This window comes from Haliotis cracherodii, unplaced genomic scaffold (genome assembly GCF_022045235.1).
Source record: "Haliotis cracherodii isolate W230 unplaced genomic scaffold, xgHalCrac1.p SCAF_10, whole genome shotgun sequence".
NCBI lineage: Eukaryota > Metazoa > Mollusca > Gastropoda > Lepetellida > Haliotidae > Haliotis > Haliotis cracherodii.
The window spans coordinates 8698921-8831602 of NW_027266265.1; the positions used below are offsets into that span (position 1 = coordinate 8698921).

At 41.6% G+C, this 132682-nt stretch overlaps 3 protein-coding genes across 5 annotated transcripts; 1 reads left to right on the forward strand and 2 right to left on the reverse strand.

Moving 5' to 3' along the window:
* Positions 1–15848: 15848 nt before the first annotated feature.
* Positions 15849–20526, reverse strand: LOC139447442 (uncharacterized). Its single transcript, XM_071228793.1, has 2 exons — positions 20512–20526; positions 15849–17600 (listed from the first exon to the last, which is right to left on the reverse strand). The coding sequence occupies exons 1-2, from the start codon at positions 20524–20526 to the stop codon at positions 15849–15851; spliced, it is 1767 nt and encodes a 588-aa protein (XP_071084894.1).
* Positions 20527–26219: 5693 nt separating this feature from the next.
* Positions 26220–37328, reverse strand: LOC139446149 (dynein regulatory complex subunit 4-like). Its single transcript, XM_071227451.1, has 10 exons — positions 37255–37328; positions 36707–36820; positions 35153–35350; positions 33507–33713; positions 31721–31981; positions 30324–30491; positions 29836–29922; positions 29129–29338; positions 27539–27604; positions 26220–26888 (listed from the first exon to the last, which is right to left on the reverse strand). The coding sequence occupies exons 1-10, from the start codon at positions 37255–37257 to the stop codon at positions 26739–26741; spliced, it is 1464 nt and encodes a 487-aa protein (XP_071083552.1). The 5' UTR covers positions 37258–37328; the 3' UTR covers positions 26220–26738.
* A 653-nt stretch (positions 37329–37981) lies between these two features.
* On the forward strand, positions 37982–78739 carry LOC139454041 (uncharacterized). 3 transcript variants are annotated; one of them, XM_071235526.1, is made up of 4 exons: positions 37982–38085; positions 49170–49279; positions 66516–66930; positions 76681–78739. In XM_071235526.1, the coding sequence occupies exons 3-4, from the start codon at positions 66631–66633 to the stop codon at positions 78043–78045; spliced, it is 1665 nt and encodes a 554-aa protein (XP_071091627.1). In that variant the 5' UTR covers positions 37982–38085; positions 49170–49279; positions 66516–66630; the 3' UTR covers positions 78046–78739. The 3 variants fall into 3 exon arrangements, with proteins under 3 accessions (XP_071091627.1, XP_071091626.1, XP_071091625.1); XM_071235525.1 differs by lacking the exon at positions 37982–38085 and adding an exon at positions 43922–43959; XM_071235524.1 differs by lacking the exons at positions 37982–38085; positions 49170–49279 and adding an exon at positions 61645–61723.
* The last annotated feature ends 53943 nt before the right edge of the window (positions 78740–132682 follow it).

A 132682-nucleotide genomic window follows, 5' to 3' on the forward strand; every position in this document is an offset into this window, starting at 1 on the left:
GGATGCACATTATAATTACGTCCCAAAGAGACCCCCACATCATCCCAACTACGCCCTCCCCCCCCCCCTCCCTCTATTATATGGTCTCTGGCTGTTGTAACGATTTAACGTCACATTTAGACGTTTTTTTGATAAACATATCAGAGATAATTTGTATAACATATTTTGGGCATATTTCAGGGCAAGGGTTCAGGATACTTGCAAAGATTTTATTAACACTATGGCAGTTTAATGAATCCCTTGTTTGTAGAAGTAAATGTACTTCGTAACGATAATTCGGAAAGTATATGAGTTACATGAGATCTTGGAATCAATCACATAGAAACGTATCCATGTGTTTTCGCTAAGCCTTTTATGTTTTTTTCAAGGGTTAACAAAAGCAGGTCTATAACCCAACGTTCATAAAACAGGTTAACCAAGTCTAGCACGTGCATGCCACAGGGTAGGTAGCTGATCGCGGGGTAAATCAATGAACTGTCCACTCTTTGTCCGTCTGCCTAGAGTCCAAAGTCCGCTGTCCGCTGACTGACCTTATATTCCCAATGCACGGCAACGCTCGCTTTCCCGCCCGAGGTTAGGCGGGAAGTTTTTCGTGGTCGTTTATCTGGGTGCGTTTCGGGGACAGCACCCTCAAACAGACTGTCATCCTTGCACGGTCATTAAACTAAAATGTATATCTATACCAGTAAAAGTGATATACATTTTGTATGGGATTTTCAAATAAGTGAAACGTTAGTTTACGTATATGCTACAAACTGGGCTACAAATTGATCCAACAGCTTCTGCCCCCGCATCATATATAAACATGATAAAAATATTTTGGTCGAAAATAAGTCATGTCCTACTATTACGCTGTTATGACCTCGATAGGACGAATGCGAAATAAAGTTAAAATGAACACAGGGGCAATAATTGCGTTGCAATAGATATATGCGGTGCTCTTAAAACAACGACTTTCACTAATTAAAGTCAACTGCAAACAGTGTAAGGAAATATTTCGGAATTAAATGAGTCACGTGATTTTAATTAAGAGAAGCAACGCCTCAGATACAACATGTTCCCGACAGGAGATGTTCAGATACAACATGTTCCCGACAGGAGATGTTCAGTTACAACATGTTCCCGACAGGAGATGTTCAGATACAACATGTTCCCGACAGGGGATGTTCAGATACAACATGTTCCCGACAGGAGATGTTCAGTTACAACATGTTCCCGACAGGAGATGTTCAGATACAACATGTTCCCGACAGGAGATGTTCAGATACAACATGTTCCCGACAGGAGATGTTCAGATACAACATGTTCCCGACAGGAATAGATGCTTTGCAACAATAATGTTCCCGGCGGGTGGGGAACCCCAGATCGAGTGAGTGAGTGAGTGAGTGAGTGGGGTTAGCGCCGCTTTTGAACATCACTGCGTGTCTACTTGTTTCTGCATACCTGGAAAACCTTTAGTACTTTAATATATGAAGGGCTGACTTCATTGTATTACGGGGCCGGTCGGGTAGCTATGTGGTTAAAGCGTTCGCTCGTCACGCCGAAGACCTGGGTTCGATTCCCGACATGGGTACAAAGTGTGAAACCCATTTCTGGTGTCCCCCGCCGTGATACTGCTGGAATATTGCTCAAAGTGGCGTAAAATCATACTCACTCACTCACTCACTCACCCATTGTATCACAACTTGAATCGGCGACCAGGTGGCTCTGGACAAAAACAACACTATTATCTCATCACTTCGTCTTTGTGGGAACTAATTAGTTCCGCCGAGGTTTTCGTCAGGTCAAGCGTCTGACCAGCGACGATTGAGTCATCTCAGATGTTGATGTTGACGAAGATAACGGCAGGTCAGGTCGACATCAACAACAATGACCCATCGGTTACTGCATGACCTTCACTAACACATACTCGGTAAGGGCTCGTATTGCAGACAATGGGCCCTTCACGTGGACAAACATGCATCAGCACCTGCCCACATCTTGAGAACCGAAAAGTCGCGTACATCCTTGATGGTATCACTTAATGGGGAACTGAGATAAGATAACTCAATTTGTATGATGTAGATCAATGCTGCAGCCAAAAGATGACCCTTTTTAGACGCAGTTTCCTATTTTCGCAATTTACACACAGGGCCCATAAGACTAGCATCTAGTCTCTGAAATGAACATATCGTACAGAAAAAAACAGTTGTTCAGTTATCTTAATAAAAATATAACAAAAGGGAGCCCAGTGACTCTCTTCATTTTCATTGATACTGCAGTAATCTAGACTTGTCAAACATTATAGCCTTGCATGGGCTGTATTTGATATATATTTGTACCAGGGTCTGTAAGACAGACTAAGGGCCGATTTGCACAAAGCATCTTAGCGTTACGGCTATTTCCGAGTATGGGAGTTACAATCATCTTAAGCTTAGGTGATCGTAACTCCATTACTAGACTTACATTGAGTCTCAGAAATAAAGTTGTAATATTTGAAAATATATGTCTACAAAATAAAACATAAAATCCAAATGGAGCCCAGAGCAATGTTAAACATCCTGGAGTTGAGGCAATCTAGACTTGCTAAATCACTCCAGGCTTAAGTTGGATTTATTTTTTAATATAATCTCTTGGATCTGGTAGACATACTGCTCCCATACTTTAACAAAGACTTGCGACAGTCGTTCCGCTACGATCGCTTTGTGATACGGGAACCAGACCGTGAAATGAGCTCTTGACCGTTGTGTTTACCTTTAAATCATGTTGTGACATTTTCTTTTTGTTGGAAATAACCTTGAAATATTGAAATTAACGACGAACACGGTTTCAATAATTATGCAAAATGACCGTTCCATATACTTCGGAACTGTTGGAAAGGATGCAATCCTCGGAAACAATCAATGGTGTAAGTGAGTGTATGACATTTTACGAGGCTTCGATCAATAATTAAACAATATCTCGGCTGGGATATGTGAACAAGTGACTCACTTTGAACGTACATGGAGAACAGTAACATGCAACATGCGGGCAACGGACATCCCACCATGATAGTAATAAGTGCAAATGAATATGGTTTTACGCCGCTTTCAGAAATATTCCAGCATTATTAAGGCGTTCGGGTTCGGTTTAGCGCCGCTTTGAAAAGTATTTTTCAGTTTTATCATGACGTGTCGGTTGCATTATTTCTGCACCATGACTGGGGAATATATTTATTTTATGAAAAGAATATCTAGATATATCTAGATATCCATACAAAAGCAAGTCTAGCCAGCTCTAGTTAGTTCTATTCCACATTTTTCCACATATGAAATCAGCTCCAGGAAAATTATTTTTTTAATTTAAGAGGCGAGAAGAGTATTGTATAATATAAGATTTCATAGACTGAGTGTTAGTCGTGGTAGAGCGTCCGCCCGGCGCGGAGTCAGTATACTGTGTCTGAGTCGGGTATTCACGTGAAACTGCGGCACGGGTGGCCAATCGTCTAAGGCGCCGCGATTCGCTGTGCAGAGTTGCGTCCCTTGGGCACGCCAGAAACCTATGATTGAGGGTTCGAATCCCAGTTCGCCCCGATTATATTTCTAGGTTTGTCAGCACCATACCCGTGCTCGTGGGTTTCACCGAAGTGGTAAACGTCTGAGACCTGTATCACTTGAGGCTTTCCTCCCACATTAAGTTGACACGCCGCGATATAACTGGAATAATGTTAAAAGCGGCGTTAAACCCAACTCACTCCCTCACTCTCATCAATGATGTATCTCAATTTCCATTGCATGGGGACTCGTGAAGATCCGGGTTAGAATAGATCTTCAGCAACCCATGCTTCCCGTAAAAGGCGGGTATGCTTGTCGTAAGAGGCGACTAACGGGATCGGGTGGTCAGGCTCACTGACTTGTTTGATGCATGTCATCGTAGCCCTATTGCGTTGATCGATGCTCGTGATATCAACCACTGGATTATCTGATTATTTACAGACCGCCATCATATTGTTGGAACATTGCTCACAGGCAAACAAACATTGTTTGTTGCACAAAATAGACACACACAGTGTATATAAAATTACCTATTATCACTGAAGTATCGTTGCAAAATGGGTGAATGTCGTTTTCGCCACAGCCAGCAATATGTCATTTGTTGCCATAAAAAATCGACTCCGAAATTTTGCGTCTCTCACAATAAAGTAGTTGACATCCACAATTTCTCTTCCTTATTTAAGAGAGAGTTCGCTTTAACGTCACTGTGAACAGTTATATCACGGTGTCAACTTGACGAGGGAGGAAAGCCCGAAGTAATGCAGGACTAAGACGTTTACCACATTGGTGCAACACACGAGCACGGATATGGTACTGACAAACCTAGCATTTAGAATTCAAACCCACTACTATAGGTTTCTGGCACTTGGGCATGTCAGCCAATTCACTGTCTCAAGACGACTGCGTCACCATGGTAACCAGACATACAGTATTTGCCAAGGGATGACGTTGACACATTAACATTGGCGTCAAAGACTCGTGTGACCACGCACTGTACAACTATGTCAGAACAGGAAGAATCAGAGTCATCTTTCTACACGGAATTGTGATCCTGGCTTGACCAGTGGATCCTGATACAACCAACTGCAAATTATGGAGCAAGTGCATAACACATATGGACGGACAAGCATGTGCCCCATTTCGACCATCATCAAATTCAAACGGTATTATTTGTAACCGGGGCAATGAGCTGTGAATCGAGGTCTGTAATTGTATACAGTGTAACAGAATTTCACTACATTCTTGTGTACATATGTCAGTTAATTGCTTCTCTATAACACACAGTACTGTATATACGTTTACCGTAAAAGTGATATTATTTTTTTTAATAGCAATCATATACCGTTTCAATTTTGTTTTCTATTGAAACGTTTTGAAAACATTTTTTTCAGTAAAATGTCATTTGGATGTGTTCAAAACTGACAATCAATAACATTTCTTTCGTTACACAAATACAAAATTATAACGTGTATGTCGCAGCAGTAACGTCAATATAATATGGCAATAACATTGATATGTACAACTGTCAATCAAATCGCGTTCTTGGCTTGTTCATTGTGATTATAATGTCGGTTTGAGGTTGGAAGCTGAAATACGCAAGCCCATCGAAATGGTTTGCTGTTTGTTTGTTTGTTGAACGCCGCACTCAGCAGTCTGTAAATAATCGAGTCTGAACCAGACAATCCAATGATTAACATCCTGAGCATCAATCTACGCTACTGATATACGATGACTTGTTTGAAGCATCTCATCGTATCCTATTTGTGTATTGATGCTTATGATGTCAATCGTTGGATTGTTTGGGCCAGGCTCGATTATTTACAGACCGCCGCCATTTAGCTGGAATATTACTGAGTGCCACGTAAACAACAAACAAACAAAGCCAGGTATCAAGCACCCCAAGTCTGTCTGTCAAAATGCTATTGTGTAAAGTTCCAAAGGCTGAGCGCTGTGTGATGCCATGTAGTCCATACAGACATGACTATTATCAATAACAGCCATTGATAATGTATAGACATCGTGACTTTTGCCAATGAGTGTATAGTTCATATGTGCCGATTCTGAATGCTTTACTTCCAACACGAATATCACCTACATGTAACATTAATACTTTTACCAATCCAATGATAGTAATAATTCCACTACCACTCCTCCTCCTCCTCCTGCTACTACTACTACTACTACTACTAGTGCTACTACTACTACCGCTACTACTACTACTACTACCAGCGCTACTAATACTACTACCACACCCACCACCACTACTACTTCTACCACTACTACTACTACTACTACTACTACTACTACTACTACTACTACCACACCCACCACCACTACTACTTCTACCACTACTTCTTCTACCACTACCAGTGCTACTACTACTACCACTTCAACTACAACTTCTACTACTACTACTACTACTACTACTACTACTACTACTACTACTACTACACCTACTACCAGTGCTACTACTACCACATCCACAACCACTACTACTACTGCTACTACTACTACCATCACTACTACTACTGCTACTACTACTACCACACCCACTATCACTACTACTTCTACTCCTACTACTGCTATCACAACTACTACTACTACTACTTCTAGTGCTGCTACTGCTACTACTTCTTCTACTGCTACTACTACTACTACTACTACTGCTGCTTCTACTGCTACTACTTCTTATACTGCTACTACTACTACTACTGTTGCTACCACAACTACTACTACTACTACTGCTGCTACTGCTACTTCCGCTACTACTACTACTACTACTACTACTACCACTACTACTACTACTACTACTGCTGCTACTTCTACTACTTCTGCTACTATTACTACTTCTACTACTTCTCTTTATGCTACTGCTACTACTACTGCTACCACAAGTACAACTACTACTACTGCTGCTACTGCTACTTCTACTACAGCTGCTACTACTATTTCGTTTACTGCTACTACTACTTCTACTGCTACTACTACTTCTTCTTCTACTACTACTACTACTACTACAGTACCACCACTACTAGTACTACTACTACTACTACTACTACTACAGTACTACTACTACTACTAATGAAAGTAATAATACTAACTAGTAGTTCACGGCAACTTCAAATCCGTACTGGGAAATACCAAACATATTTTTTCGGTCAAACTGGCATGGATAAAAAGTAGACCAGGCGACCTTTGGACTGTGGGTTATTTCGGGGTATTGGTGGTGTATATATAGTTCTCATTGATCAGCCAAGCGAGAAAATATAAACAGCGAATACCGCCCCGCGACGCAAGGAAACATCTGCCGGCTGGACAACGGGTGGTACGTACCTCGTTAGTGACTCGCCATATTTGGGCACATGTTTTCGCTTGCGCTGTAATACCCCTTGTTTACATTCGTAACACGTTCGTTCTTGAAGCACACCTATACAGTGTTTTTAGATCTGAAAATAGATAAATGATTTTATGACCGTGTTGTGAATTGAATAAGTTCTGCTGTAAGTGTGCTTGCGTTGAGAACAGGCTTGACTTGATAGATATATAAGACTGGGGAGAGATATTTATGTAGGCTCTGCCTGTTTATCAATCCCCTTTCAATGTACCAAGTGGAAAATAAATATTGTTTTAAAAGAAAGACATAAAAGACGTTTCAAACATATTTCAATGACAATTTTTTCCATGTTAAAAAAGTCTTAAGACTAATACGCCATGTTGGAAATTAACGCCGCGCACAATATTCCAGTTGTTTGATTCATACCTATAAATTATCGAGTCTGTATCAGACAATCCCAAAATTGACATCATGAGCATCGATCAACGTAACTGAAATACGATGACGTGCATCAGCCAAGTCTGCGAGCCTGGCCACCCGATCCCGTTAGTCGCATCTGAGGTTGGTGGGTGCAGGAAGGTAAGGAGTGAATGAGTGAGTTGGGTTTAACGCCGCTTTTAACAGTGTTCCAGTTATATCGCGGCGTGTCAGCTTAATGTGGGAGGAAAGCCCGAAGTGATGCAGGTCTCCGACGTTTACCACTTCGGTGAAACCCACGAGCACGGGTATGATGCTGACAAACCTAGAACCGGGATTCGAACCAACAATCATAGGTTTCTGGCGTGCCCAAGGGACGCAACTGCACAGCGAATTGCGGCGCCTTAGACGACTGGGCCACCCATGCCCCCTGGTACGTAAGGAAGGATGACAAGTAACGCCGAGGGCGAAAGAGTCGGCTCTTATGTCTGCATGAATACAATGCGCCAAGGTATCATTCTCGGTCTAAATATACCGACACATAAACCGTCCTTTATTCAAGGTAAGCTGAAATGAATGACAAATGTCAGTTTCAAACCCGTTCCCATGAACTATCAACAGAAAAAATCCCCTAGACAAACATCTAGTCTCTGAAATGAACATATGGTACAGAAAAAAACAACAGTTGTTAAATTATCTCAATAAACATTTAATAAAAAGGAGCCCAGAGACTCTCTTCATTTTCCGATACTGCAGTAATCTAGACTTGCCAAACATTATAGACTTGCGTAGGCTGTATTTGATACATTTGTATCAGGGTCTGTAAGACAGGCCAATCCCCTTGGTCTTAAATGCAAGCACGCATGGGCTAAAGAAGCTGCACACGTGTGCATCCTCATCAATTCAAGCTCCAACCCGTCAAGAAATATTAAACAGACCATTTGTTTGGGTAACTATACATTTAAACAATAAGGAAGTTGTGCACGTTTTGTGATGCAAATTATAGATTTACAAACGTCATCCTTGACACGAGGAAGTATTTCGCTACTGGAAAGGAAAGTGTTGATATTTTGTTGTGACACTACTGCTCTACTTTTCCTTGTACATGTATAGGGCATACCACTCTGAACACGATCGGACATGTCCGCTGAAATAGGCCTTTGACTCGTAGCCTTTGTTAGCCGTCACGTGATGTAAACACCCTCGCTGACAGTCCACTAGACTAACATCTAGTCTCTGAAATAAACATATTTAACATAAAAAAAACAATTGTTAAATTATAGTTATGAAATATGATAAAAAGAAGCCAAGAGACTTTCTACATGTTCAGATCCTGTAGTAATCTAGACTTGCCCACCATTATAGACTTGCATGGGCTATATTTGAAATATTTGTTTCAGGGTCTGTATGGCAGACTAGCAGTCGGCTACAGAAACATGGAGGTTATATTCATAGTTGCATGGTTCTGTGTTCTAGGGCAGGTACCCTCGTGTTTTTGTTTACAGTCACCGTGGTGGAACTATATTATCAAAACGTTGTTTTTAAATATCTGGGGCGGTGTGGTAGCCTAGTGGTTAAAGCGTTCGCCCGTTACCAGTGTTCGATTCCCCACATGGGTACAATGTGTAGAGCCCATAAGTTGTGTCCCCCGCTGTAATAGTGCTGGAATATTGCTAAAAGCTATAAAACTATAATCACTCACTCACTTGCAAACAACTTTTGAATACATTTAGGATAAAAACATCTGTGAGTGAGTGAGTATGGTTTTACGCCGCTTTCAGCAACATTCCCGCAATATCACGGCGGGGGACACCAGAAATGGGCTTCACACATTGTACCCATGTCAGGAATCAAACCCGGGTCTTCGGCGTTACAAGCGAACGCTTTAACCATTAGGTTACCCGACCGCCCCTAAAAACTTCATATATATAAGACTAACGGAAATTAAACACAGATAAACAGTTAACGCAAAACTGTGGATATGTTAGCGTGTTCAGGTGTAAGTGTGTTTTCCCGAATGGGAACAAGTTGCCCCGTTTCCTACATTCACAGTCGAGTCTTCTTGGCGGTCACGGAAACGGGTAAGGTTGGCCGATTGGGCCTGACACAGTTGTCTCAGTGATTTAAGGCGCCGCAATTCGCTTTGCAGAGTTATGCCCCTTAGTCGAATTCGTCCCACGTTAAACTGACACACAAAAGCGTGACTGAATACTTTTCAAAGCCGTGACAAAAACGGACTACTCTTTCCTGATTATCCAGTCTTGATTCTATGTCTTGATGTCTTGATGATAAATTCCCTGGACCCTATCAGCGGATCCTGGTGCGAATAAGAGACGAACCTTTGCACGGCGAAATAATGTGTCATAGACAACATAAGAACCAGAGACCATATGTATATGAACCACATCCGGTTGTAAGTGCGCATGCGTAACGCCCACAATAACGAACGTAAATAAACATGGGGATATGTTTACTCCTCGACAGTATATGTTTTGGCACATACAATTAATAATAAACTTGTTTGTTGATGTTAATTTTGCGACAGGAATTTTACATCACAAACAAATTTCATGCAGCTGTTTGTTTTCGTTCGATACAGAGAACAAATGCAAATGTTTTGTGTCGTCCCTTCGCAGGCTTCAAGAAATCGGCCACCTCCAGTCTCGTTTAGGTAGACGGGGTCCCAGTCAAAGTCGCCAATTTCAATGAGATCTCGTGTAATTATCTTGATGTTTAACATCCCACACAGTAATCCGATTTCACACGCATTAGGCCTGATTACTGACCCACATTTCAGATGGTGAAGTGAACGCCGGACTAGATTTGTTTATGTCTAGAAAATTCGGTCAACGTCCCCTTAGACCCCCCATGTCCCCATCCTCATCCAACATCCACCCCTTTATATCGGGGAAGTGAACTTGGAGCTCAGGAAGTGTATATAATTCCGGTTGCTTGTTTCAACGATACAAAACTTCTGATTAAAATTTTCACTTTCAATACCTCTCTCTATATAACAACACGTGTTGTTTTATAAATATATTTTATACATATATAGAGAAGGGGTGTTTGATGGTGAAAAGACATACAATGTCTTAATTTTAATCCAACTTTTCAGATTCCTGATTTAGAATGCTTGGATTTGCAAACTTTTATACTAATATCCTACCAAACATTAAAGTTTCCCTCTTGTGTTACCGTACCTTTAAAATACTGTTGTTGCATATTTTAGTCGTTTATCACTTGGATATTAACTATATCAGCGGCAGTTACTATGGAACCGACAACATTGCGAGGTCATTATCAATAGATAACACAGGTTCATTTGGTAGGTTTGAGTGACAGGTGCAATGTACTTGACGCTTGGTGATGCACGTGCCGCACGAGATAAAATGAATGACGACTGCCTTGACAGCAATGCATCATTCGGAAGATATATGACGTACTTGCTTGTGGAGAATATAAATATGCGGGAATGCGGAGGATTGCTGGTAAACAGGGTGAAGTTGACAAGGTTGGTCATTGACCAGGGTCAGTTTGAAATTGACGCTTGTTTGCGACGTCTGAATGTGACAATTACTGCAAGTTGTATATCTTGTGACGATTGTGAGGAATTTCTGACGCATAGCGTACATCTAATAAACGGGTTTAGCTCGTGATACTTAAATTTATTATCCAAAAGACTTGACTTTGCAGGAGATATCGCTTGGGTGACATCAAGCGATATTTCCAAGGGTATATCGCTGCAATGAAGTTGCATAAGTATGCCCTTGTAGACCAGTGTGACGTCATACGTTACCATGACGTCAAAATAAAATGATGTTTCCAATCACTCTCACTGAAACTGGTTAGCAGAACTTTTTACACCCAAGACACTCTTATTTAAGAAAAAAAACGGCGAATGGGAGTTGTTTATCGCACAATAAAACACTGCAGGGAGAATAAACCACGAGGGGCGCATGCGAAGAGAATATGTAAGGGGGCACGGGTGGCCCAGTCGTCTATGGCGCCGCAATTCGCTGTGCAGAATCGCGTCCTTTGGCCACACCAGACACTATGATTGTGGGTTCGAATCCCAATTCGCTCCGATTATGTTTCTAGGTTTGTCAGCACCAAACACGTGCACGTGGGTTTCACTAAAGTGGTAAACGTCGGATACCTGCATCACTTCAGGCTTTTCTCCCACATTAAGCTGACACGCTGTGGTATAATTGGAGTACTGTTCAAAGCGGCGTTAAACTCACTCACTCACTCACTCACTGTGAAAGCCAGTTTGTCCAAATGCAGACCGGTCTCCTCACATTCTGGACGAGTCAAACATATATAATCAAAGCGACATCACGCAGTACTTGATCACTAAACGTTCCTCAAGTTTGTCCAATTTCCCAAAGTCACAGACCCCTGCTTTGTTTTCTGACTTGTTACAGGTGAAACGATTTGCTCAGTTGACGTTTTGTTTGTTTTGTTCGTTTGTTTGTTGTTTAACGCCACACTCAGCAATATTCCAGCTATATGACGGCGGTCTGTAAATAATCGAAGCTGGACCAGACAATCCAGTGATTTACATCATGAACATCGATCCACGCATTTGGGATTCGATGACATGCATCAACCAAGTCAGCGAGCCTCACCACCCGATACCGTTCGTCGCCTCTTACGACAAGTATGGGTTGCTGAAGACCTACTCTATCCCGGATCTTCACGGGTTGACGTTTTTTTGGATGTACCTCTATCACGTCATATATTGTCGACAATAAAAGACCATACTATGCTCGCGGGTTTCACAAAAATGTTAAACATCTAAGACCTACATCACTTCGGGCTTTCCTCCCCCATCAAGCTAACACGCTGTGATATAACTGGAATACTGTTCAAAGCGGCGTTAAACCCGACTCACTCACAACAAAAGAATTCACTATTACGCAATTCCTCTATGTGAGGCCTAGAAGTTATCACTCATCCCTCGTCTCCCAACCGAAAACGTTTCTTTCTTTTCTATTATAAACAGAACATTTGTTTTATTATCTTACTTGGTCGTTTGTACATATGGGCCCTGTCAATAGACACGTAGCGAGTCCTGCACATACATCTACTTTAGTGAATATACTACATATATGTATACTATACATATACTATGGAATACATAAAGGATATTTAATCACATGAAATATCCTATTTATTATAAGTATACTTTTTTTTGTAGTTTTCTCCCGGAAATTTCATTACAAATGTAAAACCGTGAAACGTAAATTCTCCCCACCTTATACACAGGGACGGTTTACCACTCCTTGAATTTGCGAATAAAAAAGTAGTTTCGTGTTTGCAAAAACTAAAAAAATGTAAACAAAAGTGTAAAAAATATTTAGGGTCAAGAAAATTCTTTGTCATACATTTCGATATGATTATATACAAAATCAACTTCAAAAAATAAATTCTTGAAAACTAAGAAACTGCTGTTGGAAGCGAAAGAATACACACTTGTCAAGAAACACAAATTGTCCTTTGCGAAACAAATAGTCTCGATTGACGAGTTGAATGAGAAATTAACAGTTTACAACGAAACATTTTCGAGAGGATAACAAACGGCAAGAAGTGATATTAACTCCACAAATGACCATCTGTCATTATTTTGCCTTGTCAATCTAGACTTGTGTTGGACTCCTTTTTCTATTTTATTCTCTGGGGTCTTGGTAGGGAGACTAACTGGTCACATGCAGTGTACTAGCCTAACATCTAGTCTCTGTTCAAAATAAACATGTCTTAGAGAAAAAAAAACAGTTGTTAAATTATCTTAAAAAAAATATAATGAAATAGAGTCCAGAGAATCTCTTCATTGATGCTGCAGTAATCCAGACTTGCCAAACATTATAGACTTGCATTGGATATGTTTGTATCAGGGTCTGTATGACAGACTAGCAGTGTACCTACTGTGGCGAGCTGGTGTGGTCATCTGGTCAGAGTACACTCCTACTCTAATGGGACGTCACAGGCACTGGCGGTGAGCAGGACAGAGTCATGCTGTTGGAGAGATAAGTCTGGTATCATCTTACGTCATTTGGCCCCCTTCTTTGCGAAATGCACTGGAGTGCGTCACTCTCTCGTTTGTTTCCTGACATGGGATCCGGGGTATAATTAGTACACGCACGTACTGTGTTTCAAAGTAGAGTTAAGTTGCATAAATGTTTTATGACGCGGGATGGAATCTGGAACTTAACGCTCAGTATTATCGTGTAATAAATTTGACGTCATAGTCCGAAAATTATCCTGGTGTCCGTAGCATTTATAATACATTTAGAATTATGTGTGCGCGCGTTATGCAAACAAACAAACAAGTATGGAATATGGGGCAAAATAGGTTCCCAGCGCCCATATGCAGTACTTGTGGTCGGCGACTTAAATGAGGATCATGTGGTAAGAGTGTGTGACCTGTCTGAAAATGTGTTGCCTGTTGGTGTGAATCTTTGCTCATGATATCAGCCACTGATTTGTTTGGCCCAGAGGAGTGAGGTGAAATTGGGTTTAATGTCATACTTCTTCAGCAGTGTGTGTGTGTCGGTGTGCGCGTGCGTGCGTGCGCGTCTTGTTTTGTATGGTGTGTGTGTGTGTCTATGTGCTTGTGTGCTATTTTTTTTTCTTAAAATTGAATATGGGCGTTACGCTGGACATTCATACCAATTTCACCGCATCTTTTGGGGCCTTTTACACTCTAATGGAATCTGTGATATTTTCTGGCGTTGACGTTTGATATATTTAGACACTCTGCAAAGAGTTCTGAAGTTTATTTGATTTCAGCCGCACACATCAATATTACAGCTATATGACGGCGGTCTGTAAATAATCGAGTCTGGACCAGACAATCCAGTGATTGACATCATGAGCATCGATCCACGCAATTGAGATAGGAGGACATGCATCACCCAAGTCAGCGAGCCTTACCACCCGATCCCGTTAGCTGGATTTGGGTTTCTAAAGACCATTTCCTACCAGGGTCTTCATCAGTATGGATGGCGTTAGTTTATATGGATTTTCCATTCTAGTTGGTTATATATTTAAATATGGAGGTTTTATGTTAACAATTCCTGTTTTTTTCTCTCTGGACAAACAGAGGTCATCTGTGGTCCGATTGGGGTTTGTTTGGGGTCATTGCTGAGGTCCTGTCTATTTCCATGGGCAATACATAAATGTGCTCGGAATAGGGCGACAGGCGATAAAAGTCATCATTTATTTATTTATACTACAAGCATCATGCCTGTTCTATTTGGATCAAACGAGTGTATCATAAAACGGATATTCATATACACATGTTGGAAGTAAAAAAATAGATATAAATACGGACATTAAAACTGTCACAACAAAACAACTTGTTCCCCAGCGGTGAATGAACTGATTAAAAACACTTGATGACACACGTATTGACGTTTTATATCCAGAAGAAACACTGTAAAGGGAGGGAGGGAGCGTAGGTAGAAGGGAGAAGTATTTCAGTTACCGTATTTCCTCGATTAAAAGCCTGGTCGTATATTTCTTAAGACCCCTTCGTTTAATAGAGGCCCGGCGTTTATAATTTCAATTTCCGACTAAAGATTCGTTCAGACTCATCTTCGGTACCGTAGTTTAAAGATCTGTAAAAACGTGTCTGTTCTGAGGGGACAATATGTAGTACCTGTACGGTAGATCGATCGTTACGAAAAGAAAAGAATTTGGCGAATCCAGGCATAAAATGTTCCTGGCGTTTATTGTTATTAGATGCCCCGTACCCCAACGTTTAATCGAGGAAATACGGTATATACCAGCGTTTCTGCTTCATGCGACCAAATGATTTTAACTACAAGTTATATGTGTGTATTTGTTTTCGTATCACCCAGCAATATTCTAGCTATATGACGATGGCCCTACAAGTTATACAAATATATATCGCAATGTTGAAAAATATAAAATACCAATATATGTTTTTTTTAAATTATTTATATTGGACTTAACAGAGACCGCCTTCAATTCGAGAGACAAAGATTATTCTTATCAATTATAAAAATGTACATCAGACAAGCAATAGGTCGTGAATACCCTGTGATAACAAACTCGTTGCAAACTGGCAACTGATATTTCCACAGCTTCATCTCCTGGTAATGAAGTGAGCCTGTTCTAGGTACAGTGTATAATTGTTTTGGTGATATTGCCAGTCACGACCAGAACAGTCGTCTATTAGCTGTACAACGCAACCCTCAGCTCACGTTACAACGTCGCATCGTCAACAACTAAACACGCCTGCGCAGTAACCACTTATATTCGATACGCAAGACGCTAAACGAGGCCAGTTCTTTCAATTCGCACAACACGGTGAGAGCTGATTATGTGTAAACTGAGAATTATGAATTCCCAGGTCAAGGGTTAACTCGTGGTGTAGAGTGTGAGGAATGTAGGTCGAAGTGCAATCTATTACCTTGGTCATAGTTGCCGATGTTAGTTTCTATCTATAGGTATGTCATCATTTGAAACACCACGTCATGCCAGAATGATGTTCACGTGGGTAAGACAAGGCTGTCTACTACCTCCACATGTTTTTAGGATAGTAACGATAAGCTATTATGTCATTGCAATGCGGTGTGGTGGAAAGGTGTTTCGGGTAGGTATTGCAGTGAGGAGTTGCTGGTAGGTGTTGCAGTGAGGTGTGGCGGGTAGGTGTTGCAGTGAGGTGCTGCTGGTAGGTGTTGTAGTGTGGTGTTGCGGGTAGGTGTTGCAGTGTGGTGTTGCGGGTAGGTGTTGCAGTGTGATGTTGCGGGTAGGTGTTGCAGTTTGGTAGGTGTTGCAGTGTGGTGTTGCTGGTAGGTGTTGCAGTGAGGTGTGGCGGGTAGGTGTTGTAGTTTGGAGTTGCGGGTAGGCGTTGGAGTGTGGTGTTGCTGGTAGGTGTTGCAGTGTGGTGTTGCTGGTAGGTGTTGCAGTGTGGTGTTGCGGGTAGGTATTACAGTGTGGTGTTGCTGGTAGGCGTTGCAGTGTGGTGTTGCTGGTAGGTGTTGCAGTGTGGTGTTGCTGGTAGGTGTTGCAGTGAGGTGTGGCTGGTAGGTGTTGCAGTGAGGTGTGGCGGGTAGGTGTTGCACTGAGGTGCTGTTGGTAGGTGTTGCAGTGTGGTGTTGCTGGTAGGTGTTGCAGTGTGGTGTTGCTAGTAGGTGTTGCAGTGTGGTGTTGCGGGTAGGTGTTGCAGTGTGGTGTTGCTGGTAGGTGTTGCAGTGTGATGTGGCTGGTGGGTGTTGCTGGTAGGTGTTGCAGTGTGGTGTTGCAGTGAGGTGTTGCGGGTAGGTATTACAGTGAGGTGTTGCTGGTAGATGTTGCAGTGTGATGTTGCTGGTAGGTGTTGCAGTGTGGTGTTGCTGGTAGGTGTTGCAGTATGGTGTTGCTGGTAGGTGTTGCAGTGTGGTGTTGCTGGTAGATGTTGCAGTGTGATGTTGCTGGTAGGTGTTGCAGTGTGGTGTTGCTGGTAGATGTTGCAGTGTGATGTTGCTGGTAGGTGTTGCAGTGAGGTGTTGCGGGTAGGTATTACAGTGAGGTGTTGCTGGTAGGTGTTGCAGTGTGATGTTGCTGGTAGGTGTTGCAGTGTGGTGTTGCTGGTAAGTGTTGCAGTGTGGTGTTGCTGGTAGGTGTTGCAGTGTGGTGGTGCTGGTAGATGTTGCAGTGTGATGTTGCGGGTAGGTGTTGCAGTGTGGTGTTGCTGGTAGATGTTGCAGTGTGATGTTGCTGGTAGGTGTTGCAGTGTGGTGTTGCTGGTAGGTGTTGCAGTGTGGTGTTGCCGGTAGATGTTGCAGTGTGGTGTTGCTGGTAGGTGTTGCAGTGTGGTGTTGCTGGTAGGTGTTGCAGTGTGGTGTTGCTGGTAGGTGTTGCAGTGAGGTGTGGCGGGTAGGTGTTGCAGTGAGGTGTGGTGGGTAGGTGTTGCAGTGAGGTGCTGCTGGTAGGTGTTGCAGTGTGGTGTTGCGGGTAGGTGTTGCAGTGAGGTGTTTCGGGTAGGTATTACAGTGAGGTGTGGCGGGTAGGTGTTGCAGTGTGGTGTTGCTGGTAGGTGTTGCAGTGTGGTGTTGCTGATAGGTGTTGGAGTGTGGTGTTGCTGGTAAGTGTTGCAGTGTGATGTGGCTGGTAGGTGTTGCTGGTAGGTGTTGCAGTGTTGTGTTGCTGGTAGGTGTTGCAGTGTGGTGTTGCTGGTAGGTGTTGCAGTTTGGAGATGCTGGTAGGTGTTGCAGTGTGGTGTTTCGGGTAGGTGTTGCAGTGTGGTGTTGCGGGTAGGTGTTGCAGTGTGATGTTGCTGGTAGGTGTTGCAGTTTGGAGTTGCGGGTAGGCGTTGGAGTGTGGTGTTGCTGGTAGGTGTTGCAGTGTGGTGTTACGGGTAGGTATTACAGTGTGGTGTTGCTGGTAGGTGTTGCAGTGTGGTGTTGCTGGTAGATGTTGCAGTTTGGAGATGCTGGTAAGTGTTGCAGTGTGGTGTTTCGGGTAGGTGTTGCAGTGTGGTGTTGCTGGTAGGTGTTGCAGTGTGATGTTGCGGGTAGGTGTTGCAGTGAGGTGTTGCTGGTAGGTGTTGCAGTTTGGAGTTGCGGGTAGGCGTTGCAGTGTGGTGTTGCTGGTAGGTGTTGCAGTGTGGAGTTGAGGGTAGGTGTTGCAGTGAGGTGTTGCTGGTAGGTGTTGCAGTGTGGAGTTGAGGGTAGGTGTTGCAGTGTTGTGCTGCGGGTAGGTGTTGCAGTGTGGTGTTGCTGGTAGGTGTTGGAGTTTGGAGTTGCGGGTAGGCGTTGCAGTGTGGTGTTGCTGGTAAGTGTTGCAGTGTGCTGTTGCGGGTGGGTGTTGCAGTGTGGAATTGCGGTTTTTTTTTTCAGGTTTGTGATGAGGGCATGTGTTACAGGGTGTTATGTCGGGTATACGACCGGCGTCAGTTCGCGTAAGTCCAAGATAGATTGTTATCGAACAGGTCACACTTAAACAAGCCACAATCAATAACGTTTGTACATAGCCCTTCTTTAACAAGTGGACCTGGATTAAAGACACGTATACCTCTGAGGGTAGATTTCAGTCGGAGGTCAATACCCTTTCGCACTACATACCCGACAGTGGGTTGAACTTAGACCTCGATAGATAACCGAAATACTGTTATAAGCATCGTCCAACGCATCTCAACAGAACGCCATACGAAATGCTATTGTACAAAACACATTCATTAAATCCGTCAGACGCACTGCATCTATAACGTATTTTATACACGTGAACCACCACGGTATCAATGTGACAGCCTATGATTGTTACATACACACCAAAAGCAAAAGAGGCAGCTTGTGTTGTATACTCCTCAGGAAGCTGAGAATGCAATTTTGAGTGCTCACTGATCCGTTGACCAGGGTAAGAATGCCATTCACTTTGTGTAGACAATGCTTAACATTTGTATGTTGTGTGACGTCGCGCTCAGAAATTTTGCGGCTGTATGATGGCGGCCTGTACATAATCGAGTCTGGACCAGACAATCCGGCGTGAGGTATTGAAAGCAACTCATGTGGCACTCAAGCAGCCAGGTCCCCGAACCTGACTACCCGATCTATTTAGTCTGCCGGATTACCTGCCCCTAAACTATACGTTATACATTTCATCTACCTGGTAGTAAAAGTTTAGATGAGGGGCGGTGGGGTAGCCGAGTGGTTAAGGCGTTAGCTCGTCACGCCGAAGACCCGGGTTCGATTCCCGACATGGGAACATGTGTGAAGCTCAGTTCTGGTGTCCCCCGCCGTGATATGGATAGAATATTGCCAAAAGCGGCGTAAAACCATATTAACTCAGTCACTAGTTCCGACGACAAGAATACAGCAATTATCGATGCTTATATTCAAGAGGCCCGTGAAAATCCAGGTTAGAATAGGTCTTCAGCATTCCATGCTTGTCGTAATAGGCGACTAACAGGATCATGTGGTCAGGCTCACTGACTTGGTTGACGCATGTCATCGTACCCCAATTGCGTAGCTCGATTCTCATGATGTCAATCACTGGATTGTCAGGTCCAGGCTCGATTATTTACAGACTTCCGTGATATAGCTGGAATATTGCAGAGTGCGGCGTTAAACAACAAACAAGTTAACCTAAAAACAAACAAACGAACATACGGATATTCAAGAACAAAAACATGTGTCAAAATTGATGGATTGCAATTATTATTACAGGGCATAGACCCTAAGGACTGACCCCCTTACAATAGCTGACTCAATGGTATCAAAGCTCGGGGTACTTGAAGTGCGAGTACATGTCCTTGACCCTGGGTTTATTAGGCAGGGACAAGCCAACTCGATCACCTATCTTTGTACGAATTCATCCAGAGATAATAAGTGTCACTAGTGCGGACGGTTACGTTAAAACATATCGATAGGGCTCAAAGTTCGCTTAGATAACATATGTATGTCCAAATTGGTTTATACCTACTAACCTACACAGGGAATATTCCGCAGAGAACATGTGTGTAAAAATGCGAACTAGACGAACACTTAGTCAATGAAAACATGTCTTTAAAATAATATAAATATTTTTTCGAAAGAACCTTCCTCTTCTGCTGTTTCAAGCAAACTAGACTTGGTTTGTTTGATCTAGACTTGCCTAGGCTTTATGTAAAAAAAATACCTAAAATATAAATTCCATGGTGCAGAACTATATGCGAACAAATGCACATAAAAAATCTTATGATATAGTCATATAAGTTGTTATATTTCTTTCTGTTACTTAAGAATTGGAGATGCAAGGTGCAGTACTGTTTTATTCTTTTCCGTGCAAATTCATATGTAGGATGTTTGCTTGTTTGTTGTTTAACGCAACACTCAGCAATATTCCAGCTATATGACGGCGGTCTGTAAATAATCGAGTCTGGACCAGACAATCCAGTGATTGACATCATGAGCATCGATCCACGCAATTGGCATCGATGACATGCATCAAACCAAGCCAGCGAGCCTGACCACCCGATCCCGTTAGTCGCCTCTTACGACAAGCATAGCCGCCTTTTACGGCAAGCATGGGTTGCAGAGGACCTATTTTAACCCGGATCTTCACAGGTGTTCCAAATGTCACAGACCACTGATAATATATTGACTTCACGTGAAATAATTGGCACAACTGACTCAGAATTTTTGTGGATATGCCCCAATGACATGTTATATCCACAACATATTATCAAGCAATTCCATTATGTGAGACTTTGAACTTACCAATCAACCCTCGTATCAATGACAGAACTATGCTGGTACTTACAGGCAGTTTGCACATATTGATATTATCTCGGCTGCGGCATAAAACAACACTTAATGCAAGACTCACTGGTACATTCCTTGAAACGCCAGACCGCCTCCGTGATTTTGTGGTAGAGCGTCCGTCCGGAGAGTGGAAGGTCCGGGGTTCGACCCCCAGCCGCGTCATACCAAAAGACGTTAAAAGATGGTACTTGTTGTTACCCTGCCTGGCGCTCGGCATTAAGGGGCTAAAACAAGGACTGGTCGGCTCGGAGTCAGTATACTGTGTCTGAGTGGGGTATTCATGTTAAACTGTGGCATGGTATCTCAGTGTGCTAGCACTATAAATCGACATCAGTCCGGACTAGTACAAGCAGCCACACACACACACACACACGTACATGCACGTCGCTATATAAGTGCAATAATCTTTGACGCGACATTAAACCCAATTTCACCTCACCTCACCTTAAAACGTCTATTTATGGGAGCCTTACATGTTTACTACGACATAAAAAAACTATTAACCACCGACAACTATGTTAACAGTAATTGTCCAACCAAAAAAATATCATATTTCCATTACCTAAGTTTAGTAAATCGCATTATGTTAAAAATCCGGACAAAATGTCAAAAACAAACAGTTAAACAAAGAACTAATCGTATTTAAATGTCTTATCCCCCTCCAATCCCATACAGCCTACATGCTCAATCCAAGGTGATGGAGGGGGACTCAAGATTGTCTCACTGTACGTGACTCCACCGTGCGGCTCACTTATCAATACTGGACTTACGGCTCTAGACCTAAGACGTGTCGTAACGGTTACCTAAGCTGAATGCACTGTCAGTGTAGCGTTTCAATACACGAGGACGACGTTACATGAGAGAGTGCACGTAATTAACATCGAGGTATTCACCTGTGTCTATCATGCATTCATCGGGTACCCGGAACTGTCGGTAATGGGGGTTATTGCAGGTTTTTACTTGTTTTTATGTTTAAAAATGCATGTCATCGTATCCAAATTGCGTGGACCGATGTTCATGATGTCAATCACTGGATTGTCTGGTCCAGTTTCGAGTATTTACAGACCGCCGTCATATATCTGGAATATTGCTGAGTGCGGCGTTAAACAACAAACAAAACTACTACCACGATCACCAGTATAAATACTACTAACACTATTATCAACTCTACCACCATCACAACTACTGCTACTGCTATGTCTACTACTGTATTTCTAGCTGCTGTATGGCGGTCGGGTAGCCTAGTGGTTAAAGCGTTCGCTCGTCACGCCGAAGACCCGGGTTCGATTCGGATTCGGAATATTGCTAAAAGCGGCGTAAAACCATACTCACTCACTCACTCTGCCTGCTGTAACCATCTACACCCGACCACCAGAATTTCTATACAAGATACCCATTAGCCTCTCACGTGATAATACATACTCGCAACACTGAACTTCATTGACATTAGCTCTTCAAACATTTAGCAAAAGCAAAGACGCGCCTCCAATGCACTCCAGTTTCTGATCAGTCTTATCAACTCCTCATGGGTACCGTTTTTTTAAATAACAGTTACATAGTGGCTGTGCAAGTATGGCATTCTTCAGCATGCGTGTGTGAAACCCGGCACAAATGCCTTCATGTTCGACACGCTTTAGGACAATGAAGTTCTGTATTTATAAATTAATAGCTTTGCCTTATCACTATGAATATACTGGGCAATTGTATTGTAACTCTTTGAAAGATCGCATCATGATATATGTACAGGTAAGCGCTTTCTTCAAGGAAGAAATAAACCCGTTAAGATCCGGGTTCGAAAAGTTGGGGGATTATTTGTATTGGTTTTGAATGTCTGTTAATGTTCTCCTTGCAACAAAGTAAATTACATACAAGCTTTTTTGAATCAAAGATATTGTTATCCTCGTAAAGACTTCACGGCTGTAAGATACTCCGTTGTGGAGAACGAAGAAACCACATGCCGTTTTGTAAGACCCGTGAAGATCCGGGGTAGGATAGGTCTTCAGGAACCCATGCTTGCCGTAAAAGACGACTATGCTTGTCGTAAGAAGCGACTAACGGGATCGGGTGGTCAAGCTCGCTGACTTTGTTGATGCATGTCATCGTATCCCAATTGCGGGGACGTCATCGCGTCAATCACTGGATTGTTTGATTTACAGACCGCCGTCATATAGCTGGAATATTGCAGAGAGCTAAGCAATAAAGATTACTACTGCAACCACCACCAGCAAACGTACGTAAAGAACAGCGACATTTTTGGGGTAAAACCTACTACTACTACTACTACTACTACTACTACTACTACTACTACTAGAGTGACGATAACCTCATATATCGAAACAGAGCCCCATGAAACAAGTTCCAACGTTTAATGTATCTCTTAAAACTACACTACAGTGACTATTTTTCAGTTTTACCCACCAATTGTGGACCAAGTCCACTTTAATATGTCAATCTTTATTTCTAATTAACCAAGTACACAACGTTTCTATTCTAAATTCCCGTACTGGGGCGAACCATTAGCTCATGCTGCCACCTGACAACTTCAGCACACAACTAACTCATAACCTCATTTGAATTAATGCTCATCGTGCACGTGGAAATCAACACTGTCATGTTCATTTCAAAGCTCTTTGGGTGCGTTTTTGCTAGCGCTAATACCACCACCGCCACCACCACAACCACCCCCGCCCCCAACACACACACACGCACACCACTACTACTACTACAACAAACACACACTCCCCATCACTACTACTACTACTACTACTACTACTACTACTATTGCCCAAAGCGGCGTAAAACCATATTCACTCAGTCACTAGTTAAGACGACAAGAATACAGCCATTAACGATGGTTATATTCAAGATCTTCACGATCCGGGTTACTGCTACAAGGAAACGTGCGGCAAGAAAAGCGACAATTAAACATTGTGTCTTTGTATAGCTAACCTCGATATTTAACGATTATATAATACTATTGCCGTTTAAATTTTTTAAACTTAATATGAGTACATGCAATAATACTATAGATACAATATGTCAAACACTCCCACTGCGTTACACAATGAGCTAAACGTACAGGTCTTGCGTGACGATCAATCTGGTACTCCCAACTATTCCGAGGAAAGTATTCGTCACCCGTCTGGTATTTGATTTTCTTTATGTTCAGGGACTAAAAATAAACTACTCGGGATTTCAATGATGTCATCCTACTTTCGCTTTCACAATGAAACATTCGGGCCTACTCTACTTTCTCGACATGCAACGCTGACCGCCATATACGGTGAATGAGTGGGTGGGTGGGTGCGCTCGTGCGTGAGGTAGGGGCGCATTTAACAGTATCACGGCGCGTCACCAAAATGTGGGAGGAAAATCAAAAGTGTTCAGATCTGAGTGAGTGAGTGAGTATGGTTTTACGCCGCTTTTAGCAATATTCCAGCAATATCACGGCGGGGGACACCAGAAATGGGCTTCACACATTGTACCCATGTCGGGATTCGAACCCAGGTCTTCGGCGTGACGAGCGAACGCTTTAACCACTAGGCTACCCGACCGCCCCTGTTCAGATCTGAAGACGTCAACCACTTCGGTGAAACCCACGAACACGGGTATGGTACTGACAACCAAGAAACATAATCGGAGCGAACCGGGATTCGAACCCACAGCCATAGGTTTCTGGCGTATTTGAGGGGCGCAACCCTGCACAGAGAATCGCGGCACCTCAAACGACGGTGCCACCTATGCCCCTGCTTGTGCCGATTAAGGACAATGTCGTTGACTTACAAAGTGATAAAAAAATGTTGAGGTATAACAGAAACGAATGTAAAAGCCACCACTCACCATGATTATTCAATAGTTGGTTGTTAACACTGTCATCAGCAACATTCTAGCTATATGGCTTCAGTCTGTAAATAATCGAGTCTGAACCAGACAATCCAGTGATTGATATCTTGAGCATTTGTATAGGATGACATGCATCGGCCAAGTCAACGAGCCTGACCACCCGACCATGTTACTTGTTTTGTACCTCTTCAGTGGTTTGTCCCTTGATTGAATAGTGAGGTGAGGTGAAATTGGATTTAATGTCGCGTCCAAGATTATTGCACTTACATAGCGACGTGCATGCATGCGCGCGCGCATGTGTGTGTGTGTGTGTGTGTGTTTGTGTGTGTGTGTTTGTGTCTGCTTGTACTAGTCCGGACAGATGCCAATTTATAGTGCTAGCTGACTGAGATACCATGCCGCAGTTTAACATGAATACCCCACTCAGACACAGTATACTGACTCCGGCCGACCAGTCCATGTTGTAGCCCCTTAATGCCAAGCGCCAGACAGGGTAACAAGAAGTACCACCTTTTAACGTCTTTTAGTATAACGCGGCCAGATCGAACCCCGGACTTTCCTCTCTCCCGTGGGACGCTCTACCACAAGACCACGGAGGCGGACTGATTGAATAGTGACTAAACTTGCAAACAACACATGATTACAATAAACATCAACACACCCTTTGGTCCTTGTAGAAATGACGGAGGCCTATTTAACAGGTGTAAAATCAAAACGAACCAACTGGAAATATACTATCAATTATCAAGGATCCAAGCCATGATGCTGGATGACACCCAAATAAGCAAGGTCATAGATGCTGACACCCAATCCCCATTTTGGTCACTGAGGTTGACGCCTGATCCCATTTTAGTCACAGAGGCTGGCACCTGATTCCCATTTTAGAAACAGAGGCTGACACCTGATCCCCATTTTAGAAACAGAGGCTGACACCCGACCCCATTTGAGTCACAGAGGCTGACACCCGATCCCCATTTGAGTCAGAGGCAGACACCCGATTCCTATTTTAGTCACAGAGGCAGACACCCGATCCCCATTTTAGTCACAGAGGCCAACACCCAATCCCCCTCTTAGTCACAGAGGCTGACACCCAATCCCCATTTTAGTCACAGAGGCTGACACCCAATCACCATTTTAGTCACAGAGGCTGACACCTGATCCCCATTTTAGTCACAGAGGCCAACACCCAATCCCCATTTTAGTCACAGAGGCTGACACCTGATCCCCATTTTAGTCACAGAGGCCAACACCCAGTCCCCATTTTAGTCACAGAGGCTGAGACTGATCCCCATTTTAGTCACAGAGGCCAACACCCAATCCCCATTTTAGTCACAGAGGCTGAGACTGATCCCCATTATAGTCACAGAGGCTGACAACTGATCCCCATTTTTGTCACAGAGGCTGACATGACCCGATTTTAGTCACTGAGGCTGACACCGGATCCCCATCCTAGTCACAAAGGCTGACACAACCCCAATATCAATCACAGAGGCTGACACATGATCCCCTTCGTCACTGAGGCAGACATAACAGAGTTGTATAAGTTTCTCCATGACATCAATACAATTATTATCAAGAAAAAAAATGAATTTCAACTAAAAAGGGAGTATTTTCAGCTGAGCCAACTCCAGTGTAAATTTTACTAGACTCTGGCTTTGGATCAAGCAGTGGTCAATGGTAAAAGCCGTACCATACACCTTCAGTGTACGAATCACACAATCAACCAAGGGACTTGTTCTTAGTCAGCACTCTGACCAAACATGAACATTGATAAATCACAAAGTTGTGATCATGTTTTAAGTAATGTTTGCCATCTCTGAACTTCCTAATTAAAAAAACAAAAGCAAATTTCAGTGAGTAAATTTATTTTCTCAAGATATCACAGACTGTACAATACGCCGGCCATGTGCACACCCGCTATATTGATATGTACATTGTTTACATGAGGCTGTAGCAATCGATGCCCTGCTAATTTCACTCAACATGATACACATAGTAAAATACATCTCGTACAATATACTGCCTTTGGACTTAAAAATATTGGACGGAAGAAAGTCAACAATATACTGACCCACAATATTACTAAAATAAGTATCATAATCATAAATGAACTTGTTTGGTCTAATGTACATACTAAAAAAAAGAAATAAACTTCACAATGCCTGTATTAAAACCAGACTGGAAAATCCAAAAACCAAAATGTACCCTACATAAAAACTTTAGAACAAAACATTGACCAAAAACATTTCAATTTCATTTAAATGAGGCATTTCTTTAAAATTATATTTTCATAATGTGTATCAAATAAAAACATTTTTTACTTCCAATGTTGATGCTTAGCTTCTGGCAATAAATAGATGGGTAGATGGGGATGCTAACATGTTAGGATGGAGCAGACACAAGTCCTGCTGGACCATGTCCAAGGGTCTGACCGCCGACTGTACTCTCGAGGGGCTTGAAGCCAAGTTCTTCTGTTGGAATGCCGAACTGACGTAGCTTGGACTCGTAGGTCCTCAGCAGGTCATTGTGAGCCTGATGCGAAAAGAACGGATGTCATTACAAGTATTCAAAACAATTATATTTTTGTGCATTTTGTAAATTTGTGAGTAAAATAAAACCATTATGATATGTGCGCCTATAAAGATCTAAATTATGTTTCTGCAGACATTGTTAAAGGAGAAGGGAGATAACTCATGTAAACTCCATACTGCAATTATTTTGATGGATTGCATGTGAAAATGAACTGGATCTAGACCAGGAACATTAAGCCCTAAATTAAACACACCCTACATTAAGCGAACACATACAGTTCCTTTATAGTTCTAGACGGCCTTTCAAAACTCTCCAAAGAAACATTTTATTCCATAAGTACCACTTAAGATTTGTTTGTTTGTTGTACAGCGCCGCACACTCAGCAATATTCAAGCTGCATAACAGTGGTCTGCAATTATCAAACTTGGACCAGACAATCCAATGATTGACATCATGAGCATCGACATACGCAATTTGGATACGATGACATGCATCAACCAAGTCAGCAGGCCTGACCACCCAATCCCGTTAGTCGCCTCTTACGACCAGCATAAGACAACTCTCACAGCAAGCATGGGTTACTGAAGACCAATTCTACCCCGGGTGTTAATGGAATACCACACAAGAGCATGTATTAGCCTTGGCTTTACCTTGCACACTCTGGCCAGTTCATATTGTAGATCCTTGATGGCACTGTTCTTGGAGTCAAGCACGTCCTAGAATATCAAGAAGAAGATGTAACATTTGGCCTACACATCAAATTCAAATGGACAAATGTATCAACCGAACCATGTGACAAAGGCAATAATTGATGAGATTTTATTCAAGCCAACAATTTAGAGAAAAATGTTGCCCATCATTGTACTTCATATATGCAGGACTGAGATCTATTGTGGGACTCTAATTTTAGGGCGGATTCTCAATGTTATATGACATGCTTGAGTTGAGGTCAGGACTCCTTGCCTGTGATGATGTCATGTAAGTTTAAAGTCTATTACCCCTGTGATGATGTCATGTAAGTTTAAAGTCTATTACCCCTGTGATGATGTCATGTAAGTTTAACGTCTATTACCCCTGTGATGATGTCATGTAAGTTTAAAGTCTATTACCCCTGTGATGATGTCATGTAAGTTTAACGTCTATTACCCCTGTGATGATGTCATGTAAGTTTAACGTCTATTACCCCTGTGATGATGTCATGTAAGTTTAACGTCTATTACCCCTGTGATGATGTCATGTAATTTTAACGTCTATTACCCCTGTGGTGATGTCATATAAGTTTAACGTCTATTACCCCTGTGATGATGTCATGTAAGTTTAACGTCTATTACCCCTGTGATGATGTCATATAAGTTTAACGTCTATTACCCCTGTGATAATGTCATGTAATTTTAACGTCTATTACCGATAGAAAAAACAAAGGTTTTCTTATGGCGGATTAATGCTGGTAGAGGAAGAAACAAGTATCTAAAGATCCTAATGCTGAATCCTTTTGAAATGATTTTCCAAAAGTTCAAGAAATTACACATGTGAAGGCTATGAATTGGAAGTGGCGAAGTGTGGACATATGCAGGATTTTATCAACTCCAGCAAGTGAGAGGATGGTGGAGAAGGTCTTAGAAAATTATTTCTATGATGAAACTTCGGGGAATGTTTTAAGAAAAGTACTAACATGCAATCCCTGCACATGACGATGCTGCTTTAAGGGGAAATGATTAAAATAATCCAGAGAAATCACAACGTTGATCATCGAATGTCTGCCGCTTTATTTGAACCTATATGACATTTAGCGCTATAGAAACTGCATGTTATTAGTATCATATGATAATCTGCCATAGATCTGAGTATACGCCAATATCTGCCCTATTTGCGGAATCTGTATAGATATGAGAATCCACCACGAACAGAGTCCTACTAAAGATCAGAGTCCTACATATATCTTCACAAGGATACAAGGTAGGAGAAGAATTCTGTAACATGTAACTATGCAAGCATGGAAACAGCTTTTTTTTAAATAATGAAATTTGCTACCGGAATATGCTGTCAGTAATCGCCTTATTCTGTCGAAAATATATTCACCAAATTAGTTCATCATAGTGTAGTTATACATTTACTTTCAGTCTTCTGGATCACCTATGAAATTTCCGAATGTATAAATGTTAAGTACACTTCAAAAAGAAGGTAGGTGCATCCGTGCACTCCAACTCTGGATCTATGTATGCTATGTGACTACAGCGTACCTCTAACTTCCGCGTGACAACGGTGAGCGCAGTGGGGTCAAGGTTAGATGCAGATAAGACTTCGTTCAACTGGGCTTCCTTCTTCTCCAAGGTGTCGGCCAAGGCGTTCAGCTTCTTCTCCAGGAGGAGATTCTTGAAGTTACTCTTCTGTTGAACCTCATGGATTGCTTTGACGAACTTGCGGTACAGATCGTCTCTCTCCTCCTGAGTCTGCAGCATCAAACAAGAACATAGACGTCCTCTCACATTCTCTAAACTCTTAAAGAATTATCTAGGTCTAAACATTTGGTCATAAGCCCTTATCTTATGAAAGTTTACAGGTAATTTTATACAGTTAATATATCATGGTCATTGGGAGACACAGCTGGCCAACTATCTATGCACTGCAGTTCGATGTGGATTTTGTCCCTTAGGCAGCCTAGATAGTAAGTTTGAATCTCGGTTCATCCTGATTAGGTTTCTAGGTTTGCCATCACCAGACCATGCTTGTGGAATTCACCAAAGTGGTAAACATTTGAGACTTACATCACTTTCCTCTTTTCTCCATCACGTTGACACGCTTTATTATACATGAAATTCTGTTTAAAGCGGAGTTTAACCAAACTCTCTCCTGGTCACGGACCACTGCTGTTGTACAAATATGGAAGAAATAAACTAAACTAATCAATGCAACTCAAGAATAAAGTATGATTTTTCATTTGCGTTACCTTCTGGAATCTCTGTTCTAAGACTTCGTGCTCCCATTTAAGTGCACGGAAATCATCCTCTGTCACCCGTAACCTGGCCTTGGTCATCTGCAGACAGAGATTTATAACTAATGATAAAAAATGAACATCAATTAAACAAAAACAATTACTGAGTTTCACAAATAAACAAACAAAATACCATTACTTTCTCATGCTCTTCCTGATCAAAGGGACACAACTCCTTCACAAATTACCTCCCCTTGATTAACTCGAATCCACAGATCATCACATATGAACTTAATCTGCTTAACTTCATTGCTATAAAGGTTGTATAACAGCAGTACATATCCACAGCAACACTGAATCTAATAAAGAGTGTTTGGTCTCTATCCTTGTATTGATAAAATCTAAACAATATTGAGTCATATATATATATATGAGTGATACTCAGACTGAACTTGTATATAGTCTAAGCCACCTCTCTTCCTCCATGCGACAGATGTACTTACACGGAGAGTCTCTTTATCCTTCTCATAGTTGGCGAGCTGTTTGCGGAGGTCTTCCACTTCCTCGCGGGCCTTCTGCAGCGGTTCCGTCAGCCGCTTGTTCTCGGCGATCACCTCCGCCATCTGCTTCTCCATCCGCTCCTCCTTCTTCTTCATGTCCTCAACTTGTTCCTGCCACACAAAATGCCAACTATTCGTCACGACAATCGTGATTTCCTGAATAACCAACACTTTTCATAGAAGGATCCTGGATTTTGCAAACGATGGTGTACACATGATACCCAAGTTACCATGTGACTTAGCTGAGGGCGAGTTTAACATGTATGGTATCTGAAAAAAGGTTTGGGGGCATCCATTGAACCATTATTCAAGATCCGCCAATGCTGGTTGTATCTATTTATGAGTACCAAGAACTCTCTGTAATAGCAGTTAGGTTACCCCTGTACCATTTGTAAAATAAAAAAATTGTAAAGCTTTATGCTTATAATAGATTGGAACATCATTGTTGAATTACTCACTATTTTAATTACTAGAATGTGTTGGTAAAATATCCACACTATTTAAAACTGAAACCACGTCTCCACTACTTGTGTCACATATATTTTGTCAGTTTAAATTATTTGAGCATTCTTTAGGTCAATGATAAATGCTATAGGAAAGAATGGGTATCAGCACTTTTCTATACAACATTCACCATATGCAAAACTGATTCAAAACAAAGATCTGAGGACATCCAATCAGAGCATCGCTTACCAGATCAGGAAAGTACCTGTCACCATGTTTTATCTAACCATGCAACCTCGAAAAATTTAACACTGGGTATTCTGAAAGACAGTTACTGGCTTTCCATCCGAATCTGTCAAAACCTCTGCCTATCTCTTGCTTCAGTGGGATAAACATTTGAATTGAAGAGACTTTGCTTGCATGTGGGAAGTAATGCCACAGTATCTAGGCCATCTATTAGACATTCCAGAATATTCTTTAGTTCACTTTTAAAATTTTGAATCAAGAATTGTCAAAATATTTTTCAAAGCGTAGTCCTCAGTTTGAAACAAGTGCTGTATAGCTTGAGAAATCTTATATCTGATTCGTGATTGTCAATTTCATGTTGGTCATTTGATTGGTTGGTCACAGTTAGTGAAAGGTTGTTCTGACTGACCTGTAATAGGATGTCCTCTGATCTTTTAGCGTTAGTGAGAACTAAGATCTGATCTTAATGAAATTGGTTGAGACAACACCCATAGTATTCAAATGTAAATCAAAGATAGTAACTTTGACACAAACAACCATATTTTGAGTCCCCGTCCTCAAGATAATAAACACCAAGTTTTGGAAAGGACAGTGGAACTTGTGCCAGTTCCTAAATGTCTTGATCTTATTACTACATGTCCTTTCCCTACCTTGAGTGTGTTGATGAGGGCAAGGTTGTTGAGCGTGATATCATTGTAGTAGTTCTTGATATCACTGAAGGCCTTCTCATGGTTCTTCATCAAGGTGTTGATCTGACCGTTCTTCCTCTCCTCGATCTCATGGATCTCAGTCTTCCTCCTCAGGTCCAGCTCATCTCGCAGAGCTCGCATCTTCTTCTCGTACTTCGACTCAATCTCCCGTGCCTGGCGCTCAAAGTCCCGCCTCAGTTCCGTGATCTGCTCATCATTTTTCTGGAAGAAAACACAACAACATATTTACAGAACCCTGTGTATTTCACATGTGATACTGAAACACTTTTAATCACAATTTTTGTAATATTGGGCAAAATTCCCACAATAATCAAAACAAGCCTTACTGTGTATTTAGGCATGAGTAGCCATACAGTTCAGTGTTGCCATCTGGGTTCAAATCTCATTTGATGTGTTTTGAGATGAAAATAAGAAAAAAACACACATCATGTCTGATGCTTGAAAACATGATGTGTTCCCATTGTGTGTCAGTATATAGTTATCCTGCTACGACAGTATCTATAACATGATGATATTATATATCCTCCTACGACAGTATCTATAACATGATGATATTATATATCCTCCTACGACAGTATCTATAACATGATGATATTATATATCCTCCTACGACAGTATCTATAACATGATGATATTATATATCCTCCTACGACAGTATCTATAACATGATGATATTATATATCCTCCTACGACAGTATCTATAACATGTTGATATTATATATCCTCCTACGACAGTATCTATAACATGCTGATATTATATATCCTGCTACGACAGTATCTATAACATGATGATATTATATATCCTCCTACGACAGTATCTATAACATGTTGATATTATATATCCTGCTACGACAGTATCTATAACATGATGATATTATATATCCTCCTACGACAGTATCTATAACATGATGATATTATATATCCTCCTACGACAGTATCTATAACATGTTGATATTATATATCCTCCTACGACAGTATCTATAACATGATGATATTATATATCCTGCTACGACAGTATCTATAACATGATGATATTATATATCCTGCTACGACAGTATCTATAACATGATGATATTATATATCCTGCTACGACAGTATCTATAACATGATGATATTATATATCCTGCTACGACAGTATCTATAACATGATGATATTATATATCCTGCTACGACAGTATCTATAACAGTTTGATATTATATATCCCTCCCTTCACCTTCTCTGAAACACAAAGAGCAAAATGCTTTACTTTCTTACTTTGCTTTATCTTCTAATCTTTACTATGATAATCTGTCATTTTGTTTGTCTGTCAGGGACATAATCTGGAATCTTTTCATCATCTGATTGACCAGGTCGTCTGCTGTGGTGGTAGTTATTGTGACGCCATTGGAAATAAGAACAGCGACCTGATTGGACATCTGGTTTTAATAACAGGGGACACAACTCCTGTTCTACAAGGGGTGGCACCACAATCGAGCCACAAACGGCTTGAGTGAGTGAGTATGGTTTACGCCGCTTTTAGCAATATTCCAGCAATATCAGGGCAGGGGACACCAGAAATGGGCTTCATACATTGCACCCATGTCGGGAATCGAACCCGGGTCTTCGGCGTGGCGTGCGAACGCTTGAACCACTAGGCTACCCGACCGCCCCACAAAAGGCTTGAAATGGCAAGGGTTAAGACTAGACTTGATTTAGGCTAGAAAGAGACATTCTCAGATCACTCACCCTCTTCAGATTCTTGATAACATCTTCATGAGCCATCTCCTGCTCTTTGAGTTCCACCTTGAGAGCACGGCGGTCCTTCCGAAGATCCTTCTCCTCATACTGATGAGTGTCTTCAGCTAATTTCAGAGACACTGCACCCTGTGCCTTCAGCTCTGAGATGTTATTCTGATGCTCATACAACAAGTGCTTCACCTTTTGTTTATACACCTGGAATACACAGACAAACGTGCAGGAATGGTAGCAGAATTATCACACTGGCCCCACAGGGATATGACACGGACACATCTTCATTTGGGACCAAATACTTTCAGGGGTAGATTTAACAACAAATTTGTATGTAGAGAGCAGGGCTTACTTCTTTTTAAAGTTCCTGGCCCTTCTCCAAATTGGTTTACAGGGGTAGAAACTAACATTTTTAGTCCACTAGTCCTTATAATGATAACAAGTAGCAAAAGCCTTATAAAGGACAAATTTCTACTGGTCCTTATGATACATTAACCATTGGTCAGTTTTGCAAGGACTACAGGACTAGTGCCAATTTCTAATGCTGGTTTATAACTACATGGTGGAGACCACGAAGTGGCTTAACGTCAGGTCGCGTAGTCACCTTGCAGGGTTCTGGAAAGTTTAGAACTCCTCAACCCCAAACAGTTTTTTCTGGCACTCTGGGATTACATCTTGGCTTCCATTTGCATCATTGCATGGGGATTTATGAGTAATTAAAGAAGTTGTTGTACACAACAATACAAAATGGCGACTGGCTGTTATACAACCAAGATGATCAAATTTAAAAAATAAAACACACAGGGGCCATCTACTTTACGTTTCAGCAAACCCTTTGTAATTTTAACTGGATATAGGCCAACAGTGAAATCGACCTCATCTACTCTGGGATTAATCTGGGATTTGAAAGTAAATACACATGGCAGGCAAATTCAATTTATATTGTGCAAATGGACCAAATGGACTGACAGTCATAGTTAGTATGAAATTGATAAATTGCAGGTCTACAAAGGTAAGTTTTCTTTACACAACTGAATAATTAATTATATTCTTAATCAATATATGGAAATATATCACAATAATGTGAGATGAAGTATCAGCACCTATAACATTAGAGAAATGTGCCCATGTTGGGAGCTATTACTAGCTTCTATGCCTTTACAATTCATGTATATATGGATTCGATTTAAAAATATGGTCTTGTTAATGAGTGAAAATGAGAACAATTTCATCCAAGGGTTATCCAACAGGTTATATAACACTATGAGATTACACACAATGTTTACCATATTCAAAGTAATAAGCGCCCCGCTCTAATAAGCGCCCATGGTGGTATTTGCTAATATATTGCCTACTGAACAATCCCAATTAACACTCCTTCTGATCGATCAATGTACACAAGACTTACACAAGATAAGTTTTATTCCTATATAATACATGTGTTATATGCATCCTTAATTATGAGCAATTATAAATTCTGGAAATATATATCTGTTGTATATAAATATTTCAGGCTGTCAGCATAAACCACCAAATTTTTCAACTCCTTTTTTTTTTCACCAACATAATATTCTAATAAGAGCACTCTATTTCTAATTTTGAGAGCGCCCTGGGCGCTTATTATGTCAAAAAAGGTATCATACCTTGATTTCAACTTGATGTCTCTCTTCTGCATCTTCCATTTCCCGATCCTTATTCCTGAGTTCTGCCTTCTTCTCCTCCAGCTGACGCTTTGTGATCTCCCAGAACGTGTTCACTTTGTCTCGCTCCAGCTGGAAGTAGTTCCTCTCCTCCCGCTCTCGATCCAACTCATCTCGCAGCCGGACAATGTGCTCTTCCAGCTATTTTATTATCACATAATAGGTTAGTTAATAAATCCTTGTTTATGAGTTCATATTTCTTTCTTTAAGATGCACATGTACAACAAATCTCCCAATGTCTTCATTTCTACTATCCAGAAATACACAAGGAGTTGAAAGTATTGCTTGTGCTAGCAGACCATTATTTTCCTATTTTTATAGTTAACAAAAAATTTTAAAAGTACATATGAAATATAATTTCATCCATAGTAGGGCTTGGACGTGTCCAAATTTACTACACGGGTACCCCTCCCTACACAGATACCCTTCCCCCAACTACCCGACCCTACCTAGGTACCCACTGTTGGTCTAAGTTGTGTACAAAATGTTCAGTTGGGGATTGTTTTACTGGAGCAGAGGCAAAAAGTATTTAGATATACTAGCATAAAACAATCTGATCATGAACACACTGAAGTTGATTTTTGTTTTGTTTGTTTAACGCCGCATTCAGCAATATTCAAGCTATATGACGGCGGTCTGTAAATATATGAAGCTGGACCAGACAATCCAGTAATTGACATCATGAGCATCAATCCACACAATTGGGATCGATGACAAGTTTCAATCAAGTCAGAGAGCCTGACCACCCAATCCCGTTAGCCACCTTTTACAACAAGAATAGTCGCCTTTAACGACAACTATGGGTTGCTGAAGACCTATTCTACCCTGGAAACTTCACAGGTCACACTGAAGTTGACTGAAGCTTTGTTTTTAATCAAACATACAAAGTAAGAAGGAATGTGTGCATAGTCAGAAAGAAATGCAAACAAATTAGCGACTTGTGCAAGTGTAACCATGGAATTTTATTGTTATGATCAATATATCACATAACTAAAAACAGGTCTGGGTTGTCCTGTGCTTACCCGGGTGCTACTCAGGACATTTAATAACATTTCAGAGCTCCAGATAAGCTGCGTATCTGCGTAAAATATGCATCAGAAATGCAGAAATACGCAGTAAAATAAAATCCAAGCGTATCAAATACGCAACGAACATTACAGATACGCTACAAAAATAAAACTTGTGCGTATCATCAAAATATTGTGAAGTAACCCTGGGTATTCGATTAGCAAATCTGCAACTTATTTTGTAATTATAAACAGGCATTCCGTCAACCTTGCCAAACTCCACGATGACTGTTACATCATGATCATTTGCCATCACACTTTCTTGTGGAAGTATTGTAATTTTGCGTCCTATAAAGCTCTCGAACCCACACGACACCAGTTTGAAGGGAGTAGATGAAAAGTGTTTTTAAATATTTAACTTAAGTACCTACATGTGTAGAATACATATTTAATTTACATAATTAACAGATTAAGCGGGAATACAACAAACCTGCTCTTTTGTCATTTCCTCTGTTGAGATTCCATCTATGACGGTTGGGGTTTTCGCCTTGCCAGACTTCTTCCCCTTCTTGCCTTTCTTCCCACTCTTCTTCTTTTTGGGAGGCTACAGAGACAACAATCATAAATGATTCTTACCAGAAGAAAGCAAAACCATGTCATATCAAAATAAAGCAGGCAGTAACATAAGTCTTTCCAAAAACTGAAAACACAAACTTGTCGTAAATATGAAATAATGAGCTAAGAATGATCATACAGAAGTGTTTTGTATATCTAATGCATACATATGTTTTCACTTCAAACAAGCCGTACCATTGAAAATTGATTCTTCACGAAGGGAACGACCAAAACCAATCTTCACACGATAATAAACAAACAAGATGTCGCGAAAATAGGAGACACGTCCCTAAGTTACTCTCAACTGTTTCAGAGAAATCGGTTAAAGCTGCCTACCATCGCGACCTCAACTATGCTAGTGCGGTTAGAACAGTCATGTAAGTTTTCTGCTATGATTTAAGGTCAGACCCTCGATGAACCTACCATTTTGACGTTTGTGGGGAGGAAATAAAGTCAACACAACAATGGAGCTTCCTCCCGTTGTCCACAGCAACAAGACCCGGATGTGAGATCTCGTTAGTAGTCTCCCAAATTAAAAAATACTTCTTTATCAAAATCAAACATATTTCCTACTTTTTAAACGCGTGACAATGAAAACAGAAACAAAACACTCATAAATGAAACATAAAATAGCGCTTTATTTTACAAAATATCAACCAAGGGGCGTAACTCAGCATTACACTAGTCACGGTCTTTAGTTGCGCGGCCGCTGAATCTCCTTCCTTTGTTCGATAATCGACAGAGGAGTGCCGAGTCTGACTCAAAGCTGATTCATCTTATGGAATGGGGGTAAGTAAAATCTCTACTTATATCGCATAAGAAATATTATTTACTTTAGATCAATTTTTTTGTCGTTTTTACTTTTGTTAATTCATAACGAAATGATTGGCTTGACCTATCAATTTATTTTCTTAAACTTTGCAGATCCATCTATCTTTATTTAATAATTGACATTAATTAACCTAGATCGATACTAAAATTTTTAACAGCAATATAATACAAACCTATATAGTATATCATTATCTTTTGTAATATATTTTAAAGACGTCTTCACGGTTAGCTTTTTCAAATCTATATTTATCCATGATTAGACGATAAAAACACACACACCACACAGCGGAAATGTTTCTAACTTGGGGCATGAGGCAATACACAATGGACAACATCACACATCGGTATGTTCAACTGATCGGCGAACTTCCTACCACGGAAACTATGATTCACTCAGTTAATTATAGCTGATCACCAAAAAAGGTAACGTTCTTTCCTTTTGAAATATATTATGAAATAAGAATATTATATCTTGTACATAATGAAATGGATGGATGTTCTAATTTTCGTCCAATCATATCGCAGAGTTACACTTTATATCTGTCATGTAGATTCAACAACAAACCAGGGCAATGATAAATAGACAATTTGCATTGATAACTTCTTTGTTATACTGTGAAAGCGACGTTTTGATACAGATTATACCGTTGTCAAGCAAGACTATAAAGAAGTTGTCAACCATAGAACAATGTCTATATTTATCATACGTCAACTGATTTGAACATAAGTAAGGGCAATATATATGGATGAACAACTTCTTTATTACAATTAGGAGCGACGTTTCGGTGTAGGTTTTAACGTCGTTATTAAGCAAGTGATATACAGAGTATGGTTGACAAGTATATATGGAGGTAGGAAGCACTGTTTGTACAGTCTTGATCACGGTTGATTGAACAATGATCACGCCTATCCAACAATTCAGGGCAATAGCACAGACACTGTACTTGCAAATGACACAAAACATTGACTTTGATAATAATGATACTTTATGTAATGATACATATGTTAATCACATGTTATCAAATTGAATGTTTCATTTTTCCTTTTAGTTTTCGTTTCTATAAATTCAATATTTCATAACTTGCTTCTAGAAAATACAAAAGTCAGTCAGTGATCTTTTATATGCGTTGCTCAGTCAAAGGGAGATAAGTCTAATGGCAATATTCTCTGTTATTGTGCACGTGTTAGGCCACCCATGTTGGATCCGGGATCGTATCCGGCGTTTTTGCGTGACATTCATTTTCTTTTGTAATTTTACATATTATTGATTGCATTCATTCTGCCTATACAATAATACATGGTATATATGCAGTAGATATGATGAATACATACGGCGCTATTAATCGCGAATCAACTCTTTCTGTCACAAATATATCCGCCTTTTTATTGAAGGGACTACCCATCATTTATAATAGGGAATCCCACCCCTATAATAAATGGCCAGTCGCTAAGTTAAATAAACCCTACAAACTCAGTGAATAGACATTAACCGTCCATAGAGAATGTTTAAAACCCACAGCAGAGGGGTTTAGCTTTCCAACTTGTCAACGGGTTTACAGGCCAAACGTTTGACAAAAGTGGGATAGAATTAACATTTCGAGAAGATTCTTCTTTGTCTTACCGTCATGATTTCAGTGATGAATTTAAAGCAAGTCAGTTAGGAAAGGGAAATAAAACATCTGTGATGTCATTCTATTGTTTAAACGCGCCATTATGTTTCAGGAATGGAGTGAGTGAGTGAGTATGGCTTTACGCCGCTTTTAGCAATATTATAACGCAGTCAATGTCACTGAAAACATAATCTGTTTGTCCGCCCACTAGATCTATGTCGATTTTAGAAGTTATTAATTATAATGTCTACACCTTGACTAACTTTGGACGACCAGGATGCGTTTAGTCACTCTCTTACATAGCTATTTAAATATCCCTGACGTGTTCCCACACAAAAGGAAATGTTGAATGTTTTCCGCTGTGAGTTACAAAGGATCTTTGTGATGTGAGCAAAGTTACATTTATCCTCACAATCATATGCTAAAGTCAATACTTTCTGAATGAACTCTGAATAAACTCTGAATAAATTCTGAATGATTATGTTACTATCACTGAATGCTTGTTATTTCAACTGCGCAGTGAAAATCGGAAAATCGGAAAATCCACATTTGCCCCCTTGAGTTCGTTATAACCGTAGTTTACAATATATATTTCCATCAGCCTGTTCGTGTACCTGTTCTTGAACGCGTCCTTGTACGTGCTTTCATGCGTGTTGGTGTCACTGATGAAAGAGATTTTAAAAAGAGTGCTGTTAACTTTGAAATACGAAAATGAAGTTGCATCATAAAATCTACGTGACTTCTAGCATGCGACACGATGTAGCAATATCTCGGACCGTCACGGGTAGATAGTCCTTGAATTTCCCTACTTAATTGTGTCTAGACGTGACTGGTGAAGATTTACAGAAAAACCGGAAAAACAGAAATAGGTAGCTGCTATACTTAAGGTCTGGATAGAACATTTCTGGCAGATTTGTGGTATAGGCTTGGAGAGGAAGAGTGAGTATATGATGGTTGTTGCACTCATGTATGTCAGCTTTATGATGATGGTCTGTATATAAAAGCGTCTGGACCAGATAATCCAGTGATTGATATTATCACAAACAGCTCTAAAAAAAACCCCCAACAGATGTGAGTATCTATACTTAAGTACTTTATAGAACATGACTGACATATTTGTCGTAAATTTTGCTTGTTTGTTTGTTGTTAGCATTATTCTAGCTCTATGACGGCGGTCTGTAAATAATCGAGTCTCGACCGGACAGTGATTGGCATCATGAGCAACTACCCACGCATTTGGGATGCGATGAAATTAATGCATCAACCAAGTCAGCGAGTCTGACCACCAGATCCCATAAATCGCCTTCTACGGCAAGCATGTGTTGCTAAAGACCTATTTTACCCCGGATCTTCACGGGTCGTCCAATGATTGATATTATGAACAAGGATCCACGCTAAAGGGTACCATGACACGCAGTCAACCAACATTAAGCTTGGTCACCCGATCAATTCAGTCGCCTCTAGCAATTCGGGACACGGATAGCCCTGTCGCCTAAGGCGCCACTAGTCGAGTTGCGTCCCTTTGGACACGCGAGAAACCTATGGTCATGGGTTCGAATCCCGTTTCGCCTCGATTGTTTTAGAGTTGTCAGTGCCAAACCCGTAGTCGTGGATTTCTGAGGCCTGTGTCCGTTTAGCAGACATGCCATGATATAACTGGAGTACTGTTCAAAGCGACATTAAACTTAACTCACTCACTCCCCTTACAGTGATTAAGTATGGTTGTACGCTGCTTTTAGCAATGTTCCTGCAATATCATGGCGAGGTACACCAGAAATGGTCTTCACATATTGTACCCATGTCAGGAATCGAACCCGGGCCTTCGGCGTGACGAGCGAACGCTTTAACCACTAGGCTATCCGACCGCCCCACTCCCCTTACAATTAGCATATATTGCTGGGTACCTATTCAAACGCCGAATACCTACTGATGGGGAATTATTTCACAATAGTTGGTTTATATCTGGCATTGAAATTACTTGCATCCTCATCCTATGGATGTTCAGGATACAAGAGGGGGCACGGGTGGCCCAGTCGTCTAAGGCGCCGCGATTCGCTGTGCAGAGTTGCGTCCCTTGGGCACGCCAGAAACCTATGATTGTGGGTTCGAATCCCGGTTCGCCCCGATTATGTTTCTAGGTTTGTCAGCATCATACCCGTGCTCGTGGGTTTCACCGAAGTGGTAAACGTCTAAGACCTGCATCACTTCGGGCTTTCCTCCCACATTAAGCTGACACGCCGCGATATAACTGGAATACTGTTAAAAACGGCGTTAAACCCAACTCACTCACTCACTCAGGATACAAGAAGATGACTTTCAACATGGCGCATGTGTAACACAGAAGATAAAACAATTGTAGTTTGCACGTGGCACCTTCAGAATCAGGAATGAAAATATGGCACAATTCAGTCTAAATATTTATGTATTAAAAGTAGAAAACAAATATATTATGAAAACAAAACTAGTAATGTGTTTTCACAATCATAGTGGTATACGTGATACTGTTGACATTGATATATCTATATAGTGGTAAAGTTATTAATATTTGTTTCAAGGTAACAGCTGCATTGTTATAGTGAGTGAGTGAGTGAGTGAGTGAGTGAGTATGGTTTTACGCCGCTTTTAGCAATATTCCAGCAATATCACGGCGGGGGACACCAGAAATGGGCTTCACACATTGTACCCACTGCATTGTTATAATATTATTTGATGATGAAGTAGATCTGTGGAGACATATTGTTAAAATTGAAACCCACAACGTTGTGAGTGAGTTGGTTATTTTTAATATGAATCATACTTCTCAATGAGAGTTACCTTCCTAATGGTAATATGTTTACTCCTGTAGCCTGATACATCAATTATTCAAAATGTCGAAAAGTGCTAATGTCTGCATACACGGGAACTGGGTCACCGTTTTCCGGTAGAGCGATATCCTGTAGGCCTGTCCCCGTCCCTCTCGACAGACACACTCGCTTTATGGAAAAAGGTCAACGTTTCGCCGCAGCGAAATGATGTATGGGGAAATAGGTCGTATAGAGCTGGACTGGTACCCTGCCCTTCGTTTCCTGGCGGCTGCAGGCGACGAGCACATGCGCTCTAGGGCAGATAAACCAGTCTAGGACAGGTCGTGTCTCCCTCTTGTGAGTGAGTAGGGTTTAACGCAGCTTTTAACATTATTCCAGTTATATCACGGCGTGTCAGCTTAATGTGGGAGGAAAGCCCGAAGTGATGCAGGTCTCAGACGTTTACCACTTCGGCGAAACCCACGGGCACGGTTATGGTGCTAACAAACCTAGAAGCATAATTGGCACAATCATAGGTTTCTGGCGTGCCCAAGGGACGCAACTCTGCACAGCGAATCGCGGCGCCTTAGACGACTGGGCCACCCGTGCCCCCCTCCCTCTTGTGATTGTCGCCGAATATCATAAACATTTTTAAAGTTACAATTTACCGTGAGGAATGTTTTTAAAAAAAATTCATAATCTTTCCTAAACATCGTGTGTACGCATATCATTATTTATGTGAGACAAAAATAAAGTTTCTTTAAAAATTTTCAACGATTATTAATCTCCATGTACCCATGTAATTTTCTCAAATCCACAACGAATAAGGCAATGATTGAGTGCTTGTAATAATTCGGACTGATGCGGGTTTTACAGCGCTAGCCCCTCTGAGATAAATAATCGAGTCTGGACCGGACAGTCCAGTGATTGACATCATGAGCATCGATCCATGCAATTGGGATACGATAACTTGCAGTGAGCCTGATCACCCGTTCCCGTCGGTCGCCTCTTACGACTAGCACAGTCGCCTTAACGCTGCAAAGTATGGGGGACACGAGAGAGCAGTGGTGACTTCGATGCTATACAGGAATACAAAGTGTGAAGTTTATTCTTGCTATTATCCACCGTAACATGCATGGTTGGAATACTGACCAAAGCTCATTAAATTCATATACACTTGTTTATACCCTACTCTGTAGCCGCTTACCAATCCTTCGTCAAAAGCTTGTTGGTTGAGGCCGAACTTTGAAATATTGACGTCGGCTTGTAAATAATAAGTCTGGACCAGACAAACCTGTGATTGATAGTATGAGCAGTGTACCACGATACGATGAGTCTGTCCATCTAGAGCATTTAGTTGCCTCTTACGACAGCCATGGGTAGAATTGGGGACCTATTCTAACCTGGATCCCCAACGGAAGGCTCCGTCCATCAAGCTCCCTTAGAAATTGCTTCAGCATGAAGGGTACGTCGAGGTCAAACAATTAATTTTCAGTTTCAGTGTAGCAAATATAATTTCGCTGTACTTATATATGTGAATACGTTTTAATATTAATTTTAAAGATGTTTGTGCAGAATATGTATTTTTCAATACGATGTTAACACTGATAGATATATTGTCTGCTGTTCGTTATTGTTCGACTGTTGGTTATCAAGACGAAAGGTCACTGGTAAACACAATGGACATAACTTTAAATGCCATGTTCTGAAAACTAACATTACAAGCCTCTTTCACTCAGAATAACGACAAAGTTGACAATATATCTGCAGTATCACACGGGAAACCCGATTGTTTTGCTAGGATTGTGTTGGCTAGACAGACACGGTTTTCCCGCTGTGGCTAAAAATAGGACCATGTCATTGCAGATCGCAGACGACTTTTCACAGGTTGCGAGTGGGATTTTGTGAGTATATCCTGCTTATAAACCGATGCAACTGATCAATTAGTCCAACACTGCTCGATTATGCTTGCATTTCTTTCCATGAGGTGTATGGAGAATGAATTTGCACTCCCTTCATTATCGCAGAGGTGCATGAGTTGCTTCCGCCTGTCGTCTGCGCCCTCCTTGTCCACTGTCGTCTGGTTTTCAACAGGTTCACACACATCTTCGTTGACGAAATATCTGTAAAATATGATAATATTTTGGAGGTAGCATATGCATATGTCCTTCTCTCATATCCACGAGAATATCAGTACCAATAAGGCGTCAATATTATATAATCCTAGATTTTCCTGTTTTTAATTATCGAAAGTTACCCTAGTGATCTAGTGTAAATATATCAGGTGCAAATCTCTAATAGTATACAACCGGGAATTCGACATATCCAAGTTCGACACAACTTGGTTCGATTGTGTATGCATATTACTGTCACGGCAGGCAGTGACGTCATCCAAACATCAAAGAGCTTTCACGACCTTCGAACTATTGGAGGTATGTTAGAAATGGGTAGGAATCAGTTAGTTGGTGAATTGTGCTTAAGACAACACTGAGTAATAATCCAGCTATATCAATGGGCTAGGGCTGGGACGAGTCCAAATTTACTACCCGGGTACCCACACCCCTATCACCCGACCCTACCCGGGTACCCAATATAGGTCTCAAGAGATACAAAATATCCGATTGGGAATATTTTTTTTTGCTACAGCACTTGCAAAACGTATTTTGATACATGTATTAAACGATCTGGCCATGCATACACTGAAGTTGACTTAAGTTACATCTTTATTCAACCATATGAAAAGTCAGAAGGAATGGGTGCATAGTCAGAAAGAAATGCGAACATTAGTGACTTGTAGTGTAACCATAGAGTTCTAGATATTTTTTGTCATTAAACAATATATCACATGATTAACCACGGGTCCGGGTAGTCCTGTGGGTACCCGGGTCCTACTGAGTACCGACCCGGGTACCCGGGTACCCAAGTTACCCGTTTACAATGGGCCTGTACATGATTGTGTACTGACCCGTTAACCAGGCATTGATACGAGCAACGCCACACGAAGTCTGGATACTATGGCACATAATCGACACTGATATCACCGCCTAATTCCATTGGTCACCTAGCATCACAAGCATGGGGACCTATTCTAACGGGAACGCCTTACTGCGTGACAAAACATAGGTTGCTGGGGATCTATTTTGATCCTCTATCCCATGGGAGACAAAAATGAATTGCTGGGGACCTATTCTGACCCGGTATCCTCACGGGGAGACAAGCATATATTGCTGGGGACCTATTCTGACCCGGTATCTTCACGGGGAGACAAGCATATATTGCTGGGGACCTATTCTGACCCGGTATTCTCACGGGGAGACAAGCATATATTGCTGGGGACCTATTCTGACCCGGTATTCTCACGGGGAGACAAGCATATATTGCTGGGGACCTATTCTGACCCGGTATCCTCACGGGGAGACAAGCATATATTGCTGGGGACCTATTCTAACCCGGTATCCTCACCTGCTGTTACTGTACCGGACCTTTCTAATGCGTGAAGTTTCGGTACGAAGTACTTTAAGCTCAGGGGCTGGGTCATGGCAGTCTGACAAACCAACGAGAGTTGGCATGCAACAATTCGATTTTCAGGGGGATTGATGTGGATTCATCCCACTCCCAACCCACCCCCACCCCCCAAATAATAAATAAAATAAAATAAATAAATAAATAAATGAAAAATAAAAAAATACGTTTTTATCTAATAGTTGAGCAACTAAACAAAAAAAGCTGATCTCAACCCAAAACTCACTCCATCACCCTGAAAATCAAATGGTTGCCCCTTTCAGCTCTCTGCTCCGGCAAAGGATCATTTTTCGTGTCTGGCTTCACGATTCGATGCAAACACATTCACGAGGACGCATGTCGCCTCGCTCCATAGAGGCCGCTGTCGTTAAGACCCTGCGATCTACACAATGTTGCTCCGTTGTTTGGGTGAGAATATTCCCCATAATGGGACAAGTTATGTCCTCCCCACAATGAAAGTCGAATGCATATACTGATCCATTGATCGGGGTAATAATGTGACGGTTTGAGCATGCAGTCAGATCTACAGATAAGAAGCGTATTACCGTAAAATACCCCCCCAAAACATTCAAAACCCAAATACTTTCAATTAACTTGCGTACAGAAACGCATGCATGAAATGAAAAACTCAAATGTTAAAACACAGCACCGAAGCTTTTTCAGCATGCGTACAAAGGAGCTAATTTCAGACACACAATTACGAGCTAATTTACTTACTTAGTCAAGCCTATATATTTAGAACGGTTCTATACATCAAAAACATTATTTCATTTTTTTTTAAATCTTAAAATGTTCACTAATTGTGGGAAAAACCCAATAGAATGATGAATAGATGAGTGAAAGAATATTGGTTACCCAATGACAACTGTAATAACCCATTAAAATAGAAACCCTAGAGTAAAAACTTAATTGCTCTAAAAGTTATCTGGAGCTCTGCATACGTTAGGGTGTGTATATGGCGCATTATATAAAAGCACATTATTATTACGCCAGGACTTCTAGTTCATGTCTTTTGTGATACTTGGGCATTGTTTCTATGTAACTAAAGGTTTTAACGTGTAAAACTCATAAACATCCGAATACTGGGGTAGACAGTGTTAAAAAGACTTGAATCCAACTTTCTGAGACTGCCAATTGATGGCGTTTCCCTTTAATCTGCGTTGCAGAGAAAATGTATTTGCATGGCGATCTTCTTCAAACTAAACCTGACTTCAAAGCTATTATTGTACATGTTTTGTTTGTTTGTTGTTTAACGCTGCACCCAGCTATATGAGAGGATGTAAATAATCGAGTCTGTACCAGAAAATCCAGTGATGGATGTGGGCCAAGATCTTCGCCGTCGGGGTACGATGACACGCAATCAACCAAGTCACCTCACGGCGAGCATTGTTGGGGAACAATTCTAACCCGGTATTGCCACGGTTCGTACTCATGATTTGTAATGGTCAGGTTTTATAAAACTATTAATTGTCTGCGCCTGCCAAGTCAAGGGAACCTGTTTAAAAGCATGATTGTATGATACGGACCTTACGTTATATACCGTTGCCGAAGGCGCTAGTGTCCAATCAGTAAGAGGCGACTAACGGGATCGCTGACTTGGTTGATGCATGTCATCGTATCCCATTTGCGTGGGTCGATGTTCATGATGTCAATCACTGATGACTGGTCCAGATTCGATTATTACAGACCGCCGTCATATATCTGGAATATTTCTGAGTGCGGCGTTAAACAACAAACAAACAAACAATGCCTAATCAAGATGGATAAGTCATTGTGCTTCGTAAACTGGCAAGGAAAACCCCACCATGACTGTGCCGTTAGTCATATTGACAGGAAGGAAATTGCTTGCTATATCTTCTCATCATTCAAATTACAGCATCAGAGGTCGATCTGTTAAGGATGTAGAATCAATGTGAGAAACATTCCCTTTCCTCAGCCTGTGTGATACTTCTATTGTTACGCTCTTGACCTTGCAATGCATAAAGAGAGCGGGTGTTGGCTAAGTTAATATATATAGTAAAAAGGAATTCCCACGTGAAAGGCAACTATATGAGCGCCAGGCTGAAAAATTAATTATCTCGAGTCAGAAAGGGCCAATCGTTGGTCAATAATCATCTCCACATGCATTGGTCGTATCTGGAGATAACACCTCGTCACACTGCACGTAGGTAGGCTAGCTATATCTACTGCCTTTCTATTTGCATGGGGGAATGTTTGTACCTGATTCACTCTAGGATGTTTGTCCCCCGCCAACGTGTTTGTGTGCGAAGCGACAGCCAAAGTATTTGGCTCCGGAAATTGTTGGCGAGATATCTCCAGAACCTCTGCTTTGATTTTGTTCGAATTTGGAGCCAAGGTGTCTGAGAGGTTCAGACTGCAGACTTCAGTTAATAACGGTCGCAGTGTTCCAGTTAATATTTTGAGCCAGCGAGTATTTACTCCAACACTGGTTATTTATTTATTTATTTATTTATTTATTTATTTATTTATTTATTTATTTATTTATTTATTTGTTTATTTTTTTAATTATTTTTTTTTTATCTATTTATGTACTTGTTTCGTAGTTTTATTGTATGTTTGTGGGGGGTGGTGTGGTGGTGGTGTGGGGTGGTGGTGGTATTCAATATATTATTTACTTACTTGGGGCCAGTCTATTGGATTTTGTAGCCTAGGAGTAGATTATTATTTAATTTGAAATATTTCTACTTCTATGTCGTTTCAGGTAACTTCTAATTAGTGTTCAGGTTCTGCCCGAAGTGAGTCACATGTCTCATAGTTTCAAGATAGTGATATATGTTTAATAATTCAATTCATACAAGTCTGGGGTAAAATCAGGTCCGAATAATTTTCGGGGAATATCTTTATATAATGTTACTGAAAACTTGTTCACAGAAATTCTGGAATTATAGTTGTTCTTTCAGTTTGACAGTAAATGTAGAATACAATGGATACACTTTGTACATGAACATAAACTATGGGAATTAGCATCTTATTAGTTATGATTTCACACATATACATATCATAGTGACATGGCGGATAAGACCCCTGAAGATCCGGGATAGGGTAGGTCTTTAGCAACCCTTGCTAATCGTAAAAGGCGAGTATGCTTGTCGTAAGAGGCGACTAACGGGATCGGGTGGTCAGACTCGCTGACCTGGTTGAGGCATGTCATTGGGGCGCTTGGGTATAGGCTTGTGGTTAAAGCGTTCGCTCGTCACGCCGAAGACCCGGGTTCGATTCCCCACATGGGCACAATGTCTTAAGTCCATTTCTGGTGAAATGAATGCGCCATTGACCCGAGGCGTTGGGGTAGGCTTGTGGTTAAAGCGTTCGCTCGTCACGCCGAAGACCCGTGTTCTATTCCCCACATGGGTACAATTTTTGTCTAGCTTACTGGTGTCCCTGGCTGGAATATTACTAAAAGCGGCGTAAAACCATACTCACTCACTCATAAAAGTTACTTGTATATCGTTGTAGTACAGATGAAATCCTATCCACCCTCACGAAATAGTCTGTCTTTTTTGCGGCGGGGGTGTCAGCCACCTTAATGACAAATGATTATTATATTAATTTTAATGATTTTATGTTTTAGCGACGTTAAACAGCGCAGGAGTTTTGGAACTCTCTTCAGCCTACACACGGATCCTGGAACAATCATATGCTAAAGGACAACCAAACCTCTATATTCTACATCCATTCAAGGTAATGTACGGATAGAGTTGAAAAATTAAGCAAGTATTCGTATTAGAATAACTTTTGTGGGTGGGGTTGAGCGTGTGTCTCATCTTAGACAGACATGTTGTATCAAGAAGAAACTTTTGCTGTCGTAAAACAGATTTTCGAATATAAAATAATACGTTTCGCATTTGTCATGTCGACAGATAATTCATAGATATCTTAACTTCGAATTACGATTCAATAACTCATTTTTTAATATTTGTTTTTGATATCTAATAATCTAATTTGTGAATATATTTATTGATATCTCAAAATCGTGAGTGAGTGAGTTAGTTATTGATGTCATAAAATAAAGAATAAAAAGTAACATGGCTTCTTATGACACTGGGGGCGGTCGGGTAGCCTAGAGGTTAAAGCGTTCGCTCGTCACGCCGAAGACCCGGGTTCGATTCCCGACATGGGTACAATGTGTGAAGCCCATTTGTGGTGTCCCCCGCCGTGATATTGCTGGAATATTGCTAAAAGCGGCGTAAAACCATACTCACTCACTCACTCTTATGACACTGAACCAGAACACACCCAGTGTTCAAATCAACTCAGATTCACTTTTACAGTTTCATATCATTAAATGATATATGAAGCGTACCATAAATACAAACTTAAAAATTTAGGATGGCAGTAACAGGTTGACAGTACTGCTGCTCAACAATAGTATTAGTTCAAGTTTTTCAAAATAATAGCAATAAATCAAGATATTATTTGTAATTTGATGGATGTGCGTTCGAAATGACCGCCTGCCCGTAGGCCTGGCGCCGATGTCAATCTCTTATCGGGTCAGAGGGGGCACAGGTGGCCAAGTCATCTAAGGCGCCGCGATTCGCTGTGCAGAGTTGCGTCCCTTGGGCACGCCAGAAACCTATGATTGTGGGTTCGAATCCCGGTTCGCCCCGATTATGTTTCTAGGTTTGTCAGCACCATATCCGTGCTCGTGGGTTTCACCGAAGTGGTTAACGTCTAAGACCTGCATCACTTCGGGCTTTCCTCCCACATTAAGCTAACACGCCGTGATATAACTGGAATACTGTTAAAAGCAGCGTTAAACCCAACTCACTCACTTACTCACTTATTGGGCCAGCAGTTTTAATTTTGTGTGGGTCCTAATGGCCTACAGTAAATTCAGGTGTCGATCTATTTGTCACCATCATTTTTTATTCGTTATTATATTTTCAACACACTTTCACATTCCCGGAATCTGTAGCTAGAGCAATCGCGTAGGTCGATATGAGCATAATAACCAGTCAAAACACGAGTTTAGCTATGTGTAGGTTTTAGCATCACACTAGCATGGGAACTCTGAACGTCACGTTGTGACTCATAAGCATGTGGCGATATGTTGAATACGTGGAACTACAGAAAGGACAATAACTATGTCGTGAAGATACTTTGCAGGAGTAACGACACTAACAGCATGAAGCGAATATTTCAAAACAAAATGGGGAGATGAATTTCGTTCAAGCACGTGTATTTGTTGCATGACGGTCAAAACATGTTCTTGTAAATAAAGCTTCAAAACCCCTTCCATATCCAATAGAAATCTCTGCTGAAAGCAGAGTCGATTGTAAGATGCCGACTATATCATGAGCATGTGTTTATGAATCACTATCAAATAGTAATGATATCAGGTGTTCGCGAAAAGATGAGCGTATCCTGCCCCACCGGGGGACCCGTCACAAACACATGCAAGGGCAAATCAATTGTTCACCTGAAAAAACACGGGAACATGTGGTACAAGTCAAAATTGGGAATTGCATCGGACATCATTTTTGTCAATTGGAAAATTTAATGTCCTCCGCATGTCTACCATCAAACCTTTTGAAAGCTTTACTGAGGTCTTTAGTGTTGTAACCTTGATCAAACAACTTCTGAGAAAGTGTCGCGTGATGCTCTTTGAAATCTTGGTAGAAAGAGCTTGGCTCGATTTTATCCCAAAAGTCGTAAACACCAAAGGTTGGAGCTGCTGGAATATTGCTCAACATGAAGGAAAAATTGACTATTGGAAAGTTAAGTCATCCCTCTTGTCATACAGTCTTGTGGAGAGTATTTGTCACTCTGAATCTTTATGATCTAAATATGAAACAGACGAAGCGGTCTCACAGGTCCCCTTTATTTCAAGTTCAGGTGTGTAAATCAGTGGAAGGGAATTGGCTATTTGATTGTTATTGAACGATATCAGATCATCGATGTACCTGAAGCTTAAGTTAAACCTCTTGGCCAAATTACCATGTTTTGACTTTGACAATCTGAACAGAAATTCAGATTCATCATCATAAAGAAACAGATCCGCAAGAAGAGGAGCGCAGTTGGTGCGCATGGTGATTGCCTTCTTCTTCTTGCCTTAATGTCTTACCTCAAAGTTTTACGTAGATGTTATCAATGAGGAAGTCCAGCATTTCACATACAGTTTTTTCAGTAAACCTCAGATGGCATTTGCTTTCATTTTTCACAAATTGTCCTCAACCTCTGAATATAGATACTGTATCTGAGTTCACCACGTTTTGTAACAAAAGCTCCATGGATCAAGGAATGAAGTTTGTCCTAAGTTTGACATGTGGGATAGTGGTGTACAAAGTTGAAAAATCAAACCTTTTTACAGAATGGAACTTGGTAAAACATGCAACGGTTCGTTATGACAGCCGTCACTGAACAAGCTGCCCTGTCGGTGGATATTTAAAGGTTATGCAATGGGGCTTTTTGTCTTGGTTCGCTAACTTTCATTTCACACCCAAAGCTCATGAATCAACCCTATATATTTATACATGTCCGTGATTCACTGACCCTGGGAACTGGTCACTGAAGTGATTAAGCTAACTCGAACAAGTCATGATTCTCATCGTCAGCCTGTCATCACTATCGGACTGCCATATTTAAATTTCATTTTTATTCTTTAATTAAAGTATTTTAGCTATGTCCTTCCAATGCAACTGACGCCAACATGACGGAAAAGCCCCGGAGTCCTTGTCGGGGCCTACAGAGCCTTCGAGTTCTGACATCTATTGGTCCTGGTTGCTGTCTGGCAATCGTTTTTTTTCAAACAATGGGTCACACGCCACCCGTGTCCACGCCACTTTGTCCAGTATTGGCCCGGAAATCTACGGTTGAAATATGCCCAAAAGATTGTCTGATTTTCAAAATTGCTGCCACAATAATATCTGGGCTGTATGATGCTGGCATACATCTCCCAGCCAAGGCTAGTGCAACGAAGCTTGATGTTATGGCGCAACAGTAACAACAGCTTCCGATTTGGTAATGGCCGACACGTCGGCCATATTGGAACGTCAATTTATGGACATTTGTTGTAGAATGCAGTCAACTAATGTTGTCAGAACCCACGACTCATACGACTTTGTGCCGTATCCAACTATGCAACCATCATGTAGAACGACAATGGTCATGATGTACGGCAATGTCTATGACGTCAGGACACGTGATCTGGAAGGTCCGGTGTTTGCAGAATAGCGCTAAATGCGTTTCGGTCTTTTACCGTTATTTTTTCTTTAAAAACAATTTATTTAGCGGAATATGAAATGAAGAAAAAACTCTTTGGTGGTGTTCTCATAAACAGCGTCGGCTCGGCGTGCGCGGACCTGGGTCTGATGTCAGACTTGTATACATTGCATGAGACCCATCCCTCGTGAGCGGTTTGTTTGACGCTGAAGAACAATCCGCTCAGTCATACTGTGAAGGAAAGTCGGGGGCGTTGTTTATATTATCAAACAGTGAATTCCTACGCGGATCCAGAAAGAAGTGTGTGTGGGCAGGACTGCGCATAAACTATTAATAAATAACTACACTGTTTTGAGGCCATCCGATACGTTTCCCTTGGGGCAGTAATTAAACATATGCAAATGAGAAATTACTCAACAGACTGGACCCAATAGACCAAAGATATATTGTAAAAAATATATTGTTAACTATTGATACCCAATTTCAATGATAACACGTGAGTAAATACTTAATGGCTTAAAGGCGTGGTCCGCTCTTAGGGTCGTCTGACCCGTAAAGATCCGGGTAGATCCGGAAGCCGTGCTTGTCGTTAGAGGCGACTAACGGGATCGGGTGCTCAAGCTTGTTGACTTTGTTGATGCATGTCATCGTATCCAGATTGTGTGGATCGATGCTGATGATGTCAATCACTGGATCGTCTGGTCCAGAGTCGATTACTTACAGACCGTCGTTATAAAGCTGGAATATTGGAGTGTGGCGTTAAATAACAAACAAACAAACTTAGGTTCTTCTGGTCTAGGATGAATTATTTACAGACCGTCAGGAATCCGTTGAAATATAGGCAACCAGCAACCGATCGATGCTGATGATGTCAATCACTGGATTGTGTGGTTCAGACGATTATTTACACAACACCGTCATAGTTATATATGTAATAGAGTCCGCCGTCAAACAACATCAAGGACACTACTATAGTCTTTAGAATCGTGGTTCATTCAAGAAGAGTCAGTAAACTTTGTGATCTGATTGAAGGGGCATAAAATCTGTCACAACATTACGTGAATCGTATTAGACTGAATATGTGAACTGAGATTGCATGCAAATCGCAACAACAATTATATTTAGTTTATAGCGATCACTGGATCAGCTGGTCCAGACCGCCGTCATTTAGCTGGAATATTGCTGAGTGCGGCGTTAAACAACAAACAAACAAACAAACAAACACTCATTAGTAAGCTCATACGGTATCCTAGCATTCTGGAGGTTATTTCTTCAACGTAATCCCCACGGGGCTGAATTTGTTCAAGAGTACCAACCACACGTAAACTCGTCTTATTTCCGGGACAAGCCTAATAGGTTACGGAAAGGGGCGAGTGGTGACGAATGATTCGTCGGATTATCTGTCGTTTGAGGGTAATGAGTGTGTGTGAGTGAGTTGGGTTTAACCCCGCTTTTAACAGTATTCCAGTTATATCGCGGTGTGTCAGCTTAATGTGGGAGAAAAGACCGAGTTGATGCAGGTCTCAGACGTTTACCACTTCGGTGAAACCAACGAGCACGGGTATGGTGCTGACAAACCTAGAAACATAATCGGGGTGAACCGGGATTCAAACCCACAGTCATAGGTTTCTGGCGTGCCCATGGGAAGCAGCTCTGCACAGCGAATCGCGGCGCCTTAGACGACTGAGTCACCCGTGCCCCCTGTATTAGGAGTACGGAGCAGGGCGTTGAGTCACCTGGAGCCTGAAGTGATGCCGGTTTATACTTAGGTGAAACCCCATCTTCCCGAGGCAAGTGAGTTAACTGACTTTAAAGTCCAGTTTCCACCCTTGCCGAACTACGCTGGAATTCCCGGACTCGATCGTAGCGCTACCAGTGGCTATTAGGAGTTATGTCCCTTCTATGTCTCTCCTATGCACCAATCAGATTCCACCTCTCGTATCACTTACGTTTGCTTCAAACAAAATGGCGGCGCCTAGCCAAGACGATCTGATCGATAATCAAGATCTGTATTGTGATAAAACGAGTCTTACAACGCCAAATGCATCAAATCACGTGAGCACCCTGATTACGAAGATTTGAAAAATATGTGTTCACAACGAGTTAGCGGTGCACATGCTTTGCAAATCCTGCAATCAACCGAAATCTGCATCACAGTTAGCGAATAGGATTTCGATTCCGTTGCGCGATTTTGATTGGACTATGATAGACTCGTTAGTCCAGCCAAAATGTAACTCCATAATACCAGCCTAGTTCGACAAGGGTGGAAACTCGACTTTTTTATTCAGTTACTCTCTAGCCTCGGGAAGATAATGAAACCCATGAGCACGGGTGCGATGCTCTGACAAACCAAGAAACATAATCAGAGGGAATCCGGGATTCGAACCCACGACCATGGCTTTCTTGCACGGCTAAGGAACGCAACACCACATAGCGAATTGCGACGTCTTTGACGACTTGGGAGCTTGCGGGGATATGGCTTCAGCAAATTGAGTATGTAAAACGTATGCATTGTACATCTTTTAAGACGTATTTGGACACAGAAGTGAATCGGCTTTACCTGTAGTCATCCAATGAGTTACCATGGTCTAATCGTGTTCTAGATTTCCCAGACGTATCACGGCGTATTAGCTTAATGTGGGAGGAAAGCCCGAAGTGATGCAGGTCTCAGACGTTTACCACTTCCGTGAAACCCACGGGCACGGGTCTGGTGCTGACAAACCTAGAAACAGGGATTCGAACCCACAATCATAGGATTCTGGCGTGTCCAAGGGACGCAACTCTGCACAGCGATTGCGACGCCTTAGACGCCTTACCCCTGCCCCCTTGAGTATAATGAATAAATTTAAATAGTGCGTCAGTCGTCTCAGTAGAAGGATGTAACAAACTGTAAAGATAACAATGAGTTCAACAGAACATCCTGAAAGATTTGTTCTTTTATAAGAATGTATAATGTTTATGGTATTTCCATAATATTTCCATATATAAATATGACGTAACCTATTTAACGAACTTTCTTGTCGTTATTGATTACGAATTTGAAAATAACAGGAAAAACAACTTAAGTTGTTTGGAATACCCTATTATTGGAAATACTTATTTTAAACGGAGATTTGTTCTTAGCTCACCTTGTTTGTGTTATGTAGTTTGTAGCAAAGGTTAACGCACTGGAAACGTAATATCCCACAACCACTTTTCAATTTACACAAGTCTTACTATGGATATGAGTGACTTCTGACAGAATTCACTTGGTATAAGAAATGTATATAACTTAAGTTTCACACCTGTCTTCACGGCCCTGTTTTTCTCACAAACATGGCCAGGGGCGGTCGGCTGGCCTTGTGGTTTAAGCGTTCGCTCGTCACGCCAAAGACCCGGGCTCGATTCCCGACATGGGTACAATGTGTGGAGCCCATTTCTGGTGTCCCCTGCCGTGATATTGATAAAAGCGGCTTAAAACCATATTCACTCACTCACTCACTCAAACATGGCCATAACCATGATGGGATATCGTAAGCAGGAGAGAGTGAGTTTAACGCCGCTTTGAACAGCATTCCAGTTATATGGTGTGTCAGCTTGTTGCGTGAGGTAAGCTCAAAGTGATGCAGGTCTCAGACGTTCTCCATTTTGGTGAAACCCACGAGCACGGGTATGGTGGTAAGAAGGTTATGGGAGTAAGGAGGATAAAATACTTGTAAATATTATTGGAGCTGTTCATGCCTTATTTATTTGGAATATTATTGAGCCCGCCTCCGTGGTCTAGTGGAGAGCGGAAGGTCCGAGGTTTGATCCCCGGCCGCGTCATTCCAAAAGGCGTTAAAATATGGTACTTGTTGTTGCCCTGTCTGGTGCTCGGCATTAAGGGGCTAGAACATGGAATGGTCGGCTCGGAGTCAGTATACTGTGTCTGAGTGGGATATTCATGTCAAACTGCGGCATGGCATTTCAGTGGGCTAGCACTATAAATCGACATTAGTCCGGACTAGTACAAACAGCCACACACACACGTGCATGCACGTCCCTGCATAAGCGAAATAATCTTGGACGCGACGTTAAACCCCATTTCACCCGATCTGGAATAAAATTAGAGCTGTTACCTCATCCCTTATTTGGGGGCGGTCGGGTAGCCTAGTGATTAAAGCGTTCGCTCGTCACGTCGAAGACCTGGGTTCGATTCCTGACATGGGTACAGTGTGTGAAGCTCATTTCTGGTGTCCCCCGCCGTGATATTGTTGGAATATTGCCAAAAGCGGCGTAAAACCATACTCACTCACTCACTCATGCCTTATTTATTTGGAGAACTCATTCCTCTACACAGTTAGTGACTCAGCTGTGGTTCCACGTTTACCATTGTTTCATTGATTCCTACGAAGATGCTTGTTAAATCATTGTAATCAGATCTGCATCTAGTGCCGTCAGGTGAAATCTGTATCAGCTAATCAGCATGGGGAATTCTCTTACGCGTGAGCCAGACATTCAGAGCTGCATCTCTGATTTTTGTATCTCGAAAACGAGTATAAACCGCCTTTCCCGAATGTACGTAACAAATGCCGCGAAATTGTCTTGTTGAGGATATTCTATACACCCTGTCATTTCTGAGCCTGACCCACTTCTCAGGGGAAATGGTCATTCGATCGAAGAAGGAAGCAGTCTTGAACAACGAAAAAAGAAACAGCACTTTATTGCCCATCTGGGGGCATCTTCCCGAGGCAAGAGAGTTTACTGACTTTAAAAGTCCAGTTTCCACCCTTCCCGAACTAGGCTGGAATTACTGGGCTCGATCGTAGCGCCACCAGTGTCTATCACAACTTATGTCCCTTCTAAGCCTCTCCTGTGGACCAATCAGATTCCACTTCTCGTATCACTTGCGTTTGCTTCAAACAAAATGGTGGCGCCCAGTCAGGACGATCTGATAGATAATCAAGATCTATAGTGTCATAAAACGGGTCTTACATCGCGAAATGCATTAAATCACTTGAGCACCTTGATTAAAAACATGAAAAGATTTGGAAAATATCTGCTGACAACGAGTTGGCGGTGCACATACTTTGCAAACCCTGCACTCGACCGAAATCTGAACGACAGTTTACGAACCGGATTTCGATTTCGGTGAGCGATTTTGACTGGACTATGCATAGACTCGTTAGCCCAGTCAAAATGTAACTCCATAATACCAGCCTAGTTCGGCAAGGGTGGAAACTGGACTTTTATAGTCAGTTAACTCTCTTGCCTGGGGAAGATGATCAGGATGACAAACTGGAGAGAGCTGGGTGCAGCACTGTACAAGCAAACTGGCGAACATCAACTTGTGTATTTATGTGGCGGATCAAAGGAAGAATGGCTGGATAGCTTACGGTACAAGTGATATTTCCGAGAAGGTGACGAAGAACATATCACATGTAGAGCCACAAACTCTGCCACCATCATCTGCAGCCATAAGATACCTGAGCCCCTGTGTCTACTGTCAGATAATGAACGTGACCCGTGAAGATCCGGGGTAGAATAAGTCTTCAGCAACCCATGCTTGCTGTAAAAAGCAACTATGCTTGGAGTAAGAGGCGACTAACGGGATCGGGTGGCCAGGCTCGCTGACTTGGTTGATGCATGTTATCGATCCCAATTGCGTGGATCGATGCTCGTGATATTAATCACTGGATTGTCTGGTCCAGACTCGATTATTAACAGACCGCCGTCATATAGCTGGAATATTGCGTTAAACAACAAACCACCCAACCCAATGATGGAGTAGAAAGGGTTCAATATGAATCCATTGGAGTGGGGATCGCACATGATAAATGGACGATGCTTACCAATACCGACAGATCAGCCTGCAGCACCTTCTGCAATCTTGGACATCATCTGCTGTAATTGCAACAAAAAAAGAATGTTATGCAAACAGAAGCACGTGTCATTTAAGTGTTGTGTTTTGGGAATGCTCTAGTGCAAGCTGTATCAATGCATAGCAACCAGACTTCTCAGAGGACAATGACGAACCTGAGACTTCCGAGGTAAAATGACCCTGCAATTTCAATTTTCAACGTGATAATTTTGCCACTATTATTCGCGTAATTATGTTCATGAATCAGATGATGTACTTGAATGAGCAGTGGGTCACACGTTTTCAGATTTTTATTCAAATATTGGTATTTGGTGGTTATATTGGATTTAAACTAATAACTATGAACTATGAACTATAAGGGAGATAACTCTCCCACTTCTGGTTTTTGGTTAATTTTGAGAGAAACTCACGTGTTCATACTTTCTTCCAACACATATTTACATGAATGAAAACAATAGTTGTTATAGTGTTTACTGTCTTGCCAATAAGTAGGTACAGACAATAACATTCAACATTGATAGTTCAACTCACCAAAACATGTCAATTTAGATATAAATGTTGCTATTTGGTGGTTATATTGTATTTATGCAAATGATTGAGTATTCTATATACATCCCTGGGTTTGTTTACCTCAAAGTGGAAGTTCAAATCACTCAAATATGTCCAGACCAATAGTGTATTGATGTTCCATGTCAATCCATCAATCTCTTGGCGGCCATCTTGAAATATCTGAGGGCTCTGGTGGCGGGGTTTCATATCTATAAGTGTAGACTATACTTCAGTGTATAAGTGTGCCAAGTTAATATTATGAATATGAGTCCTAGCATACTGTTTTAGAGTGAAAAGATCCCACAGTCTAAACCTGTATACAGGAAACATGTGGGCCATATTGAATTTGTGATGATTTTGTCAGTAGTTAAAAACGTTCAGTAGCTCTCGTGTATATCCTTTTTAGAAACATAGTATGGCTATTTTGCAATACAGTACATACTTTTATCATCAATAGATTGAACCTCATCTATTATATTAGGCCAGCTTTGGGAGGAAGCCATATTGTTTGTAAACCTGTAGGTATTTAATTTGTTTATTTTCTTGTTTGTTGTTTAACGCCGCACTCAGCCATATTCCAGCGGTTTGTGAATAATCGAGTCTGGGACAGTCCAGTGATTGATATCATGAGCAACGATCCGCGCTGTCGGGGAACGAACACACGAGCCGGACCGATCCATTAAGTCTCCTACAACGAGCATAGACTGCTGGATTTCTAGAAAACCCAGAATCGAACCTGGACCAGACACACCAGTTCCTCATAGTTTCACACATTGTACCAATCCGGGTCTTCGGCGACATGAGTCATTCACCAACCACTGGACTATCTCACCGAGGTGGGAATATATAGCAAGACAATGGCTTGGTGTCTTAACAACTTAATTGGTCGGCTGTTTATTTTGCTAGAATCTAGAATCGAAATCTAGAACAACCAGTTTGGCGCTGATATTCTGTGGACACCAGAAATGTGTTTCACGCAATTTACCCATGTGTGGAATCGAACCTGGAACCTCGGTGATAACCGCTTGGCTACCTACCCCTTACCGCCCCTTAGCGCCAACGACCAGAGCATGGTGAAGAGACACAGGCGGAAACCTCGTTTATTGTAACTGATGGCTAACACTGCTTGCTGTGGTGTTATAGATGTTTGAGAAACGGTAACAGATTGGTACAATTATCACATGGCGATAATTACATTGCCAGTGGAGAAATTGGACATGAGACAAGTTTCTCTGCTTTTGTCCATCAAAAGTGAGCGAGTCGTGTTTTCAACGCTGCCTCGAACAATTTTTCAGATTGTTAGCCTGCTTGGGAGGTAGCCCATAATGGCGCCGCTCATGGACGTTCACTAGCTGTTTTAGGATGCAAACTCACGACCTGTGGATTCTGATAGGCGGGTCCACTCGGCTTATTCCGTTATCCCTACTTATATGACGGGCAGCAATGGGGCAGCAATATTGCATAGGTTTACATAAGCTATCGCCGGATATATACATGACGTGCGGCTTTGAAAAAAAAAGAAATTGTTTATGGTTAATAGAAATTATATCTATATTATAATTATATCTATTAACTGACGCCAAGTCCTGTAGTTAAATGTTATAGTTCCAATATGGATTCTACCCTTGAAAATCCGGGGTAGAATAGGTAAGCAGCAACCCATGCTTGCCGTAAAAGGCGACTATGCTTGTAAGACGCGACTAGGGGATCGGGTGGTCAGGCTTTCTGACTTGGATGATGCATGTCATCGTATCCAAATTGCGTGGACCGATGCTCATGATGTCAATCACTGGATTGTCTGGTCCAGATTCGATTATTTACAGACCGCCGTCATATAGCTGGAATCTTGCAAAGTGCGGCAAAAACAGCAAAAGAAAAACAAATACAAATTATACAAACTCGCATAAACATAAGTTCCTACAGGAATAGGGGCCACAGGTAGTCCAGTCGTCTAAGGCGCCGATTCGCTGTGCAGAGTTGCGTCCCTTTGGCACGCCAGAAACCTATGATTGTGGGTTCGAATCCCTGTTTGCCTTGATTATGTTTCTAGGTTTGTCAGCACCATACCCGTGCTCGTGGGTTTCACCGAAGTGGTAAACGTCTGAGACCTGCATCACTTCGGGCTTTCCTCTCACATGAAGTGGACACGCCGCGATATAATTGGAATACTGTTAAAAGCAGCGTTAAACCCAACTCACTCACTCCTTCTGCAATATAAGAAGCCATGTTTGAATGTTGATCCACGACAATGTTAAGTAATAATTTCTTAAAAACCGTGACCCCTATGCCTATATGCCATTCCTCAGATTGCATTTATATAATTAACAAATGGCAGGACATATAACTGCCACAAACGGCCTTTGAAATAGTAACACAATAGAAAAATGCTGTACTGAAATGAACGCTCCCTTGAAAGTAAACAATCCGCATTCGTACTACAAGTTTTCTATGAACCCGATTACAAGGGAGGTAACCGGTTGTGTGGTCTCAGAAAATGCTGTCGTCAATGATTCAAGTTTTAGGGGAATCCCCTGTTTCGTCCGACACGACGCCATTGTAACATTCCAGAATACGAGGTAAGAATATTTCGTCGCCAGCTTGATATATACGTTTGTTTTAATCGTGAATGTTATTCCAAGAGAAACGTAATGCCAGTTTGTCACTTAACAAATCACCACAGGGTGTTTTGGTTTTAAAACGTTCCAAGAGAACTGGCATACGATAGGGACGCGGTGACCTCGCTCTCGAGTCTCCGGCTTGATACGAGATTTTTGTTCAACAGTCCATACTGCTGTGTCATATACACGAATGATGTGGGACTCGTTCGGCCATTAAGTATTCCCAGTACGTCCACTGATATATATCGAGTTGGATACGCAGAACGGGATATTGCTAACATACACCGATACTACCGCTCGACCTAAAACCAGTTGCTACAGGTTTGACAACACAACGAAGAAACCTTTACACTTGTAGCCTACATAAGATCTATCAATATCAAACCTTTAGTTGCCAGCGTTTACTGAATAGAACAATAGTATTCACCAGATTGTACAGCTTCTTACAGCTTCGTACCGCTGGCCTAAAAAAGCTTGGGGGGGGGGGGGGTTCGTATTGGTTGCCACTGTGTTTCAGTCATGTTAATTTAGTTATTCATAGTCAAATCATTTTTAAGTGTATGCCTGCCCAAGCAGGATGTGCTGGCCTAGAAAGATCGAATCATGTGCTCAGCTTAAGGTTGGACTAGTGGCTTGAATTGTAACTTTGGGTTACCTCTTTACACTATTGGAAAACCCATGCTGCAATAAATTATTTCCTGGCTTGGAGATCAGCGAGACGGCTATGTATGATTCAGGGAGGTATGAATGTTTCACCTCCTTCCAATTATAGGGTGGTGTTGTGTCCCTTATCCATGTCAGGATCTGCTTGTAGTTCAAATGCTTGAGTCACCAGTCATACTTTCTATTTTGACGAAAATACTGTTCCACTGTAACCTGACTCTCTGTAAATTTGATGTCCATTTGTCCGATTTGTCTGCTCCAGACATAATTACATCAACAGTCCACGTTTATATTATTTTGTGTGTTAGTCAAAATAGTTTTTCATGTCTTTAGTCTTTAGGACCCGTGAAGATCCTGGGTAGAATAGGTCTTCAGTAACCCATTTTTGCCATAAAAGGCGACTATGCTTGTGGTAATAGGCGACTGATGGGTGGTCAGGCTTGCTGACTTGGTGGATGCATATGTCATCATATCCCAATCGCGTGGATCAATGATCATGATGTCATCACAGGATTGTCTGGTCCAGACTCGATTATTTACAGACCACCGTCATCTATCTGGAAAATAGCTAACTGCGACGTTAGACAACAAACAAACAAAGAAAATCATGGTATCATTTAGGACAGTAGATACTCCTTTTACTAATGGGCCAGCATCCAGTTACTTACGTGACAGAACAGAACAGAGCACGTTGAAACACCTCTTAACATAGACACTAATCCCGCTGTGGACAATGGAAGTCCAATGAATGAATGAACAATGAAACCTGTTAATCTCCACGAAAGGTCATGAGGGACACTTTGTCCATTGATCTACAACTTATGTTGGAGTGGTTGTGTTTACATGCCCAAGGATGATGACTGCCCCAGAACAGGATCTGCATTACTTGGTGCAAACACTCAGCCTCTTGAAGGGTGTGAATGAGTGTTCAACTTGTTTCACTGCACTAATAATACAGTTCGATGATGGTGTTGGTGATCAGGGAAATCAATGGTTGATAGCATGAGCAAGGGTTTCTGACATTAGGTCATGGTGACATACAGATGGATGGGTTATGACATCTTAATCATTGGATTTGTGATGTTTTTTGTCTGCTTTTCTGGGGCCTTGTGCTGGAGGTTATAATAATTGTGTTGTGTGTTTTCTAAAATATAACTGGCCTCGACTAATATTTAGGTTTAAGTGCTTATCGTTTTACTTTTGACATATTTTGTTCATACAGCTTTGTTAATTCACTGATCTATGACATTGCAATTTGACATACAGAGTTATGGCCCTTATCATGCCAGGAGCTGTTGGTAGTGGATTTGAATCTTATCTTACCTACGGATTACACTCCTACAGCTCTGGGCTCATAGATTATTAGCAAAGTTGGAAATGTCTTTGACCTACAGCTCTGTTGTCTTCACACTGCATGATGTTACTGAAACAATCGTTCCATCCTGGCTGCGTCAAACCAATAGACGTTAACAGATTACACTTGTTGTTACCCTGCCTGGCGCTCGGCATTAAGGGGCTAAAACAAGTACTGGTCGGCTTGGAGTCAGTATACTGTGTCTGAGTAGGGTATTCATGTTAAACTGCGGCATGGTATCTCAGTTAGCTAGCACTATAAAACCGGCATCAGTCTGGATGCCACACAGATAGACACACACACATGTGCATGCACTTTACTATATAAATGCAATTATCTTGGACTCGATGTAAAATCCCATTTTGCCTCACCTCTGTTATAGGTCTGTTTTTGATGAGCGTCCCTGCCAGTTGTTCTGAGGTGCAACACTTAAAGTTGCAATTAGTTGAAACGAACGAGTTGGAGGAGTAGACGCATTTATTTCTGCCATAAAGATAAGAGCTTTGCCCAGACCCATGTAGAAACTACATATATGTTATGCAGACACGATTGCCACTATTTTTAAACTCTGATTCAACTCTCTTGTAAAACTGAAGTTTAGAATTGGAAAGAAATGAAAGGCAGTAGGCTCTTGTCATAACCCTCATTATATGTTATAGCTTTAGGGGTCCCAGAGCTCCAGATAACTTTTTGAGCAATTGAGTTTTTACTCTAGGGTTTCTATTTCGATTGGGTTTTTACAGTTTTCATTGGGTAACCAATATTTTTTCACTCACCTATTCATCACTCTATTGGATTTTTCCCAAATTTTAGTGAACATTTTAAGATTTAAAAATAATGAAATAATGTTTTAGATAACTGTTCTAAATATATAGGCTTTACTTGGAAAGTAAATTAGCTCATAATTGTGTTTCGGAAATTGGCTCCTTTGTATGCATGTTGAACAAGCTGCATTGGGTATTTACACAAGCTGTTTTTATACCTTTGAGTTTTTCATTTAATGCATGCGTTTCTGTACGCAAGCTAATTAAAAATAATTGGGTTTTGAATATTTTTGGGGGGTACCCCCTGTATTTTACACAAATATACTTCTTATCTATAGGTCTGGGGTACATAGATTCAGGAATGTAAACCAAAACTCACAGACCCCAGAGCCTCCTTGACTTCTCACACTGCCTTCATGGTCTAGAAGACTGAGCATCTGCCCAGGGAGCAGGTGGTTGGTGGTTCGATCCCAGGCCGTGTCATATCAAAAGAAGTTAAAAGGTGGTACTTGTTGTTATCCTGCCTGGTGTTCGGCATTGAGGGGCTAATACAAAGACTTGTTGGCTTGGGGTCTGTATGCTGTGTATGCAGGGGGTATCCATACTGATCTGTGGCATTGTATGCCAGTGGACTGGTACTATCAAACTGACATTATTATGGACTGGTACAATCAGCCATTCCTGTGTGCATGCAGGCTGGTATATAAGTGCAATAATCTTGAAACCCCATTTTACCTCACTGATCATATTGTGAATCCACATCACCATTATCCCCAACATGATCTGATAACTTGTATCCCCAAGAGGACTTCCCAACCCCATTATTTCTAACACTGATGATATCATAATGTACCAAAACAATTCAATGTCATGATAACAGGATATCTGATAACATGTACCTCAATGAAATAAACATAGTGATTGAGTTATCTTCATGACAAGTCCAGTAACTCTTCAAGGAAGGATGTAGATAAGCTGAATCAATTAAGACTGGGAAGGTTTGTGCTGGGCAAATAAGCATTGATTGGTCCATGAAGTCCTAAGCTGTGTGTTGTACTATGAACTGACTTCATTCCTGGTGGTACAATATGGCAGCTCAGTCAGTGATCACTTTATTGTGAACTCAATGGATGACAGATGTCAGCACTGCTGATGGGATGGGTTGTCTTCTTTGTAAGGGTGTTGAATTTCCAGTTGGCCCAGATTGTGTGTGTATGTAGCAGCAGGAACCACCCAGGCCCCCACTGACAGCGGGAGAATGGTTACCCAACAGATGCACTTTGAAATGTTTGAGTATCCAGGTGATATTCAGGACATAGATTTACCCTCAGCATGAATGACACTGCTGTCATCTTCAGGATGTTTCAGGATGCATTTTTAACAATTATGTAGTTCTGACAAAAGTATAGAGTCAATGTTGGTTTGTTTGTTTGTTCTTTCACGCCTCACTTAGCAGTATTCCAGCTATACGACGGCAGTCTGTAAATAATCATGGACCAAACAATCCAGTGATTGATATCTTGAGCATTGATCCATGCAGTTGAGATATGATGACATGCATCATCCAAGTCAGCGAACCTGACCACCCGATCCCATTTGTCATTGCATGGGTTGCTGAAGACCTATTCACTACCCGGATCTTCTCAGGTCTTAGAGTAAAAGATGTTGATGATGTTTTTCTTCTTCTGAATCACAAATTTTAGACCTTAAGTATCCCAGATTTTATTATTTTTTTCTCATCTATACTTCAGCCTGACCTCTCTGTTGTTTGCCATCTTTGAGGTATGTCATGTTGATATACATCACTCACTCAAAAGTAGCTTTGTGGAACAGTCAATTATATTATTGTGACAGGATCATGACTTTGTTTGTGTGTACTCAACCGGTTGTCATACATCATGGGTCAAATATTGTTGATCATGCAGTTATAGCGGTTCACTCACTCCGTGACTTGTCCTGACTGTTTCAGACAAAGCATGGGCAATACCACCGACACCAGAAGGAACAGGCTCCCAGGAACAGGCACACATTTGGTATTAAACACCCTCAGCTTTGTATGGATATAGAAAAAGCCAGGTCTAGACATGGAAGGAAAGGATCAAGCAAGGGTACTCTACATAAAATCCTTCAACAATGAAACAGCGCTGGGGTCTCAAACGATGGGGCAGGTGTCAAAGTCTGTTAAAAAATTAGTTCGAGATTCCCTGTCACGCATCGAAAGGAAGTGTCGATTTGAATATCAGGAGTTTTGGGCTGTCATTGAAAAGACAGCAGAGAGAGGGAAGTTGATTCCTGATAAAGCAGCGGAGGCCTTCAAAAATCTTGAAAAATATTTTATTCTCTTATACAAGATGCCATGGAAGCGTGAATTTAGGAAACTGAAGGTAAGTTCCGACAAAATTGATTTTGTAGTCTGTATTATCTGTACATAATAGTCATACAGGTTTACATGATATGTTAACACTGTTATAAAATTGCGACATTTTTGTCACAATTATGGTCTCTAGATAAGAAATAGAGGCCTTTGGATAGGAAACAGAGGCCTTTGGATAGGAAATAAAGGCCTTTGGATGGGAATTGGAGGCCTTTGGATGGGAATTGGAGGCCTTTGGACAGGAAACATGCCTTTGTATGGGAAATAGAGATCTTTGGATGGGAAATAGGGGCCTTTGTATGGGAAACGGAGGCCTTTGGATAGGGGATAGACTAGGGGTCTGAGGACAGGAAATAGAAAACAAGGGGATTTGTGATAGGAAATCGACAAGAACTGTAATCACTTTAGTACCAAGTTTGTGGGGTGCAATGGGTTACAGAGTTTGTCTGCATGGGGTCGGTGTTTAACGTAGATGTTGAAATTTGCTTTCCTGTTTTTGTACGGAATTTTCTATTGATGGTGGTGGGCGGTGGGGTACTGACCCGCCCAGGTCTCATTGCAAACCTCACTAGTTTGACGGTACTTGTCCGAAAGTCGAGAAATTACATTTTTGGATTTGCCAAAAATTCGGTCAACTTGGGATGTTGACGGCCCCCTCTATCATACCCACAAGTCACCATTTTGTCTGTTCATTGCCATACTGTCTCGGGGGCTCTCTCAATCATGTGCTCAGCTCATGTGCATTCGTGATTGTGAGTCAGAAGGCTGACACACTTTGGCTTTTGTGTGTACTTGCATCACGTGCTGTTCATACATGATGTGAAATTTCATTGTGATTAGATGTTGCGTTCAGATGCAACGCCACAGCATAGTAAAATTTAATGTACACCTCAATATGCAAATCGTTAGTTCCCTTATTTATTGTCGTACGTATATATGACAAACCAATTCTAGTGTTATTTTATTAGTCTCAATATTCTGTCGTGTCTTATCAGATGTGAGGTAAAATGGGGTTTAACGTCGCGTCCAAGATTATTGCAATTATATAGCGACGTAGTGTCTATCAGAAACATAAGGACTTGAATCGTTAATGACATAGCAAATTGTTTGGCCCATTGCCAGATTTCTCTTCAAGGAAATGATTGTGATCCTTTCGCCATTTGAGGCGAAATTTCTATTTCTGCTTATCAAGAGTCCACGTATGGGAAAGTCCGTGAACCCACTCGTTTCTGACATTTGAACCTAGTGACAGACTCCTGACACATATACGATTGTAACACAAAGCTCGTTGCCAGATCAGATTCACTTGCAGTGACCCACCAAATGTCAGATGTGGTTATATATGTTTTATGACATACATATGCTTACACTGACATAGCAATGCCACATGATATGTACATTCCTGTTGGTCGTGTAGCTTTGAGGACTTTCCCTCTTGGTGTATTGCGTGTTTGCCTGTGACAAAACGTCAGTTGTATAATTATTAGTATATTGCGTAGTTGCGTCTGAGGAGACGTATGTTCTATAATTACTGGTGTATTGCGTATCAGGTAGCGTAATTGCGTGTCGGAGAAGTCTGTAAGGATATCGTGGAAGAAATATTATTGCAGCATTAGTTATTTTGTTTCCGTTTTAAGCCGCGGTCCGTGATTTAGAAATGCATAGGGGCATTTAACGGTATCCGAACGATACTACAGAATCAACAACCTCATACAGACGCGCGTGTCAACCTGTCCCTCTATCATGTAGATCTTGCATGTGCCCTTCTTTCCATCATATCACTACGAACAACATGTATTTCTATTGGATCTGATGACATTATTTAGCAAAGTAACGCAGCATATTTTGCACTGTCTGCACTGTTCCAATAGGCTTAGGGACCCCTGAAGATCCAGGTTAGAATCGGTCTTCAGCAACCCATGCTTGTCGTAAGAGGCGACTAACGGGATCGGGTGGCCAGGCTCGCTGACTTGGTTGATGCATGTCATCGTATCCCAATTACGTGGATCGATGCTCATGATGTCAATCACTGGATTGTCTGATCCAGACTCGATTATTTACAGACCGCCGTCATATAGCTGGAATATTGCTGAGTGCAGCGTTAAACAACAAATAAACAAACAAAATCATATCACTTCGAGTATGTATGTATTTCTATTTGACATTATTTAGCAATTAACATAGCACACATTGCACTGTCTGCACTGTGCCAATAGGCGTTGCTCCAACATCACTGTTCAAACTTCGAACACTTGACCGACCTACAACCCTGTATGTATACTATATGATGACGTCACGCCACAGCTAATTCTGGACCATGAATTTACTGGCCATTATGATATAGCAATTTAATCAAGTAACTTTAACACAACTTTTACACAACTAGAGATATATTATGTATCAACCATAGCCGTCGTATAAGTAATAAAATAGGCCCAGCCTCGTTTATTCTACTTCCGGGAATTATCATATTCTCATGCCCTCTATCATTACAGAGAGCATTACATGGTAATGCGCGCGCGCGCGTGTGTGTGTGGTGTTTGGGGGATGGGATGGGGGGGGGGGGGGGGGGGGGGGATTAGATCGTCTATGGCAACGTGCCAGTTTGCAGTATTACTAAAAGATTGCTGACCAAGAGCCATTCAAACACGAACACGGCCAAAACCTGAAGAAGTGTCTGTTCCAAGCACGAATACAGTGTACTCTGCGCCTATTTTTTCCCGGAGGGACCACTGCTCTATGTGAATGTTCTACAGGATATATACGTTGGTTAAATACCTGTAGTTAACATCATCACAAGCAAGTCCAGCCATATAATATTCATCTCTGCATGGCTGCTTATGCGCATTAAACCAGCAGTTGATTCCGCGTCCTGAAATACGAAGCGCACACGTATTACACAATATGAAGCTTACGATTTAAATGTTATACAAGGGTTGGTTGCTATATGAATAATTTCCTGTATTAGGTCGACCTTGTGTAACAGCAGTAGGTCATGACACATATGCCACTTCAACGACGAATTGACCGCCTCCGTGGTCTAGTGGTAGCGCGTCCGCCCGGAGAGCGGAAGGTCCGGGGTTCGATCCCCAGCCGCGTCATGCCGAAAGACGTTAAAAGATGGTACTTGTTGTTACCCCTTCTGGCGCTCGGCATTAAGAGGGTAAAACAAGGACTGGTCGGCTCGGAGTCAGTAGACTATGTCTGAGTAGGGTATTCATGTTAAACTGCGGCATGGTATCTCAGTTAGCTAGCACTATAAAACGGCATCAGTCCGGACTAGTACAAGCAGCCACACAAACACACACACGTACATGCACGTCGCTATATAAGTGCAATAATCTTGGACGCGACGTTATACCCCATTTCACTTCACTTCACTCAATGACGAATTGAGGTGGGTATGGATTGACGATGGGACACTGCAGAGTTGCTTCCTTTCATCTTGCCAGGATCCGCTATCCCCGATTATAATTCTTGGCCCGTCAACACCACATCTGCACATTGGTGTCACCAAGTCGATCTTTGTTATATTGATCCCACTCACTCACTAACTCACTCCTGCTTCACTTGATAGTCTCCCGTGGGAATTTCAGATCGACTGATCAAAACACCATTATTTACGAATCGCTGTAATATTGTTGCATTTTTGTTGAGTTAAAGAACAAACCAGATCATCCAGTGATAGAGATCATGAACATCGATCCACGCAATTGCCGTTAGTCGCCTTTTTCAACAAACATAGGTTGCTGAACACCCATTCTAACCCGCTGAGATCTCTTATGCAAATTGCTCCTACCCAAAGACTTCGTTAAGCACTCCAAAGCCAAAATATACGTTTTGACCTCTTACGATGGAAGTACTACGCCAAGGCTTACTGCGTTATCGCATCGTACCCTAAGCCCCCTGACCCCACACTAACATTTAGGACATCAGGCCCTTTGCTTCGTCACAATGAAAATTTGATATATCATGTTCTACCCCTGAGACATAGATTAGAGTTTTTTCTCACGTGTTTGAAATAGTTGACTCCTGACATATGTATTTTCCGTGTGGCGACATGCGCTCCAGCCGTCATGTTCTTCCTTATTCTTTCTTTTGTCACATGATTTCCTTTAACGTGATTTTACCTTGAAAGTGCACTTGTGTGTCCTTGAAATTTTGAACTTATATTTGCTTTCGTACAATCTGAATATTAATGTGAAAGAAGTTGTACGTTATCACTCATTCTTGTTTATCACGCATGCGTTGTGACCATAGCAACATCCATCGAAATGGCCGACGACTACGAAGTTGTCAAACATACGGCTCCGATGGATGTGTCTATTTTACTCAGATTCATAACATTTTGCAGACAGAAGAACAAATACAATATTCTGTTGTACGTGTTACAAAACATGAATCGTTCCAATAAATTGCAATACGAAATTCAGGCCAATACCCGTCCCTGCTCTTCTGCATGAAGTGAGTCGAGCTTTATTGGTTGGTTGGTTGATTGACCGCAAAATTCAAGCTTCATATTCACGACGGCCTGTAATTAAATCAAGCCTGGACAAGAATAAAATAGTTGTTGATATTATTAGTTAGGTCACGCGTCGCCAGGGTACGATGACGGGCAATCGATCCTGACCACCCAACCCGACAGTTATGTCGAAAGCTTAGTCACTGGATACCCTCTCACCCGGATTCCCAAAGGGGTAGATTTAGTTATCTGGTGTTTGCAGTGTGTTGGTGCCATGTTTGGAATGAAGTCAGCCCTTGACAAATACAGCAGTGTTCAGATCAATCCACACATAAATATGACACAACGTCTATTAATTATCGGGTGATTGCTTTTAGTAGGTCAGTGTGGCAGGTAAGGGGAATTCCCTGGATCTACACAACCAGTCAAAGGAGACTGTACACCAGGAAGTGTTTTGCTCGATATATGAGGAGATACAACAATGCAGCCACTATACAAAAACTACATCAATATTGAAAGGCTTTTTAATTTTATTACTTTATTTATGGACCCGGCAGGCCTCAAAGTTGCGACTAAAACTGTCGCTAATGCGACCTAAATTTCAATTTGTCCACTGTCTAAAATTCAGAGGTAGCCAAATGACTACCGTGAAAAATATCTTGTGGCGACTAAATTCTGTTGATCCGCATATCATACATATGTTGACACAAAAATAAATAACAGCTGGTCTTGGAAGAATCATCTCTTAATAATTGTACTCGCAAATGATGCCTCCTAAAGTCGACAATGAACCGAAATACATAAGTATTAATTTAATTGGTGTATTATTTTAGTCAACAATGCTCAATGGAAAAGCATTACCTATATAATCTTGTAACATGAATTGCATCATTGTTCAAGTCACAAATAACAAAAATCAAGTACAGTTTCCACTACTATACAAGACTAGTGCTATGACTTGTACATATTATAATAGTTGTTTGATCAAAGATAATTTCAAATGTTTTTGGCTACCTACAATATTGGCTTGACTTCTTGATTTTACCACTGGCTACCAGGAAAAAAATACTAGTAGCCATGTGGCTACTTCTAAAAAATTAAACGTTGAGGCCTGATATGCTGAAACAAGAAATGCAAGGTCTTTGGAGAAAGATTATTCCAGTTTATTGTTGGTTTTCTTTACTGCTGAGCCTGATATTCATAATTGCATATTGTTTCCGTGTCTGATACATGAAACATGCTCAATTATTGGTTGTTTGTTGTTTGACGCCGCACTCAGCAATATTCTGGAGGTCTGTAAACATTTGTATCGGACAATCCCGTGATTGACACAATGAGCATCGATCTACGCAATTTGTATATGACGACGTGTATCAACTAAGTCGACGAGCCTTACCGCCCGATCCTGTTAGTCGCCTCTAAAGACAAACATGGGTTTGTGAAGAGCATATCTAACCCGGATCTTCACGGGTCTGCACAATTATAATGACCCTTAAATTTCGCTCAAAACATGAAATGTAGTTACGATGAATATAACATTCATAGCTTCACTGGTACTACAAGCTGTTTGTGACTTTGCTTCCACGTAAATACTTAATGACTAAGCTATCCTATTAGAATGAGAGAAAAGGAACATATAGGGACACGGGTGGTCCAGTTGTCTGAGGCGCCTCGGATCTCTATGCTGTTCGAATCCAGGTTCGTCAACAACATGTCCGTGCTCGTGGGTTTCAGCGTCAGACGTCATCAGATACCTGCATCACATGGAGCCCCCCCACCCCCACCCACACACACACCTCCTAGCTAGCTGACACGCCTTGCTATAACTGAAATACTGTTCAAAGCGACGTTAAACTCAACTGACCGTAGAAAGGTTCGGTGTGTAAGCTAAATGTGAAAATTCTGTTGATCAATGAAAGTTGAAGTGGTAATAACCGACTTGAAGTGGCCACAAGTGTCTTAGGAGACTTGGGAGTAGTTGTGAAGTGATAGACTACTATGGTACATGGTAACTATTTTGTTGGATATGGACGATGCCATGGCGAATATTTTTGTCGTGGTTTGTTTGATTAGAGCCAAAGATAGCAGTATTACTGCTGTATCGCGTCATCCTGTAAATACTCGATTATTGACCAGACAAACCACCGATTGATATGAGCAACGTCCAACACATGCGGTGTACGATGACATTGAATCAACCAAGTCACCGCGACTGAGCACCCGATCCATTTTGTCACTTCGTACGATAAACGTATGTTACATGGCATGAACTCCCCAACGGGAGTGGAGTCTTGTATCTGATCTTGATCTCAGCTTATCACTTTTAAGAACTTGTTAAATTCTATAGGCTGTATTTGAATGGAGAATACATGTTACCCAAATATTGGCAGCCTTGTGACCATTTCGTTGGCTTGTTATCCTAGGTTCGAATCCCTAAATGGGTATCGTAAAACTGATTGTAAAGCTAAATACTCACTCATCTTTAATATATTAGTTGAAAAGCTAAACTTAAATCGGTCCTTGTTAAATACACCACCGGAGAATTTCTTTATTCCAATGCGGGGCAACAAATATGAGTGTGCAGATACACATCTAGGAAGTTGCTAAAACATGCGGTTTGGAGCTGTGATCTGAATATTCATCTTGATCAAATTATCGCTGAAGAACCTGTTTCACTAGTCTGTTCTGTGGTTCTGTGTAGACGGATAAGTCTTTGTTAGTTTGAGGAAATATTGAGTGGGAAGTTTAAATGCATTACCGCAACAATTCCCCATGCGGAAATGATATACATTAATTTTGCTAATGACTGGACTTACCGTAACCTGATTTGAAACGTTTCCTCGTGTTAAGAAGCTTTGTCCAACTTTGTATATACCCATGTATGTCGAACGAAGTTGAACAGTTTGCATTGATGATGGTAATGATGATGATGATGATGATGATGATGATAATGATGATGATGATTGAAACGTTTCCTCGTGTTAAGAAACTTCGTCTGACTTTGTATATACCCATGTATGTCGAAAGAAGTTGAACAATTTGTATTGATGATGATGATGATGATGATTTGTTAAATGTTTAAAGGGTTTCTGGAAATATGTATAAGTCTGCATTAAGTACGCGTCCAAACGATTATTTTCCGGCTTCGTCCACTCACACAATGCAGTGTCCTAAATGTGGGACACTGAATTTACAGACCTCACACAATTGATCACACACACATTAAATATGCATTACCTGACATTCCACGGCTTTTACGACTACTGTTTGCATATTGAACATCCGTGTAGGAAATAAAGGCACTCGGTATTATGTGAATTTAGCTCTACAATGTACTTCCTGATTCACGTCAATTGCTGCATTCACCATAGCTTTCTACAAATCGTTGCTTAAAGTCGACTTCTATTTTTGGATTGTTTGTTGTGTGATTGTGTGTCGATTTGTAGATGACATCAATGTCCCCGTTTGGATTCCGGGTCAGTGAAGGTTCCCAGTGCCTCAAGACTATTAGGGGGCATGGGTGGCCCAGTCGTCTAAGGCGCCGCAATTCGCTGTGCAGAGTTGCGTCCCCTGGGCGCGCCAGAAACATATGATTGTGGGTTCGAGTCCCGGTTCGCCCCAATTATGTTTCTAGGTTTGTCAGCACCATACCCGTGCTCGTGGGTTTCATCGAAGTGGTCAAACGTCTTAGACCTGCATCACTTCGGGCTTTCCTTCCACATTAAGCTGACACGCCGTGATATAACTGGAGTACTGTTAAAAGCGGCGTTATACTGTTAAAAGCGGCTTTAAACCCAGCTCACTCACTCACTCAAGACTATTATTACAAGAGAGCTGGCTGACTAAAATAGGGGTCGGGTGGTCATGCTTTAACAATTGGCTCATTTCTTTGTACCCAATGATTTGGATAGTAGGGGGCGGTCGGGTAGCTTAGTGGTTAAAGCGTTCACTCGTCACGACGAAGACCCGGGTTCGATTCCTGACATGGGTACAATGTGTGAAGCCCATTTCTGGTGTCCCCCGCTGTGATATTGCTGGAATACTGCGTAAAACCAAACTCACTCACTCACTTGGATAGTAGCTGGTGTGTTCAGTCCCATATTAACATGATCCTGGAATATTGATTACAACTGGGTAAAACAGCACTCATTCCCATTCCCATCTTTGTAGAGTTTACAAAGTGGTAACATCTAAAACCATCACTTCGGACTTTTAGCCGCCATCAAGCTGACACACTGTGATATGACTGAAATTCTGTTCAAAGCGGCGTTTGACCAAAATCATTAGGCCACTCAGACAAGTTGTAATTACTAGGTGAAATATAGCAACATAGAATATAGGACTCCAGAGCTCTAGATAAGCTTTTGATTATTTGGGTATTTTACCCATGAGTTTTGATTGGGTATCCACAATTTTTAGAGGGTCTTCCAAAATAATTTACCCACCTGTTTCATCACATTTGGGTATTTTAACTTAAAACCTGTTTCCTAACAATCCCCTTAAATCATTTAAGACTTAAACTATGTGAATATTATTATACCCGTCTGTGTCTGCTTGCGGCTCCCTCTCCGGGAAACCATTTTTGTTTGCAACACCTAGCATTGTAAGAACGGCGCTTTTGTAAATCACCAATCAGCGACTGTTTAAGATACAGCATGTACATTGACTAGGTATGATGTGCTTTTCAACTGGCATCTATTTGTATGGTTGTCACACAATCCTTTCCGAATGGGGGGGCACGGGTGGCCCAGACGTCTAAGGTGCCGCGATTCGCTGTGCAGAGTTGCGTCCCTTGGGCACGTCAGAAACCTATGATTGTGGGTTCGAATCCCGGTTCGCCCCCAATTATGTTTCTAGGTTTGTCAGCACCATACCCGTGCTCGTGGGTTTCACCGAAGTGGTAAACGTCTGAGGCCTGCATCACTTCGGGCTTTCCTCCCACATTAAGCTGACACGCCGTGATATAACTGTAATACTGTTAAAAGCGGCGTTAAACCAAACTCACTCACTCACTCCTTTCCGAATGTAGCTGTCGGTAAGTGAATTTCACGATCGGCTGATACACAATCATTTTAATTAACTGTTGTTATATACGCAATCGTTTTGTCTAATAGTTGTAATATGCGCATCAATTTTATTTCAAAAGCGTATTTATAGTGTTTACTGCGTATTTGATACCCTGGAATTTGATTTGTCTGCGTATTTCTGTTTAATTAATGCGTATTTTACGCAGCTTATCTCGAGCGCTGTCGGACTCCACCGCTCACTAAATTCTATTAATACTGTTTCTTGTTTCAGACCTACTGTGGGTTCTTCCAGTCGAAAATTAGGTCCCATCTTGAAGACCCTGAATCAATTATTTGCCTCGTTGGATTCCAACCAGACACAGCCAACACACTCGTGTTGAAAGGGGAACCTGACCTACAGCGTATAATAGCAGTAGCATTTGAATGTGTAGTTGCTACAGTGGAATGTGAAATGCTTTCCGAGTTTCATAGGAAGATGAAGGAAGGAGGGGCGAACGTTTCAGATGTCGTAAGGTGGCGGGACACAGGAGTACTTCCGGCAGTCAAGAACACTGAAGACGAAGACAGGAACGGTTTGAAAACTAGAGAAGGTGAAAGTAGAATAGACTCTGCGTATGCATCAGCCGCTCCCAGTAGTGTCAGGAACAAGGTAGTCTTGGCTGGGGCAACGGGGGGAGTTCCTAGGAATCTGCCTTTCATTGACGAGGATGATCATTTTGTGGACGATACTGGATATGTGGAAGGAACAATAGATGAGCACTACATGGCCAGCCTGCAGAGGTTGAGTCAGAACCCTCAACGCCAAGCTGCCCCTCAGAGCGGGTCCGACGACTGGGCGTTTGTGCGCGAAGGCCTGGAGACCAAATATGGAACAAAATATTTCGATGGAGCAAGAGGAGATGTGATCCGGAATTCCAGGGAACATATTAGGCTTCAACCCCGAGATGATCAATCCGACGAAGGTATTGACATTGAAGAAGAACCTCCCGCTGTCAATATTGAACATCCTCCAGTACGATTTTCTCCCAGGTCCCAGGTCACAAGTGTCTCTCAGGACAGGACTATGGCTAGAGAGTCTTCAGGTTATAGGACAGGGTCTTCACAGGTGTTCTACCCTCCAAGTAATCTTCTGTCAGGACCCGCCCATTACCCTCAACCCCTATCCCCAGGAGCGACATCTGTAGGCACTTCAGCATACGTCTCCCAAACATCCTACAACAGTGCTGCTAGATCCCAGGTTCCAATCGTAGCGAGGGGGGTAACCCCCAACAAAATCTATCCAAATATTGATACAATGGCGCGGAAGCCCAACATAATCCAGAGAGATGGTGGCTACAGACCACAGACCTACACCACTAGTGGGGACATAGGGGCTTCAATGGCTCGGCGAATGAATGATCTGGGTGTTCCTGATACTGGGAGGTGGAACTGTCACTTCTGTTCGGGGATGAACGATAACCAGATTGCGATCTGTCGAGTCTGCGGTAAAAGCAGAGGGCCAGAAATTGACGGCCCTAAGTGCGGCGACAGCATCACAGAATGTAAGAAATGCACTTACGAAAACCCACCAGGAACACAGATTTGTGACATGTGTGGTACACCTTTAGAAAAGAGTAATGTGCATACTTACGTATAGAATCTGTAACAATATTCAAGTACATAATGGCTTTGTGCTGCGCGAATTATTTCAGACTGTTTACATAAACACTGCATATTCAGAAGCAAGAATGATTTGTCGCTGAAGTCGAGGTTCAAGATTAACATGTGTAAGTTTGCAGTGTATCCAGCCACCACCTGAAGGTCTGAAAACAGAGATGTCACCTTTTTAGTGCAAAGTACAATTTTGAAGAACACATAGTTGACTATTTCGTTGTTATAGAGCCAGAGCTTCTCCAGAGACCTCGTCCATGGCCAACTGGGATTCAGGACTCCAGCAATTTTCAGAACTTGTAAGTTCCATTCTGAGAAAAACGGTCTTCTTGCTAAGTCCTTTCATTCAGGATAGTTACACTAACATCTTTAACTGGACACTGTTCAACGCTGTACCATGCATCAACCGACGGATGCCAATAAACCAATAAGCCGACTTAATAGAAATATTTTCAACACAACACACATATATATTATTAAAATGAAGGACTTCACCACGCTCTTAACGTCGGAATGGCTATTGGTAAGACCGAGTCTTGATAAGATGTCTGGAACGTCTCTACTATTAGGGTGATTTCAATAGCACCGTGCACTATGCTCATGTATTCTTAATAATCTCTTTGTGGTACACCACAAGACAAATAAAATTGGACCTGGGCTACAGGTACTTATTGGCTGGAGATCGCAGAGCTTGGCATGGCTGAAAGCCGTCCTTTCGTGAACAGATCTCTTGATATGGCCGCCCTTGGGGGATTTGTGATCCTGTGTGTGGCGTGTTAAATCCTCGCACATTACAAAAACAAATAACGTTTTGATAATTGTTTGGATGACCAAGGGAATGTGACAATATTACTGGTCGTGAAGTACCCACTTTGCATTGGTTTTGTACATTTCTTATGAGTTGAACTCTATCAGGTAGGGCATCTATACATGGAGGTAACAACTGTCTTCGGTCCATCAATATGTGGATACAATCATCATTAGCGGAGACTCTAGCGAATAACTTAATTCGAAAAGAGAGGACCTTTTGTGTCAAGATATGGGGATATCAGGGACAAGAATATGATAAGCATGACACGAAAGGATGACAATGAACAACATTGGAATTAATGTGATAAATCCACGCCATGTCTATTGAACTCCCATATTTTCCGTGTTACGGAGAAGTAATTCCGTGCGTAGTCCACGTCACTACTATTGGACTCCCATATCATTACAGGGGCGGTCGGGTAGTCTAGTGGTTAAAGCGTTTGCTCGTCACGCCGAAGAACCGGGTTCGATTCCCGACATGGGTACAATGCGTGAAGCCAATTTCTGGTGTCCCCCGCCGTGATATTGCTTGAATATTGCTAAAAGCGGCGTAAAACCCCACTCACTCACTCACTCATATCATTACACATAAACGTGTTACTATTGATAGAATTCCTGTGAACTCCTGATTTAAGATTGCAGACACAATTTATGGATAACACTTCTTCAGAAAGTTGTCAACTTTTAGGAAATACCTATCAAACAATTCGGGGCGTAACATTTCATGCGAATTCCTGATGTTCTGGCTTCCATGAACAATTTTGCACATACATTATTCAAACAAACAAACACTATATCTAGTTTTTGCAGTAGGACATGGATCTACGACATGATACTCTGACAACGAGGAAGAGGTCACCATGGTGGCGAGATGCTATGTGAACCAACACAAGGATGTTTCTGAGTGGAAAATCCGATTGAATTACATCATCTCTATAAAACCAGCAGACCGCCTCCGTTGTCTTGTGGTAGTGCGTCCACCCGGAGAGAGGAAGATTCAGGGTTCGTTCCCCGGCCGCGTTATACCAAAAATCGTTAAAAGATGGTACTTGTTGTTACACTGTCTGGCGCTCGGCATTAAGGGGCTAAAACAAGGATACGATGACATCCATCAACAAAGTCAGCGAGCCTGACCACCCGATCCCGTTAGTCGCCACTTGCGACAAGCATGGGTTCCTGAAGACCAATTCTAATCTGTATCTCCACGGGTCCTCGATTTGAAATAAGTTAAATCAAGCTTGGTAGGACTGAAAATTGGCCCGACCCCTGTAACAGGGTAATGCTTGCGTATGCCATCAATATTCTCTTGCACATGTAAACATACTGGACGAGTTCTAGTGCGCCATATTGGAAAATGATCTCTGCATCTGCGCATGCCAAACATTTCCTATGGCAAACGTTTATTCCTGAATCGGTTTACTTCCAAAACGGCACCGTCAATCTGCCTCTCTTATTAAAACATGAAATATATATAACACTGTCACGACAGTACAGCAGAGTTGTATGTGCATCTCAACTTCGATTTCCGGGGTAAGCCGGACATTGGTTTGGGAAAGCCCTTGGTGTATTCCCGGGAAATACATCCGCACACGTGATTGCCCTCGGCTCAAGAGCGCTACATCAGTAAACACTTCAGTTCCTCGGGAAAGGAAACCAGCGGAATATGTATTGACACATATAAGGCTCCACCTATATTGTAGCTCATTAATCTACGTGTTGATGCATGCCATTGTATCCCAATTGCGTGGATCGATGCCTATGATTTCAATCACTAGATTGCGTGGTCCAGTCTCGATTATTTACGCCGTCATATAGCTGGAATATTGCTGAGTGCGGCGTTAAACAACAAACAGACAAACAAGTCCATAATGAAAGGTTTTTGTTTGTTGTATAACGACTCACTGAGCAATATTCCAGCTTTATGACGGGGGTCTTAAAATGATCTGGACAGTCTAGTGATTGACATGATGAGCATGGGTCTACGCAATTTGGAAACAGACAGTTTATTCATTAATTTAGGCATCAAGGCCCATAGTACAATGCAGATTGGATATTAACATTTGTCACGTGACGCATATGATTAGATTTTAAATCAAGTAACACATTTCTCAGTTTAAAGACATGTTTTAAGAATACAAAAACAGCATGGATCATATCAGGTTTTTCAAAGTTTAGCAGATTCATCATTAACTGACGGTCTTTAAAAATACCTTGCAACATGGGGAGAAATTTATACCTTAAATGGGAATACGTTTCACATTATAAGTAAGACATGGTATTCATCCTCTACTTCTCCGAATGAACAGTTTGTACAAATAGAGTTCACAATATCACCGTCTTTGGACCTGCGACATACATTTACGTTAAAATTGTGCAATGAAATTCTAAGTTTACAATAAGTTCTTATTAAACCTTTATCATTTAAACAAGTTAAATATCTTTCAGTTAGCAACAATGATTTCACTTTGCTGTAATTGCTGAGATAAAGTGATTCAGAAATACTTTGGTGCTACTGTTAAAATATATCATTTAGTCTTTTATTCAATGAATATAGAAATAACTGTGGATCTCCCACATCTTAGGAAATCCATTACTTATGAAATGCCAGTAACAAATAATAGATTTCTCACATTTGAAACCCAATTTTTTATCATTATTATCAAGTACCTTTGACATTTTGTAACACTGATATGGGTATCTATCAGGCATCATTCTAAGTAACTTAATCCAATACTTAATTACCATTAATTGTCTGGCTACAAAAATATTACTACGGCCTGTTTCAGCAAGGATTGCCTTCTTTGAGGAAAACTTACCAACACATAGAAAACATTTGTGATATAAAGTGTGGGAAACGGTGCCATGCATCAACCAAGTCAGCGAGCCCGACTACCCGATCCCGTTAGTCGCCGCTTACGACAAGCAAGGGTTGCTTAAGATCAATTCCTACCCGAAATCTTTACGGCTCATGATTAGAGTAAGAATTGGTGATGATTTCCTTATGAGTTCATTCATGAATACGAAAACGTATAACTTTATGGATAACAACTTCTGGTTGATTGCAATTAATGACGTTTCTATGTAGAAACTTACACCTTTATCCAGCTGGAGCGACCAAGTAATTAGAGGTATCCTTTCAGATGCTTTACAGTTTCTGAAACTGTGCAGATATTAAAAATAATACGTATTTTACATCCATCGGTATAAACTTGAACAGTTTCATACGGCAGCTCCACATTCAGTGATGTATCTTCCCGAGGCAAGAGAGTAAACTGACTTTAAAAGTCCAGTTTCTACCCTTGCCGAACTAGGCAAGAATAATTGGGCTCGATCGTAGCGCCACCAGTGGCTATTACCAGTTATGTCCCTTCTAAGTCTCTTCTATGGACCAATCAAATTCCACCCCTCGTATCACTTGCGTTTGCTTCACACAAAATGGCGGCGCCCAGTCAGGACGATCTGATCAATAATCAAGATCTATATTGTGATAAAACGAGTCTTACATCACGAAATGCATCAAATCACGTGAGCACCTTGATAAAAAACATGAAAAAATTTGGAAAATATCTGCTGACAGCGAGTTGGCGGTGCACATGCTTTGCAAATCCTGCAATCGACCGAAATCTGCATGACAGTTCATGAACCGGATTTCGATTTCGGTGCGCGATTATGATTGGACAGACTCGTTGGTCCAGCCAAAATGTAACTCCATAATACCAGCCCAGTTCGGCAAGGGTGGAAACTGGACTTTTATAGTCAGTTAACTTACTTGCCTCGGGAAGATGTCAGTGACGCAATCAACATGGACACTCTTTTTCAGTCATTGTAAAAAGTAAGAGATTCGAATAGTAGTTATAATAATCTAAATACATTTTGGATAAACTATTGAAATTGACATACTGCATCCCTTTAGCTCGGACTATACTAGCCCTAGCTAACGTTTGGAGATAAATTTGATGTATTATTTAATAATATTCAACATGAAAATGTTTATATTAAGTTACCTACTGTAATCTGTTTTTCCTGGAGCGGTATTTATGTAAGAATAATTGCTTGTTTACCAATCCGGATCTCGTTCATGAAATACAAATATGTTTAGGTCAGGTTATATAAATGATAATCAGAGGATTAAAATAAACAAAAATAGGTAATAGAAAACAAATAACACCGGTAATGAAGCCAGATTTACAGCAAGAATAAGTTAAAATGATGCAACAAGCAGATCGGATACTAATTAAAAAGACCTGTGAAGATACGGGGTAAAGTAGGTCTTTAACAACCCATGCTTTTCGTAAAAGGCGATTATGCTTGTCGTAAGAGGTGACTATCTTTTCTTTCTGGCTGGTGAAACTAAAAACTAGGAAGTACGACTGGCGACCTTCATTTTCACTCCAGGGAGCTCGAATACTGTTATTCAGTTGTCAAATATGAAACTTTTAAAATGGTCAGATTTTCAATGGCAGATTTCTGATGCTATAAAAGTTTTCGTCGTTATTATAGTTCCTTGTCACTACTTCTGCAAGTGGCCGAATTCTGTTGAATATTGACTACTTAGGTTCTAGACCCGTGAAGATCCGGTATAGAATAGGTCTTCAGCAACCAATGCTTGCCGTCAAAGGCGATTATGCTTGTTGTAAGAGGCGACTAACGGGATTGTGTGGTCAGGCTCGCTGACTTGGTCGATACATGTAATCGTATCCCAATTGCGTGGATCGGTGCTCATGATGTCAATCACTGGATTGTCGGGTCCAGAGTCGATTATTTTCAAACCGCCGTCATATAGCTGGAATATTGCTAAGTGCATCAAACAAGCAAACTAAACTAAACTAAACTGGGCGGCAAAAGAAAGTAAAGGTCGAGTTCCATGATCGATAAAAAAATAACAAGAAGAGGTTTTGTTGTGAATTATAATATAATCTAGGAAGGGGTAACAAATGATTGATCAACCACAGTTTGAATGAAATTGTGCAATCACAGGTAATGTAAGCTCAAGGTAGATGGTGGGGTAAGACATTTCATTTTCCAAAGTTGTCTGAAATGTCACCAAGAAATGTCACGCTACAAGTCCATTGTCGACACAGTTGCCTTCAATAGCTTGTATGACCTCCAGCTGCCTCAATGCATGCTGTGATACGCCGCCTCATCGATGACGTGGACTGGAATCCGTTGCCACTCGTCTCCCAGGGCCTGCTGCAATTCTTGTCTGTTGACGGGAGGCTGATGGCGTGCTCTAATCTGTCTGTCAAGATGGTCCCACAGTTGTTCAATGGGATTCATCTCGGGTGAGTGGGCAGGCAAGGGCAGAACGTCAATGTTCTGCTGGTTTAGAAAGTTTCGAGTCTTGCAGTATGGGGGCCTGGCATTGTCGTATTGAAACAATGTCCCGGAAGAACGGAAGCACAACAGGCTGCAACACTTGGTCTCTCTACTGCAGAACGTTCAAGTTTCCCTGTATAATTACCAAATCAGTCTTCTGATCTCAACAAATACCGCCCCACACCATGACACCTCCCCCGACGAATGGATGGACCTCTCGAATACACGCCGGAGCCAAGGTTTCCCCCTGCGTCGATAAATTCGTTCTCTGCCGTCATTACGAAACAAGTTAAACCGACTTTCATAAGTAAACAGCACTCGACGCCAATTTCTCACTTGCCAGCGTCGAACCTGCCTCGCCCATCGCAGTCCCAGGCGTCGATGTTGAGCAGTCAGTACCATTCCTCGGAAAGGACGATACGCTCGGATTCCAGCAGCACGAAGTCGTCGTAGTACTGTACGTTGGCTAATGGAATGTCCCAACGCTGTTGCTGCCGTCGCCGTCGCCGTCGCCGTCGCCGTCGCCGTTACGAATATGTTTCGCAGGTGAATGAGCCGTATCTGACCGTCTTCCAGTGGTGTTGTCACTCGGGGTCGTCCGGTTCTAGGCCTGTCCTGTGTCCTCCCTGTCTTTCTGTACCGTTGAATCAGCCTGGCTACTGTCAATGGTGTACAACCAAACCTACTGGCAATTTGGACCTGAGTTGCCCCCATTTCGGCCATACCGATGGCTCTCTCTCTCTGCTCCTGGGAAAGTCGTGGCACTTCTTTTGTGTGCTTTCATCACGTGTGGTTATACCCTGCAGACGAACGCATCTATACAGCTAACATGCACGTGCAGTTTATGCCAAAGGCGGGAAACCTGTTTCACTATTTTAACAAATTATAAAGAGTCTCTTGCTTGATTAGATCTTCAAAGGCAGACGGGATGTAATACAATTAATCTCTGCTGATCAAAGGTTTGTGACGATCAACTGATCATACATGCATAGTTGAGAAATTATTAATGCTTGTTATATTGGATGATTATTTTCCTGTGAAAACACCGGAATTCTTCCTCCATAATCTGTTGCTTCAGATTAAATCTCTTCTTCTATTTATTTGCACCGGAACTGGTACTCCCACATCGCCTTTTCACCTCGTCCTGGTGATAAAAGAAGTGGTCATAAATAATTTGATAAGCGGGGGACGGAATTCTTCCCTTATGAATGTAAATTTGTGATCTAATTGATGAATACCTCTTGACGACCGAGCAGGAAACATTTGATACTCATCCGCGCCAGCTTCCGTTTGTTTTGAACAAACACACAAAATGCGTTTGAGACAAGCAGGCGGTGCATAGAAGTTGGCCCAGTCGTCTAAGGCGCCGCGATTCTCTGTGCAGAGTTGCGTCCCTTTGGCACGCCAGAAACCTATGATTGAGGATTCGAATCCCGGTTCGCCCCAATTATGTTTCTAGGTTTGTCAGCACCATACCCGTGCTCGTCGGTTTCACCGAAGTGGTAAACGTCTTAGACCTGCATCACTTCGGCTTTCCTCCCACATTAAGCTGACACGCCACGATATAACTGTAATACTGTTAAAAGCAGCGTTAAACCCAACTCACTCACACTCATAGCTCATTGTCCAGGGCGATTCCTATCATGGTATGTGCTGCTCGAACGTTCCCAATATTGCTATAGTACACACACATATTCGCCTACTATTTCATTAGAAAGAGGGACACGGGTGCAGAGTTGCTTCCCTTTGGCGTAACAGCAACCTATGATTATTGGTTCGAATCCCAATTCTCCCTGATTATGTTTCTAGGTTTGTCAGCTCCATGCCCGTGCTTGTGGGTTTAACGAAAGCTGTCTTCATCTAAGAACTGTATCAGTTCGAGTTTTCGACCAACATCAAGCTGAAACAACTTGGTATGACTGAAATACTGTTCAAAACGGCGTTTTATTAATGTTAATTAAGTCTAAAAGCACTATGAACCCATGAAGATCCGGGGTAGAATAGGTCTTCAGCAACCCATGATTTCTGTACAAGGTGACTATGCTTGTCGTAGGAGGCGACTAACGGCATCAGGTGGTCAGGCTCGGTTGATGCATGTCATCGATCCGAATTGCATGGATCGGTGCTCATGGTATTAATCACTGGATTGTCTGGTCCAGACTCGATTATTTACAGACCGCCGTCATATAGCTGGACTATTGCTGAGTGCGGCGTTAAACAACAAACCAATTAAAAGCATTATGTATTCTCACTATCCGCGGAAATGGATGGCCCTGCGGACTAAGCATAGCAATTCGTTGATCCTGGGTTTGAATCCAGATTAGCAATGGTTTTGGGCGCTGTTGTCTCAGAACCATGCCATGCTCATGCGTTTCACCAAAGTGGTAAAGGTATGGACCTGCGTCACATTTATCCTGAACGTGCTTTTAAAGGTAAACCCCAGTCGCTCTGACCATATCCACAGATTTATCTACTCTTGAATGCCTGGTTGTCTATCCATTGCCGATATGGGAGTTAAGTGACTTGGTCTCGTCGAAATTGTTTGTTTGTTGTTCAACGTTTGTTGTTTTGCGCAACATTTTAACAACAGGAGGTGAGGTTAAATTGGGTTTAACGTCGTGTCCAAGATTATTGCGCTTATATAGCGACGTGCATGCACGTGTGTGTGTGGCTGCTTGTACTAGTCCGGACTGATGCCGATTTATAGTGCTAGCACACTGAGATATCATGCCGTAGTTTGACATGGATACCCCACTCAGACACAATATACTGATTCGAGCCGACAAGTCCTTGTTTTAGCCCTTTAATGCCAAGCGCCAGACAGGGTAACAACAAGTACAATTTTTAACGTCTTTTGATATGACGCGGCCAGGGATCGAAACCCGGACCTTCCGCTCTCCGGGCGGACGCTCTACCACTAGATCACATCGGCCGCCATCATACAGCCGATTTTTTTATGAATCTGGCACTGAAAAACAAACAAACATGTATTAATATCTGCTATTATCAAAACTTATTCTGGAAATATGAAATGTCATCGATGAACACATGCTGTAAGTTATATGTTGATGTTTCAGTCTGTGTGCCTTCGGATGCTCACTGGAACGTCAAACACGATGAACACATGCTGTAAGTTGTATAGTGATGTTTCAGTCTATGTGCCTTCAGTTGCCCACTGTATCGTCAAACACGATGAACACATGCTGTAAGTTCTATGCCTTGATGTTTCAGTCTGTGTGCCTTCAGATGCCCACTGGATCGTCAAATACGATTAACAAATGCTGTAAGTTCTATGCCTTGATGTTTCAATCTATGTGCCTTCGGATGCTCACTCGAACGTCAAACACGATGAACACATGCTGTAAGTTGTATAGTGATGTTTCAGTCTATGTGCCTTCAGTTGCCCACTGGATCGTCAAACACGATGAACACATGCTGTAAGTTCTATGCCTTGATGTTTCAGTCTGTGTGCCTTCAGATTCCCACTGGATCGTCAAACACGATTAACAAATGCTGTAAGTTATATAGTGATGTTTCAGTCTGTCTGCCTTCAGATTCCCACTGGATCGTCAAACACGATTAACAAATGCTGTAAGTTATATAGTGATGTTTCAGTCTGTCTGCCTTCAGATTCCCACTGGATCGTCAAACACGATGAACACATGCTGTAAGTTATATAGTGATGTTTCAGTCTGTGCCTTCAGATTCCCACTGGATCGTCAAACACGATGAACACATGATGTAAGTTATAAAGTGATGTTTCAGTCTATGTGCCTTCAGATTCCCACTGGATCGTCAAACACGATGAACACATGCTGTAAGTTATATAGTGATGTTTCAGTCTATGTGCCTTCAGATGCTCACTGGATCGTCAAACACGATGAACACATGCTGTAAGTTATATAGTGATGTTTCAGTCTATGTGCCTTCAGATGCTCACTGGATCGTCAAACACGATGAACACATGCTGTAAGTTATATAGTGATGTTTCAGTCTATGTGCCTTCAGATGCTCACTGGATCGCCAAACACGATGAACACATGCTGTAAGTTATATAGTGATGTTTCAGTCTATGTGCCTTCAGATGCTCACTGGATCGCCAAACACGATGAACACATGCTGTAAGTTATAAAGTGATGTTTCAGTCTATGTGCCTTCAGATGCTCACTGGATCGCCAAACACGATGAACACATGCTGTAAGTTATATATTGATGTTTCAGTCTATGTGCCTTCAGATGCTCACTGGATCGCCAAACACGATGAACACATGCTGTAAGTTATATATTGATGTTTCAGTCTATGTGCCTTCAGATGCTCACTGGATCGCCAAACACGATGAACACATGCTGTAAGTTATATAGTGATGTTTCAGTCTATGTGCCTTCAGATGCTCACTGGATCGTCAAACACGATGAACACATGCTGTAAGTTATATAGTGATGTTTCAGTCTATGTGCCTTCAGATGCTCACTGGATCGTCAAACACGATGAACACATGCTGTAAGTTATATAGTGATGTTTCAGTCTATGTGCCTTCAGATGCTCACTGGATCGTCAAACACGATGAACACATGCTGTAAGTTATATAGTGATGTTTCAGTCTATGTGCCTTCAGATGCTCACTGGATCGTCAAACACGATGAACACATGCTGTAAGTTATATAGTGATGTTTCAGTCTATGTGCCTTCAGATGCTCACTGGATCGTCAAACACGATGAACACATGCTGTAAGTTATATAGTGATGTTTCAGTCTATGTGCCTTCAGATGCTCACTGGATCGTCAAACACAATGAACAGAAGAAAATAAGAATAAGAATAACAACTTTTTATTGTTTCCAAGCACATTTCAGGGAGTACTTCTAAATGCTAATCATGGATATCAATATTCATAATGATATAAATAACAACAACAATGTCTTTCAAAATTGTCGGGCTTGAGGCTCATGATGTCAAACACTGGATTGTCTGGTCCATACTCGATTATTTACAGACTGCCGTCATATAGCTGGAATATTGCTGAGTACGGCGTTAAACAACAAACAAAGAAAGAAACCAACAAAGTTGTCGGGCAAAAGAAAGTATACACTTATGTTTGATGGTGGCTAAAACGAATCAAACAAGAAATGGCTAATGTTCTACTGTTCATAGACCACCTCCGTGGTCTAGTGGTAGCGCGTCCGCCCGGGGAGCAGAAGGTCCGGGGTTTGATCCCCGTCCGCGTCTTACCAAAAGGCGTTAAAAGATGTTACCCTGTCTGGCGCTCGACATTAAGGGGCTGAAACAAGGATTGACATCTAAAGATTGATTGATTGACTGATCGGGTCGGAGTCAGTATACTGTGTCTGAGCGGGGTATTCATGTTAAACTGCAGCATGGTATTTCAGTGGGCTAGCACTATAAACCGCATCAGTCCGGACTAGTACAAGCAACCACGCACACGCACAGACACACACACGTGCATGTACGTCGCTATGTAAGTGCAATAATCTTGGACGTGTTCTTATATTATTTTCATGCAACATGTTCTTATTGTCCCCAGATATAGACAAGTAAACTTTCGCGCCAATCTCTTCCAAGACACTATTGGACATATTGTTTTCATATATTGAGAGGATGTTCAAAAGATAAGTTTCTTTATTTTGCAAAAAATACCAACTTTGAACGTTGCTTTTTATATTTGCCTCTTGTACTGGTATAACTGAATAAAGGCGAGCTTCCGTACCAACTGTTCTCTTGCGTGTGTTATTGTAAGTCTCATCTTTACATTTCAATCTTTATCTTTATTGTAGGAACAAGATGGCCCAGCCAAATAAGGTGCCCACATTCGTTCTGTGGTGTTGCGTGCCTTGACCGTGGCAGGATCCGATGACCATCGTCTCGATTATTAGGATTTGCCTTCATTATTTCCTGCCCTTCACCAAGGCAGACTTTTCAAAACTGCATAAAACCCAACTCACTCACGCACTTACATGGAGCAGACGGGATTTGACAATAAAAATATATCAATTTACTCATATGTTTAAGAATATATACTGAGTCAAATTAAAAGCTTCACATTTATAAAAGTAATCCCATATATGATATACAACGGACACATGTATCAGAGAAGGTAATTGTTAATCATTAATGTCCAAAGAAGGATTTTAATTAACGGCTGTAACCATAATTTGTTCCAAACACCTACGGTATTCGGTAATAACATCAACAGTTTAAATAATAAGTCCCAACCACGAGAATCTGATGGCACACAAGTTCAGTAGCGTGTATGGCCACCATGTGCGTTGACAACTGCCACGCAACCGCATGGACCTTGTGATGCTTGTGAACACATGATTGGGAAGACGACGCCATTGTTGCTGCACAATGGTGCCAAGATCTTGCAAATTCTGTGGTTGGTTGACTTTGCCAAGAGCCTTCCAGACGTGATCGATGGGATTGAGGTCGGGAGACCTTGACGGCCAGTCCATGACGTTGACTCCCACATTCTGAAGGAAATTCCTTGTCAAAATTGCTGTGTGGGGGTCTTGTATTGTCGTTTGGAAGATCAAACTGGCTCCATGTGCTGCCATAAAAGGCAGAAGTTCTGGTGCCAGTACCTGGTCGCGGTAAGCAGCAGCGTTGAGGTTGCCACGGATGACAAGAAGCCTGGGACGTGCATTGCCACAGAAAGCACCCCACACCATGACACTTCCGCCTCGAAATCTGTCAACTTCCTGTACACAACACTGGGCGTAACGTTCATGACGGCGCCTCCACAACCTCGCCCTACCTTCAGCAAATCGAAGATTATATCGGAATTCATCACTGAAAACGACTTGATTCCAATTCCTCTGAGTCCATCGTAAGTGTCGCTGTGCCCACAATTGACGTTGACGTCTGTGTAATTGAGTCAGAATAGGCCCGCAATTTGGCTGTCGTGCTTGAAGGTGAGCAGTTCTCAGACGGTTTCGAACAGTTTGCGCACTCAGTCTACCCCTAAACAGTTCATTTCTGGTTGATGTAGCCGTCAAAAATCGGTTACGGAGGTGACGTAAGAAAATCTGACGATCCCCTGCATGTGACGTCACACGTGGTCGACCTGGCCGAGGGCGATCAGCGGTGGTACCCGTTTGCTGTAGACGCGTCTGTAAATCATAAACAGTCCGTCGACTACAACCCATCGTCCTTGCGACTTCAGCTACGGACGTTCCCGTCTGCAACATGCCGATGGCACGTTCACGTTGCACATTTGAAAGGCGTGGCGTTTTCTTGTGTTTTTCTTTTTTTTTTAATGACTGCTAACAAGTATGACTGAAAACACGTGCGGTATTATGGCCACGTGACCAGTTGCACGTGAAAAAACACTTTTGCCACTATAGTGCTGTGCACATGATTTTGAAGGATTCACCTGCACAAAAACGGGTGTTATCTGAAGACAATACGTGGCCATTACTGTTTAAATACACAATAAGGGCCCACAATGATAACTGGTCAAAATGTTAAAATTTTAGGATTGTGAAGTTTTTAATTTTGTTCAGTATATATAAAATGTTGAAATGGATTATGTAGCACGGTTGAACCAGGCTTCTTAAAGCGACGAAATTCACTGTGCAGATTTGCGGCATAAGGTGAACCTGAAACTAGTGATAGTGGGTTCGAATACCCGTTCGCCCTGATGAAGGTTATTGGTTTGTCTGCACCATACACGTCCTTGTTGGTTCCATCAAAGTGGTAAACGTTTAAGACCTTCATCCCTTCAATCTTCTATTTGAATTCCTCAAGGTTCGCATTTCGGTAAACCAGCACTGTAGAATTACCGAAATGCGAGCCATTGAGATATAGTGAGTGAGTGAGTGAGTATGGTTTTACGCCGCTTTTAGCAATATTCCAGCAATATCACGACGGGGGACACGAGAAATAAGCTTCACACATTGGGCTTCATGTGGGGAATCGAACCGGGTCTTCAGCGTAACGAGCGAACGCTTGAACCACTAGGCTACCCAACCGCCCTTGGAGACTTAGAGAATGCATCACTTCGGACTTTCCTCCCTAATCAAGCCGACACACCGTGATATAACTGAAAGCTGCGTTAAACGCTTACTCAAATGGAGAAAACATCAACAGTATGTCGAAAAGTACCAAGAACAAATTTCGTTTGTTAAATTGAAGTTAAAAATAATATCTAAATATTTTAATGATAAATAAAAACAAAGTTTTTGTCTTGTTACTCAATACCTCGTTATTTGTCAAAGATAAAAATATAAATGTCTCAGTCTATTTTATCTGAACAATGCTGCAGTGTCATCTCACGTGCCAGATAACCCAACGTCAACAAGTGGCTATTTGTTTAGTGTGTGACTCAAACGGAGACTAGGGGAAAACCAGCACGGTGCAGACAACAGTGGTCATTGTGAGGCAATACTCCTGCTGTGTCAGACCTCGCCTTGAGACAAAGTGGTGTTTATGTCTGACATCACGATGCACTCGTTGATGGAACTATGTTCCCCTTATAAACTAAACCGGTCTTCAGGGTGTCACGATGCATGTCAATAAATATAAGGTGGAACCACGTCATACCCTCCAGAGACTGATCTGGCCTTTCTTCCCCAGTGACTATTTACGGTACATGTGTGTCATTGTACGTCGACCCCGGAAGATCCGGGGTAGAATAGGTCTTCAGTAAGCATTGACACAGGGTAGGTTCACGCTCGTCACAGAGAAGTTTCATGTGTGACACAGAGAAGGTTCATGCGTGACACAAACAAGGTTTATTCTTGACACTGAGAAGATTCATGCTTGACACAAACAAGGTTCATTCTTGACACTGAGAAGGTTCATGTCTGACACAAACACGGCTCATTCTTGACTAAGAGAAGGTTCATGCTTGACACAGAGAAGGTGCATTCTTGACACGTTCATGCTTGACACAAAGAAGGTTCATTCTTGACACAGAGAAGGTTCATTCTTGACACAAAGAAGGTTCATTCTTGACACAGAGCAGGTTCATGCTTGACACAAAGAAGGTTCATTCTTGACACAGAGAAGGTTCATTCTTGACACAAAGAAGGTTCATTCTTGACACAGAGAAGGTTCATTCTTGACACAGAGAAGGTCCATTGCTGAAACAGACAGGGGTCATGCTTGACACAAATAAGGTTCATGTTTGAAACTGAGAAGGTTCAATCTTGACACAAACAAGGTTCATTGACACAAACAAGGTTCATTCTTGACACTGAGAAGGTTCATGTCTGACACAAACACGGTTCGTTCTTGACACTGAGAAGGTTCATGTTTGACACAAACAAGGTTCATTCTTGACTCGTTCATTCCTGACACAGAGAAGGTTCATGCTTGACACAGAGAAGGTGCATTCTTGACACGTTCATGCTTGACACAAAGAAGGTTCATTCTTGACACAGAGAAGGTTCATTCTTGACACAGAGCAGGTTCATGATTGACACAAACAAGGTTCATTCTTGACACAGAGAAGGTTCATTCTTGACACAAAGAAGGTTCATTCTTGACACAGAGAAGGTTCATTCTTGACACAGAGAAGGTTCATGCTTGACACAAACAAGGTTCATTCTTGACACTGAGAAGGTTCATGTTTGACACAAACAAGGTTGATTCTTGACACGTTCAGTCTTGAGACAGAGAAGGTTCATGCTTGACACAGAGAAGGTTCATGTTCGACACAGAGAAGGTTCATTCCTGACACAAACCATGTTCATTCTTGACACAGAAGGTTCATGCTTGAAACAGAGAAGGTGCATGCTTGACACAGAGAAGGTTAAAATGGGGACCGGGAAATCCTAAGAACCGTTATCGACGCCCTTAGCTTTTTAACGCCACTTACATGTTGTAAAACAAAATCATCTGCTCTTACCCCCATCTACAAGACAATGGTCAACAGTCACAAAGATACATGATAACAATAGTTTTATTTCGACATGAACTATTACAAAACTGGTATTTTTAGTTAGTTTAATGATTATTACTCGATAATAACCAACTTTCGTCGCGTGATTCTGTGTATAATGGAAATAATTGTGAAAAAAACGGGTGCCAAAATGATGGTTGACGGACCAAAGAAAGGTATCACGTGTCTGTGTTTGTATCATTTTTAATATATCAACGATGTATTCAAAATCATAAACGTGTTAAAGCTAAGTACTATTTGGCAAACACCATTGGTAACTTGTGTCCTGTTGATTGATATGTTGAATATGTCACTTCACGCGCTCTTGTTGGCCACAAGGCCTAAATACTGAATAAACATTGGTCTGATACTGAGACCACCACTGTGTGTGTATTGGTGACCACTAGGGTAGGTGTTGAATAGACGACCACTACCTCCGGGTGTATTGGTTACCACTAGGGTAGGTGTTGAATAGACGACCACTACTGGTGTGTGTGTATTGGTGACCACTACTGTGTGTGTATTGTTGACCACTGCTGTGAGTGTATTGTTGACCACTACAGTGGGTGTATTGGTGACCACTGCTGTGAGTGTATTGGTGACCACTACAGTGAGTGTATTGTTGACCACTACAGTGGGTGTATTGGTGACCACTGCTGTGAGTGTATTGGTGACCACTACTGTGAGTGTATTGGTGACCACTACTGTGGGTGTATTGTTGACCACTACTGTGAGTGTATTGGTGACCACTACTGTGAGTGTATTGTTGACCACTGCTGTGAGTGTATTGTTGACCACTATTGTGGGTGTATTGGTGACCACTACTGTGTGTGTATTGGTGACCACTACTGTGAGTGTATTGTTGACCACTACTGTGGGTGTAATGGTGACCACTGCTGTGAGTGTATTGGTGACCACTACTGTGTGTGTATTGGTGACCACTACTGTGGGTGTAATGGTGACCACTGCTGTGAGTGTATTGGTGACCACTACTGTGTGTGTATTGGTGACCACTACTGTGGGTGTAATGGTGACAATACTGTGGGTGTATTGGTGACCACTACTGTGGGTGTATTGGTGACCACTGCTGTGTGTGTATTGGTGATCAATACGTAAAGCAACATCCATTGACTGATTCGAAGTGTATATACCTCCCTCTGATGTTCTTTGTCTGTGTGTACGTGTGTGTATGTGTGTGTATGTGTGAGCGAGAGAGAGAGAGAGAGAGAGAGAGAGAGAGAGAGAGAGAGAGAGAGAGAGAGTGCCTGTGTGCAAGTCACCGTGTGTGTGTTTGAGTGTGTTTGAGTGTGTTTGAGTGTGTGTGTGTGTGTGTGTGTGTGTGTGTGTGTGTGTGTGTGTGTGTGTGTGTGTGTGTGTGTGTGTGTGTGTGTGTGTGTGTGTGTGTGTGTGTGTTGAAAAGACGACCACTAGTGCTTTGGTGACCACTAGGGTAGGTGTTGAATGTGTGTGTGTTTGTACGTGCGTGCGTGCGTGCGTGCGTGCGTGTGTTTGTGCGTGCGTGTATGACCATCTGTTACGCCTTCGACTTGCACTCAACAGACGAAGTAAACTTTATACAAGTCATTACACATAATAGACACAGTTGACCGATTTTCCTTGGGTGAATTGTAAATAAATGAATATAATCAAACCACTGAGTCATTTTGAAGCTTGTTATTTATAGCATAGTATTTGTACATAAGATTCCCTTGAATGCATTTAACTTCCCGGTCTATCGCTTTTCAAAAAAGTCTTTGTGTAATTTCCATTTATAAGCACAATTATGCTATTTTAAGCGGGGGTCATTTTCAATCTTCTTCCGGAATGTATATATCGATATGTTCGTGTATCAACTGCCTTTGTTACGGGATATTTGTGGAATTCTGTGTAACAAAGCGAAGATAAAGAACAACGATATCTACTGTCACACGCAACATGGTATTTATATATCTCCCGTGTCAGGAGGCAAAGTTAAGGAACAATGCGCTGTCACGTGCCAAGTGCATCCAGTTTCACCCAAGAGCACATGTGTTCACGTCGCCATACCCTTTCGACTCTTTCAACAGTATTTCAGTGATTTCAATGAGTGAATTGGGTTCAGTTTCCCTTTGAAAATTATTTTAAAGCCACAAACCAAGAATAGTTAGGGGATAGGGCGGGGGATGGGGGGTGGGGGTGGATTTGGGATTTGAACTCGGCATATATTTGTGTTGATAGTGAAAATGAATAGATTGTTTGGTGGCGCTCAGTAAATATGACTGATTGGAGGTACCTCGGTAGAATTAAATTGTTCTGAAAATGAGTGAGTTTCGTTTTACATCGTATTGGCAATATATAGTGATAGATTGCTCTGAAAAGAAATCTTCCCCCAAGACAAATCAAAAGGGTGCACCTCAGGACTTCTGCAAGGCTTATAACTGCAGCTCTGGTGACCTCTTGTGTCCCACTCCACCTGTATTGTCACCTGTATTGTCACCTGTATTGTCACCGCTGGCTCCACCAACAAGGTCATGCATACAGGGGCGATTACGCCGCCAACGCTACAGTAACGCTTCACCCACAGATTAACCGACTCTTAATTGTCAAGAACAAAATTGATAGTGTACACACTCTTAACATTAAAAAATAAATAGACAGAATGATTGCATTAAGGCGCATTGACAAAACATAAACCAAACTGAAGTTTGAGGATTTTATAAACCCCAGGCAAATTAAACCACGCTTAAAGCATTACGACTTTAAGTAAGCACTTACAAGTTCAACTCACACAGCGTCATTACGTCTAACAGGCGATAATTTACAAGAAAGTGTTATCCCAAATATAACATGCGTTACATTTGACCACTTTCTAAATGGCATTGTGTATTCATAGCTTTCGGCCATGGGAGCCGTGCCAATTTACACTTGCCTCGGTGGCTGAGTGGGTTAGATCGCTGACTTTGTGTGCTGGCGATTAGGTGCCTCACTCTGGCAAGTGTGGGTTCGAATCCCTGACGGGACTCAACTCAAAAAAGTACTAGAATCTGTGCTTTACTAAGAAAGTGTTATCCCAAATATAACATGTGTTACATTTGACCACTTTCTAAATGGCATTGTGTATTCGTATTGATAATTTACAAGTTTGCAAAACTGATAGTAAACTAGTCGAAGAAGATGTTTATTCTCTTGAATCACGGTGGCGACACAGAGAAGTTGACAAGTAAAGCACATATACCGAAATCCATCGAAGGCGTAACAGATAGGATAAACATCACAGGTCACACACGCACACACGCACACACACAAGCACACACACACACACACACACACACACACGCACAGTTTGGGGTCAAAATTCGTGTTGTGTTTTCTATGATCAATGATAAGAGGGTGTTGCGTTTCTAATGGATTTCAGTATAATACCCAGTGATGAGAAAAGTTACTAGAGCACACACCTGACTCCAATGTTACAAGGAAAGAATTCCGTGACACTACCATAACAAGAAACACATGATTTTATGTAGTATCTAGCATTTACCAGTGATACATTGGAAACCTTTTGTACCAGAGGCCATAAAGCAAAACTGTATCAAAAGCCTCACTAAAATCAACAAATACACAATGCCGTCTCATACTATTGTTTGAAATATACATCGATGAGTGCTTTTAAAATATATAAATCATCAGTAGTTGAATTATAGTTTTTCATGAACCCGGCTTGGACTTTGCTAATAAGCTAGTCAGTACTACCATACAACTGCCCTGATCTAAAACGGGATCCTACCATTTGTCAGACAGTGGAATATGTTTTAACTGCCACAAACCCATTTACTCCCAAACATCTATCGTCTGATTGGAGTCATGAAGAATATTGAAGAAGCAGACAGGAAAGCTTTTCCAGACTGATATCGGTGCAGCGCCTCCAAATATGAGTGTGTGAGTGAGTATGGTTTTACGCCGCTTTTAGCAATATTCCAGAAATATCACGGCGGGGTACACCAGAAATGGGCTTCACACATTGTACCCATGTACGCGGCGTAAAACAATACTCACTCACTCTACAGTGTTAAATTCCACGTCACTGAGAGACATGCTCAAAGCTCAAAAATGAAGTTTTATTTTTGTCCGATTGCAAAGATCTGAAGCCTGTTGTTTAACGCCACACTTGTAGTCCTGTATATCACGGTGGTCGAGGAATAACCGATTCAGAGATTTATGCAATATTACAGCCACGTGAGGGCGATAACTCGTGAGAAATGGACTTTACATGTTATACTCACGTGCGGATTAGTACACCTATCAAGATAACCCGCGTGTCTCTGTTGGGCGTCGTCTCAACAGCATTGCTTCCTCGTTCAGATTAACCCGCACCCACGATTAGTTAACTTAGATCCGTGATTCACACTGACAACCCCCTTGAACGGAATACCGACACGACCGACTCATGAATACATTTAGACTTAAAAAGATTCATGATTAGACAAAGCATCGACTATAAATACCAGCCCATTTCTGCTGTACCCCGCCGAGATATTGCTGGCATAAAACCGGCATAAAACCATACTCACTCAGTCACAGTCAGGCATTTATCCACTTCGTTCATTTTTCACATTCATCCACTATTATTGCAATAAACTTAGTTATCCTCCCTGGATCTATTTCATTCGGAAAATATCGTAAATATCCGGACAATGGTGTCTTATATAATTAATTCGAGATATAAAGTTACTATTGGAATGTTGCAAATGTCATGCTAACTGTTCAGCAATTCGAGTAAGGAACAGAAGTGTACCTGACGTATTAGCGGGATATATTGAAGATAATAGAATTTGTTTCAGCCAATCAGAATCCGACATTCATATGTACGGAATGAAAGTGCCGAACAAAATTATCACTACTGCTATGACCAGCTGTCAACACGTCACTGTGCTCCAGGCAAATATACTTGAATCTAATTTACAATACTTACAATTTACAAAGCCAATTTCTGGTGTCCCTCGCCGTAAAATTGCTAGAATAACGCTGAAAGCGGCGTCAAACCATACTCAATCACTCGTTGCGCGATTTTCATTGAACCATGCTGAGACTCGTGAATCCAGACAAAACATCCTCGCTATTTCCAGCCAAGTCCGGCAAGGGTGGAAACTATACTTTTACAGTCAGTTAACTCCCTCGCCTCGGGAAGATGAGTTAACACAGATAATCGACACACAGATACTCGACACACAGATACTCGACACACAGATACTCGACTCACTCAATGTTACCACCTATTGTAACTGTAAGATTTAAACCTCGCACCTTGAAAGTGTGAGTGAGTGAGTTAGTTACAATTTAACGTCACATCGGCAACATTTCAGCCATATCGAAAGGAATAGTGTGAGTGGATAGTGATTTTTAGCACTACTCCAACACTATCACGGCTGGTGACACCAGAAATGTCTTCACACATTGTACCCATGTTGGCAATCGAACTCAGGCCTACGGCGTGGCGAGTGAACGCTTTAACCACTAGGCTACCCCACCGCCCCTGTAATGAATGGAACACCCTCGTGGATGCCAATGCATGTGGGTATTAACATACATGGTGTGTCTGTACCGGATCGAACACGTGTGGCATGGTATAGCTACATATATACAAGTCCCATGACTGTATCTCAACACGCTCGACAGTTTTCTCTCTTCATCTAAATACTAGAGTGCTATAGACGATCAAGGAAATTAAATGTATTTAAAGTTCTGATATAGTTTGCAGAAATTGTATTTATTAGGTGATTAATAATCAGTGTCTCTATTCCTGATGAATGAAACATTTCCTGTTGATAAAGTAAGGGGCTTCCCCTAAATTATATAACGAAATGATTAATTAAGGGAGATAACTCTGCCCTGTATACGGACACTAAGAACTGTTTGTGAAGCTCATTGACTTCCTGCATCTGGCCAACGTTAATGTTATAACAACCAATATATTCATTGTTCATTGTTTCTTTCTTAAATGTTGTCATGCATAAACATGTGTTTAATTCATCAAGCGGCGGTTTGTTTTCCATTTTAAGGTCGCATGTAGGTCAAAGAGTTTATACATGGATTGCACAGTTGGTCAAATATGTTTTAACATATCATTTTACACTGGAGTTTTTTTTACAAATGTTGGTTTGTCCAGCTAGACGTGGGAACCGATGTTAAATTTTCAAGTATCAAAACTCTCCATTCTTTTTAATATGCTATTCTAACTATTTTATAACGCTTATGTGGAGGATTGTAGTTTGGAGATAAAATACATGCTAAGTTTCTTTCCGTCAGCTGAAGAAACACGGTCGATGAAACACAAGTAAAAAACAATAAATTAACGACGATCACCAGTGAATATAAAGTATAATTTAAATGTATAATACCCCCCATGTCATTACAGTAAACTACGGTTATAACGAACTCAAAGAGAGCACCAATTCTAGTTCGTTATAACCGTAGTTTGTTACACGCATTTATACAGCATATATACATCAAATATGTGGGGACCAACAGCATATATACATCAAATGGTCGGGACCAACAGCATATATACATCAAATGGTCGGGACCAAAAAAGCAGTTCTTTATACCCGTCAGTTAGGTATATCCGTCAGTTCGTTTTAAGCGTGTTCGTTTTAACGTAGTTTACTGTACGTTAAACTAGGGGTGGCATGAGTCTACTTGCACCCTTCTCATCTCCAAGCTCTGTCTTAATTTCTAATTCTATTATCATTTGTGGTTTTACTAACGATAACTTTATATGCAGAGAATCTACCTTAAGAAAAAAAATATCACATTTTGCCATAATTTTATAACGTACTCATTTTTTGTATTATACAAACAATATATACATTTGCATGTGGGTGTTTTGTAACACTGCTAACGTCGTTGTTGGTCGTCTTGTCACTAGATAAGGATTTAGATTAGCATCCGTACACATAACTCGATTAAGAGCAAATACATAGGAATCTGCAATTTCGTTGGTAGAAATACAATATTTGCGATGCATATGTACACGAACAAGGTCTGTCAAAGAAATTGTTTTTAACGAGCTGTGGTAAGCGAAATGTATTTTCAGTGCGCCTCAGGGTATAGTCAAACGTTTTATTTATGATCATTACTTAATATATATATATATATATATATATATATATATATATATATATATATATATATATATATATATATATATATATATATATATATATAATAATTGTTGAATTCTTTTATATTCGTACTCTAATTTTTAATCCCTCAGGCCAGACAACACATCCTCAAATTGAAAGAAGCCCACTTCATCAATTGAGTAAATACGATCGACGAGAAAACGCAGAGCCTAGTGAAAAAACATTTGTAAATATTTTCTAAATGATTAATTTATTTTCCTTGGCGTTATTGCTCAGTGTCTCAGTTAGGTGTATTTGAGCCGATGTCAGTCGCTGCAAAATGTCCCCGACAGCTCTCCATATTTTACCAGCGCTTCAAGAGTTCAAGTTTTTCGTGTCAAATTGTTATTTCAAATGCTCTGAAATAAAGAGGTGAGGTGAGGTGAAATGGGGTTTAACGTCGCGTCCAAGATTATTGCACTTATATAGGGACGTGCTGAAATAAAGAAGTCTCTGATGTTCTAAGTTAGCTATGTCCTCTAGTTATGTTGGCGTATTACTTTCTGTTTTATCACAATCCTAGTTCGAATCCAAAATGTTTCTGGGTTTGAAAGCACCATCCCTTAATTGTGGGTTCTCAGGGTTGTCAAACCAAGTCACCGAGCCTGACCACCTGGCCCACCCGACCCACCAGGTCGCCTCTTACGTTTGTTTGTTTGTTTGTTTATTTGTTGTTTAACGCCGCACTCAGCAATATTCCAGCTATATGACGGCGGTCTGTAAATAATCGAGTCTGGACCAGGCAATCCAGTGATTGACATCATGAGCATCGATCTACGCAATTGGGATCGATGACATGCATTAACCAAGTCACCACCTGACCACCCGATCCCGTTAGTCGCCTCTTACGACCAGCATAGTCGCCTTTTACGGCAAGCATGGGTTGCTGAAGATCTATTCTACCACGAATCTTCACGGGTGCGCCTATTACGACCAGCATAGGCAGTGGGTATGTAAAATATGTAAGATTCAAGGCATGGAAGACTTAAGATAATGTAAGATTTGTAAGAAGAAATATGTGAAACATAATGTAAGATATGTAAGATATATAAATAGGTAACATATGTAATATGTAAGATGCGTAAAATATATAAGAAACATAATATGAAAGATAGCTTAAGGTATTAATCTTCAAAAGGAATGTCTGAAAATGTGAGATATGTGAAAATGACACATGTAAGATAGTGTAAGAAATGTTAGATGTGGGGTAAGATGAAACATGCAAACTATGTGAGGTAATTTAAGTTATCATGTAAGAACATGTAAGATGTGCACAATAATGTAAGATGTTAGATAATGTCAGATTTGTGAGATGTAAGATACGTAAGATAATGTAATATATGTAACATAAAGTAAGATATTTAAAATGTAAGACGTAAGATATGTAAGACTTAAGATGATGTAAGATGTATGCCGTAAGATATATAAGATTTAAGATGATGTAAGAAATGCATACGTCTAAGTCTAAGTCTATGTCTAAGGTAATGTACAGTATTTTAAGACTTGTAAAATACAAATAAATAAATAAATAAATAAATAAATACATAAATAAATAAATAAATAAATAAATAAATAAATAAATAAATAAATAAATAAATAAATAAATAAATAAATAAATAAATAAATAGATAAATTAATAAATAAATAGGATAATATAATATAACATAATGTAAGAAATGTAACATGTCATATATCTTATATTAGGTAAAATATGTAAAATTGTTTGTATTTTAACTTCGCACCCAACCATATTCCATAATTTACATAATCTAGTCGGACCAGACAATCCAGTGATTCATGGACAAGAAATATCTCAGAGCAGTAGGATAATGGAAGATATGCTATATATTTCCATTGCACGATTCCAGATAAACTGCCGGGCAAAATAAAGTACTACAAACGTTATTTAAACGTTACTAGGTTGAAAATAGTCCCCGAAACACTGCAGACTTCAGGTCCAACACACAATTATGAAACACGTATCAAATACATCACCATCATAAGAATGACAATTTGTTTCACTCTTAGCCAGCATCAAACATGGGTACCTATTTCCTTTGCCTGGTAGCTTATACAATATGTCATAAACACATGCAAAGCCAAGTCAATTAGTCACTCTAGCTGGAGCTGGTGGAATATTTGCTCGACATGAAGGGAAAGTTGACTATTTGAAAGTTGAAGTCGTCCCTCTTGTCATATAGCCTTGTGGACATTTTTGAATGTGGACTCTGAATATTTATGCTTGGTACAATGTGCAAAACCCATTCCCGGTGTCCTCCGCCGTGATATCATTAGAATATTGTTAAAAGCGGCGTGAAACAATACGCACTCACTCCCTGAATATTTACGCACAGATATAAAACAGATGAGGCGGTTTCGCTTTTCTTCTATCTTTTGTTCATGTGGGTAAATCAGTAGAAAGGAATTTATATTTGACCATTATTGAACGATTTTAGATTATAAGGCTCATCTTTACCTCAAACTTACATTAAGGTAAAATTCTTGGCTAACTTTCCTGGTTTTAATTTAACCAATCCGAACAGAAATTCGTGTGTTTTTTTATCGACGTTTGTTTTTCTATAACTGGTTGTATTTTGCAAGTGAGCGCGGTGTCATAGTCCCGCTCCAGAAGCTGTTGTTGCTTTAATACACGTCATAAAAAATCTCATTAACTGCTTATCTCGAGGATGGATGATTTACAGCTACGAAAATCGATATGATGGTTCGCAAGTTAATTACTTTCTTTATCCTAAAAACTGTATTTATTTTATTGTACCACAACAAATCAATTATTGCTATTCGGTATCTCCTCTCTTTCTCTTTCAATAGTCTTGTTGTTATAACCTTGCTGCACATGTAGGGAACCTCGGATCGCTCAAATTGTACATCACAGGGAGTCGGTTAACTGAAAATAGTGTTGGCATTGCTGCAGTGTGTCAGGTTCACACAGGGCACTATGTACAATTTCTCAGTTTCACACAGGACACTATGTACAGTGTCTCATTTTCAAACAGGGCACTATCTACAATGTCACAGTTTCACACAGGGCACTATGTACAATTTCTCAGTTTCACACAGGGTACTATGTATAGTGTCTTAGTTTCACACAGGACACTATGTACTGTGTCTCAGTTTCACACAGGACACTATGTACAGTGTCTCAGTTTCACACAGGGCACTATGTACAGTGTCTTAGTTTCACACAGGGCACTATGTATAGCGTCTGTCTCAGTTTCTCACAGGGCGCTATGTACAGTGTCTCATTTTCAAACAGGGCACTATCTACAATGTCTCAGTTTCACACAGGGCACTATGCACTGTGTCTCAGTGTCACACAGGGCACTATGTACAGTGTCTTAGTTTCACACAGGGCCCTATGTACAGTGTCTCAGTTTCACACAGGGCACTATGTACAGTGTCTTAGTTTCACACAGGGCACTATGTATAGTGTCTGTCTTAGTTTCTCACAGGGCCCTATGTACAGTGTCTCATTTTCAAACAGGGCACTATGTACAGTGTCTCAATGTCACACAGGGCAGTGTGTATAGTGTCTCCGTTTCACACATGGCATGTCTCAGTTTCACACAGGGCACAATGTATAGGGTCTAAGTTACACACAAGACACTATGTACAGTGTCTCTGTTTCACACAGGGCGCTATGTACAGTGTCTTAGTTTCACACAGGGCAATATGTATAGTGTCTTAGTTGCACACAGGGCACTATGAATAGTGTCTCAGTTTCGCACAGGGCAATATGTATAGTGTCTTAGTTGCCCACAGGGCACTATGAATAGTGTCTCAGTTTCACACAGGGCAATATGTATAGTGTCTTAGTTTCACACAGGGCACTATGTATAGTGTCTTAGTTTCACACAGGGAACTATGAATAGTGTCTCAGTTTCACACAGGGCACTATGAATAGTGTCTCAGTTTCACACAGGGCAATATGTATAGTGTCTTAGTTGCACACAGGGCGCTTTGTACATTGTCTTAGTTTCACACAGGGCACTATGTACAGTGTCTTAGTTTCACACAGGGCAGTATGTATAGTGTCTTAGTTTCACACAGGACTTTATGTACAATGTCTTAGTTTCCCATAGGGCACTATGAACAGTTTTTCAGTTTCACACATGACACTATGTATAGTGTCTCAGTTTCACACTATATATAGTGTCTCCGTTCACACAGGACTCTGTACAATGTCTTAGTTTCACACAGGGCGCTATGTACAGTTTTTCAGTTTCACACAGGGCACTGTCTGCAGTGTCTTAGCTTCACATAGAGCACTATCCACAATGTCAGATTCAGATTCAGCTTAATTTATTTACTCAAAACCACCCGAGGCGGTGCTAAAGTATGATTAACATTAGATAAATATACGAAGACCAATATAAGACGTAATACTCACATATTGAATTGGTATCAGGACGAAGGGTCTTAGAACTCATTCATTAGTTTAGTGGCAAATTTTATGAATGTTTCTAAAGCGTTTATTGCTATTGTTGGAAACTAGTGCTGCCATTGAATGCGTGTTGGGATGTATAGCATTCAGAGATGTACAGGGATCTATAGCAATCTATGGAGAGCAAATATTTCACATTTACATAAATAATAGTATTCATCAGCTACTAGCCTACTACAGGTAAAGCACACGAGTGTGGTGTTCGATCTGCTCCAGCGAGGTTTAACCATTCACCGATTTCTACCGGAAATCTATGATGACACGTTCTACATCATTACAAGGGAATAGATTTAGCTTTGTTTAGTAAGAGTTATTTTTCAAAGGAGAGCTCGGGTCCTTCACGTTGCATTAACCACACAAGTTTCATATATTATTTATACATTTTAACCACATATTATGATCTTGGCTTAACAGAGCTCTGTCCAGAGTTACTCAGTTTCACACAGGGCACTATGTACTGTGTTTCACAGGACCGCCTCTGTGGTCTAGTGGTAGAGCGTCCGCCCGGAGAGTGGAAGGTCCGGGGTTCGATCCCCGGCCGCGTCATACCAAAAGACGTTAAAAGATGGTACTTGTTGTTACCCTGTCTGGCGCTCGGCATAAAGGGACTAAAACAAGGGCTGGCCGGCTCGGAGTCAGTATACTGTGTCTGAGTGGGGTATTCATGTTAAACTGCGGCATTGTATCTCAGTGAGCTAGCACTATAAACACACACACACACACACACGTCGCTATATAAGTGCAATAATCTTAGACGCGACGTTAAACCCAATTTCACCTCACCTGACTTCAGTTTCATACAGGGCACTGTCTACAGTTTCGCAGTTCGACAATAAGTACTGTGTCTCAGTTTCACACAGGGCACTATGTCCAGTGTCTCAGTTTCACACAGGGCACTATGTACTGTGTCTCAGTTTCACACAAGGCGCTATGTACTGTGTCTCAGTTTCACACAGGGCACTATGTACTGTGTCTCAGTTTCACACAGGGCACTATGTCCAGTGTCTCAGTTACACACAGGGCACTATGTCCAGTGTCTCAGTTTCACACAGGGCACTATGTACTGTGTCTCCGTTTCACACAGGGCACTATGTACTGTGTCTCAGTTTCACACAGGGCGCTATGTACAGTGTCTCAGTGTCACACAGAGCACTATCTACAGTGTCTCAGTTTCACAAAGGGCACAATGCACTGTGTCTCAGTTTCACACAAGGCACTATGTACAGTGTCTCCGTTTCACACAGGTCACTATTTGCAATATCTAAACTAGGACGATAACGGGGACATAGCGTCTCTTTAAGAAGTGGCCATATTGCGCCTCGGTGTATACAAGCTCTGACAATCTGTAAATTATAATTACAAATTACTAATCAGAATAACGTGCTGGATTAATGTCAATGATAAAAAATGCTGACAAAAAGTTTGATTTGAGTGACTCGAATAAAACCTACTACGACTGCGCCCTGACATAGGTCTGATCCGCCTTTAATATCAACATTGTCCCACATTGCCAAAGACCAAGTCGTGACACAATAAACTTTAACTTTAGGCTTCTTTTACAACAAAATAAATAATCGACATGTGGCCTTATATTTGAAGAATTTTGTTAAGCCCAGTCTACAGAACTCATGGAATCTTTAGGTTTCTTTTAAAAAAACCAAACAAATAAGCAATATGTGTGTTCTTGTAATTGACTTACTTGACTTTCAATGAAGCATTCAGTTTAGCTCAGTTGACAGAACTCGATGAACACGTCATACGTGGACGATCAAAGGCCAAGCGGTATTCCTACAACTGCTTCCCCATAGTCGAAATTTCATATTCCTGGCATTCCCGACATGGGTACAATGTGTGAAGCCCATTTCTCGTGTCCCCCGCCGTGATATTGCTGGAACATTGCTAAAAGCGGCGTAAAACCATACTCACTCACTCACTCACTTATATTCCTGGCAATGATACACTTTTCCTTAAAAAAGACAAGTTTTTGATGAATAAATGATCTACTAAATGGCTGTGTGTTTCAGGTTCCATGGTGAAATTGACTGAGAACGTTAACAGAAATAGAATAAGTATATGTCGATATTTATTGTCAACGTTAGACTCACGACAACTTTTACCTGCGTACAATTTAAATCAAGACAAACAATCCTTATGTCTTTTACAAACATCCTTCCTTTTCGAAACCCTTTAATAGCCAGTGCCATTAGTATTCTGTTACGTTCAGTTTTTCCATATTTATCACGAGTCTGATCACTTTGAATCCATCGTGTGAAATTAATGCCACAGCAGTTAAAAAAACATCGCTCTACAGGATTAGTTATTACAAATCTGCTTCACCCTTGTCGTGCGCTTAACTGTAGACGTGAATGATTGTTTTCCTGGCAACGTTGTCAGATTTGATTACTGCTTCTACATGTGTGGAAATAATGTGTCTACTCTATGTTTCCATCACGTTCAGGAAACAATTGGAACACATCCAAAATTGTTTTATCAGTGTCAGAAGAGAAAAACTCCAGATGCCATATTGAAAAGGCGCGGACCTCGGAGAGAAGAACGACAGCGGTGGATTAAAAAGCCGCACTGGGTTACAAATCGTGTTTTGATAGTGTATGTGTGTGCATGTGCGTGTGTGTGCTTGTGTATGTGTGCGTGTGTGTATTTAGTGTGTGTGTGTCTGTGTGTGTGTGGTTTGTGTGCGGTGTGTGTGTGGTGCGTGTATCCATGTGTCTATGTGTATGTGTGGTGTGTCAGCTTGATATATATATATATATATATATATATATATATATATATATATATATATATATACATATATATACGAGTGTGTGTGTATGTGTGTGCATGTGTGTGGTGTGTATCTCTGTGTCTGTGTGTGGTGTATTTATGTGTAGTGTGTGTGTGTATGTCTGTGTGTGCATGCGTGTGCATGCGTGCGGTGTGTTGTGTATCTGTGTGTGTGTGTGTGTGTGTGTGTGTGTGTGTGTGTGTGTGTGTGTGTGTATGTCTGTGTGTGCATGCGTGTGCATGCGTGCGGTGCGGTGCGGTGTGGTGTGTGTGTGTGTGTGTGTGTGTGTGTGTGTGTGTGTGTGTGTGTGTGTGTGTGTGTGTGTGTGTGTGTGTGTGTGTGTGTGTGTGTGTGTGTGTGTTGGATTAACGCCGCTTTGAACAGCATTCCAATTACATCACGGCGTGTCAGTTTGATGTTGGAGGAAAGCCCGAAGTGATACAGATCTCAAACGTTTCAATATGTGTGTGTAGGTCTGAGTGTGCGTGTATGTGGTATTTGAGTGTGTGTGTGTGTGTCTGTGTGTTTCGTGTGTGTGTCTCTGTCTATGTGAAAGTGTGGTGTGGTGTTGTGTGGTTTGGTGTGGTGTGTCTGTGTGTGGTTTGTGTGGTGTGTATTTGTATCTGTGTGTATGTCTGGTGTGTGTGGTGTATGTGTGTGTTTGGTTGCGAGTTCGTGCGTGCGTGCATGCGTGTGTGATAGGTTAAGGCCGCTTTGAACAGTATTCCAGTTCCTGCTTGATGTTGGAGGAAATCCTGAAGGGACACAGATCTCAGACGTGTGTGTCACGTAATGGTATCACATAAGTGTCACAAACTTGAAAACAAAACGTATTGCACTTAGGCTTTAACAGAAGGTCTTGTACTTAGGCTATGACAGAACGTATTGTACTTAGGCTATAACAGAACATATTGTACTTAAGCTATAACAAAATGCCTTGTACTTAGGGTATAACAGAACGTACTGTACTTAGGCTATAACAGAGTGTCTATAACAGAACGCACTGTACTTAGACTATAACAGAACTTATTGAACTTAGACTGAAACAGAACTTATTGTAATAAGGCTGTAACGGAGTGTCTATAACAGAACGCATTGTATTGTATATAGGCAATAACGGCGTTTCTATAACAGAACTTAGGCTTAACAGAATGTATTGTACTTAGGCTATAACAGAATGTATTGCACTTAGGCTATAACAGAACGCATTGTACTTAGGCTATAACAGAACGTATTGTACTTAACCTGTAACAGAACGTACTGTTCTTATGCTATAACGGAGTGTTTAGAATAGAGAGAATATGTACTTAGGCTATAATAGAACGTATTGTACTTAGGCTATAACAGAACGTATTGTACTTGACCTGTAACAGAACGTACTGTTCTTATGCTATAATGGAGTGTTTAGAATAGAGAGAATACGTACTTAGGCTATAATAGAACGTATTGTACTTAGGCTATAACGGAACGTATTGTACTTAGGCTATAACGGAACGTATTGTACTTAGGCTATAACGGAACGTATTGTACTTAACTTGTATCAGAACGTACTGTTCTTATGCTATAACGGAGTGTTTAGAATAGAGAGAATATGTAAACTAGTGTCCAAAAGATACGATACCACCTGTTTGCAACGACATAAAAGAAAAACTAAACAATGCAGAAGTTTAGGATTGGTGTTATGCTTTTGAAAATCCTTTCACAACATCTGTACAAAAAATTCATTTCAATAAAATCTGTACAACCAATATGACAAGCCTTTAAAGATGGGTGGGGTCGAAAAATGAACATTTCGTTAGAGCACTGATCACAGAAACAATGGGAAATGTCACACCACACGTCTCAAAGTCAAGTCAGTAGCGGGTATGTCCACCGTGAGCATCAATACATGCCAGAACACGCCTACGGACTGATGACGTCAAACGTCTGATGACGTTGGGAGTGATGCGTTGCCATTCCTCGAGGAGACATCGTTCCAAGTCCTGGACGTTGACTGGAGGCACACGGCGACGCCGGATTTGCCAATCGAGGTGGTCCCATAAGTGCTCGATGGGATTCATGTCCGGTGAACATGCGGGCCATGGCAAAACCTGTACGTTGGCGTTGGCAAGGAAGTTCTGTGTCAATCTTGCTGTGTGTGGCCTTGCATTGTCATGTTGGAAAAGGAGTCCACGAGGCTGTTGCTGAATAAAGGGCACCACAACAGGCCGTAGGATGTCATCAAGATAACGCTGTGCATTCAGGTTTCCACGAATTACGACAAGCATCGTTTTGACGTCACCACATATGCCACCCCAAACCATTAACCCTCCACCTCCAAACGGCCGGACCTGTTGGATACAGTTAGGCGCCAAACGTTCACCAAATCGTCGGTATACAAGCTGCCGTCCATCGTTTCTGAAGATGAGGAATCTGCTCTCATCAGAGAACATAACACGTGCCCAGTCCCGCCGTTTCCAACGTCGAACTCGCCTGGCCCAGATCAGTCTGTTGTTCCGGTGTGGAGGCGTCAGGAGCGGTCCGCGGTAGGGATGACGTGGCCGGATACCATACTGCCGTAGTCTCCTGTAGACGGTCTGTCGACTGATCCTATGTCCCAGTGCTGTAGCCGCCGTGGACGTCGCTGTTACGGTGCGGTTCCTCAGGTGTAATACCCGGATGTAACGATCTTCACGGGGCGTGGTTACTCGTGGTCTTCCACTCCTGGGCCTGTCTGACGTCTGACCTGTCTGACGTAACCGCTGCATCAACCTGGTGATAGTGAGCAGCCCAACCTTCTGGCGACGTCGACGTGTGTCGCTCCTTGTTGGACCATTCCAACGGCTCTCTCTCTCTCGATGGCTGTCAAACGTGGCATATCTTGTGTTATTTTTGTTGCTGTGATATCAACGTGTCTGATCAGCCGTTTTATACAGTTTTTATGCACGTGCAGAACATGCTAGAGAGGGAAATGTCACTTTCACGAAATTTACGTTTTTTCCCGGAAGTGATCACGTGTTCCCGATATTTTTTATCGACTATGCTGTGTTTGGGATGTGCAATACGAATTGGCATGTTTTCATACTAGACAATTCACTTAGTAAAAAACTATTTTAAAAATAAGTTGGTATCGTTTCTTTTGGACACTAGTTTACTTAGGCTATAATAGAACGTATTGTACTTAGGCTATAATAGACCGTATTGTACTTAGGCTATAACAGAACGTATTGTACTTGACCTGTAACAGAACGCACTGTTCTTATGTTATAACGGAGTGTTTAGAATAGAGAGAATAAGTACTTAGGCTATAATAGAACGCATTGTACTTAGGCTATAACAGAACGTATTGTACTTGACCTGTAACAGAACGTACTGTTCTTATGCTATAACGGAGTGTTTAGAATAGAGAGAATATGTACTTAGGCTATAACAGAATGTGTGTTTCTTGGTATTAACCGTTATGTTTCGTAAATACATGTAACTAACAAATAGAAATGAATCATTTGCCAGCTGGAGTATAATCAATTAAAAGTGTGTGTCTTTAAGGTTGTTATTTGGCTATAGGTCAATACGATAAACGGATTTAAACATGAAAAAGAGGGTTTGGAATATATTCACCCAGTTAATGTAGAAATACTGAATTGCTATTTTCACGAACATAAAAGCAAGAAAACAACGAGTCATGTTAAAAATGGACTCTTGTATGTTTACGTGTTGATCTTGTCATTGACAGGCGGTATACTTTCCGGATTATCACTGTTTTCGCGAGTTTTCATGAATTTTAGTTTGACATGAAATGCATCAAAATATTGTTTATTTCAACATAGAGTTTATTACGTATAAAATTGTGTTGAGCGCAAATGTTAACTTTGTTTATTCCCAATACACAATTTGAGTTTAAAGGCCGGTTCCAGCCGTGGTTATAGTGGAGACTCCGGGTCAAAGTAGTTCCGAAGTGGTGGTGGTGGGGGGGTAGGGGGGCGGGGGTGTGGGTGCTTTGCACGTAGTGTATGGGGCTCGTTGTGCAGAGTTGCGGCCCTTAGCTTCTTCGATCCGCTTACGTAGCTTCGATTCCAATAATCGATTTCATCATGGTCCTTGGTCTGTCGGCACCACACTCAAAGATGGATCAATGTTCGATCCAGCACCTCCATCTCAAGGCCAAGCCAGATTTCAGATCATGTACATGTTTGTTTGTTTGTTTAATGCCGCTCTCGGCAATATTCCAGCTATATGACGGGGGACTATAAATAATCGAGTCTGGACCAGACAAACCAGTGATTGACCTCATGAGCATCGATCCACGCAATTGGGATACGATAACCATCATCCACAAAGTCACCCAACCTGGGAAAACTACCACTGGGTCCTAGTCTCTGCGTTTACCATACATTGTGTCCACCCGATCCGCAATCTAATCGGGGACTCTGCGGGTAGCCTTGTGGTTAAAGCGTTCGCTCGTGACACCGGAGACCCGGGATCGATTCTCAACATGGGTACACTGTGTGAAGCCTATTTCTGGTGTCCCCCGCCGTGATATTGCTGGAATATTGCAAAACACGGCGTAGGACCACACTCAGTCACTCATTCTAATCGGGGAACCTGCGGGTAGCCTAGTGGTTAAAGCGTTTGCTCGTCACACCGAAGACCCGGGATCGATTCTCAACATGTGTACACAGTGTGAATCCTTTTTCTGGTGTACCCCGCCGTGATATTGATGGAATATTGCAAAACGCGGCGTAAGACCATACTCAGTCACTCATTCTAATCGGGGACGCTGGGGTTAGCCTAGTGGTTAGAGCGTTCGCTCGTCGCGCCGAAGGCCCGGGTTCGATTTCCAACATGGGTACACTGTGTGAAGCCTATTTGTGGTGTCCCCCGCCGTGATATTGCTGGAATATTGCAAAACGCGGCGTAAGACCATACTCATTCTAATCGGCTTCTACTACAAGCATGGGATACTACGGATCTAGTTTGACCCGGATTCTCCACTATAGCCACAGCTGGAATCGGCGTTCAAACAGCAATGAATCACTTTCTTTGAACACCTTGACCTGCGGACCAAGGTATGCAGTGTAAGTGGGTGTATGTTACTTATGGCACAGCCATCAAGGTCGAGTGTGTTTGTCCTTCTCAGTACCATCAGACGAATATTGATGTCTCGTCAGTGTGTTGACACATCCACGCATAATTATACACTGATTTACATTTCACAGTCTCGGAAAAGGCCGTCGGAAAAGGCCGTCGATGGCGCACTTTGTGACAAATAAACAAATAGACAAACAAATAAATAAATAAATAAACAAACAAACAAACAAACAAACAAACAAACAAACAAACAAACAAACAAACAAACAAATAAATAAATAAATAAATAAACCAGAAGTTACATGAAGTGTTCACCCCACAGCCAATTCATTTTACAAGTGGACCAGGGTTGGAATGCTCACATCTGCCATCACGAAACCCAACAGTGTTATATATTTCAACAAGCAAAATAATATTTGTAACTGCCTGCACCTATGTATGGTGCACGAGACAAAATATTTATTCATAGGCATAAATATCAAAAGCGACCGATTATGATTGCATATTTAAATGTTGCTAGGTTACACTGACTGGCCTACATGTCCATAGCCTTCGCTAGAATGGCACGATTCCCCTACCCCACATCATAACATGCTCCAGTTATATGCTGGGACACTATTAGATGCAAATTAGTCATAAGAACAAATTCTGTGTTCATGTAAGTTGAATGAAGAATGCACATTCCAAACATCTCTACAAACACTGATAATATTTCAACTCATTACATCCAATATCATATTACATTAAAAAGTACATTATATGATAATAATTATAGAAGGACGTGTTTTGGAGAGAAGCCAAAAGAGTTAATTAACAATTATCATAAACACTATAAATATAAACCGCAAAAATCATTAAAAAGAACCCAAAAGAAAATCTCTAGTTCAGCAGTCGTATCACATACAAACGGATTAAATGTTATCGACGCGTGTGTTGTCCATACCTACTATAGTTAAAGGGTTGTTTTCCTAGGGATACACGGTTGATAAACAGCACGTGTAAGGGACAATCGGAGCACACCAGAACATGTTTTGTTATAATACCTCCCGGAGTCGGTTTGGCGCCATAATAGAATCAATTGATGGGCGCGGACCTCGGAGAGGACAATAACGAAAATGGAGTCTTTTGAATGTTATTGCGTAACATTCAGAATACGTGATAGCGATTACGATTTCAGTCATTAAGTCAGTAAATGATGCTATTAAACATGCATCACGAACATCATACAACCTTTCTTCCTTGAAACAGTGACTTACTAATGAATGTATTTTTTCACACCATGACGAAAGTAAGGTTGTATTTGAGTTATCGATTATCCAGTGTAGTGTACTTCATTTTGTTTGAAGTGATATGAGAGGTGGACTCTGATTGGCCAATAGGAGGGACATATAAGGGACATAACTCGTAATAGCCACTGGTGGCGCTACGGCTGAGCCCAGAAATTACAGCCGAATTCGTCAAGGGTGGAAACTGGACTTTTATTGTCATTTAGTTCCCTTGCCTCGGGAAGATGAACTTTAACTGACTAAAATAAATATTTCTGTCATAAATATAGCTTTTAAGTGCATAAGTCCAGCAATATCATGGCGTGAGACACCTGGGTTTCAATAGTGTACACTTGTGGGGATTCGAACCAGGTTCTTTGGCCTGACGTGCCAGCGCCTTAGCCACTAGCCTACCCTACACTTCTGAAGCTCACCTGATCCCCTGTTTGTTTTACATTGTACTAGATACCTCGCAATTGGTATATTTCTATTTGTTTACAGGGCTACGTTTACAGGGCTGCTGGCACAACGGTTGTCAATAAATGGATTCAGCAATCACCGTGTGATATTATGTGTTACTCGGCGCTGGCAGCTGTAACCTAAATAATTTATTTGTCTGTGAATCTGAGAACAATTACTCATTACTCATATTGTGCCTATGATCTCCTATACATTTTACTGTATCTAAACGGGGGCACGGGTGGTCCAGTCGCCTAAGGCGCCGCAATACGCTGTTCAAAGATGAGTCCGAGGGCACGCCAGAAACCTTTGATACTGGGTTCGAATCCCGGTTCGCCTCCGTTAATGTTTCCATGTGTCAGCTCCATACCAGAGCTCTAGGGTTTCACCGAAGTGGTAAACGTCTACGATCTGCATCACTTCGGGCTTTCCTCCCACATTAAGCAGTCAGGCCGCGGTATAACTGGAATACTTCAAAAGCGGCGTTAAACCCAACTCACTCACTCGTGGTAGGAATGGACCCAAAACAATTATTCCAAAAGAATGGAGTGAGTGAGTGAGTATGGCTTTACGCCGCTTTTAGCTATATTCCATGAATATCACTGCGGGGAGCACCAGAAATGGGTTCACACATTGTACCCGTGTCGGGAATCGAACCCGGGTCTTCTGGGTGACGAGCGAACGCTTTTACTACTAGCTAGGCTACCCGACCGCCCCTTAACAGAATGCAAAAGAATAAACATGGTTCTCGAGGTTGACTGTATCTGTTTATTTGCTCATATTGCGTTTGAATCTAAAAAAGTAGAGTAATTGCATGAACAAATAAACAGGACCACAACACAATACAACACAACACAACACAATGGCCATGAATATGCATAAATCTACCAGCATATGACTCATCACGGGGCACGTCGACACACTGATCATGAAATAGACATGGTAAACATACGTTACATGCATATTGATGAGAAAACCCATGTGTATTGAATTCGTTGAAGGTAAATTAATTGAAAACACAAAAACTGCTGTCCGTCAATAACGGCATTATTCATTATAATTCACTGTTGGAATTCCTGAATTGCGAAGTAAGTATTTAAATGGGTGCTGATGTTGAACTAGCGTGAAATATGTTTTCTTACACTATCATGACCGATTTAGTATAAGGCGATGGCGGACGAGACAGGAGGGAACGGACGACAATTGTTCACGTGTGGGTGGGATGGGGTTGTGGTAGGGGTTTTGAAAGGGAATGGTGGGTGTACGTGTGGCTGCGGATGAGGGTGTTGAAGTATCTTACCATAAAAACCACAGACACAGGCACACACAAACACAGACAGACAGACACACACACAAATAACACACAGACCCACCACACCAAACCACACCACTCACATACACATACACACCACACACGCCACACCACACACTCTCATGCACCACACACACATCACACCACACACACATACATCACACCACACACACACATCACATACATGCATACACGCACACACGCACGCAGACACACACACACACACAAACACACACATCACACCACACACACACATACATCACACCACACACACACCACATACACGCACACACGCACACAGACACACACACACATCACACACACACACACACACAGACCTACACACATACACACACAACATACTCATGCACCACACATACATCACACACACACATACATACATCACAGCACACACGTACATACACACATACACACACACAGACGTACACACACATACCCCACAAACACACACACAGACCTACACACACAAAGACCTACACAAGAGACACACACAGACACATACAAACATACCTACACACACAGACCTACACACACACCACACAGACACACACACACAAACACACTAATAGACACCCCCCCCCCCCACCACACACACAAGGACACACACACACACACACACGCTGTGCATATTCCTGATCACAGAAGGGGAACACATCCTTCACAAAATAAACAATCAATATGGACGCTTAAAATGATTCACATGTTGCTTGAAGCCCCCCCCAATGACCGTTACAATGCACGAGGAGATGAGAAAACAATGCTTGTTGGCAACGCCAGTCTCTCTGTCTGTACGTTACATCAATGTTGTCACCAGATACTGAGGACACACACCCAACTCACCGAACGGACCACAAAGAATACTTGCTAACACCTGACGACGAAATATGTTAACACTTAACTTCAGTTGATGAACGAACGCACTGTCATGGGAATACTACTGCTGCGGTGTCAGGTTACACACAATCAACTTGTAAATTAATCATTTATTCCTACTCAATATAATTTGAGTATGGTAATACTTCTTGCAGTATTCAGGCAATGTCACCGCGGGGGGCACCAGGAATTAGCTTCACACATTTACCCAAACGGGAACAACATTTGTCTGAACTGTCTTACAGCCTTTTATAGGAGTTGACTTTTTAAAACATATTTGCACGTAGCTAACATCAAGACATCATTCCATCAATGTTTAAATTAAACAATTTTGTAAGGTAAAGAAACACAATGTTTTCAATTCTAGATCTCGACCAACCATGCAACTCAATATATCACATCTGCTAAACCAAAGCATAAATAGTAAAGAATTTTACAAGACTTTATCAGCATCGGAGTTTGTTAAATTTCATGGCATTGGAAAATGGGAAAGTATGCTAAATAATACATTTTTACTGAAACGGATTGGCAAGAGTGAGTGAGTATGGTTTTACGCCGCTTTTAGCAATATTCCAGCAATATCACGGCGGGGGACACCAGAAATGGGCTTCACACATTGTACCCATGTCGGGAATCGGTCTTCGGCGTGACGAGCGAACGCTTTAACCACTAGGCTACCCGACCTGCCCGGATTATCAAGAACATATATTGATGTCAAAAAGATGCACTCAAAGTGAAGATATGAGATGGTTTTAGTTTAAGATTATTCATTACATATTTATATAAGATTGGATATGTTGATTCTCCATTGTGTTATATAATTGTGAACATGTAGGAAAGATTTGGGAGAAACTGGACCTTTGGATAAAAGTTCGTTGTGGAAGGAACCATTGATTTAAACAGTGAAAATGTTTTGTTTGGATTTCAAGGCAAACATTGGATATTGTACTTTAAATAACAAAATAAGTAATATACAGACAATGCAGGAAAATATTAACGCCACATTTTGAACACATACAGCATGAGATAATTAGTTAATACAATCCTACAAAGGTAATGTCATTTACAAATTGTAACTATGGAAACCTTTTTAGTTTCTTCCTTCCACACATTGTTTAAAATCCAATCTGTAATACGCACGTTGGGGCGGGATGTTGTGTGTATAATTCGTCTGGGCTAGGATTGATTATTGACAGGTAGCCTGCTGTCGGCGGCGAAAACAAGAAAACAACATATACTCACCGCCAAAAGAAACGCGAACCACAGAAACAGATGTTTCCGATGTGCACCACTTAATGACAAAACTAACAATCAGTCAAGTGTTACCATAATGTCTATATTCGTATCACGATGTGCTGCAAGTAATTTCAAAACTTTACACGCTAATCCTGCACAAGACAAATGATGCATCTCGAGTCACACGTGATGCGTTCATGAGCGTCGGTTCATACAGCACACCAGTATGTTCACCTGTTATCTTATGTTTCTTGAATATGAGTAAGTCTTCATTTAGTAAACAACAGGCATGATATTCGCGTTTATTTTGTCCCTGAGTATCAACACAATCCGCTGTGCACGTTGTTCCTATCAACTTAGAACTCTGGGCCCACTTGCACAAAGCGATCTTAGCGCTGAGATTATCGTAAGCCTAGGTTCCATCGTTCATGACCGAGCTTAGGTCATTTGAAATTGTCCATGACAGAACAAAAACTTCAGTTGCTTCACCAGTTGTGTTCGCCGTGTCATACTACCGGGAAAGTCGATCGGATCTGTTCTTGTCTTTGTGATATAATCTTAGGATGTTCCGCTGCTAGCAAACATGCATTGTTTTGCCCTTTCATATTTCTGTACAGTTGACATCCGTATGTCAATATTTGCTCTGTATTAAACGAGATCATATAACGGTGATCATGTCACGTGACACACAATGGATGGTAATGTTTGTCAAAAATGTCAACCAGTAACACAATAAAACAAATATCACTTGGTGGTCGTATTTCACATTCTATAAGTGAGTGAGTGAGTGAGTATGGTTTTACGCCGCTTTTAGCAATATTCCAGCAATATCACGGCGGGGGACACCAGAAATGGGCTTCACACATTGTACCCATGTCGGGAATCGAACCCGGGTCTTCGGCGTGACGAGCGAACGCTTTAACCACCAGGCTACCCGACCGCGCCTCACATTCTATAAAGCTCAACTGTCATGCAGTCCCACCCGATGAAGTTCTGATGACTGACTTTTCGTCTGAACGCAAGGTCTTCGCTACAAATGTCTTAACTTAGGAACCGACCATATGAAATTCTCTGTGTGTGTGTGTGTGTGTGTGTGTGTGTCTGTCTGTGTGTCTGTCTGTCTGTCTGTCTGTGTGTGTCTGTGTGTGTGTGGGGGGGGGGGGGGGAGTATTGAGGGTGTGTGTGAGTGCGTGTGTGTGTGTGTGTGTGTGGGGGGGGGTTGTGCTCGGATTTTCTTTGGAGATAAGATAGACTTCAGCCACAAATTCAGATATTTGTTTAATTAAAACGATGAGCCTGAATATATTTTAAAGATAAATCCATCGCAATAATGTAATAAATATATGCTTTTTCCCAACAGTGTGTAGCATGGCTCTTTTTCTTCAATCTCCTGAGGCAAATTCCATCCCCTCCCAAAAATATCTAATGGCTGATCCCTAAGCTTTACATCGCCCATTCTTCAATATCCAGTGAAATATATCTCCATTCAGTTCACCACAGCTTCGTTTGGGACTGATCAAACGATACAATCAGATGGCACCGTATGCCAACTATGTGATAAGACAGATGGACAAGGTGACGTCAATGAATGCGGTATCTATCATCATGGGAATGATATATTATCACATGTAATGGCTGATGATCACGAATAATTGTTTCCCTTGTTGCCCATATTGTTTTTTTACATTGTTTACATTTTCGACTTCTCCGGAATAGCGAAATGGATTCAACTGAAACTTGTTCTGGATGCTTGTCTCCATCAATGCTAACACCCACTTTGTTCTTGAGGTTTGAATCCGACGTGAGGTGGTAGTATTCATCAATTCACCGAACTGAAAATAATGTTATCATAGTGGGAATACATGGTGGAAGGTAATGGTTTCTGAACTGTCTTTATAAACCAGTACTTGTAAACTCTAAGTTGAAAAAATACATATTTATGACGATTACGCAGCCATTTTTGTACAAATTAATTTTGGTATTTGTGAAAATTATTGATAGGGATCTGAAATTTGGCAGGTGTTTTCTATTATGATGACAAATTTTGTTGAAATTAAAAGGATTTAGTGTTGTTTTATAAGTCCGCGGGGTTTAGCAGATGGTACTTAAGAATAAATGCTGACAGTACCTTTATTAAGCCGCCGTCGTTGTTCACATTTTATACTGTTGACACATAACCAGATGAACCAGATGGTATGACGCGGCCGGGAATCGCACCCCGGACCTTCCGCTCTCCAGGCGGACGCTCAACCACTAGACCACGGAGGCGGTCTTAATGGCATTGAAGGTTGACACGACGGTTATGTATACTCATAATGTAGGACGCATGAGTTTAATTTAACATTAGACAGAGACAGAGACACACGCACACTTGCACACTCATACCAACCGATCGTTAACATTTTTCCACAGCGTGTATAATATAGTTACATAATTTGAATTCCGCTTTTGTTACAATTTTCTTTTCCCACTATATATGCTATTGTTGAAAACCAGTCATATCATTTCTAAATATTATTTAGCAATACATGTACTGCATCGCCTCCCGCGAGATAATTGACGAGCATGCAACTGCTGTGAATTAATTATATGTGACCAATATTTCGTTCCATCAGCAATGTTACAGCTGTTAATCTGTCGTGATAATACTTGTACATTGCATTGTGTTTTATACATCATAAAAAATAAGTTGCAAATGTAACATGCAGTGTACTGTCACAATAAATATGTAACAAAATAGCTCTGGGCTGGGGACGTTTCTCATGTTATTTTCTCGAAAACGATGTGTTGGCAAATGGCGACAGATGTTTTTAGACTTTATATGTAATGCGATCAAAGATGTGTTCTTGTGTATGAACCGCCCTCCTTGACCCAAGTTAAGAAAAGCCTTTTCTTTTTATGAATTTGTTACAAAAATTCTGACCTACCCTCTCTTTTTGTGAATCACCTTGGCTTGAGTCCCTTTCTCCAACATTCAGCCGATACTTTGTGATGCAACTGACATGCTGGTGAAAATCCAAACCAAATTTACTCTCTCTTACATTTACACTCACATACATACTCACACTCACACTCACACTCACACTCACACTCACACTCACATCCTCTCCACAACCACGCCCACGCCACAACCACGACTACGACCACGACCACAATATCAGTCACGATCATAATCACAACTCTCTAACCCACGCCCACGCCCACACCCACTCCAACACCCACACCCACACCCACACCAAACACCTACACCTACACCCACACCCACAACCACACCTACACCTACACCCACACCCACACCCACACCCACACCCACACCCACACCCACACCCACAACCACACCTACACCTACACCCACACCCACACCCACACCCACACCCACACCCACACCCACAACTCACAGACCCTGATCTTATTCCACACCTACATCCTCATCCAAACTCACAGTCCCAAACCCACACCCTCACCCCCACCAACAACCCCATCCACTACACCCCCCCCCCTAACACACACCCTCACCCATACCCTCACCTACATCCACAGACCCTGATCCTACCCCACACCCACACCCACACCTACACCCACAGACCCTGATCCTACCCCACACCCACACCCACACCTACACCCACACCCACAGACCCTGGTCCTATCCCACACCCACACCCACACCTACACCCACAGACCCTTATCCTATCCCACACCCACACCCACACCTAAACCCACAGACACTGATCCTATCCCACACCCACACCCACACCTACACCCACAGACCCTGATCCTATCCCACACCCACACCCACACCTACACCCACAGATCCTGATCCTATCCCACACCCACACCCACACCCACACCCACACCTACACCCACAGACCCTGATCCTATCCCACACCCACACCCACACCCACACCTACACCCACAGACCCTGATCCTACCCCACACCCACACCTACACCCACAACCCCTGATCCTATCCCACACCCACACCCACACCTACACCCACAGATCCTGATCCTATCCCACACCCACACCCACACCTACACCCACAGACCCTGATCCTACCCCACACCCACACCCACACCTACACCCACAGATCCTGATCCTATCCCACACCCGCACCCACACCCCACACCCACACCCACAACTACACCCATAGACCCTGATCCTATCCCACGGCTACACTCGCATCTTCATCCAAACCCACAGACCCACACCAACATCCTCATCCACAGACCTTGATTCCATCCCACACCAACACCCACACCCACAGACCCTGATCCTATCCCACACCCGCACCCACACCCACAGACCCTGATCCTATCCCACGGCTACACCCGCATCTTCATCCAAACCCACAGACCCACATCCACACCAACACCCACACCAACAGACCCTCACCCACATCCACATCCACACCCACATCCTCATCCACACCCACAGACCCATACCCAAACCTACACCTACAGACCCTGATCCTATCCCACACCCACACCCACACCCACACCCACACCCACATCCTCATCCTCACCCACACCCAAACCCACACCTTATACACATTGTCACATTGTCATGGTCAAAGTCAGGAGTGTTTCCATGAATGACCCGTATTGATGTGGCCCATTCCTACACTACTATCAACTATTTATAACGTTTCCGTGAAGGACAAGTTTCAGATTTAGATTTTTCATTTATTGTATTTTTTTGCCACTTGTGCTTTGGCGGATCCATTTAGAAAGTAAGAAAGCCAAAAACTGCTTTACTGTGTTGACGTAATGAGCCCGTTCAATCACTCAGGCATCCAATATCATGTAATCCAGTCCTAAAATTGCCCTTTGATTGCGATTGACCTATTATTGTATTTACGATACTGTAGGTTCATTTCAAGATTTGTCCATGTATCGTTGTTCTCAAGCCGTTTTCTCATGCTGGTCAGGACATATTTCAGTTTTTGCTGATATGAGTATATAAATTTTATGTTCTGTTTCCGGGGTTTCACGGGAATCCTAACTGCCATTCACCTCCAGAGAGCCAAGCCTATTGATACAGTTAATGAACTGTGGCACTGATACAATGATATATGCATTCACTTATTTCGTTCTGGTATTAACTATATTTCAATTGTTAGTTGTGATATAATCAAGAGATGTCAATAATAGTTTCAGATGCAGTCGCAGCGGAGCGCATCCACATCAATAAACCACTTTCTACAGCAATGAATCACTTTTCCACAGCAATGAATCACACTGTATAGCAATGAATCACTTTCCACAGCAATAAAAACACTCTCTACAGCAATGAATCACTTTCCACAGACATGAACCGCTCTCTACAGCAATGAATCACTTTCCACAGATATGAATCACTTTCTGTGAACATCACGACCACCGGACCAATGTCTGCATTGTCAGAGGACAATATGCTACTCAGGTAACTGGCTATCAAAGTCGAGTGTGTTTGTCAGTATGTTGACACACCGACACACATGTATACACTGATCTACATTTCACAGTGTCGGGGAAGACGATCGTTGGCACACCTTTTGACCCTTCGCTTGGTTTCCGGGTAAGAATTGATTCCCAGCAACTTATGTTTGCCGTCTGGCGACTTGATGAATCGTGTGGTCAAGCGTGGTAACTTGGTCAATAGCGTGTCCTCCAAATGCGTGGAGCGTTACTCACGGGATTTTCTGGCCCAAACTTGATGATTTACAGACCGCCGTCACGTAGCTGCAACATTGCTGATTTCGGCGTCAAATACCCTATTGCTTGTCGTTAGAGGCTACTGCACCGGGGAAAGCGATTGATGAGTTCTGGGCCTCCCATGAAAGACTTGACCTAAAGACATTAAAATTATTTATTTTTCAACATACTCAGACTGGAATCGGTAAAGCCAGGTTTCATCCATAGCTAAACATCGTTGCAAGAACCTTTCTGGATCAGCTTCCAACAGAGCTAGAATATCACAAGACATGTTGTGCATGGTGCCTTGTGCTGATACTGTCTTCATTTCCAAAGTTTCTGTGAAAATGGGATGTTCTCTGTCCGGAGAAATGCCTACTAGCAATATTACGGTCAGTCGTTTACCGGTCGGTCATCACCAAATCGTGACTTCCCTGTATCATTTCTAAGGTGCCCACCTCTTCACGGTGACACGAGAAAAGTTAGCATTCCATTGTGCTGTACTCATATCTTAATTATCCTTTAAAGAATCCCGTGCTTGTTGACTTTTATAATGTTTCGACATGCATTTTGCCAGTTATCTTGCTTATTTAAGAATCAAATTAGGTTTTAAATGATACCAGATCATTTAGAATACCATATTCTAATTAGTTGAAAGCAAAATATTAGTGATATGCTCCAAAAGTAGTATCATATTCCATACTGTTAGCAAGGAAGCGATATTTTCATGTTTTGGCGGCCATCTTGTCGGCCATCTTGAATATTTAAAAATGCCCAAAGATGACAGAGTGTCATAAGTCAGTTTCATAATCTAGAGTACATCATTAAACAAATCCAGCAATAAAAAACTTTATCCCCTAACTCTGGTTTAGGGGAAATTTTATTTCTCTGCCGGACGAGAATGGCTTTTGGTGTTCAGCCCTATTTCTGACAGTACGTGATCACTGCACGGTCCAGACCCTGCATATTTTATTGGATTGTCACAGGAGCACAATTTTCTCAATTGATACAGGTTTTTGTGTATGTACCTCGACAACATCATGCAAAAAGATTTCACAATTACGCAATTCGCTATTCCTTTTTTGTAAGGCTCAGAATCAATCCTTGTATTCTAACCAGAAATCAGCACCAGGCTATCGAGTCACTGAAATTACAAATGTATAAACCACGTTTTGTAGAATGCTGTTTATTGATCGTAAACGATATTTTACGAGATGTCGTATTTACGAAAACTCTTTGTGGATCGTTCCCCACGTGTATAATAAATCCAATCTTGTATAAAGGTTATTTTAGATCACAATGTTCCATTTGAATATCATTGCTTATCCATCAACCTTTGATGTTCCACTGCGGATAATTCATGATTTAAAACTCTTATGTTGACAATATACAAAATACTACCCAATGATAATTATTTACCCGTGACGCATACAATGATCCATCTTTGTTGGAACTCCCAAACGTCTAGTTCCGTTTAACAGTGAACTCTGTAAATATTGAGTTGATAAAATCAATCTCGTTAAATCGGTTTAGGCAAGTGATCGATACAACAGACACACATTTTGCTGCTATGATAAAAAGGCAACTGGCAAATTGTGAAAAAAAAGAATGTTGGATGACATATATTGAATTCATTGATTCTGCTTTTCGCACCTTAGTCTACTTGAAAACCCGAAGCCGATATCCAAGGAAATGCTTAAGCGCGCCATGGATTTGATACGCGTGTAAATAATAAATACTGTTTTGCTCTTTGGACAAACCCTTTTAAAAAAATGTGTTTAAGTGAAGCAATTGATCTTGTCTAACGGGGCATGTCACGTTTTTGAACTACTCAAAACTTATCATGACAGTTCGAGTACACCTTGTGTCTGAACAAACATCTGGCTATGCACACAGACTACCTTGACGAACCTAACCCTACAGACTGTCTTGATGTATATATTCCCCGAGACTGTATCGATCGACATATTCCAACAGACTGTCTTGGATGTACAACTTCCTTCAGACTGTCTAGGGATACATCTTCTTACAGACTGTCTAGAGATACATATTGCTACAGACGGTCCATTAATACAGATTGCTACAGACTGTCTAGAGATACATATTGCTACAGACTGTCTCGAGATACATATTGCTACAGACTGTCTAGAGATACATATTGCTACAGACTGTCTAGAGATACGCATCTAGAGATACATATTGCTACAGACTGTCTAGGGACACATATTGCTACAGACGGTCCATAAATACACATTGCTACAGACTGTCTCGAGATACATGTTGCTACAGACTGTCTCGAGATACATATTCCTACCAACTGTCCTACTGCAAAATGTACGACAAGTCAGTCCAATAATCTCATAGTCGTCACCGACTTGTGTCTGTCCTGAAGTATTTTCTAACAGGAAACCCGATGCCCGAAGACCTTATCCAATCACTTTAAAACACGTGTAGGATAATACTGTGTTTTACAGTTAAATGTAATTCCCATGGGAAAAGCTGTACCAAGATGATATTGCGGGATTATCGTTGATTAAGGTTGTCAATGTATAATTGGCACTCCGTGAACAAATAAACTTTCAGGTGTTGCAATAAATAAGTGATGACTGATACTATTTAAGGCGTTTGCGATGAAGCTCCATTTGAAAATTTCCCAGGGGATGGATTTAGGTGTTTTGTCTTTGTTCCACCATCCTCCATCTTTGTCCCGCTCAAAGTTGATGCTGCTGAAGACAAGTTCCGTCTGTCACGCGTACCGCCTGGCGGTGTACATGTACCTGTATCCTGACTATAATCAATTACCTAGATGAACACCGTATTGAACCATTACCAGCGAGAAGACTGTACTCATAGAAGAGTGAAATCTCTCACACCGGCAGATTTATATCCCTTGGAACCTGAACACGTTCATCTCCTCATCATCAACCGCAGACGATGTACAACAGTCGTAATCCATGTTTTGTTCGATCTGTTTGAAGCTTTTCAAATGTCACGACGCTTTCATCTGGTAGCAATTATCCATCTATCTGTTCGGTCAGGAAGCGAGCTTTTACAATTGCTTTTGTCTGAAACCTTAGATATCACGCTTGATGCCCCGGGGAAGAACATGGTAAGACTTCCAAAGACCAGTGTTTAGGCTCATGGAAACACTCGGTCGCCTTGACGAAATGTGAGTGGGATGTGCGCTCATGGATCAGTGCAAGGGTTGTGTGAGTGAGTGAGTAAGTGAGTGAGTGAGTGAGTGAGTGAGTGAGTGAGTGAGTGGGTGGGTGGGTGGGTGAGTGAGTGAGTGAGTGAGTGGGTGGGTGGGTGAGTGAGTGAGTGAGTGAGTGAGTGAGTGAGTGAGTGAGTTGGATTTAACGCCGCTTTTTGTGGGAAGGGGAATAACAGTATTGTGTTCAGGAAACCCAGAAGAACTCTCTCAGAGGACTAGTGGATAGAGCGTCTGTAGGGAGAACGGAAGGCCGGTGGTTCGATCCAAGGCGATGGTACTTGGTGTTACTCTGCATTAATGGGATTAAAACAGGGACTTGACGAATTCAGTATGATGTGTCTGAGAGGGGCAGAAGTGTTTTCATTCTGACAGGTACAAGCACACACACACACACACACACACACACACACACACACACACACACACACACACACACACACACACACACACACACACACACACACACACACACACAGAATCTTGAACGCGACGCTAAACCCCATTTCACTTCCCCTCTGTCATGTACGGCGAACAATTATTTTTTCTTAACATAACTAGTTTCTGCAAAAATAATTCTTTACAAAATACCGAAACATAACGTTTCATCAGACCAATTGTGTATTTAAAAACACGAGGCGTCATGGCGCGAATTATTCTGCTTAATAAAAGAGCATGTCACTGTCATAGCTGTCCTGCTTCTAAACGTCGGGGATATTCTCAGTACTACAGTAAACAGTTCATCAAAAAAGATGCTGACCAGAAATCAATATGCAACACACAAACATGTTCAATACTGTTTATACGTTTTTCTATTGCCCGGTGTATAGAGTCTCTGGCCGTCATGTATGTATTGTTCACTGGTATAATCGTGCAGTTCTGATAAATATTATAAATCCTTTAATCATTCATGAAGGCTTTTTTCCCATGCGTTACATCGCCTAGATTTGTAACAGGAACAATGTAGATTAAGACTGATGGTGGCTGATGGCTGACGCGTGTAATCGATGATGATGTTGACGATGAAGCTCCTTGACACTGCATCATCTTTGTTAGTATCTCTTACAACTGTATGAAGTGCTTTTCACGTTCACATCCTCCAACGAAACAGAAGTAGTTAGTATCGCAAAAGATTGAACACACTCAAATATCCGATATCCTATACATTAAACGAATGTTGCTAAACACGTCCACGTTGAATTGTGATGCACATTCGACTTTTGATTCAGAGGCTGATATATTTCTCACTGACATAATATGGAGTCAGTAGACTAAGAAAGTCAAATGAAATTGAGGTTTTACTCAAAAACATTTAATGTTTTTTAAACACTGCTGGACACAATTCTGTTACAAATATATACAAAAAGTCTATATTAACTTTTATTTCATTTGAACTTTAGCCCAGTTTACTTTGTTTTGAAACAAGGTACAGCCTAGCAACGTGTTGATGCCAATTTTTTGGTCCAATCCCAGTTTCAAGTGTGTACTTAGACCGACAATTTATATTGGATGACTGACGCAGGTTTTATTTCTGAGCGATCAATTTCGGTTTCTATGTAGTGTGACTGCGAAAACAAAGATGAAAGACTACCCACCACTTTATCAAAAACGTAGTTGCACAACAGTTCACATGGATTCATAGTTCCAGCAGTGTTATTCCATCTACCTGACGGCGGCATGTAGGTAGTTGAGTCTGGCCCAAGTAAAACGGTTGATGAATGCCTGATGACCGCTCTACGCCGTCGAGGTTCAATGACATACACGTCAAGGCACGGTGCCTGACCTCCCTCATCACATCATATCTTTTACTCCGATGCGATACCTCTCTGTTTTAAGATCTGGTGACACCAACTTAGGGCACGCCAGGTGCAGTTTCTAATCAACAAATCAGTTTCAAGCTTCGAAATTCTCAGTACGAGTAATCAAAGTATTCAAACCAGCATATCTAGTTTTTGTATCTCGAAAACGAACTAAAACGACAAGTTCCGAATGGAGAAAGTAAAGGGGTGTCATTTTATTGTTTTGTAGATTTGTCCCGTGGTAGGTACACCAAATAGGTAGTACCGTCGAAGAAATAAATGTGTTCTCAGTGGTTTTTAATTTATTTTTTCATATCGAAATTTCGAATCAAGGTGGTGACAAAATGAAACCGAATCGTTTTAGAAAGCTGACAAAAATCTATGCAGCTCATTCAGAGTGGGCTGTCAAAGTTCGTTCATTGTTCTCCTGAAGCGGCCTTTAAAGGAGGTGTATCTTAATGCAGAGTATCGGAGAAGATGACTTGATTTGACTGACTGCTTACCACCCGATCACCATTTTAAGTCAGTGGATACTTATATGACGGCGGTCTGTGAATAATCGAATCTAGACCAGAAATCCAGTGATTGACATCATGAGCATCGATCTATGCAATCTGGGATATGATGACATGCATCAACCAAGTCAGCGAGCCTGACCCCCGATCCCGTTAGTCGCCTCTTACGACAAGCATAGATTTATTTTGACAAGGGTCCATCACACGATTGGATTCTGGTCGACACTTCAAATGTGTCTATATATGTATCATATTTTTCGTAAAACCATACTGTGAAACGAACTTTTACACTTAAGAATGACCGTTATGACTTTGTGTTTCTTAGGTCATTTCACAACAATAATCATAAAAGCTGTATTAATCGTTTGAATAGTCAGCTCAATTAAAGAGAGATTAAATGTCCCAATGGCCTTGTGTCAATGTTTAATCAGGTCTACACGTTGTTGCGGGCGCCATATGTGAAACAAATTAGAATGGTCATTATAAGTGCCAGGTTGATATATACACCTCGTCAAAAGTATCGCACCACCTAATTTTTTGATGATCAGATACTATTACAACTACTACTACTACTACTACTACTACTACTACTACTACTACTACTACTACTACTACAAATAATAATAATAATAATTATTATTATTATTATAATAATAATGCAGAAGACTACAGTGTTGGGGAGTCTTCACATTCTCTGAAAAGTTCTGGGTGGGTTTGACCAGGCAGCGCTTCCTGGGAGAAGTCCCATTCGTTGTCTGGGCTGCGTGTATAGGGGACAAGGGTCCTGAGCTGATGATGAGCCTAACCAGCCTGACTGTGCCAGGATCACCAAAACCCTCTTTGCTGCATTTATTATTTTAATAATAATAATAATAATAATAATAATAATAATAATAATAATAATAATAAAAATAATAGACCATTTACATTGTACATATTTCCGTACCACTCAGAACCCATGCTCAAAGCGCTAATCTTACCCCAGTCACTGGATCAGTGTACACTCAAAAATCATTCTCAGCTGCCTGGGGAGTATACAACCCAAGCTGCCTGTTAGGCGCTACAAGGTTACCAACCACATTGCCATCTCATCCTACCGGGTACCCATTCACTGCTGGGTGAACAGAGGCACATTTCGAACAAAGTCACTTGGCCAAGGAGACGCCACATGTGTTACATGTGCTTCAGTGTGGAGCAGAACCGAATCCCCAGACTCTCAGAAACCAAGCTGCCGAAACGCGATCACCCATCCAAGGACTCTTCGCGACCGACGTTGCTTAACTTCACATGATTAGTGACCTGGAAAACGTGCCATCAGAAAAGTGATAGGTAAGGAAAAGTTGGAAAGTGAAACAAAAGCAATCAAAAGTGTTAATGTTAAATTTTATCATTTCATGAATAATATGGAAACAGCTTTATTCGCGAGCGACTACTAGGACCGTAATTTGGGATGAGTGAGTTCGGTTTTGCGCCGCTTTTAGCAATATTCCAGCAATATCACGGCGGGGGGACACCAGAAATGGGCTTCACACATTGTACCCATGTCGGGAATCAAACCCGGGTCTTCGGCCGCCCCCTTAATTTGGGATGAATAGAGGCAGTATAAGTATGGTAACTGTCAGGAATGAGATGGACAGATGAATACGTGCGATCTTAGAAACGTTGTACCCGTGTCACAGTTAAATGATCACAGTGAGAGTCAGCATCTGGTGTAGCCACCTCGTCCTCATGCTCGCGGTCAGATGCCTGATCCTCAACTGAGGGACGTGTTGCCATACCTGATGCAATGCTGGGTGAATTCTTGGAGATTCTGTACTCGATGGTATCTTGCTGTAACCCTGCGTCCCAACTGATCCCGCAGATGCTCGATTGGATTCAGGTCTGGGCTTCGAGAAGGCCAAGACAGAGTTTCAATGGCGTTGGTCTGGAGATGGTCAGTTACAGCTCATGCTCGGTGGGGTCGGGCATTGTCGTCCATGAAGACGAGTTCAAGTACACGGTTAGGAAAATAAGGCACCGTCCAAAATGGTATCTTGGTACCTTTGTCCAAAAGAGCAATAATAAAAGCAGCATCCATATACCATCACTGAGCCGCCACCACATGCCACTCTTTCCTGATGTTGCGCTGATGATAAGATATTCCTCTTTGCCTCCAGACACGAGTCTTACCATCAGTGTTTTGCAATAAAAACCGACTCTCGTCAGACCAATGGATCCTCTTCCATGACTTCAAGTTCCAGTGTGCTCGAGCCTGACAGGTCTTAGACGTTTACCACTTCGGTGAAACCCACGAGCACGGGTATGGTGCTGACAAACCAAGAAACATAATCGAGGCGAACCGTGATTCGAACCCACAATCATTGGTTTCTTGCGTGTCCAAGGGACAGCGAATTGCGGCGCATTAGACGACTGGGCTACCCGTGCCCCCTCCAGTCTTACTAAGACGAACCCAAGTCTTATATTACGGCTGATCTCCCCGCCTAGGAATGACCTCCGACAGATAGATCTATTACCTGCTCAATCTCCGACAGATAGATCTATTACCTGCTCAAACTCCGACAGATAGATCTATTACATGCTCAATCTCCGACAGATAGATCTATTACATGCTCAATCTCCGACAGATAGATCTATTACATGCTCAATCTCCGACAGATAGATCAATTACATGCTCAATCTCCGACTGATAGATCCATTACCTGCTTATTCTCCGACAGATAGATCTATTACCTGCTCAATCTCCGACAAATAGATCTATTACCT

Bases quoted from the DNA above. Each gene is read 5' to 3' on its own strand.
- LOC139446149 (XM_071227451.1), bottom strand. The intron at 33,714-35,152 runs GTATGATACCTT...TGTGTATTCCAG, and splicing joins GACATCAAGTTGAAATCAAG to GTGTATAAACAAAAGGTGAA. The intron at 31,982-33,506 runs GTGAGTGATCTG...GTTTTCTTCCAG, and splicing joins TTATCAAGAATCTGAAGAGG to AAAAATGATGAGCAGATCAC.
- LOC139454041 (XM_071235526.1), top strand. From the start codon at position 66,631: ATGGAAGGAAAGGATCAAGCAAGGGTACTCTACATAAAATCCTTCAAC. The intron at 66,931-76,680 runs GTAAGTTCCGAC...TTCTTGTTTCAG, and splicing joins GTGAATTTAGGAAACTGAAG to ACCTACTGTGGGTTCTTCCA.